This window comes from Vicugna pacos, chromosome 10, assembly GCF_048564905.1.
Source record: "Vicugna pacos chromosome 10, VicPac4, whole genome shotgun sequence".
NCBI classification, from domain to species: domain Eukaryota; kingdom Metazoa; phylum Chordata; class Mammalia; order Artiodactyla; family Camelidae; genus Vicugna; species Vicugna pacos.
The window spans coordinates 24,084,498-24,203,078 of record NC_132996.1 but is presented as its reverse complement, the minus strand read 5'-3'; the positions used below and the strand labels follow the sequence as shown (position 1 = coordinate 24,203,078).

Here is a 118,581-nt window from a genome sequence, read left to right as displayed (position 1 = left end):
CCAGACCTACTGAATCAGAATCTGAATTTTAGTAAGATCCCAAATGATTCACGTAACTTTTACATGTTATAAAAGTTTGAGAAGCAAGAGAATGAGAAGAGAAGCCAGAGATAGGAAGAAAATATTTGCAAAAGATATTCAGTTGGCCTTCCATATCCATGGGTTCCTCATCCATGGATTCCACCAACTGTGGATCAAAAATATTCAAAAAATATTCCAGAAACTTCCAAAAAGCAAAAGTTGAATTTGCCACACCAACAACTACTTACATAGCATTTACACTGTATTAGGTATTATAAAGAATCTAGAGATGATTTAAAGTATACAGGAGGATGTGTGTAGGTTATATGCAAATATTATGTCATTTTATATAAGAGACTAGGGCATCCACAGATTTTGGCATCCAAGGGGGTCCTGGAACCAATGCCCCCTGGATACTAATGGAAGACTGTATCTGACAAAGGACTGTTATCTGAAATGTACAAAGAACACTTAAAACTCAGCAACAAGAAAACAACCTGGTTAATAAAATGGGCAAAAGACCAGAATAGAGACCTTACCAAAGAAGATACACAGTAGGAAAAGATGCTCAACATCATATGTCATTAAGGAATTGCAAATTATAACAATGGTGAAATACGACTTCACACCTCTTACAATGGCCAACATCCAAAACTGACACCACCAAATGCTGACAAGGGTGTGGAACAAGAAGTTTCATTCATTGCTGATGGGAATGCAAAATGATACAGACCCTTTGGAAGACAGATTGGCAGTTTCTTAAAAATTAAACATACTTTCACAATACAATCCAGTGATCATGTTCCTTGGTACTTACCCAAATGAGCTAAAAACAGTGTTCACCAAAAACTCATACACAGATGATTATTCATAATTGTCAAAATTTGGAATAAGCCAAGATGTCCTTCAGTAGGTGAATGAACAAATAAACTGTAGTACATCAGAAATGGGATATTATTCAGCAGTAAAAAAGGAGCTATCAAGCTATAAAAAGACAATGAGAAGTCTTAAATACACATTATTAAGTGAAAGAAACCAATTAGAAAAGTCTACATACTATATGATTCCAACTATATGACATTCTGCAAAAGCCAAAACTATGGAGACAATATAAAGATCAGTGGTTTCCATGTGTCATGGGGAAAGGAGGGATGAATTGGTGGAGCAGTGAGGAATTTTAGGGCAGTGAAACTATTCTGTACAATACTACATTTGTGGACACTTGTCATTATATATTTGTCCAAATCCATGGAATGCACAAAGCCAAGAGTTAACCCTAATGTGAAATATGGACTTAACTTGAATATGGTGTGTTTATGTAGGTGCACTGATTACAACAAATCTATCACCTGGATACAGGATGTTGGCTGTGGGGAAGGTCATGCATATGTGGGGGACAGAAGGATTATAGGATATCTGTACTTTCCACTTAATTTTGCTGTGAACCTAAAACTGCTCTTAAAAAATTAACTCTATTTTAAAATAAATAAATTGGGGGAGCTCTGCAGACTTTTATTCTCTCCTTCATCTCCCATTACTTATGCTTCATACACTCTACACCAACTACACGGAACCAAGGATGGTTCACCAACAGAATGGGCCCTTCCACTCCTCTTCACATTGTTTCCCTTTGTCTGTGAATCCCCTTCCCTTCCCTTGTTGCCTCACCACACAAAGCCTTTTATTTATCCTTTTCAGGTCTCAGCTTAAAGGTCACCACTTCTGAGAAGTCCTCCTTGATCTGTAGGTTGGGCAGTTCTTCACCCTCTCCTCTGTTCCCACAGCACCATTCTAGTAATTGTCTATATTAAGGGTTTATCTTAACCAAACTGAGTTCTAAATTCAGAGGCTATGTCCAATTTACCATGAATCCCCAATGGACAGCAAATGCCTGGCATAAAACAGGTGCTCAGACAGTGAGTGAAGAAAGGACTAAATGACCAGGCACTGAACTCAACCTGGCAAGGAGTCTAAGGAATCAGCATAAGACATACAAAGTCTCTCCAGGGCAGGAATAAATGTTTCATTTTTACCAGCTGATTTGACCTGATGCATAATCCTGTTTTAAAACCTGATCTATGGGAGCTAAACACAGTGGTCAAAAGACATTTTGAAGTCCACATGCCCCCACAGACCCAGCACAGTCCTGATGAAAGTAATTACTAAAAAGTATGTACTTATTTTTTTCCACCAAACTAGACCCTAAGTTTATTTATTTATTTATTTTTTACTTAAAAAGATTTTATGGAATTTTTAAAGGTTACTTTCCATTTATAGTTATTACAAAATATTGGCTATATTCAGTGTGTTGTATAATCCTTGAGCCTATTTTACACCCAATAGTTTGTACCTCCCACTCCCCACCCCTGTGTTTCCCCTCCTCCCCTCACTGGTAACCACAAGTTTTTTCTTTATATTTGTGAGTCTGCTTCTTTTTTTGTTATATTCATTATTTTTGTGTGTTTTTTATATTCCACATTTAAGTGATATCATACTGGATTGTCTTTCTCTGTTTGACTTATTTCACTAAGCATCACACCCTCCAAGTCCACCTATGTTGCTGCAAATGGCAAAATTTCCTTTCTTTTTACATCTGAGTAGTATTCCATTGTGTGTATATACCCCATCTTCTTTATCCATTCACCTGTTGACGGACCCTTAGGTTGTTGTCATACCTCAGCAATTGTAAATGATGCTGATATGAATATTGGGGTGCACGTATCTTTTGGAAAGACTCTTTTGTTTCTTTCAGATATGTACCCAGGAGTGGAATTGCTGGGTCATATGGCAGCTCTATTTTTAGTTTTTTGTGAAACCTCCATACTATTTTCCACAGTAGCTGCACCAATTTACATTCCCACAAACAGTGTAGGAGGGTACCCTTTTTTCCACATCCTCACCAACATTTGTTATTTGTAGGCTTTTTGATGATAGCCATTCTGACACGTGTGAGGTGATATCTCATTGTGGTTTGGGTTTGCATTTCTCTTACTTTTTAGTGACGTTGAGCATCTTGCCAACAACAGTGTCCTTGTGGCATGATGAGCTCCCCAAATGGCTGCCACCAGGGTCTATGTCCCAGGGGGCATCTCTGTTGCTTTCTGCCTCTCTGGGAGGCTCTCTAAGATCAGGAAGTGGGTCTCACCCAGACTCTCTTAAAATGACTGCCTGTGCACTGGACTTGGGACCCGTGAGATCTTGTTTGTGCCTTTTGAGAGCAGAGTCTATTACCTACAGTATTCTGGCTCTCCCATCACAAGCCTTGCTGGCCTTCAAGTCCAGATATTTTGGAGGCTCATCTTCCTGGTCCAGGACTTCTGAGCTGGGGAGCCCGATGTGGGACTGAGACCTCTCCCCCATTGAGGAGAACTTCCACAACTTGATTATTCTCCTGTTTGTGGGTCACCTACCCAAGGGTGTATGTTTTAACAATACTCATCTCTGCCCCTCCTACCCATCTTGTGTTTACTTCTTAATCTCTTAAGTTGTGGAAAATCTTTTCTGCAAGTCCTCAGGTCGTTCTCATCGATACTTTCTCTGTAAACAGCTGTAATTTTGGTGTGCCTGTGGGAGGAGGTGAGCTCAGGGTCTTCCTCCACCTTCTTGACCTACCTGGGCTACCTGGGCTAGATGATCTTAAGCACTCTTCCAGCTCCTATAGTCCATATGTCTATGAAAACAGAAAGATCACGACTCTCAAAGTTCTGTAGCTATATTTCTTCTTGACACAGCATCCCACAGTTTTTAACAGGTACTTCATACATACACATCATCTTGTATAATCACCACAATCCTGAGTCAATTTTTACTTGGAGGTTAGGAAATTGAAGCCAGGACTTGCCTACAATTATTGATGTAATTGACATTCAAAATGTCTGACATCAGACCCAAGGCCCTTTAAATTGTACTACTTTACTTCCCCTGAAGAATTTCAGGTTGAGTCAAGAAAATACACTGGTATAATGAGAAGAAGAAAGAACATTAAAGAAAAACTTACCTTGTATAAGATATTATAATACACATTATTTTCCTTAATTCTTATAACCCTATAGGATATATATTATTACTACTGTCATTTTACAGGTAAGGAAACTAAAAAGCAGTTAAATAATTTGCTCAAGTTTATATAGCAGGTAAGAGCTGGAATTTGAACCCAGGTCTCATTCCTAAGGTTCTTTCCTTAGTATCTTAATGAGAACCATTTGCCTACATGACAGTTGCTAGGCTTTAAGCTATTTATACAAGGCAATCTCCTTTCCAGAAGCAGATGCTTTGAGAAAGAGAAGGCTAAGGGTTTATCAGAGCCCAAGTTAAGCAGGCACTTATGACATAAGCCCATCTGTCTTACTCACAGAATTCATGGGGCATGCTGCAGGGCTTGGAATTACTTTCTGTTCCTAAATTTCCACTGATTTAGTCACTTAAAAGATTTTAGGAAAGAACAGTTATATTATTTTTGTGTTTTATTTAGATTTTGTTTTACATTTATAAACCTTATATTTTAACATATTATTTCTCTTATATGTTAATACATTTTGTAATATACCATCATAGGCATGAAATACCAAATATAAAAAAATACACAAAGAACTTCTGTAATGAAGACAGGAAACAGAGTAGCTCAGAGGATGAGAAAAGAGCCCCAGGGAAATGAAATCACTTAACACACGAACAAGCAGGGTAACACTGAGGTTGGCCCTGCTTCCACAAGCCACTTTCATTCCACAACTTTGCATACACCTCCCTAATGCCCACCTTTAAGTTTTTGCTTACTTTCTCTTCGCCTTGCTTAGAATGTTCTTCCTCTCATTCTCCCCATCAAACCCTCAACCACCTTTTAAAGATCACTTCAAGCCCCACTTCTCCCAGGAAGGATTTCCTGACCTCGCCTTCCTCTGTGAATTCCCAAGACACTGAGTCTGCCAAACCACCATGCATTTAGTCATTTCCTATCTTGTGTGATTCTCTGACATTTTTAAGACTTACCTCCTTACCTAAAATATAAGCTTCTTGAGGACCAAAACCATGGCCGGCAATCATGACTTCTAACTGTCATCACTATACCTCTCAGTCCCCAGCAGGCCCCGCACAGAGCTTACTCAGTTCAGGGACACCCCAGAAAATATTAGGAAGTGAACTTAGGAACTCTGTTATTGTTATTCTCCCTGAAGAAAGAGGCCTGTGTCATAGAGCACATGGCGGTGATGCTCAGCTCACCTGCTCAAGTCTTTTCCCCTATGGGATGTCCCCTGATCCCTACTGACTGGTCTGACTGGAAACAACTACTGGCTGAAACAACAGTTTAATATTGATCAGACCTGGGAAATAATAAGAGGAAGGTCTTGGCTGAAGTGGGAGAGGAGGGAAGTGTCAGGGCAAAGGCAACCTAGCTAGCAGGGCTTACCATAAGTGCCGTGCAATTCAGGCTTGTACTTACTGGCTGGGGACCACCAGCAGAAAACAGGGTACCTGAGTCAGGAAAGCAGGCGAGAACTAAAGAAGCCATGCAACTGCAGAGCCATCTGGCACTCAGTAAACTTCTTCCTGGAAGTAACAGTCACCTCCCTCTCATGTGTATAGCCCTGAACAAAGCCCATTTACAGTCAACTGCCTCCTCACAAAAACTCCAGGAACTGGACAGTGTGGATTATCCCTGTTTCTACAGCTAAGAAGACTAAGGCAGGGAATTAAAAGAAATATACCTTGCCTAACTCATCCATCTGGAATACTGCTGTCTTTCATTGTTTTGAATGATTTTACAACTCTGAAAATTGCAGCAAACTGATGATAATACAAATGATTCTTGTCCATAAACAAAAAGAAATATATCCTGGACTATGAGTCAGAGGAAGACAAATCCAGTATTATCTTTGCCTTTAACTTGCTTTGGGACCCTGGGAAAGTCCTTTTCTTTCTCTCAGTTCAAATCTTCTATCTGTAAAACAGGAAAATGACCCATGCTCAGGCTAGAGATAAAGGTAGGTAATCAGTCACCTCTCTGGAGAAGAACTACCTGAAAGGGCTCACAAAGGATAAATAGGAGCTGGTCAGACAGAGATGGGGAAGAACATTCCAGAAACAAACAGATTAAACAAAACCCAAAGGAGTAAACAGTGATCTTTGTCCCAGCTTTCCACCTGCCCAGCAGCCAACCAAGTTTTATAAACTCTTACTAGGAATATACTCTGGACTTGGGAAGATACAATAAAGAAAGCAAACTCAGGATCCTTGTGGTCCCATATTACAAGCCACAAATATCAGGATCCTTGGGACTACTGCTGCTGCTAGCAAATTTTTTTATGGTGACCAGAAGTATGAGTCTAGAGGAATCTGATGAAAACCTGTCTACACAAAAGCACGTAAGTGAAATATTCATAGCAGCGTTATTCAAAAGAGTCAAAAATATCCCTCAGCTGATGAATGGATAAATCAAGTGTAGTACAGCCATAAAATGGAATGTTATTTGGCTATAAAAAAAAAAAAGTCCAGCTCCGTGCTACAACATGGATAAACCTTAAAAAACTGTGCCAAGTGAAACAAGCCAATCACAAAAGGCCACATAGTATATGATTCCATTTATATAAAATGTCCAGAAAAGGCAAATCCATAGGCAGAAAGTAGATTAGTGGTTGCCAGGGGTGGGGGAAGGGGGAAATGGGGAGTGGCTGCTAACAGTTTCGGGGTTCCTTTTTAGGGTGATGAAATATACTGAAGTTAGATAGTTGTGATGGTCATAGAATCTTGTCATACACTAGAAACCACCAAATCGTACAATTTGAGATGGTGAACTGTGTGGTATGTGAATTATATCTCAATGTTTAAAAACCCATAAATGTAATTAATCATATTAACAAAATAAAGGAGGAAATGTATGTAATCAATTCAATTAAGGCAGAAAAAGGATTTGCTAAAATTTGACATCCAATAGTGATTAAAACCTCTTGGTAAATAAGGATTACAAGGGAATTTACTTCATCTAGTAAAAGTTAATTACCAAAAACGCTAGAGCAAATACCATACTAAGTGGTGAAATGTTGACAGTTTTTCCTCTGAGATCAGAAATAAAATAACAGTGTTTCCCTACCACTACTTCTAGTCATCATAATACTGAAGGTGTTAGCCAGCACAATTAGGAAAGTAAAAGAATAAGGATTAAAAAGGAAGAAACAAACTATTACAGTTTATGGAGAATATGATCATGTATACACAGAAAATTCTAATAGTAGAAAAATCTTCGTACCTTAGAGTAGGTAAAGATTTCAAAAATAGAACAGAAAGCATTGAAATTTGCCTATATTAAAATTCTATCAAAGACACCATGTCATGCATCTATCAGAGATACCACTAAGAGCATAAAAGAAGATATCTGCAACACATACAATTAACAAAAGACTTATATCAAGGTAAGAGTTCCTGTAAGTCGATACAAACAATGGACAAAAGACTTGAACAGGCACCTCACAGAAAATTATATCCAAATGGCCAATTAATATGAAAAGTTGCTCAACTTCATTAAAAACTGACAATACAAAGCAATGACCAAAAAAGTGGAGTAACTGCAACTCTGATGCACTGCTAGCGCGAACATAAGTCAAATAACTATGTGCTTGAACTTTGAACTTTTGATATTATCAACCAAAGACAAACATAGGTATCTCTATGATCCAGCAATTTCATTATGTATATATACCTAACAGCAAAGTGTGAACAAATGTATAAATATATGCACTAGAATGGTCAGAAAACATTTACTCATTAAGACTCTATTACCGAAATCAGCCTTATATTCATCAATAGTACAATGGAAAATATTCCTATAAGAGAATATTATACAGCAATAAAAATGAACTAGATCTGTATGTAAAAAAAAAGCAGATAAATCTTATAATCAATGTTAATCTAATGAAGGCAAAGAAGAGAATATACACTGTATGATTCTATCTATAGCAAGTTCAAAAATAAGCAAATTTATTTATGGTGTTTACCTTTGGAAAGGAGGGAGATGTTAGTGCCTGGAAGGGAAAACATAGGGAGCTTATAAGGGGCTGGTTATACTTATTTGTTGGTCAAGGTAGTGGCCACACAGGTGTGGTCAATGTGATAATTCATTGAGCTGTACACTGCAGAAGTGGGCACTTTTCTATATAAAGATTTAACTTGGGGGAGGGTATAGCTCTGTGGTAGAGTGCTATGCTTACCATGCACAAGGTCCTGGGTTCAGTCCCTAGTGCCTCAATTTAGATAAATAAATAAATAAATATCTAATTATGTCCCCTCCAAAGGAAAAAAAAAAAGATTTAACAATGCAGTTGAGGAACCTATAAGAACCATGGTTCATGAGCTACATATACCATATAGAGTAGTATGTCCAGTTTATACATTTAAAAGATGAGAAAGAAATTGAAGCCCAGAGAAGTTCTTGGAGCTGTTACACAACAAATAAGGGGAAAAACTGCAATCAGAAAAAAACCCAAACAGAATACTTTGTAGTGTTACTTACTTAGAAAATCCTGAACACATAGTTGGTTGATAAAGACCACCTCTTAGTATAACATATGTATATATGCTTCCAACCCTGTTGACAACATCTATGTAAGTGAATCAGGAGAACACGGAGGAAGAGAAGAAAGTGGGGGAGAAAGAAAAGGGAAAAGGGAGACGGTTAGAGTGAAAAAGAAAGAAAGATTATCTAAGATTTGTAGTTTTAAGAGGGTTAACTTTTTGGCCTCGGTGTCAAATATATTATTTGTTGCAGAGGTCCAGGCCCACATCCAGAGCTTCGAATCCTGTGTCTGACATTACAGAGAACTCTTGAGAACTTATTGGGAAACCCTTCCTCAGGTCTGCTTAGTCTTAGTGCACAAAATTCTTTATTCTGGCCTTCCCGTTAGCCCTGTCTAAACCAACAGGAAATACAGCTTTTATGTAGAAAGAGAAAGGCTGTTTACCCCAGGACCATTATTTAATTCTATCTTGGAGGAACCTGGTTAAGAATTGTTCTTTTTCTGGGGAGGGTATAGCTGCTCAGTGGTTAGAGTACATGCTTAGCATGCATGAGATCATTGGTTCAGTCCCCAGTACCTCCATTAAAAAGTAACCACCTAAATAAATAAACCCAATTACCCCCTCAAAAAACAAAACAAAGAGTTGTTATTTTGTGCTTGATATTGCTAATTATCAGAGAAATGCAAATCAAAACTACAGTGAGGTATCACCTCACACCAGTCAAAATGGCCATCATTCAAAAGTCCACAAAGGAAAAATGCTGGAGAGAGTGTGGAAGAAAGGGAACCCTCCTACACTGTTGATAGGAATGTAGTTTGGTGCAGCCATTATGGAAAATGGTATGGAGATTCCTCAAAAGACTAAAAACAGATTTACCGTGTGATCCAGCAATCCCAATCCTAGGAATATATCCGGAGGTAACATTAATTTGAAAAGATACATGTACCTTAATGTTCATAGCATTATGACTATGGCCAAGACATGGAAACAACCTAAATAGCCAAGACATGGAAACAACCTAAATGTCCATCGACAGATGACTGGATAAAGAAGCTGTGGTATATTTATACGATTGAATACTACTTAGCCATAGAAAATAATAAAATAATGCCATTTGCAGCAACATGGATGGACCTGGAGATTGTCATTCTAAGTAAAATAAGCCAGAAAGAGAAAGAAATAACCATATGGTATCACCTATACGTGGAATCTAAAAAAAGACAAATGAATTTATTTACAAAACAGAAACAGACTCACAGATATAGAAAACAAACTTATGGTTACCAAGAGGGGAGGAGAGTGGAAAGGGATAAATTAGGAGTTTGAGATTTGCAGATACTAACTACTATACATAAAATAGATAAACAAGTTTCTTCTGTATAGTGCAGGCAATTATATTCAATATCTTGTAGTGACTATAATGAAAAAGAATATGAAAATGAATATATGTATGTATATGTATGACTGAACTATTATGCTGTACACCAGAAGTTGACACAACATTGTAAACTGACTATATTTCAATAAAAAATGCAGTCTAAACAGAAAAAAGAGTTGTTATTTTGTAAATCCCATAACAGCTCAAGTGTTAATCACCGATTCCAAAAGAAAACCATGACTGCAAACAATATAAGCCAAAAAAATTACTGCAAATTCTTAATAAGGCAGCAGTTTACAAAACCTTTTTCATATCTTTAGTCTTATAATCCGTTCAGCAACTCTATGAGATAAATATTATTATGTACCCATATTACAGATAAGACAACTGAGGTAAAGTAGAGCAACTTACCAAAGCTCAGGGATGGTCAATAGTGATAATCTTAAGTGCTTGAACTCCAACACAGCTTCTTCTACATGCACTGAGCCTTCCCCATATTGCAGACTACGTGAACATGAATGGTTGTTATTAAATACAAATTTATTTTAAAATAAGTTAAAAGAACTAACCAAAGCAGTTCTACTAGGGGCATTAGTCTGAACATCTCTAGGAGGGGAAACTTTAAACACTACATTCAGGAGGATGAAAGAGCACAGTCCGGTAGTCAAGAGACAATGGTTCAAATGCAGACTCCAGGCACTGCAACTATGTAGCATGTGACCCTGAGCAAGTCATTGACTCTCTGAGCCCAAGAGTATCAGTGCTATACAGTGGAAAGGTCCTTCGAATCATAGAGAAAAGCTGTAATCCCAGTTCAGCCATTCCCAACTAGATGACCTTGAGCAAGTTACTTAATCACAATGAACCTCAGTTTACCATCTACAAAGTGAAATAGTTATCTCTCTGAAAAAATTAATATATTTCACAAACATCAACGCTCCTAATATAATATGTGGTAACTAACAGGCATTCAATAAACAGTAGTTTGGTCATTGCTCTTACTATTTTATGGCTATTATTATCATGTTATTACTATTTGTTATTATTATTCTTATTATTTTGAGGATCAACTAAGGTAAAGAAAATGTATATGCTTTGTAAAAGCTAAGGAGCTTCACAAACATGACTTATCATTAATAAAAGAAAGTGTCAGAATACAATTTCCCAACCCACTCAATAAGACAGAGAAACTGGGGCCGAGGGAAAAAAAAATCATCCGATTCCATGACACTAGAGATTACGAGCTTGAGGAAATAAAGTGGAAAATGAAGCTTGCAACCCCATCCACGCTAACTTTAACCCTCTCTTTGGCCTAGTCCATTTGGCTTTCTGGTAGCATGGGAAATGAGGCTGACACTGCAAAAATCCCATGTTGCAGTAAAGTCACCCAAGTTTCAGCAGCACAAATCATTGACCTTATTTTTTTGTTTAAGATTTATTTTTAAGAAGCCCCTCTCATTGGTTCAGCTGAGCTAATCTGAGTTCAAGGCAGTAAAACACTCCAAACTTGGAGAGATAAACACTGACGTAGTCCAGTTTTAAAATTAACTTTGCTAATCTCTTCCCAAGCTCAGAGAATTCTAGTCTGTTGTGAAAATGCAGGCAGAAAAAGATTCCAAAGTAAATGCTGCAGGACTTCTTAGAATAAACCACAGGCTCCAGATCCTAGCCACAGGAACCAGGCTTTCCCACGTGGAATTCTGCGACTCAGCGGCACCTATCACATGCTCTCAATTACAGCTTCTTCCTATCATTTATGCATCCCCCACTGAGGCTATGCTGGAGGTCAGCATTAGGTAATGCCCACAGACATTCTACCCATTGCCAGCTCAAATCTCAACCATTAACGCAGCCCACAGAGAACTCTTCTTTCTCATCTCCCAAATCTCCTTAAAGATCCAAAGCTACCCCTCTGGAAATTCTGGCTCCAAAAGTCTGGGTGGGACTCAGGCATGCGTATTTTAGAAACACACCATGAGTCAATTGTTTAAGCTGAGTCGAGAACAACTCACAGAGATAGTATGTTATGATGTAACAGATACTTTAGGAAGACTTAGTTCCTCACGCATCCTTGACACTTTCCAGCTGTGAGACCATGACCAATTTACTTTTCTCTAAGCCTCATCTTCCCCAACTGAAAATAAGTTGTGGGTATCATATAAAATAAGAAATGAGGTTTCATTTAAAAATAAAATATTTCAGTGTTGGAGATGGCCAAGATAATAGTGTAGGAAGACCCCGAATTCACCTCCTCCCACAGACACACCAAAATTACAAGTTACAGAACCACTATCTATGAGAACAACCTGAAGACTAGCAGAAAATATTTATCACACCTAAAGATGTAAAGAAAGAACCATAACAAGATGGGCATAATAATAAGAAAGGGCAGAGAGATGCAGTACAGTCAGGACCCATCCCTCTGAGTCAGTGACCCACAAATGGGAGGAATGTCACAAATGCAGAGGTTTCCCCCCAAGGAGCCAGGGGATGAAGCAGCACATTGGGCTCCCCAGCCTGGAGGTCCTGAACCAGAAAGATGAGTCCCTAGCAAGTCTGGCTTTGAAAATTAGTGGGTCTTCCATTCAGGAGAGCTGGAGAGCTGAAGACAGACTTCACCCTTAAAGGACATGCTCAAAATCTCATACGCTCCAAGTCCCAGAGCAGAGGCAGTAGTTTAAAAAGACCCTAGGTCAGACCCATTTGCTGTTGTTGGAAATCCTCCAAGAGAGGCAGGAGGCTACTGGGACTCTCCTGGGGGAAAGGGATGTTGGTGGCAGCTATTTTGGGGAACATGTTCTACTGAGATAACAACAGCACTGGCAAGCTCCATTTTTGAGTCCTCCATGTAGCCCATTAGCAACAGGGGCTTACTAATACAACACTGGGCCGGCACGGACACCCACCCCTCACCCAGGCCATGCAGCCAACCATGCAGGAAGCCCTCCCCACCCTCCAGTGGGCTGGTAACCACCAGGTCTGCTGGACGGCAGGGTAGCCAACTGGGCTGGGGGCCAGCCCTACCTACAAACACACTCTCAATAGTCAGCTGTGCCACAACAGAAGGGCCCATGCAGCCCACAGAGGGGAAAACTCAGAGCATCTAGCTCTGGTAACTAGACGAGAGTATGCTGGTCAGCACCAGAGGATGTCTCCTACAGAGGTTCATGTCTCCAAGTTCAGGAAATATAACCAACCTACCCAGCACATAGGGGAAAAAAAAGCACAGAGAACTTCGAAATTTGAGATGAGAATATGTTTCAAACAAAAGACCAAGACAAAACTTCAGAAAAATAACCAAATAAAGTGTAGATAAGGAATCAACCCCATAAAGAATTCAAAGTAATAATCATTAAGATGCTCAGTGAAGAATGGATGAACAGAGTATGAAGCTGAACAAAGACTGAGAAAATAAAAAGAACCAAACAGAGCTGAAGAATACAATAACTTAAATAGAAACACACTAGGAAGAAACAACAGTAGATTAGATGACACAGAAGCGTGTATCAGTGAATGGAAGGCAAAGTAGTGGAAACTGAACAGAAAAAAGAAAAAATAATTGTTAAAAATGAGGCTAGCTTAAGAGATCTCTGGGACATCAAGTGTACTAAAATTTGCATTATAGGAGTCTCAGAAGGAGAAGAGAGAAGGAAAAGGGCAGAGAACTTATTTGAAGAAATAATAGCTGAAAACTTCCCTAATCTGGGGAAGGAAACAGACATCCAGTCCAGGAAGCATAGAGAGTCCCAAACAAGATGAACCCAAAGAGATCACACAAAGATACATTATACTTAAATGGCCAAAATTAAAGATAAAAAGAGAATCTTAAAAGTAAGAGAAAAGCAACTAGTTATGTACAAAGGAACTTCCAAAAAACTGTCAGCTGATGTTGCAGCAGAAACTTTGCAGGTCAGGGTGAGTGGCACAATATATTAAAAGTAATGAAATGAAGAAACCTACAACCAAACATACTCTACACAGCAAAGTTATCATTCAGATTTGAAGTACAGATAAAGAGTTCTACAGACAAGCAAAAGCTAAAAGAGTTCAGCACCACTATACCAGCTTTATAAGAAATGTTAAAGGGACTTCTCAAGAGGAAAAAAAGACTACAACTAGGTATATGAAAATTATGAAAGGAAAAATCTCACTGATAGAGGAAAACACATAGTAAAGGTAGTAGACCAACCCCTTAAAAGCTAGTAGGAAGATTAAAAGACAAAAGCAGTAAAATTATCTATACTCACAATAAGTAGTTAAGGGACACACAAAATAAAAAATGTAAAATATGACATCAAAAACATTAAATGAGGGGAGGAGATGTAAAAATATAGGGTGATTTGAGTGTGTTCAAACTTAAGAGTTATCAACTTAAAATAATTATATGTATAGGTATATATCATTATACTTGTCATAGCTACTACCAAAAAGACAGCAAATAATAAGCATTGGCAAAGATGTAGAGAAAAGGAAACTCTCATGCCCTCTTGGTAGGAATGTAAACTGAGAGAGCCGCTATGGAAAACAGTATGGAGCCTCACCAAAAATTAAAAATAAAACTGCCATATGATCTGACAAATTCACTTCTGGGTGTTCACCTGAAGAAAACGAAAATGCTAATTTGAAAAGATACGTGCACCATTATATTCATTATATTCATTGCAGCACTAGACATGGAAGCATATACATATAAATACAATAGAATATTACTATGCCATAAAAAGAGTGAAATAATGCCATTTGTAGCAACATGGATGGACCTGGAGATTGTCATTCTAAGTGAAGTAAGCCAGAAAGTGAGAAAAATACCAAGTTTGGAAACTAAAAAACAAAAAACAAAACCCCATTTCCCAGCACAGACATGTGCCTCTAGGCAGCAGCTGGCTCCCGACAATCAGCCACCTCTGCACCAGGGAAAGACCTGTGCCATCCAGGCAGACTGACTACTGACCACACCAATGTGGCCTCTGACCCCTCTTCCAGTGAGGTGGCCTTGCTGGGATGCAGAGCTCCCCTCCATCCATCCCTGAAGCACCTGGTGGGTTCTAGTCCTGCCTTACTGAGACCTTCCCAGTTGTAAGAGCCTATGTTCCTTGGACACCATTCTTATCTCAGACCAGCCCTATCGTGAGACCTCTTTTGACTTTCTGTGGACCACCGGGACAGGGAATCAAGAGGACAGCTTCGTTCTCCAGAGTGAGAACAACCAAACTAAACTAACCAAATCAAGAATATTCTGAAATCTAAGGGGCTGGAATAATTCTCCTGGGTCAGGGAGCCTCCAGTGGAGTTGAGGCAGACAGACCAGCTTTATACATTACAGTGTGAGTGCCGATCCTCTGCTCTACTCTCCTCGGTCACCTCAGGGCATAAAGCATGTGTTTCATCTTCTGGACCTATAGCGTCTTTGCTGGGGGAAAGGGAGGGGCAGAGTGTGGAGGCAGGACAGGGCCCTGTGGGGGACTGGCCTATATAATTATATCCTTGGTCTCTGTGTGCAGGGTCAAGCTGATCTGGGTTTAGGGGTTGAGGTGCCTGAGCCCACGGTGTGTGCTTGAAAGGGGCTCCCACAGGGACTGGCTGGGACCAGGTCAGGTTCGGGGGAAATGCTGGATGTCAGCCTGGGAAGTAGAGACATAAGTGTGGATGGGCTGGAGATCTAGGGGGGGGAACCAGCTTCTGGCCTTACCTAGGGCCATGGGTCCAGAGTGGCCCTTGCATCCTGCCAGAAAAACCTCCTTGGCTCAAGAAACCTCCAAGAACCCCAGAAACAATGCTGCCATGGGTTAAATCCTTACGTCCGGTGAGTACCTGTAAAATATTACTTTGTGATGGAACAACCAAGTTTGGACACAAAGTAATATTTTGGGACTCATCCCCTAGTCTTTGTCAGTCTGAGTGACCACAGAAGGGTCCAAAGAGTGTATCACTTACCTTCTGGGTTCCTGAGGAGGTTGCCTTTATTTACACGCTGATGTTCACCCCAGCCACACGTTTAGCTGGAAATATTACGAAGGGTTAGGATAAGACAAATCCAGTTACACCCAGAAAGCAACTAGCTGCAACTCTAAGACTGCAACAACTATTTATTTTCCTTTGCTCATCCCCTTGAGACATTCTTTATTTAAAAAAAGTTAGACCAAAATGGTTTTCCTGAGAGCCTCAATGGCTCTTCTGCACTCTTCTTGACCACTCTCTACCATTGTCGCCCTTAAGCACAGAGAAGAAGAAGGCAAGGTGTGGCTAAATTTTCTCCAAGGATATCCTGTAGAAGGATGATGGCATGCTAGTGGAGGAGGAATATACTGTTTAAAAGGATTACTGGGAGGAGGATTCAACAATGGGGTCTCAGGGTTGAATTTCAGGTTTGGAGCCTCTTTGAGTCCTACTTTCTTTGTGGCAGGGGGTCATTATGTTTCAGGGGGAGGGTGGTCTGTTTGATGACCCCTTGGGTGGGAACTTTGATTGATGGTCTTCTTGGGGGATGCTGGTGGTTTAACCTTCCCCTCAAGGGGTTGCTGGTGGTTTGACATCTCCCTTGGTGGACATTGGTGGCATGATCTTCTCCTTGGGAGACACAAGTGGTTTGATATCCCCTTGGTGAGCACTGGTGGTACAATGTCACTCCTGTGGGACATGGGTGGTTTGATATTCTCCTTGGGGGACACTAGTTGTCTAATGTCCCTCCTGGGGGATGCTTGTTATGACATTCTCCGTGAGGGTCAGTGGTGATTTAATGTCCCCCTTGGGGACACTGGTGGTTTGACATCCTCCTTGAGGGGCACTGATGATCTGATGTTCTTGGCAAGCCCTGGTAGAATAATGTTCCCCATAGCAGGGGAACTGCTATGGGGAACTGGTTGTTTGATGGCTTCCTTCTTGGGCGCTGCTGTGATACAGAGGGAGCTTGGGTCCCTGAGGGTTTTTTTGACCTAGACTGGCTGGAAGGTAGCCAGAGTCCACTTTTTCTATGTAAGGGGCTCTTTCCTGAATGTTTGTGGGGGACAGAAAAGATATCAACACAGATTCCTTAATGTCATACTACCCCAATCTACGTTTGTTACATGGTGAACTCACAGCTATCTATCAAACCATTCCCACCTCCTCAGGCTCATTCTTCTCAGCTCCCTCCCCCAAGATTTTGGGCAAACTTACATATGGCTCCCCAATTCTGCCCAGCATAAAGAAGTCCATTATATGAGGGTAAGGCTTATCAAGGAAGCTCTTAGAAAATAAGGACTAACATTTGCTTAAAGATTAAATATTTTATAACAATTGCTTCCAAATCAACTTATATGGAAAAATGAACACATTTCCCCACTAAACTATGAGCTTCTTGAGCGAAGGGACTTTGACTTGCCACTATACCTCCAGTTCTCGAAAAAATGTCTGTCACATACCAGGGGCTTGGTAATTTTTTTTTTTTTACTAATTTATTGATAGAGAAACTGGTAATATAGAGCTAGAGAATTCAGACCTATTCTAATACTCAAGACAAAATTTTAAATGGATAAAATAAAAAGAAAAAACTTATTTAAGAGTTAACAATAATAGTGTGAAATTATGGAGCTCAAATCACAAAAAATAAGAGAATGCAAAGAAGCAAGCCCAGATTCAACATCTACAAGAAACTCAATGTAGATATAAAGAAATACATAAATTAAAAGTAAAAGGATAGGAAAAGATATATCATGTTAATTGTACTGAAAAGTAAGATGAAATTGCTGTTAATATTACAGAAAGTCGATTTCAGAGCAAAGAATACTACCAGAAAAAAAGATCATTTCATATTGATAAAGAGATCATTTCATCAAGAAAACATAACAACTCTAAATATTTATGCAACTAATAACAGAGTTTCAAAACCCATGAAGCAAACAGAAACAGGACTGCAAAGATAATAAACAAATAAACAATTATACTTAAAGATTTATATACTTCACTCTCAATAACTAATAGAACTGGGAAGAAAATCAGTTAAGATAAAGGCTTGAAAAACATTATTAACCAACTGGATCTAATTGACATTTATAGAACACCCACCTAATAATAGCAGAATACACTTTTTTTTTCAAATGCACATGGGAAATGTACCAAGATAGATCATATTCTGGGCCACAGAAATAGTCCCAATAAATTTAAAAGGATTTAAATCATACAAAGTATATCCTCTGATGATGTAGAATTAAATTAGAAACTAGTAACATAAAGATATCTGGAAAATCCCCGATATTTGAAAACTAACATACTTCTAAATAACCCATGGGACAAAGAAGAACAAACATTATCTGATTTCAAGACTATAAAGCTATAGGAATCAAGGCAATATGATACTGGAATAAAGATAAGCAGATGAATGAAACAGACATCAAGTCCAATAGTAGATCACAAATATATAGAGAAATTTTTTATAAAGGTGCAAAGGTAATTCAGTGCAGAAATAATATTTTTACTGAAGTATACTTGATTTACAGTATTGTATTAGTTTCAGGTATACAGCATAGTGATTAGTATTTTTGCAGATTATATTCCATTATAGGTTATTATGAGATAATTAATATAATTCTCTGTGCTATACAGTAAATCCTTGTTGCTTATTTTATGTATATATAGTAGTTTGTATCCAATTTGTATCTGTTAATCCCACACCCCAAATTTGCCCCTCCCTCCACCCTCTTCCAATTAGTAACCATAAGAGTGTTTTCTATGCCTGTGAGTCTTTGTTTTGTACATAGATTCATTTGCATTATTTTTTAAATTTCCACATGTAAGTTATATGGTATTTGTCTTTCTCTGTCTTATTTCACTAAGCATAATATTCTGTAAGTCTATCTACATTGCTGCAAATGGTAATATTTCATTCTTTTTTATGGCTGAATAACAGCCAATCATTTGTTCATAGCACTCGGTTTCTTCTATGTCTTGGCTATTATAAATAGTGCTGTTATGAACACTAGGGCACGTGTATCTTTCCAAATTAATGTTTTCTTTTTTGTCCTAGATATATACCCAAGAGTAGAGTTGCTGGATCATATGGTAGCTCTGTTTTTAGTTATTTAAGGAATATCCATAGTGTTTTCCATAGTGGCTATACCGATTTACATTCCCACCAACAATGTACCTGGGTTCCCTTTTCTCTAAATCTTTTCCAATGCTTGTTATTTGTACACTTTTTGATGATAGCTATTCTGACCAGTGCATGGTGATATGATACCTCATTGCAGTTTTGATTTGCATTTCTCTAATAATTAACGATGAGCATCTTTTCATGTACCTGTTGCCCATCTGTATGTCTTCTTTGGAAAAAAGGTCTTCTGCCCACTTTTTGATTGGATTGTTTTTATATTGAGCTTTATGAGCTGCTTGTATATTTTGGATATTAACCCCTTGTTGGTTGCATCATTTGCAAATATTTTCTCCATTCAGTAGGTTAACTTTCCATTTTGTTGATGGTTTCCTTTGCTGTACAAGAGCTTTTAAGTTTGATTAGGTCCCATTTGTTTATTTTTGCTTTTATTTATTTTGCCTCAGGAGACTGAGAGAACAAAATATCACTACAATTTATGTCAAAGAATGTTTCGCCCATGTTCTCTTCTAGTTTTATGGTGTCATGTCTTACATTTAGGTCTTTGAATCATTTTGAATTTATCTTTGTATATGGAGTGAGGGAATGTTCTAATTTAACTGTTTTACATGTGGCTCTCCAGCTTTCCCAGCACCAACTGTTGTTGAATAGCCTGTCTTTTCTCCATTGTATATCATTGCCTCCTTTGTTGTAGATTAATTGACTGTAGATGCATGGGTTTACTCATGAGCCCTTCTTGGGGAGACTATTAAAAGATGAACTTCAACCAAGAAGAGATAAATGGAAAAACTGAAGCAAAAGGATTGTCTCAAATTAAGCAAAGTTGTAGAAATAAAGCCCAGAAAGCAGCAGAGTTGATGCTGAAGATCCTAGTGGTGAGGACAGACCAGGAAGAGCTGTGAAGAAAAGTGAAAAATGCAGAGAGGCTTTTGTGGGGATGGCATCTGGGAAATGTCAATAAAGATTTACCCTAAGAAGAAGAGATCTCATATTGAACAGGAACTACTGAGGGCAGGTCTGAATCCTGGCACTGAGAACACTGGTACTGAAAGGAAAAGAGTTTCAAAGTTCAGGGGACTGGAAGGAAGTCTTCGAAGACACCGCTGCTAATGGAAAGAGAAGGAGGCATACTGGAAAGTGGTGGCATCCTGTGAAGGCAGAAGCCAGTTCTAAAGAAAAGTAAGAAGGTATTTAACATTAGAGATACTATTGCAACAAGATAGAATAGAAGGACCATGGGAAACCTGTTTCCCAAAAGGTCACTATACATTAAAGAAACTATTCTTTATTTTCAGCAACAAGAGAAGGAACCCTCAAACTAAGAAAAGTGGAAAGTGCCCCAGATTATCCTCTTCTATCACATTATAGAATTGCCCTGCTAATAACTGGTCCATGAAATTCAAAATATTTTATTATGAACAAGAAAAATTACACTGAAGTATTTTTACAGGGACACTGTGAGAACCAACATAAAATAATAATAATAACTTCTGGGCAAGAATATGCGTACAAACAATTATGCCATGAAGCAAAGTAAAACTGTAACATGCTAACATGAAGTAAATAAAAAATTTTAAACAAGCAACTACATATTTGAAAGAGTACTATGAAGCAAAAATTTAAAAACTCAGAGAGGATATGGGAAAGCAACAGAAAGGTATGAAATGAAAACTGACAGGACTGAATGAAAATGAAGAAAAAGACAAAGACCACCTTCAAGAAATACAAAGGATAAAAGCTGAGTAAGTGGCATAGAGAATAGCAATGTCCAAATTCAAGAAAATCAAACAAATGAAGAAAGCAAAAAATTAATTAGAACTTATAATGAACAATTCAAAAAGGAAATTAAAAATAAATCCATTTACAATAGCATCAAAAGAATGAAATAATTAGGAGTAGATTTAACCAAAGAAATAAAAAATTTGTACACTGAAAAAAATCTGCTGAAAGTAATTAAGGAAAATATAAATAAATGGAAATATATCCCATGTCCATGGACTGGAAGACTTAATATTGTTGTGATGACAATACTAAGTACCAAAGTACTCTACAGATTTAATGCAATCCCTAATAAGTTCCCAATGGCATTTTTTCACATATTTAAATTCATATGAATTAAAAGGGACCCTGGAAAGCCAAATAATCTTGAAGAAGAACAAAGCCAAAGGACTTTTACATTTCCTGATTTCAAAACGTATCACAAAGCTACAGTTATTACAACAGTGTGATACTGGCATAAATACAGACATATAGATGAATGGAATAGGACAAGAGAGCCCAGAAATAGCCCCCCAATATATGGTCAATTTATTTTAGGCAAGTGTGCAAGACCATTCAATGGGAAGAGAACAGTCTTTTTAACAAGTGGTAAATCCACATGAAAGAGAATGAAGTTGGACCCTTACTTAACTCCATATATGAAAATGAACTCAAAATGGATCAAAGATCTAAAGGTATGTGCTAAAAACTATAAAACTATTAGAAGAAAGAAAACATAGGGGGGAAATTATGGCAAAACACTCAAAAGAATTAAAAGCAGGGACATGAATAGATATTTGTGTGCTGATGTTTATAGCAGCACTATTCACAATAACCCAAACGTCTATCAGTTGATGAATGAACAAACAAAAGGTGGTATACGCATACAATGTAGTATTCAGTTTTAAACAGGAAGGAAATTCTGACATGTTACAACATAGATGAACTTTAAAGACATTATGCTAAGCAAAATAAGCCAGTCACAATAGGACAAACTGTATAGTTCTACTTATATGAAGTACTTAGTACAATCAAAATCATAGAAGCAAAATATAGAATAGTGGTTGCCAGAGACTGGAAGGAGGGGAGAAATGAGAGTTATTGTTTAATAGGTAAGGAGTTTTGGGGTTTTTTTTCCAGTTTTACTGAGGTATAATTGACAACTAAAAATTTATATATTTAAGGTATACAACTTAATGTTTTGATATACCTATATATTGTGAAATAATCACCACAATCGAGCTAATTAGCCTCATATAATAATCACTAATCACCTCAAATAGTTACCATTTTCTTTTCTTTTCTGTGATGAGAATATTTGTGATTTACCTTCTCAGCTAATTTCCAGTATACATTCAGTGTTGTTAACTAAAGTCATACTGCTGTATATTACATCTCCAGAAATTATTCATCTGTATAACTGAAACACTGAACCCTTTGACCAATATATCTCCATTTCTCCCTCCTCCTAGCAACTACTATTCTACTCTCTGCTTCTGTGAGTTTGACTATTTTAGATTCCACATATAAGTGAGATCATGAAGTATTTGTCTTTCTGTTTCCAGATTATTTCACTTAGCATAGTGTGCTCCAGGTTCACTTACAGTGTGGCAAATGGAAAAATGTCCTTTTTTTAAGGCTGAATAACATTCCATGCAAGAAAGTAACTGAGCTACTCCTACACTTTGGGTAAATAGGAAAAAACCCACATCAAATTGAGGAGAGGCTGAGACACGATCCCACCATAAATCTGAACCCCAGCACAGCAACACACAACCAGGAAGGAACTCACAATTCCCAGGTTTTTCCTTGAGGAGAAAAGGATTTGGACCCTACATGTGATGCCCCAACTTTTAATATTTCTACCTAAGATATGGGTCCCTAAAATATTTAGCTTTGAAAGCCAAGGGGCCTTGCAAAACCCAAAAGGCTATAGTGAACTAAGAGATAGTTTCTAAAGGGTTCATACAGAGACTCACCATGGCTAATACCCATGACTCAGTGCAGAAGCAGCAAACACAAACATACCCAGTTTTTCCATGAAGGATATCTACTTGTTTATCTCAATAGCTATGGCCAGAAGGGCAGGCTTCAAATTTAACGCATAGCTAGGTGTCAGCGGCAATACTCTCCAGAGTCCATGTAGGCCAGAGAGCACCATCTTCATGTTCTCCCTGCCTCTCTCCAGGTCATAAATTTATCTCCCAGAAAGGAGTCTGTGCATATGTCTGCACCCCAATTTTTATAGCTGCTGCCCAGGGCATGCCCTTTGATCACCTGCCTCTGGTGGCCAGTGAGACTTATGTTCACAGGTCCCACCGGACCATAACAGAGGAACAGCTCTTAACTGGCTATGCCCCCAGGTCACAATACAGAGGCAGCAGAGTGAAATGTTTATTATTCTAAAAGCTGTAGCCTGAGGGGCAAGCTTCTAATTTAACACGAGGAGCCAGTAATCCTTCCCAAAGACTAGGGAGACCAGCAAGTGCCATCTTTACTTTTTCCCTCTGCTGTGCCCCACATCGCCGGTGCAAACATCTGGTGACCTGGCTTTTGTGGTTGTCACCCAGGGGACATATCCCACAACAGCCTGGCTCTGGTGGCCAGTGGAGTTTGTGTTCACAGGTTTAATGGGATGGTAGCAAAGAAAGAAACAGTTCCTAACTGTCAATTCCTCCAAAGTTCAATGCAAAGGGAACAGACAGAAACACCCATCTCCCAGCCTTTCCCTGAAAGAGCTATATTTGCATACTTTAAAAGCTGTTGCCTAAGGGTCTGGCTTCTAATCAGCAAGCATCTAGGTGCTGACTGAGATCCTCTCCTTTGGGAGTGCCAAGATCTCAGGTCTTGGCACTCCCTCAACGTCTGGAGCCACTGAGAACAAAGAAGCCTGCTTAAACAATCACAAAGGCATAAGAGACAAGGAAGAACTAGGACAGGGTTAAAAATAAGGTTCACCTCCTATACCACACCACTACTTCAAGACTGGGAGAGGTGACTGTTTTCTCTAATGCACAGAAACCAACACAGAGTCAAGGAAAAAGAAGAAATAGAGGAATAGCTTCCAAATAAAGAACAAGACATTAATGAAAAGGAGGTAAGTGAATTACCTGAGAAACAGTTCAAAATAATGGTCATAAAGATGATCACCAGGTCAGGAGAACAATGCATGAATAAAGTGAGAATTCAACAGAGATAGAAAATATGAGAAAGTACCAGAGAGAAATCACAGAGCTAAAGAATATAATAACTAAGTTGAAAAATTCAACAGAGGTGTTCAACAGCAGACTAAATGAAGCAGAAGAATGGATCAACAAACTCGAAAACACAGCAGTGGAATTCATTCAATCAGAGGAGCAAAAAGAGTGAAAAACAGTGAAGATACAGCTTACGGGACTTTTTGGGCCACATCAAAAGAACAAAAATGCACATGATAGGGGTTCCAGAAGAAAAGAGAGAGAAAGAAGTAGAAAATTTATCTGAGGAAATAACAGCTAAAAACATCCCTAACCTGGGGAAGGAGACAGACATTTAGATTTAGGAAGCTCAGAGAGGTCCAAATAAGATAAACTGAAAGGGACATAGACCACGACACATTATAATTAATTGTCAAAAGTTAAACATAAGGAGAGAATCTTAAAACAGCAAGAGAAAACAATTTGTTATGTAAAAGGGAACCCTTATAAGACTATCAGCATACTTTTCACTAGAAACTTTGCAGGCCAAAAAGGAGTGGCACAAGATATTCAAAGTGCTGGAAAACAAACAAACAACGGCTGACCAAGAATACTCTACCCAGCAGAGTTGTCCTTCATTATTGAAGGAGAGTTAAAGAGTTTTCCAGACAAGCAAAGGCTGAAAGATGAAAGAGTTTAGCACCACTGGACTGCCTGTACAAGAAGATGTTAAAGGGACTTCTTTAGGCTGAAGCAGAAGAGCACTGATTAGTAATACGGAAATATATAAAAGTATAAATCTCACTAGTAAAGGTAAATATATAGTTAAATGTAGATTAATCTTATGTTGTAATGGTGCTATATTAATTATTTATAAATCTAGTATGAAGGATAGAAGACAAAAGTAGTAAAAAAATTACTACAATATTACATTAATGGATACACAAAATAAAAAGTAAATTGTGACAGCAAAAACATAAATCACTGAGGGGGAGAATAAAAATGTAAGCTTTAGCATGTGTTCAAGTTTAAGTTATTATCAACTTTATTTACTTTGTTTTTTCAAGGGGGGTGGTAATTAGGTTTATTTACTTACTAATGGAGGTACTGGGGATTGAATTTAAGACCTCTTGCATGCTTGACTATACCCTCTCCCTCTTATTATCAACTTAAAATAGACTATTATAAATATGTTTTATGTAAGCCTCATGGTAACTACAAAGCAAAAACCTATACTAGATAAAGAAAAAATAAAGAGAGAGGATTAAGCATGCCACTACAGAAAATTATCAAATCATGAAGAGAGAAGAAAAAAGGAACAAAGGAATTTGAAAACAATCAGAAAATAACTAACAAAATGATAGAAGCCCATACTTCTCAATAATTACTTTAAATGTAACTGGACTAAATTCTCTAATCAAAAGACACAGAGTGGCTGAATGAATGAAAAAAACAAAACACCAAGACCCAACTATATGCTGTTTACAAGAGATTCACTTCAACTTTAAGGAAATACACAGACTGAAAGTGAAAGGATGGAAGTAGATATTCCATGCAAGTGGAAACCAAAAGAAAGCTGAAAGAAAAGAATTCCACTGGCAATTAGTAATTTTCTGCTTGGTGATAGTTTTTCCACTTTCTTACGTTAAAGACTTATTTAAATATATAAACAGATTCATCTTGACTTGATAACTTGAGAATTTTGATGTGATAATCTTGACTAGACTATCTACACTAGATTAAATCTCATCTGAGGGAGTGGCAATATTCTATTCATGTCAGTCTAGAGGACAAGACTTTAGAGCTTATGCCTAGGTTTAATTAATAACCTATTTTAAAATATTCCATTTTTAGTTCATTGCACCACTTCTTTCATTTGGTAGATCCTAGGCATTTCTTCTTTCAGGTTCTCCAGGCTGATAAAACTCTAGACAATTGCTGTGGCTCTGATTTCTACTCAAGGCCTAGAATTATTGGGCTGGCATGGGATCAATGCCCATTACCCCAGCTGGGGAAATCATCCAACAAGAAGCTATTAGAAAGCATCCCACTGCATACTGGATGACAGGGTGTATTGTGTGGGATGACATCTTTTGCCCCCAACTCATGCTCATGCTACTTCTCATTCTCTGACTCAGGATGGCATCACTTTGGGACTCATCCCCTAGTCTTTGTCAGCCTGAGTGACCACAAAAGAGTCCAAAGAACACATCATTTACCTCTGGATTCCTGAGAGGTTGCCTTTATTTATATGCTGTTCACCGTAAATGAGATAAAACTTGTAATACCCAGTGAACAATCAGCTCTGCTCCAAGACCACAACAAATATTTTTCCCTTGTTGATTCCCTTGAGATGCATTCTTTATAGAAAGGTTAGCCCACAATGGTTTTTCTGAGAGCCTTAATGGCTCTTCTGCAAGCTCTTCTGCAATCCCTTCTTGGCCACTCCAGACCATCATTACCCTCAGGCATGGAGAGCAAGAGGAAGAAGGGGGCAAGTTGTGGCTAATTCTTCTTTGAAGACAGCTCAAAGGAGTATAAGGATGGGCTGGATGTGGCAGAGAACAGAAAAGAAGATTCTTCGAAAGACTCAATACTTTCAGGGGGCTTTTCAGGTTGTGTTTCAGGATGAGGGACATCTATGGAGGAAATTGTTTCATTCACCATCAACGAAGGCAATGCAGTTTGGAAGCTGGGCTCTCTGCTGGCCTCCCAGATGGGTGCTTGGGTGGGTTTGAAGGTCTTTGTGGTAAACACAGGTTGGGTAACATCATCCTCGCCAAGCATTAGTGTTTCCATGGTTTCCATGACTGGCTCTGATTTGCTGGCTGGATGTTTCCTTACATTCTTGGTTAAAGCTGCTAGACTCCAAGGGATTTCCATAACTCGGGTGGAAGACTCCATGGATAAATCTGGAGCTTCTAGATTCTCACTTTTTCCCGTTCGGAGACTTACACTCTGAGTATCTGTGGGATAGAAAAGACAAAAACACAGATACCTCAAGTACTGGCTTCTGCGGTCTCTGCCAGTGATGTGGTAAAATCTTAGTCATCTTTAAAATGTTAGCCCCTCACTTACCATCTCAGACTCTTTCCCTTTAGTTCTCTCTCTACCTAGGCTTTGGACAGACTTTGTTATGGTCCTCCAATTCATCGTGGTGCTGGAGTTTAAGAGTCTATTGTGTGAGGTTCTGGTTCACCATGGAAGCCCTCAAAAGGCAGAGACTGACATTTGCTTTAAATTCATGCATTTCATAACCACTGATTCCAAATTAGGTTGAACAGAAAAATGAACACATCTTTCATAGAATGGGAGCTTTTTACAAACAGTTACTTTATCTTACTTGCCTCCAATACACAGTGCTTAGAAATACCTGTCACATAGTAACTGCTCAAAAAATTATTTTTATCTAACTGACAGAAAAATCAATGATGAAAACTCTAGTAATGGAGCTAGGACAGTGACTCCTATCAAAGACAAATTAAAAATTGGATAATATATAAAACGAAGAAAATGTCTTAAACTTATCTTAAGAATTAACAGTATGGTGAGAAACTGTGGGGCCAAAATCCAGAAGAAAGTGAGAATCCAAAGAAGTAAACCCAGAACTCAGTTATTTTTGCTTTGAGTGTAATTTCATTCCTGAAGAAACAGCTGAACACATTTCTTATCAGCTGCATTTTTTATCAGCTTCACTGGAGGAAGGAGATTTTTACTGCACTTGAACTGAATTTGTAAGTCAGTGCCATGGAAACCAATATCCATGATATTAGGGTTTTTAATTCATGAATGTGGTATGTTGCTCCATTTATTTGGGTCTTCTCTCTCTCAGTAAACTTCTGTAGTTTTCAGTGACCAATCACCTATCTTCTTCACAAGGCCCTGCAACATTTTCCTTAAATTTATTCCTATTTTATGTTTTTATGCTGTTGTAAATGATGCTATTTTAATTTTTTTAAGTTTCCAATTATTCATTGATAATATATATACAATTGATTTTTCTGTATATTGACATTGTATGTTGAGATACTGCATAATTCACTAATTAGTTCTAGTAGGCTTGTTGTTTGATTCCTTAGAATTTTTAACATAAAAAATCATAAATGCAAATAAGGAGTTTTACTTCTTCATCTTATTGAACTGGCTATGATCCCTAGTATAATGCCAAACAGAAATGGTGAGAGCAGATATTGTTGTCTTATCTAATCTTAGAGGGAAAATATTCATTGTGTCACCATTCAAATGATATTGGTTGTAGGTTTTCTATAAATATTTTTATCATATTGAGGAAGTTTCATTCTATCCCTAACTTGCTCAGAACTTAAATCATAAATCAGGTTGTTGATTTTCATCAAATATGCTTTATCTAATTTATTTTGTTAATATGGTGGATTATAATGATAAATTTTCAAAAGACATATTAATCTTGCACTGCTGAGATAAACCCCACTTGCTCAGAATGTATTATCCTTTAAATATACTGATGGATTCAATTTGCTAATACTTTGTTTAGGATTTTTATATCTCAGTTCATGAAGAACAAGACAAAAACCTCAGAAAAAGAACAAAATGAAATAGCAATAAGTAATCTATCTGATAAATACTTTAAAATAATAGCAATAAATATGCTCACCAAAGTCAGGAAAAGGAAGTACGAACACAGCGAGAACTTTAACAATGAGATAGAAAATACAAGATGGTGCCAAACAGAAGTTACGACTGAATTGAAAAATGTGCTAAAAGGGTTCAATAGCAGAGTAGATGAGGTAGAAAAACAAATGAGTGAACTAAAAGATAGAATGGAACTCACCTAGACAGAGCAGCAAAATGAAAAAAGAATTTTAAAAACTGAAGGCACTTTATGGGACCTTTGGGACAATATCGTGTGGAATAACATTGGTGTTACATGGGTCTCAAACAGAGAAGAGAGAGAAAGGGCCAGAAAAATTATCTGAAGAAATAGTGACTGAAAACTTTCCTAATCTAGGGAAGGAAACAGACATCTGGGTCTAGGAAACTCAAAGAGCTCCAAATTAGATAAACCCAAACAGACACACACAAGACACATTACAATTAAAATGGTAAATGTTAAGAATAAAGAATCCTAAAAGCAGCAGGAGAAAAATAATTTGTTACATGTAGAAACCTATCAGCAGATTTTCACTGGAGACTTTCAAGGCCCTATGGGAGTGGCATGACACATTCAAACTGTTGAAAGGAAAAAAACTTCCAAACAAGAACTCTCTTGCCCACACAAATTATGAGATGATAAATTTGTGTTGTTTTGAGCTCCTATATTTGTGGTAATTTGTTACACAGCAATAAAAAAACAAATACATATGGTAATAGAATCTATCCAAAATGAAACACAGAAATTAAATGGGCTAAAAATAAAAATGAACAGTGTCTCAGTAACTTATGGGATAATATAAAACAATCTAACTTCTACATACTTGGAATCCCAGAAACAAGTAGATGCAGGAAAATATTTGAAAAATAAAGACTTAAAATTTATCCAATATGATCAAAATTATACTCTGACTGACCTAAGGAGTTAAAAAAACTGTAAGCAGGATACACACACACACACACACACAAACCTTAATACACAGCAAGATAAATCATAATCAAATAACTGAAAACTAGTAATCAAACAATCTTAAAAAGCAGCCAGAGAAAAATGGCATATTACAAGCAGAAGAACAATGATAAAAAGGATAGATTTTTGTGAAGATTTTTCATAAGAAGCAATATGAGACAGAAGACAAAGGATAGACTTCTTTAAAGGGCTGAAAAATACATACTAAAGCCAGAGAGGTGATGAAAGCCTTTTGGTGGCAGCAGCAGCAGGTGCAGCAGTACATGCCCATCCTGGAGGTGGCTGTGATGCAAGATGTGACACTATGCTTAGTGTTCAAGGCTCTATTTTCCCCAACATGAATGGATCTGGGTTGTGGTTTGGCTTCTTTCCAGTCTTCCTTGTTCATTCCCTGATTCTAAATTTGGTCTTGCCCCTTCTAGGTATCTCTTAAGAGATATTGAAACAGCCTTTGTTAGATTTATTAGATACATTTACATAGATTGGGCAAAACTGACTTCTGTTAACGGGCAACTAAAAACTCTTAAAACAGGAAAAAAAATCTTAATTTATTTTCTACTTACCTTATTTTCTTATCATCATTTCAACATGGTGGGAAGTTGTGAAGTTAACTGAGTACTTTTCTAAGGCATTATAGCCACCTTCTTCATCCAAATTTCAACAGTTCTTTGAACTTTCCTTCAAAAGTTCTCTCCCATCCATGCTTTCCTCACCATTTCCATATACTTTTCATTTATTGGATGTATCACTGATTACTGCACTGAAATGTGCGACCCACAATTCATATGCTAAAGCCTTAACCTCCAGAACCTCAAAATCTGACTGTATTTGGAAATTGGGCCTTAAAAGAGGTGATTAAAATGAGGCCATTAAGGTGGGCCCTAATCCAATCTGAACAGAGTAGAGAAAATTTGTACACACAGAGAGACACTGGGGGCGGAGGCGGGGTGCACAGAGGAAAGACTGTGTGAGGAAATAGCAAGAAAGTGGCTATCTGGAAGCCAAGGAGAGAGGCCTCAGAAGAAATCAAACCTGCTGACACATTGACCTTGGACCTCTAGCCTCCAGAACTGTGAGAAAATCAATTTCTGTTGTTAAGCCACCCAGTCTGTGGTATTTTGTTATGGTGGCCTCAGTTTATTAACGCAGCTACTAAAACAGAGCCAGTAGAGTGATCTTCTCAAAATTCGTGTAACTCAGAGTTAACTGAGATCTCTCTGTCCCTTAAGATATTTGAGTGACCTTGGTTTAAATCTTCAGTTTCACAGAAGGAAAGTCCATTCCCCTTCATGTAATTTATCCAAATTTCTGAACTTATTTTTTCATGGTCCCTATGGATCCATTCCTGCAACTCAAAGTACTGTATGAGTTTTACCCTCCACCAGCTGATACAGGGTAGCTCAGGATCTTTACCACTGTCCATAAGAAATTAAATTAATTCATGATTCTGTCACCATACCAACTTTATATGAGGCTCCAAGAGCTACGGGAGGAAACTGTATCAGGTACTGCACAGTCCTCTGCCTCCTAAGTGGTTTTCCCTTTGACACTGCACTGGCTGCTCAAACCAGAAACTCACTGTGTGATTATCCCCACAACCTCCGGAAAAATAAACTCTAGCTTTCCTTCCCTTGCTGGGCCCATCTCAACTCCTCAGTCCCTGAGCTATTCTGCTGAATGTTACTATGCCTTCACACAGTAGTCTAAACATACTGCTCCCTTATTTGCATCTCCTGGTTGCGTACATGCAGAGCCTAGGCTCTAGTCCAGCAGTCCAGGACCTGTGCAGTTCCCTCCCTCCACCTTCCAGCACATATCACCCACAATGGAAGCCCAATAAGGCACATTCAGCCCTGCTGGGCATGGCAGCTTCTCTGTCCTGGGCCTTGGTGTCTGGACCAACGGTCAGCTGCTATTCCTCTGCCTGCTTCCTCACTGCTCTCTGTGCACCAGCCCTCTTTTCTCTGGGGCCACCCTCCATAGACAGCTTTCTGTTATTAAATCTCTCTCAGAGTGCCTGGCACAAAGTGGTACTCAGTAACCGTGATGAATGAATGTATCAACAAGTGAAGAAATAACCAAGCTCAAAACCTTCCAAGGAGTCTCACGGCTTTCGAGATAAAGTCCAAAATGAAGCCTGATATCAAGGGCCCTCTAGAATCTGTGCCTAGCCTATGTGTCCCAACACCTCACTGGTCTCCACCCTCTGATTTCAGACTTCTTCAGCTCTTGTCAGAAACATAAAAGGCACGCCCTGTATGCTGGAGGCAATGGATAGGGATGAGGAGATGGGAGTGGGCGAGGCCTCTGACTTACCCATGAATATGCTGGTGCTTTTGAGTAATTTTTCTTTTTTGCTGCGCTCTCTCCACCTGGAAGGAAGCAGACTATCCATGAGTCTCCTACACCTTTTCCAAAAGAGTCAATAATTCAGCCAGTGGCCAGAAAAGAACATTAACCACTCAAATTCTTATTTAAATAGAGGCTTTATAGTTTCCCACTTTAAAAGATAAGTCAAATCAAGAAATGATGGACATGATAAGGTCTAAACAAGCATGGTCTCTTCTAGCCAAAATTCTCCACCAGATATCCCGTCTCCCACTTTGAACCTTGTAGTATTGTAGCATTTGTGCTGCAAGAATTCTCAAATGTCATTTTCCTGGGCAGATTTTTTAAAAAAAATGTGAGCTGAAAAGAGGCAGTGATTTTCCCAGGGTCATCCAGCAATCAAGGGCAAAGCCAGGACTAAAACCCAGGTTTCCCGGTTTGTGAACTTGCTTTTTACACAGAACCCTGCTATGTGGAAGGCGGAAGATGGAGGCACTTGTTATGAACAACCTTCAACCCCTGCCCTCCCCTAACTGATCCACAGAAATCTGTAGTAACAGACTTCGATCAAACCTTAGTGAGAATCCTTCTTCTCTGAATATGATCTCAGACTGAGTGGGTAGAAGGGGTGTGAGGAGCTGCAGGCAGCATGAGAAGAAATGAGAGATTCAGATGATAAAACCCTGTCTCCTTGAGGATTTGCCATGTGGGATTACAGGGAGAATGGAACTGTTTTTCCTCTAATTTCTGTTAAGAATCATTTACATTTTTATTTTAGGAAAAATAAAATTATAAATATATGCTTACCAATGAAAATAAAATATGGCAAAAATGAAAATTGCAGAAACAACATCCAGAAGAATCCACATGAACATATAGAAACTTGGTGTCTGCAGAACGGAAAACAAACCATAGTTATAGGGCTTTAGAGCCGGAAGGGATTCTAGGTCATGTGGGCCAAGTCCCTTGCTTGGCTGCCAGGGATGGAGCAGGGGCAGATCAGGCAGAGGAACCTTGATTGGTGGGGTTGGTCTCATACACAGAGAACACCTGCCGCTATCCTATCACCCCTTACCTGTGCAGAGGGCTCTATAAGGGATCAGACACTCCACACCCTTCATCTCCCTGGACCCTCAAGACAGATCTCTGGGCGGGAGTCTCAGAAATGTCACATAGCAAGTCTATTCTGGACAGGACTACAGCCCATTTCCTGACTTCCCGTGCTCTGTTTTCATGGATGGCTTCCCAAACCTGGCTGTGCATCCAGATCTACCTGAGCAGCTTTCAGTAATGCAGGCTCCTGGGTCTCACTACAGACTCTGGAATTAGAATTTCTGCATTTTTAACAAGCTCCCCAGAAATGAGCAACTCAGCTGTGAACCAGTGTTTAGGAATCACAGTCCTAGATCATCATGCTTCAAATAAGTATGTTGAAATTACAATTCTTAACTAACAGGCCCACTTCTCCAGGCTGCTTGCCTGAGTCACCCATTTCACAGAGCTCCCTCTTCTAGGTTCTCTCGTATGACTTCCATATGTCCTGGTCTGATCCTCCCTTTCTACCTTCATTGTTCCCCCTCCAATACTACTTGATGGTCCAAGTCTGGCATTTTCATTCTTTCTTATCCCCCCGATCCCAGGGTCTTTCTTTAGACTGATTAATAATGGTAACAGCAGCAGCAGCACGACTGACAATCAGGATAATGATGATAACAACAACTAACATCAGTGAGCATTATTACAGGAGCTAAGGCAGTGTTCCAAGCACTTTACGGGTATTTTCACAGCTAATCCTCACTACAGCTCTACTAGGCAGGTACCAACCTGCACTAAACTGAGGCTCGTAATCCCCTCTGGGAGCCTTACTGACCGATGCCTTGGCCTGCTCCAGGGTGCCCACCAGGTGAGCTGTACAGTCACCAAGAATCAGTTGTTCTTGCTCCCCAAATGGCCTGGAACAGTTGTACTGTACCTGTTGTTGTAATTGTACAGTGCAACTAAGTGCTACTTAAGTCGCTAAATTCTGAGTAGAAAACATCTGGCATTTTCAAGGAAACTAAGTCAATGCCTTGACAAACTTGATGAGGTCAGAATAGGTCATTAAAAAATAAACTGCAATTGAATTAGGTACAAGGGAAACACTGAGATACTGGGATTGGTGAGTTGTAAAAATCTGGGTGGATTCTTCATTCTTCCAATGACTATAACTTCTTCCTGTGCTTTAAGGAAACAAAACTTAGAAACCATAGATGATTCATTTGGAAGTATACAGAAGTAAGAGAATACACAATTCAATCATTTGAAATACCTTCCAAGGAAAGACTTTGATTGTATATCAAAAGGTAAATGAATATTTTAAATTAAAATATGTGAGGTATGTGTGTGGTAGATTGTTTACAAAAATGACCACAATACTCCTCCCAAATTGCAGGCCTATATGTAATGTGATTTTGCTGTTCCTCTTCATCAAGAGGTAAATCTGTTTCTCCACTGCAATACCTTGAATCTGGACTTAACTGTAATGTTTTCTTTGGCAAGTGGAACATTAGCAAACATCACAATGGGAGATCCTCGAAAAGGCATGTGCACTGGGGCTTGACCTCTCTTGCTACGGGGAACCCAATGCTACCAGGTGAACATGAAATGAAGAAAGACCCGGTCACTGTAGGTAAGACCCTAGACATATGAATCAGACCATCCTAGACCACCTAGTCCAGTTGAGCTGGCTCAGACCAGAGAAACTAATCAGCTACTATACAGAATACAAAAAACAAATATTTGTTAGTTTTAAGCCACTAAGTGATTATGCTAATAGACCATATATCATCTATTTCACGATTCCTTGTTTTTTCCAATTAACAGACCACTAAGCAGACCCAATTATGCTGAATAAAATTGCTTCTATTCACTATTTTTATCTCCAATTTACAAATAAACAAACTTTTTGGTGACTAAACTATACTTTAAAGAATTATCTAAGAGTGACTAGAAATGCTAAGGGGTCTGAGTAAGATTTCATTCAGGCGCAGGGAAAGACCCAGGTCAAAGAGCAGTTTAAAGAGTCGGTGGAGAGAAATTAAGCTGTTTTCTGTTGTAGGCTATTGTGTGCCTCTCAGTCCACCTACTCCACACTGATAACAAAGACAGGCTGTGCAGCAGTTAACTGGTTAGCTGGGGCTCTCTTCACAGATAATAAGTGATGGGATTTAGCAGGGACTGTAACCCAGATCTTCAGGTCTCCAAGCCTCCGGCCAGAAGCAGTTGCAGGACAGAAGGGGGACTCAAGCTTGGGGGCTGGACTCACTCTCCTTTTCAAAAGCATTTTGCTCAGGACACAGTTTTCACTTTGGATTCAAGTACACTTGGTTTTCTCCCCACACCTGGTGCCTCTGTCGTTGCTGCCATGCCTCCAGGAAGGTGGGACCACAGGAACAGAACCCTGGAGTCAGACCTCAGTCTGAATCGTGTGATGATGTGTGAGGATCTTTACAGCTTCAAGCTCAGATTCCACATGGAGATAATAATAGTGACTAACTCAGAGGGTTAAATTACATAATGCATGAAAGGCACACTGAGGATTCAATAAACAGCAAGTATCATACCAATGTTAATTTCTCCCTGAAATCACAAAAGGATCTGCGTGAGAGAAGGAAGAATGCCACATAAGTCTGTACCCTTAAATAGCTCCACTGGGGATGGCACAGTGGGAAATGTAGGAGTAGGGTAGGGGACAGACTCCTATTGCACTAGACTTGGAAGAACATTCTGAACAACCAGCTCACCATGAAAAAGTAAGGGTGATTTATCTGATTCAGGACCTGAATGTTGTCTGTGGTCACTGACTGAATCCTGGAGCACCAAGCCAGTGAGAAGAGCCAAGGTTCATTGACGATGTATAAATTGATGTTGATATTCGCTGCTTTATACTCTCTGAGAAGACAAAGAAACCACAGGGGATTTAAACTTAATCTCACTCTCACCATCTAAAGGGGAAACAGCCACCAAGTTTGTAAAAGGCTGTTTATTGTTAAGTCATCAGAATTATCTGGTCCTGAAACAACTTATATGACATGCAGAATAGGCTCATGTTACAATGAGATTAAGAACTGGATTTGGGGAGAGGGTATAGCTCAAGTGGTAGAGTGCATGCTTAGCATGCACAAGGTCCTGAGTTCAATCCCCAGTATAGTCTCTAAAAATAAATAAATAAATAACCCCCCTAATCCCCCCAAAAAACTAAATAAAACTTCAAAAAATTCTCTTATTTAAAAAACCCAATCTGTAGAAGAACAGGATTTAATATCTTTGCTCCTATACCAACAGTAGTATTTTAGTAAACTGGCTGTCCTAGGAGAAAAAAAGAAAGGAAGGAAGGAAAAGAGGAAGGAGAGAGGGAAGGAGGGAGGAATGGAGGGAAGGAGAGAGGGAAAGAAAAAAAGGAAAGTCCTAATTGTGTAATTTGCCAATTTCCACAATGTAAATACTACTGCAATAGCCAATTTTGAGCTACCACTGGTAATACAGGTTTGCAAAGTTCCTGGATATTTAATAATTAGCTCCAATGAGCTGTTATCAACCAGGTCCAGCACACTATTGTGCAGCAAATACACTTACTTTCATCAGAGTATTTACTACACTCTATGTATTTATCTGCTTTCCTATTGGTCTTCTTTACTTGACTGTAAGCAAATTAAAATCAGAGACTGTGTCTTACTCATTTCTGTATATCCAACACCTAGCATAATACTTGCCTTCATGAACAGCTAATTGAAGAAATGAATAAATGAATATCAATCTGGTGAATATTTAAATTTTAAATATAAAGAATTTTTACAAGCATTGAGTAGGGGGAACGGAACCCAACTATTCACAATGTCAACGCTAAATGTCAGTAGATATTTCCTCACTGTCTATAGAACCAATAGGAAAGTAAGTTGAAGAATATCTAGTAACTCTAGTCAAGTTGTCAGTTTCAGGGATTAAATTTCTCAGAAAATACACCATGTAAGTGCTTTCAAAAACTTTTTTTTAAAAACTTGAGATGGTATAGCATATTAGAAACAGTTCTGCCCTTACACCATATACAAAAATTAACTCAAAATGGATTAAAGACTTAAACATAAGACAAGATACAATAAACCTCCTAGAGGAAAACATAGGCAAAACATTATCTGACATACATTTCAAAAATTTTCTCCTAGAAGAAATAAAAGCAAGAATAAACAAATGGGACCTAATGAAACTTACAAGCTTCTGCAAAGCAAAGGAAACCAGAAATAAAACAAGAAGAAAACCTACGGAATGGGAGAAAATTTTTGCAAGTGAAACCGACAAAGGCTTGATCTCCAAAATATATAAGCAGCTCATACGACACAATAAGAAAAAAATAAACAACCCAATCCAAAACTGGGCAGAAGACCTAAACAAGCAATTCTCCAAGGAAGACATACAAATGATCAAAAAGCACATGAAAAAAATGTTCAATATCACTAATTATCAGAGAAATGCAAATCAAAACTACAATGAGGTATCACCTTACACCAGTCAGAATGGCCGTCATTCAAAAATCCAAAAATGACAAATGCTGGAGAGGCTGTGGAGAAAGGGGAACCCTCCTACACTGCTGGTGGGAATGCAGTTTGGTGCAGCCACTATGGAAAACAGTATGGAGATTCCTCAAAAGACTAGGAAAAGACTTACCATATGACCCAGGAATCCCACTCCTGGGCTTGTATCCAGAAGGAAATCTACTTCAGGATGACACCTGCACCCCAATGTTCATAGCAGCACTATTTACAATAGCCAAAACATGGAAACAGCCTAAATGTCCATCAACAAGTGACTGGATAAAGAAGAGGTGGTATATTTATACAATGGAATACTACTCAGCCATAAAAACCGACAACATAATGCCATTTGCAGCAACATGGATGCTCCTGGAGAATGTCATTCTAAGTGAAGTAAGCCAGAAAGAGAAAGAAAAATACCATATGAGATCACTCATATGTGGAATCTAAAAAACAAAAACAAAAACAAACAAACAAAAACAAAGCATAAATACAGGACAGAAATAGACTCACAGACAGAGAATACAGACTTGTGGTTGCCAGGGGGGTGGAGGGTGGTAAGGGATAGACTGGGATTTCAAAATTGTAGAATAGATAAACAAGATTACACTGTATAGCACAGGGAAATATACACAAAATGTTATGATAACTCACAGAGAAAAAAATGTGTCAATGAGTGTGTATATGTCCATGAATGACTGAAAAATTGTGCTGAACACTGGAATTTGACACAACATTGTAAAATGATTATAAATCAATAAAAAATGTTAAAAAAAAAAAAAACAGTTCTGTACAAGCCTGGGTTTGAATCCCAGGTCTGTTGTCTGTCAAATACTAGCTTCACAAGTTCTTAGGCTCAGTGTACAAACAGTAAATAAAAGGAACAGTACCACCTTTACAGGAGTGCTTGCAATTAGTTACCAGACATGTTATAACTGTCTTTAAGACAATTCCACAAATCACCTAAAGATAAATTTAAAAAATAAAAATAAGGGAACAGTTTTTTAAAAAGGTACTTTTTATACTTTCTGAAACCAACACATAAAAATCAATCACCATTTATACTCATTAATAAACATACAGAAACTGAAATTTAAAACAATACCATAAACTATCACTCCAAAGAAAATTAAATAACTAGGTATAAACTTAAAACCAGCACAGGATCTTAAAGCTGTGAACTATATAATACTGATGAAAGTAATAAAAGAATATGTTTAAAACACAGGAGAAATCTTTGAGACCTAAGAGACAGATAAAGAGCTCTTAAATTCGACACTAAAAGTATGATCATAAAAGGTAAAATTGATAAGTTAAGCTGCATCAAAATTTTTAAACTCTGTTCTGTGGAAAACTGTTAAAAGGATGCTACAGACCAGCCAGACTGGGACAAAGTATTTGAAAACAACATATCCAACAAAGGACTAGTATCTATACTATATCGAGAACTCTCAGAACTAAACAATAAAAAAAAAATCAAGCAATTCAGTTAGAAAGGATACAAAGAGTCATTTCACTGAAGGGAGTATACCACTGGCAAATAATCACATAATAATATGCTCAACATCATTAACAATCAGAGAATGAAAATTAAAACCACAATGAGATATCACTATACACCTATCAGAACGTCTACAATGAAAAACAGTGACAATGCCCAAAATTAGTACAAGGATGTAGAGTGGACCATCATACATTGCTGGCAGGAATGTAAAAGGATTGGCAGTTTCTATAAAACTAGACAAATAATTACCATAACCCAGAAACTGCATTCTTAGGCATTTATCCCATAAAAAAATAAAAACTTATGTTCACAGGAGGGAATTCTTAGAAGGTGGCAGAGAAGAAAATACCAGGAATCCATCGCCCTACCTACACAATAACTGCACTAGTGAAATGCAACTATTTTGGAACTACTGAGTCTATTGAAGGCTTTTAAGATCCAGGGAAGGTTTGGATGGTATGTTACAGCTAACTTTGGTCGATTTCATCACTAGGTATAGTAGCAGTTACAGTACACCAGCCCCTAGCCCCATGGCAGGCAGCTGTGCACATGTTCCTGAAGCAGCTTGCACACAGCTTGTAGAAGCCAAGGTGGGCCAAAAGGACCCTATCCTTCAAATATTAGGGATCTGTGCTCTAATCACTGATTGGTGCTTCTGATCACGCAGGTGTAGACAAAGAGGAGGGAAAACATGATTGTTGCACTTCCCCTCATTGCTGCAAACCTCTCCTATCCTCACTGAAATGACTTTCAGGGAATTTAAAGGGCCAGCACGCTTTCCTATCCACCTTTTATTTTTATTTTTCTCCCTGTTTGAGAGCCATACATTACAGACTAGGACGTGCAAAAGTAACTGCATACATGAGGAAAATCAGAAAGTGACCATGTATGACCAGGGAAAGGAACAGAAAAGACCTGACAAGACCTTAAGTTTAAACCTCAGAGGCTTAACACAGAGACAGCCAACAAAAACAAACAAATAAATAAGTAAATAACAAATAAGAGCATACCTTGAGGAAGGGAAGAATCTGATTTCCAGAGTTACCAGATTATTAGATTCAAATATCCATTTTTCAACAAAAAAATCACAAGGCATACAAAGACACAAGAAAGCATGGCCCATTCAAAGGAAAAATCAACAGAAATTGTTCCTGGAAAAGAGCTGTTTGTAGATATGCTAGTCAAAGACTTGAAAACAATCATCTTAAAAATACTCAAAGAACTAAAGGAAGATGTAAAGTAAAAAAATGTATAAACAAAATGGAAATATTAATAAAGAGACAGAAAGCTTAAAAAGAAACCAAAAATAATTCTGCAACTGAAAAGTACAGTAACTGAAATGAAAATCTGATTATTAGGATTCAAAGGCAGATTTGAGCAGTAGAAGAAAGAACCTGTGAAGTTGAAGACAGGACAATAGAATTTAACCAGTCTGAAAAACAGAAAGAAAAAAAACTTTAAGAAAAGTGAACAGAAACTAAGATATCTGTGGGACACCAACAAACAAATCAATATTTGCATTGTTGGAGTTCCAAAAAGAAAAGAGAGAGATAAAGGGACAGAGAGGTTATTTGAAGAAATGATGGCTGTAAATTTCCCAAATTTATCAAAGACATGAAAGTTAAATATCCAAGAAAATCAACAAACTCCTAGATGAATTCAGAGAGACTCATAGTGAGACATATTATAATAAAACTTTCAAAAGTCAAAGAGAAAAAGAGAATATTGAAAACCCAAGAAAGAAGAAATGTGTCACATACAAGGGATCCTCAGTAACATCACCAGTGGACTTATAATAGGCCAGAGGCCAGAGGCAGTGGGTCCACACATTTAAAGTGTTAAAAAAAAAAACATGGTCAACCAAGGATACTATATTAGCCAGCAAAACTGTCATTCAAAAGTGAGGAACAAATTAAGAAATTCCAGATAAACTAAAGCTTAGGGAGTTCGTGGTCACTAGACCTGCCTTGCAAGAAAAGCTCAATGGAGTACTGCAAGGTGAAATGAATGGACACTAGACAGTAACTCCAAACTGTATGACGAAATAAAGATCTCAGTAAAAGGAAGCATGTGAAAGTTAAAAAACCTAGTATTACTGTAACAATAGTTTGTAATTGCACTCTTTGTTTTCTACATGATTTAAGAGACTAATACATCTAAAGAAAAAAATAATTGTTAGTCTAAAAGCTAGTATTATGGTAAGTTTGGTTTGCAACCCCACAAGTTTTTTCTACATGATTTAAAACTAATGCATTTTTAAAAATTACTAGTCTATGTTTTCGGGCACAGAATATATAAAGATGTAATTTTCAGACATCAACAACCCAAAAAGATAGGAAGAGCTCTATAAAGGAACAGAATTTTTATATGTTATTGAAGTTAAGCTGGTATAAATTCAAATAAGGGTGTTAAAACTTCAGGATATTAAATATAATTCGCATGGTAACCACAAAATAGATATAGAATATACACAAAAGGAAACAAGAAACAGATTTAAATGTTTTACTGTAAAAAGTCAACTAAACACAAAAAAAAAATGTAATACAGAAACCAAAGGTACAAAAAAGCTAAAAGGCATAAAGGAATTAAAAAATAATAGATGACAGAAATAACAAATATTTAAAGAAATGACAGAAGTAACAGCATAACAAAATCCCTCCTTGTATGTAGTTATTTTAAATGTAAATGAGTCAAACTCTCCAAGCAAAAGATAGAGACAGGCAGAGTAGATAAAACACACGTTTCAATTCAATGTCTACAAGAGATTAACTTTATATGAAAAGACACAGACAGATTACAAGTGAAAGGATGGAAAAAGATACTCAATGCAAATAGTAATCAAAAAGAGCAGGGGTGGCTATACCGATAACAGATAAAAGAGGATTTATAACAAAAAAGGTTATAAGAGACAAAGAAAGGCATTATATATTAATAAAAGATTTAAAATAGCAATAATATGTAATAATTCTAAACATTTACATGCCCAATGACAGACCAGTAAAATTGACAAAGCAAACACTGACAGAATTGGAGCTGTATAACAACACTAGGAGATTTTAATATCCCACTCTCAAAAATGAATAGAACAATCAGAAGGTAAGTAGGAACACAGAAGACTTAATCAACACAAGAACTAACTATATCTAATAGACATATATAGAACACTAAACCCAACAATAACAGCATACACATTTTTCTTAATTGCGCATTTCCAAACAGACCATATGTCAGGCAACAAATTAAGTCTCAATACATTTAAACAGATTGATACCATACAAAGGGTCTCCTCCAACCACATCAGGATGAAGTTAGAAGCCAATAACAGAAAGAAAACTGGAAACTTCACATATTTATGGAACTTAACAAACTTTTAAACTACCAATGGATCAAAAAAGAAATTGCAAGGGAAATTACAAAATATTTGGAGATGAACAAGAATGAAAACACAACATACTAAAACTATTGGCATGCAGTAAAAGTGGTGCTGGGGGGAAATTTATAGTCATTAATGTTGATATTTAAAAAACAAAAAAAGATCTCAAGTCAACAACCTAACTTTACAACTTAAGGAATTATAAAAAGAAAAACAAATTGAGCCAACAAAGCAAAAGGAAGAAAATGATAAAGATTAGAGCAGAATTAAATGAAATAGAGAACAGAAAACCAACAGAGAAACTGAATGAAACAAAAAATTAGTTCTTCAAAAAGTTGAACAAAATTGATAAACCTTTAGCCAGAACTACTAATAATAAAAAGAAAAACTCAAATTATTGAAATCAGAAATAACAGCAGGGCTATTACTACCAATTTTACCAAAATAAAAAGGATTATAAGAAAGGACTATGAACAGTTGTATCCCAACAAACTGGATGATCTAGATGAAATGGACAAATTCATGGAAACACAAAACCTACCTTCTAATCATGAAGAATCAGAAAATGCAAATAGACCTATAGTATGTAAGGAGATTGAATCATTAACCAAAAATCTTCTAACAAAAAAAAACTCTGGACCCAATGACTTCACTAGTAAATTCCATCACATATTTCAAGAAGAAGTAACACTGAACCATTAAAGATGGCAACATTAAAAAACAGCAGACCTGGCCCCCAACAGGGCTGTGACAACCACAGAGCAAAAAGGAGGCCCCATTAAACATCCAGTGCAGGCACAGGTCACCACACCAATCACACACCCTATCAAGGGGATAATAGCCAGCACAAACAGAGGACAGACATAGCAGCCATCAATAGTAAAAACAGTCCTTATGACAAAAATATTAGATACACAGAGACTACACAGGGAGACTCCCACATAAAAACAGCCCATCAAGACCACAGTAGATAACTGTTAACCCTAAATTCTTAAGTCAGAGAAATATAGGTAAAAGGAAAAAGAAAGGGAACCATTCCCAATTAAAAGAACAAGAGAAATCCCCTGGAAGTACAAACAATGAAATACAACTCTCCAGTATATAAGAGTTCGAGTTCAAAAAGGAGACAATAAAAATACTGAAGAAATTAAGAAAAGCTATCGATAGAAATACAGATTATTGTGAAAAAGAACTAGAAACTATAAAGAGCCACTTGAAATCAGAAAACTCAGTTGCTGAGATGAAAGTAAAGCTAAAGGCAACAAATAGCAAACTAAATAATGCAAAAGAATGAATAAGTGATCTGGAAGACAGAATAATGGAAATCACCCAATCAGAACAGCAGATAGAAAAAGAAATGAAACTATAAGGAAAAGAAAACGACAACCTACAGAATGGGAGAAAATTTTTACAAAAGATGAAACTGACAAAGGCTTGATGTCCAGAATATACAAGCAGCTCATACGACTTAAGAAAAAAACAAACAACCCAATCCAAAAATGGGCAAAAGACCTAAACAAGCAATTCTCCAAGGAAGACATACAAATGATCAATAGGCACATGAAAAAATGCTCAATATCACTAATTATCAGAGAAATGCAAATCAAAACTACAATGAGGTATTACCTCACACCAGCCAGAATGGCCATCATTCAAAAGATCACAAATGATAAATGCTAGAGAGGCTGTGGAGAAAAGGGAACCCTCCTACACTGCTGGTGGAAATGCAATCTGGTGCAGCCATTGTGAAAAACAGTATGGGGATTCCTCAAAAGACTAGGAATAGGCTTACCATATGATCCAGCAATCCCACTCCTGGGCATATATTCAGAAGGAACCTTACTCCAAAAAGACACCTGCACCCCAATGTTCATAGCAGCACTATTTACAATAGCCAAGCCATGGCAACAGCCTAAATGTCCATTGACAGATGACTGGATAAAGAAGAAGTGGTATATTTATACAATGGAATACTATTCAGCCATAAAAATGGCAACTTAATGCCATTTGCAGCAACATGGATATCCCTGCAGAATGCCATTCTAAGTGAAGTAAGCCAGAAAGAGAAAGAAAAATACTGTATTGCTCAGATGTGGAATCTAAAGAAGAAAGAGAAGGAGAAGAAGAAGACAAATGAATTTAAACATAAAACAGAAACAGGCTCATAGACATAGAATACAAACTTGTGGTTGCCAGTGGCGAGTGGGGTGGGAAGAGACAGACTAGGAGTTCAAAATTTGTAGATACGGACAGGTATATATAGAATAGATAATCAAGTTTATACTGTATAGCATAGGGAAATATATACAAGATCTTGTGGTAGCTCACAGTGAAAACAAATGTGACAATGAATATATGTATGTTCATGTATGACTGAAAAGTTGTGCTCTGTACTGGAAACTGACACAACATTCTAAACTGACTATAACTCAATAAAATAAAATTTTTAAAAAGAGATGTAAAAAAAAGAAAAAGAAATGAAAAAAATGAAAGGAATATAAGAGACTTAAGGGATAATACAAAGTGTGACTATCTATGCATAATAGGGGTTCCAGAAGGAGATGAAAGAGAAAGGAGGATACAAAATGTATTTGAAGAAATTAAGCTGAAAAATTCCCAAACCTAAAGAAGAAAACAGATATCCAAGTACAGGAAGGACAGAAGGTCCCAAACAAGATGAACCTAAACAAACCTACACCAGCACATATTATTATTAAAATGGCAAAAGTTAAAGAGAAATTTCTAAAGGCAACAAGATTAAAACAAAGAACACATTACAAAGGAACCCTCATAATGCTATCAGCTGATTTCCCTACAGAAATGTCACAGCCCGGAAAGGAGTGACAAAATATATTCAAAGTCCTGAAAGAGGAAAACCTGCAACTTAGGATATTCTATCCAGCAAGATTATCATTTAGAACAGAAGAAGAGAAAAAGAATTTCTCAGACAAGCAAAAACTAAAAGAATACAGGAATACTGAAAACTATCCTAAAAGAAACATTGAAAGATTTTCTCTAAATAGAAAAGAACAAGCAATCTAGAGAAAAAAGAAAATCACAATAGGAAATGTGATAATAACTATAATAAACAGCAACTAATAAACACTAAGATGTAAAAGAGGACATCAAAATCATACAATGTCAGGGAGAGGAGTAAGAAAATTAGATTTTTTCTTTTTTTTTTAATGTGTTTCAGCTTATATAATTACCATTCTAAAGTAAGTAGATATAGTAATGGTTTAACAAACTTGACAAACAGGGTAACCATAAATCAAAAACACAATAGAGTCACAAAAACCAAAAAGAAAAGAACTCAAGCATAATACAAAATAAAATCAACAAGGTTAAAAAAAAAGGAAAAACAAAAACAAAAAGAAAGAAACATAGAAAAAATACAAAATCCCCTGGAAAACAAGGTTTAAAATGGCAATAAATACATATCTATCCATAATTATGTTAAATGTCAATGGACTAAACACTCCAATCAAAAGACATATAATGGAAGACTGGGTAATAAAACAAGAGCCTCAAAATGCTGCCTACACGATACCTACTTTAGGACAAAGAATACACATAGATTGAAAGTGAGGGGCTAGAAAGTGATATTTCATGCAAATGGAAATGACAAGATAGCAGGGGTAGCAAAACTCGTATCAGAGAAAACAGACTTTAAAACAAAGGCCATAAAGAAAGATAAAGAAAGACACTATATAACAATTAAAGGATAGATGCAAGTAGAGGATATTTTACTTGGTAACATATATGTACCCAATATAGGAGCATTTAAATGCATAAAACAAATACTGACAGACAGAAAGGGAGAAATTGACAGGGATATAGTAACAGTAGGAGACCTTAACACTCCACTAACATCATTGGACAGATCTTCCACACAGAAAGGTAACAGAGATACTAAATGATACAACAGGACAGTTAGACTTAATTGATATCTTCAGGACATTACAACCAAAAAACAGAACATACATTCTTTTCAAGTGCACATGTAACATTCTTTAGGACAGACCACATAGTCAGACACAAAACAAGCCTCAACAAATTTAAGAGGATAGAAATTATTTCAAGCATCGTTTCTGACCACAGTGGCATGAAACTAGAAATCAAACACAGGGAAAAAAAAAAAAAGACTGAAGACTAATCAGCATGCTACTAAAGAACCAATGGGCCAATGATGAAATCAAAGAGGAAATTTAAAAATACCTTGAGACAAATGACAATGAAAACACAACTACACAAAATTATGAAACGCAGCAAAAGCAATCCTAAGAGGAAAGTTCATAGTGATACAGGCTTTCCTCAAAAAACAAGGACAATCTCAAACAGACAACATAATCTACCACCTAAAAGAATTAGAAAAAGAAGAACAAACAAAACCTAAAGTCATCAGAAGGAAGAAAATAATAAGCATCAAGAAGAAGGAATCTAAAAAAACAAAAACAAAAACAAAAACAAACAAACAAAAACAAAGCATAAATACAGGACAGAAATAGACTCATGGACAGAGAATACTGACTTGTGGTTACCAGGGGGGTGGAGGGTGGGAAGGGATAGACTGGGATTTCAAAATTGTAGAATAGATAAACAAGATTACACTGTATAGCACAGGGAAATATACACAAAATGTTATGATAAATCAGAGAAAAAAATGTGACAATGAATGTATATATGTCCATGAATGACTGAAAACTTGTACTGAACACTGGAATTTGACACAACATTGTAAAATGATTATAAATCAATAAAAAATGTTAAAAAAAAGAATGAAATAAATAAGAGATTTAAAAAACAATAGGAAAAATCAATAAAACCAGTAGCTGGTTTTTTGAAAGAGTAAACAAAATCAACAAACCTCTGGCCAGGCTCACCAAGAAGAAACAAGAGAGGACATAAATAAACAAAACAAGAAGTGAAAGAGGAGAAATTACAACCAATATCACAGAAATTAAAAAAAAACATAATAGTAAACTATTAACAATTATACATCAACAAATTGGACAACCTAGAAAAAATGGACAAGTTTCTAGAAACATACAGTCTACCAAAACGGAATCAAGAAGAAATAGATAATTTGAACAGACTGATCACTAGAAGTGAAATAGTCTTGGTAATTTAAAAATAAAAACAAACTAACAAAAAAAACTCCCTGCAAACATAAGTCCAGTACTGGATGGCTTTACTGAGGAATTCTACCAAGAATACAAGGAAGAACTTTTACCAGTCCTTCTCAAACTCTTCCAAAAGACTGAAGAATAGGTGACACTCCCAAACTCATTCTGTGAAGCACCATCACCCTGATACCAAAACCAGACAAAGACATTACCAAAAAAGAAAACTGCAGGCCAATATCTTTTTTTTAAAACATTTTTTTGAGTTATAGCCATTTTACAATGTTGTGTCAAATTCCAGTGTAGAGGACAATTTTTCAATTATACATGAACATACATATATACATTGTCACATTTTTTTCACTGTGAGCTACCACAATATCTTGTATATATTTCCCTGTACTATACAGTATAATCCTGTTTATCTATTCTGCATATGCCTGTCAGTTTCTACAAATTTTGAAATCCCTTCCCACCCTCCAAGGCCAGTATCTTTGATGAATATAGATACAAAAATTCTAAGCAAAATATCAGTAAACCAAAACCAACAACACATAAAAAGATCATACACTACAATCAAGTTTGACTCATCCCAGGGACACAACGATGGTTTACCAGAAGCAAATCAATCAATGTGCTACACCACATCAACAAAAGAAAAAATGAAAATGACATGATCATCTCAACAGATGCAGAAAAATCATTTGATAAAATTCAGTATCCATTCATGATAAAAAATATCCTTTTACCAAAGTGGGCATAGAAGGAATATATCTCAACATAATAAAAGCTATTTATGATAAACCCACAGCCAACAAATGCTCAACAGTGAAAAACTGAAAGCTTTCCTGCTAAAATCTGAAACAAGACAAGGATGCCCACTCTTAAAACTTCTATTCAACATAGTACTGGAAGTCCTAGCCACCTTCTATTCAACATAATATTGGGAGTCCTAGCCACAGCAATCAGACAAGAAAAAGAAAAGGAAATCAAATCAGAAGTGAAGAGGTAAAATTGTCACTGTATACAGATGACATACTATATATAGAAACCCCTAAATATTCCACACAAAAACTAATAGAGCTGATAAATGAATTCAGCAAGGTAGCAGGATACAAGATTAACATACAGAAATCTGTTACATTTCTTTACACTAACAATGAAACATCAGAAAAGGAAAGTAAAAAAACAACCCCTTTTTAAATCTCACTTGAAAATACTTAGGAATAAACTTGAAAAATGAGGTGAAAGATTTATATGCAGAGAACTATAAAACATTAAGGATATTAAAGATGATTTAAACAAACAGAAGATATCTCATGCTTTTGGATTGGAAGAATAAATATTGTTAAAATAGCCATAATACCCAAAGCAATTTACAGATTTAACAAGATCCCTATCAAATTACCCAGAAAATTTGTCACAGAACTAGAACAAATAACCCTAAAATTTATACGGAATCACAAAAGACCCAGAATTGCCAGAGTAATACTGAAGAAAAAGAACAAAGCTGGAGGCATAAGTCTCCCAGGCTTCAGACAATTCTACAAAGCTACAGTAATCAAACGTGTGGAACTGGCACAAAAACAGACCTATGGATCAATGAAACAGAACAGACAGCCCAAAAATAAACCCATACACCTATGGGCAATTAAACAAAGGAAGCAAGAACATACAATGGAGAAAAGATAGCCTCTTGGTAAGTCCCTAGGAAAGTTGTACAGTAAATCAATGAAGTTAGAACACACTCTCACACCATACACAAAAATAAACTCAAAATAGCTTAAAGACTTAAATATAAGACAAGACACGACAAATCTCCTAGAAGAAAACATAGGCAAAACATTCTCTGAGATAAATCATTGCAGTGTTCTCCTAGGCCAGTCTACCATGGCAATATAAATTAAAGGAAAATTAAACAAATGAGACCTAATAAAACTTATAGGCTTTTTTACAGCAAAGGAAGCTATAAACAAAACCAAAAGATACCCTACAGAATGGGAGAAAATATTACTCAAATGATGCAACTGACAAGGGCTTAATTTCCAGAATATATAAACAGCTCAAACAGCTTAATAACCAAAAAAAAAAAAAATCAAAAACTGGGCAGAAGACCTGAACAAACATTTCTCCAATGAAGATATACAAATGGCCAAAAGGCACATGAAAAGATGCTCAGTATCACTAATTATCAGAGAAATGCAACTCAAAACTACAATGAGGTATCACCTCACACCAGTCAGAATGGCAATCATTAAAAAGTTCATAACAATAAGTGCTGAAAAAGGTGTGAAGCAAAGGGAAACTTCCTATACTGTTGGTGGGAATGTAATTTGGTGCAGCCACTATGGAAAACAGTATGGAAATCCCTTAAAAACTAAAAGTAGACTTACCATGTGATCCAGCAGTCCTACTCCATATATCTGAAGGAAACTCTAGTTCAAAAAGATGCATGCACCCCAGTGTTCATTCCAGCACTATTTACAATAGTTAAGACATATAAACAGCTGAAATGTCCATCAACAGATGACTGGATAAAGAAGTTGTGATACATACACACACACACACACATACACACAATGGAATACTACTCAGCCATAAAAAGGAATGAAATAATGCCATTTGCAGCAACATGGTTGGATCTGGAGAATATCATTCTAAGTGAAGTAAGCCAGAAAGAGACAAATACCATACAATGTCATTTATATGTAGAATCTAAAAAAGAAGACACAAATGAACTTAGTTACAAAATAGAAACAGACTCACAGACATAGAAAAGAAACTTATGGTTACCAGTGGAGAAAGGGGGAAAGGGATAAATTGGCAGTTTGGGATTTGCAGATACTAACTACTATACATAAAATAGGTAAGCAGATAAACAAGGTCCTACTGTATAGCACAGGGAACTATATTCAATATCTTATATAAATAAGCATATATATTTAACTGAATCACTGTACACCAGAGATGAACACAACATTGAAAACTGATTATACTTAAGTAAAATATTTTAAAGCCTTATGTTCACGTGAAATCCTGTACGTAACTGTTCATAACAGATTTATTTATAATAGTTCATAAACAGAAACAATCTCTTTAAGTTAGTAAATGATTAAAGATTAGTACACCCATACAATATGGAATACTACTCAGCAACAAGAAAGAACAAACTACTGATGCATACAACAACCTGGATGAGCCTCAAAGGGAATTATACTGAGTGAAAAAAAGCCAATCACAGTAAGCTACATACTCTATGATTCTATATGTAACATTTTCAAAATGACAAAATAATAAAAAGAGGAGTTAGGGTTTGAGATGAGTAGAAATAGATGGAAGGAAGGGGAGTGTGGTTACCAAAGGGCAACAAAAGGAATAATTCTGCTGATTAAACTAGTTTATGTCTTGGTTGTGGCATTGGATCCACAAACCTACACATGTAATAAAGCTGCACCGAACTATATATACAAAACATACACAAAATGAATATAAGTAAACTGGGGAAATTTAAATAAGGTTGGTGGATTGTATCAATGTCAATAGCTTGGTTTTGATATCATATTAAAGTTTTGCAAGTTTTACCATAGGAGTAAACTGGATAAAAGGCACACAGGATCATTTTGTATTATTTCTTATAGGTTAACATGCAATTATCTCAAAATAAAAAGTTTAATTTAAAAATACTATTGACTATTTTTAAAAATGTAATAAAGTGTACTCTAGGGTTTAAAATAAAGGCATTATTTATAACAATAAGCACAAAGGGCAGTAGGTAGTAAATGGAATTATGCTGTCTTAAGATTTTAGTATTCTGTACTGTAGGATAATTAAATTCAAGGTGGACTGAAATAAGCTAAGGATACTTTTTTTATTTTTTTATTTTTTAACATTTTTTATTGAGTTACAGTCATTTTACAATGTTGTGTCAAATACCAATGTAGAGGCACAATTTTTAAATTATACATGAACATACATATATTCATTGTCACATTTTAGCTAAGGATACTTTTTATAATCTCTATAGGAACCTGTAAAAAAAATTCAGAAATGTAAAAAGCCATAGAAGAGATAGGAATACTAAAAAAAAAAATCAATTAACTAAAAAAATAAAAGGCAGGAAAAAAATAACCAAAATAACCCACTATAATAAAGAGGATGAAAAGAAAAAATATGATATAACGTAAACACAAGTATATCAATTGGTAAACTAAATATTAATAGGCTAAACATTCCCACTGAAAGACAAACATAGTCCTAATAAATATAAAAGTAAGATCCAGTAACATTCTGTTCAGAAAAGATGTACTTTAAAGATGCAAAGTAGTTGAAAGACAAAGGACAAAAAAAGAAATATTGCATAAACACTAATTATAAGAAAGCCAATGTGCAATATTAGTAAAAGTAATCTTTAGACAAGAATTATAACCAGAGACAATGGACATTTCATAATGAAAGGGTGAATTAACCAAGAAGACCTAAAAATTCTAAATGTAAATGCACGTAAAAAACATGTTTAAAATAAAGGAAGCCAAACAACTACAACAATAACAATAACAACAACAACAGAGCTAAAGGGAGAAATGCACAAATCAATAATCATAGTTTGAGATATTAACACCTCTTTCTCCATAATTAACTAGATGAGGTATAAGGAGCCCTTAATTTCTCTCTGACTGGGGAGGCTGCTCCCAGAACTAAGAATACAAAACATGTGGTCTAATCTCCTGGTTAATATGACATTTATTTACTAGGAAGAGAGGCCTTATAACTAGAGCATGTTTTTTAAAGGATGTTCCTGGTTGAGTATTTCATTATTATATATTTTGTAAATAAATACAGAATGAGAGTTTTTAAGGCAGGGGTCCCTGGAGAAGGTCACATAAGCTATACAACTCTCTGGGAGTAGTAAATGGAGAGGTTTTGTAACTCAAAAGCTCCCCTTTTAAGTGAATAACCCTGCAAAAACTCACTTGTAGGCCTTGTCTATTACTGTGAGCCTTAGAATATGTGTCCAATAAAGGAAGAAACCTGCAAAGCTGAAATCCATGTCTCTGACCTCTCCTTGTTTGTCTGATCTGCTTGATTTTCTGCTGTATCTTTGAAATTAATAAAGCATCACAGTAGGTAAGTTCTATGATGTATGTGAGTTTGATCTGCAACATAATGCTTTGTGTTAACTCAATAGAAAAAGCAGGGGAAAAATACAGTATAAAATGTTGAAAAAGACCATCAACCAATTTAAACTAATTGATATTTATAGAATACGACACTCAACAAGTAAAGACAGCTCATCATTTTCAGGTGTACATGGAAAGTTCACCAAGATAAATAATATAGTAGTCCATAAGACAAGTTTAAATACATTTAAAGTATTGAAATTATACAGAGTTGTTCTCTGGTCACAATGAATTTAAATCAGAAGTCAGTAACACTAAAGGTAGATGGAAAATCCTCAAATCTAAATAATCCATGAATCAAGTGGGAAATAAGAACATTTTTTAATGTTTTAAATTGGATGATAAGACAGTATGTCAAAATTATTTGTGGAATGCTACTAAAGCAATGCTTGCAGGAAAATTTATAGCTTTAAATGTTTACGTTAGAAAAGAAGACCTAGAATCAATCACCTAATTTTCTACCTCAAGAGAAGCAAATTACACATAAAGGAAATATAAGAAAGAAAATAATAAAGATAAGAAAAGTCAATGAACTTGAAGAAAAGTGCAACAGGATAAAGCTACAAAGCCAAAATTTGGTGTTGTGAAATGGGTAATAAAATTCACAAACTCCTAGGAAGACTGACCAAGAAAAAGAGAGAAAATAAAAATTTCCAGTACCAAAATGTACTGGAACTAGAGGTGACAAGTAGCACAACAGTGTGAATGTACTAAATGTCACTGAATTATTTACTTTAAAATAGTTAATTTTATGTGAATTTCACCTCTGTAAGCTTTAATAAATTAAAAGTAAATTTAAAAATAAAATTTAAAAATAAATTTAAAAAAATATAAAACACTTAAAACTTCCCACATCAGAAATGAAACAGAGGCTACTCTGTATTATGTAATTTTGATTAAAGTAATGTATTTACAGCATTCTCAGTCAAAATGTAAAGATTGCAAAGTCTTGCGACAGTGGTCCGATGGAAGTAAGCACTGATCCAGAGATAATGTTTTGGAAATGTGATCATAATAACAAGTATTTTGATCACAAACAGTATACAAATAATTTAAGGTACAGCTGCTTAATTTCTTAAAGTTTAGTGGTTCTTGAGGGGAATCACTTGAAATGAAGTCTGGCTAATGAATTACCACAATCAACCTTGTAGTGTAGGTATATGGGAAAAATCCATATTCTCCTTATTAGAATATATGATTTTCTTAAGAAAAAGGATGATGCCTTGCTTATGTGCTTATGTTGACTTTTCACATAAAACTAGCATGGTGCATGTATATATTACTAGTCGGTAAATGTTTGCTGAGCAATATTAAACTGCTTGATTTTCTAACAGGACTCAGGATATGATCCCTCTTAAGTCTGATGCCAGTTGAAACTATATCCATATAACTATAACCAAGTATTGACTTTAAAGGCTCCCTAGTTAAAGAATTTGGACTTTGTAGTCTATTTACTTCTCAGTGTAATCTTGACCAACTGTATTAACTTTGGTGAATTAGCTTATGTCCCTGAATTTTACGTCTCTAGAGGCAAGATTCCTTATTTGCAAAATGGGGGTGATGATAATTTCCTGGGCATATCATGTAAAGATGGTGATGAAAAAAACAACAACTAACATTTATTGTGTTCATACATTTTCCCAGCATTATGCTATGTGCCTATATGAATTATGTCACTTAATCTGTAAACCATTCTATCAGGTTACTGCTATCCTTGATTCACAAATGAGAAAACTGATTATTAAACACTTATCAAAAGTCCTATGTGTAGCTGATGGGTAAGCCAGGCTTTCAAAAAGCCTGTGGGCTACCAACCACAGAACTTGATATATAATAAATGCTCAGTAAATAGAAGCTATTATAATTATTTTTCAACTACTAGATTAATCTAAATTATGATTAGGAGATAAATCATCTTGGATCCATTTTCTCTTTGAAAATAAGTAAAAGGAAATAGAAACACACTGAAAACAGAGGAGCAGTTGGGCAAAGAGAAATCTTCTGAATGGGAAAGAGAGGTAAAACATACATAATTTCCAATGCTAAAAGAAAAAAGACATATTTATGATCAACTACCCCGTGGCAAGAGGCAGGAAAAGCCAGAATATCAACAGAGATACATCCAACAGCCTGTCTCATGGCTTAAGACACAGAAAGGTATCTAGGGGAATTTTTACTAGCTTAAGGAGATTTTAGAGATATGGATCCATATATGAATTATATATAGATATATATATTCAGACTGTCTCTGAAGCATTTATAATTACCTGAAAAAAATTATTTTTAAATCTAAGAATGAGGATATGGATTAAATTAAGTAGTGATTAATAACAGTTAAATTTGAAAAAGTTACCATTTTATTTCTAGGTGCTCTTAATTCTAAAAATCTGTTTCTAATTATATATTTATAAGTGTGGTGGTTAATAATTTGTTTCTTCTCATGCTTGGCTATTCTAAGGGTTTTTCTAATGATGATTTAATTACATCTGAATTATACCTATAAGAAATCTGGCTATCTAGATCACAAAGTTATGTATAAGGTACTATAATTCACCTGGTAATGGAAGAAGGAAATCAAGAACTTCTTGAGTTCTGATTTTATATGATCACTTTATAAAGAAACAAAAACATCAAGCATACAAAAAAGTGTGTTGAATGATGAGAGATTGAAGCATGAAGGAGAATGGGCTGAAGGAACTTGGTAAATGTTTGTTGGCAGAGGGAAGGAGGAAGACAGGAAGGGAAAGGTCAGAAGGGGAAAACAGATTCAAAAACGATAACCACACACAGAAATCCTGAGATGGGAAGAGAAAAGTAGCCTGGTTGGAATGCAGATTTTGTGCAAGTAAGGTAATACATGCCAAGAGAAGTGTGATCACTTACCTCAGCCCATTGTAGAACAATCTCTTGTAGTCAACATTTATTCTACTGATATTTTCTTTTGTAAGGCGTTCAATGGGGAATAACCGGCCCACGTGCTGAAAACCAGGAGCTGTGCTCCTGACATACTTTCTATCAATACCTGGCAACCAAAAAATCTGTAAGGAAAAACAGGAAGTCTTTCAGTGGATAATCAGCTGTCTAGGTACAAACAGCCCCATGTAGTCTAGATGGAGCCCCATTCCAGCATGGGTAACAGTCTGTAGGGAGCAGAGAGAATCTAGACCTTGAAATAAATTTCCCCACTGATTTCCCCACTGATACTTCATTGGGTCATTCTTAGATTGCCAAGTGTACCTATATAAAGCAATCATCTCCATTATTATAGGGTTAGAGGTGATAGAGTCAACCTGGCCTAATATTGTCTAACTCTTACTATAATGGGACTTTGACCAGGGTTGTTCTGGAGCTGAGTTTTCCCAGTTAACATCCAAGGACCAGGGGTCCATTGTGTCACCACACTAGCCGAAGTGGATGAGGAGCTGGTAGGTGTGGATGAAAGGTAGGAATCATAAACATCATCTTTGAGAGCAGTCATTTCTTGCCAACAGGGAATGCTATTATGACCCATCTGTGGGAATAGTTCCATTTGCAAAAAGACATATACTTGTTTCACTCATAGGACTCTTACATATTATGAGAATTTAAGAATCTGGAATGACTGACTTCATAAAACGCAGAGAGTTGCTTCTGAAAAATATGATGAACAAATCTCTGCTCAAATAAGACCTAGCTGTTCTTTCTATATCATTAATGAAAGCTGGACTCCAAAGCCTTAGTGTTCCATACCCAGGTTCTTTCTAATAGCTCTATGTTGGTGACAGTGCAGGTCACATCATATAGTCGTTATATACATTCCCTTTTAACAGAGTGATAATATTTCATTTGGTTTGGAACAGAAAACAGCCTCAATGTTTTTCCCCACTGATATAAATTTGAGTCACTCTTAGATTGCAAAATGTGTCTATATAAAGCAATCATCTCCGTTTTTATAGGGAGCAAAATTACTTAATGATCCCAGAGAAGATTTACAAGGTAGGTGAGGTTTAACTGCTATGCCCCAGGAATATGCTACCCACCTCCCAACCTCTACCATAAATACTGAGATGACACATACCAGATGTTGCTCAATCTTAGAGTCAAGAATCACGCGTACTAAATGACGGACATATGTGACTCTGTGAAAATGTTTTGGAGTAGGTACATTAATATCAAATATCACAAATTTTTTTTCCTTCTGTGCAAGTTCCAATAAATCAGTTAGTTTCGGAATCTTCTGATTTCCTGCTTTTTCTTTATCGACCTCTGATAGGGGTTTCATATGGTAAAATGGCTTGATCTAAAAATAAGTACATCAGAAAAAACACTGGCTCCTATCAAAAGCATTTTCCAATTCACCTTCTCCCCACACCAAGCCCTATGTCCATGTTGGTCCATCACCATTCAACCCATCAGGTCCTCTGAAATACTGGTCCTGACATAAGAGTTGCCAAGAAGAGAATTAAATGTAATCTCCAAAGTTAATTATGGTGTTTGGAATGATTTATTCTATATTGTAGAACCTGCTGTATTTTCACTGAAGGTCCTTCCAGTTCTTGTCTTCAACTTCCTTTTCAACCTTTTTTCTATAACTCAGAGTAATACAATCTCTTTTCAGCCATATTGGCTTCCCACATTTTCTCTCACTGTTCTAGTTTTGTGTAATGGAAAGAAAATAGGCTTTCAGCAATATGTCTGTTTTACATGTTTTAAAAAAAACACAAAAATTGAGATGGTGGTCCTCTACTAATACGTGTAGGCTATTAACCGAAGAACTATACCTCATTTTCTAGTACTACCTAACCCTAACGTACTCTCTTTTGGTCCTATCTTAACTTTCTTTTATGTCCTAGCTGATAAAGATGTACAGTATTTATTGCCTTCATCAAAGCAAAATCAACAATTTTCCTGGAAAGTTATGTTTCAGGCATTTAGTGAAGTCCCATTCTACTTTTCTCAAATCTTAAACCAAGATCTTAAGGATATGCAGTAATCCATTTTGAAATTCTAAGATTGACTCTATAATTCTATTCACATAGCTTCTAAGGAGAAATTTTAATTCTACAAAATAACAGTTCATTATCCAGGGTTCAGCTAACTTATTCTGTGAAGAGCCATACACCAACTATTTTTTACTTTAATAGAAACGTAGTCTCTGTCATAACTGTTCAACACTACTATTATAGTGCAAAAACAGCCTTAGACAATTCGTAAGTGAATAAGCATGGCTGTATTGTAATAAAACTTCATTTGTGGATAATGAAATTTGAGTTCTATCTGATTTTTACATGTCATGAAACATTATTCTTTTGATATTTTTTTCCAACCATTTAAAAATGTGAAAACCATTCTGAGTTCACAGGCTGTACGAAAACAGCCAGTGTGGGCTGGATTTGGATAGCAGGCCATAGTTTGCCAACCCCTGATCTAAACCATGATATATTGGCTAAGCAGAGACATAATCTAATGAGATTACAAATTACCCAAACTTATCCAAAGCCAAACACTAAAGACAATTAAGATGATTTCTGAGATAAACTGGATATTATAGATTATAGCGAGCAAGCTTTTTTTAAATAGACTTGTTTCTATATGATTTGACTTATTCAAATATCTTGGAACCATTCTCACAAAAAAGACCTTCAGTGATCTCAAAATATTTCTTTCACAATCATCTTTGCTGATCTTCCAGATCTTCATAAACCTTCTTTTTGAAAGTAAAAGGGAAGGCCATGGTCTATTCGTATTAATTAAACAACTTGACGTATATCAAAGATTTTGCCTATTAATGCCTATTCTCTGATCCAATAGCAAGGCTTTTAATCTTTGCCTAAGAGGGAAAAAAAAGGTCTTGGCTAAATTAATCTAATAATTTTCAGATCTTGTACTAGGTCCATCTTTCTATTTTATGGTACCACATTCAATATAATCCCTGTTGTTCACTAAAAAATCCAATATTTTTATGTTAATTAATCACAAAATAGCTACCTTCTCTTTCTCATTTCACCATTCACCAATGTAACAATCTCAATACAGCAACTGTATTATCCTTACCAGTGAAGGAGAATCTCATCATTTCTATAATCTAAGAACTGTCCATAACCAGAACAGATCTTTTGGATGCTCCTATATCAAATTTAATATTATTTACTGATAGATTGAACTTAAAAATGAAAAAAGGTAATAATAGACTGATCATGCAGTAGTTTTTCTAGATTCTCTTATAGAATCTCAAATCCATTACATATATCAAATTAAGTGGCTAAAATTGTGGCCTTCTCTAGGGCATATGGGATTACTAAAAATAAAAGGGGAAATACACTCACTGATTGCTTGTTTGCTTTTGAAGTAGTTCACAAGTTTGAAATGCTATGGAGAAAAAAAAGAGGTTTTTAACCTCTTCTGTTATCTGTATTAAAAAGTTAACAAATATACATACTACTTAGTGCTTTGGAACTCCCTCAATGAATTGCTGTCTTAGAAATAGAGCTCCACAATAAAACAGACATTAAGTGCAATGTTTTGGCAGATCATCATACTAAACAGAATGCTCTGATTAATGTCCTTAGACAAGGTCCTCTTATAGAGAAGACTAATCTAAGGAACTCAAGAATTCCATCATAAATGCAAACTTGGTAACTTAACAGAAATTTATTCTCTCACAGTTTGAAGGCCGAAAGTCCAAAATCAAGGTGTTGGCAGGGCCACACTCACTCTGGTGGCTCTGGGGGAGAATCTGTTCCTTGCCTCTACTAGTTTCAGGTGACTGCTGGCATGCCTTGGCCTTCCTTGGCTAAAAGCGACATCATTCCAATTCCTGGTCATATTGCTTCTCTTCTTTCTGTGGTTTCCTCTATTTGTGTCTCTTTTCCCTTTGTCTATTACAATGATAACAGATAACTGTATTCAGGGCCCACCTAGATAATCCCAGATAAACTCCTTCTCTCTAGATCCGTAACTTAATCTCAACATTTGCCTTGTATGGTAATATTCACAGGGTCTGGGGATTCAGATGTGGCTATATATTTTTATGGGTCACAATTAACATAATATACCAATTTTATTAATAAGGATACTTTTTTAACGTAATATCTAAATGAAGGGAAATACCCTTGAGCTAGTAGTAGAAGATAAAAAATTCTTGAGGTGTAATAGTGAATGTTTATCATGACAATTCTCATAGAAAATATGTGTAAATTCCACCAAGGTTGGTTGTATAATTCCTGTGTTCTTTTAGTATGTGGGAATCAGGCTTCTTGACATTAACCCAGGCCAAGGTTAAATATTCTGTGGGCCTGTTAGACCTCTCCAATCGAAGGACTCCTCAAACCCTCAGAAAACAGTATCTGCTTATAAAGAGTGAAAAAATAGCATATTTCCTAGGAAAGAGCCTTTTAGGGATATCAATCCCATCAACAGGAATTGAATAACTTGAGGAGGTAATTACCAAAAGTTTGCCTTCCACTTTTGCTGATATGATACATAGCATAGCCCTTGGCATACAACATAAATGTTAAATTCTTTAGCCTGAGTAGTTATGGAAAATTTAAAAAGCCTGTGGTTTACTCTTGACCAACTAGCACCGTTGTTAACACTCTGTATTGTACCTTGTTAAAGATAAATTTTGGCTTGATTAGTAGGGGCGAGGTGGGGTATTAAATGCAATTACAAGGACTTGCATTGGACTTGGCTTTGTGGCAGTGGATGCTACTGGAAACACAGTGTTTTCGGGAAATTAACTTACCAATGCCATTAACTGTACATTTTCAACGACATGAGAGAGAAGAAATGAGTCTAACACTTGAATTTGCTTACTAAGCCCTGGATACTAGATAAGCATTCATTCAGCAAGCTTATGCTGTGTGCTCATGAAACAAGAATCCTGCTCTCAAAATATGAACAGTTTAGTAAAGGGGATAAGACAGACAGACAAAAAAATGCATTTAATTTGCCCTCAGAACACTACATTTTAAAAAGGAAAAAACTGAAGCTTAAAAGAACAAGTGACATGTCCAATGACTCAACTAACAGGTAAGTGAAAACTGACATTGAACAATTCCAGGCAAAAATCCAGCCGATGCTAGCATTCTTTCCTTGGGTATATTATTTCCCACTATATATATCATGCGAGAATAAGAGCACTCAAAGAGCTGGTTAGTAATGAGATGGGGAGTTAGTACCAGAATGTATTTTAACAAACTATTTTCTTCACCAAGAAAATCTTGTTATGGAAAGATAAAAGCTGACTGAACTAAACAGTGTGTTTAGTGATACAGCTTCATTATATAGGTCATCTGCCCACATAGCAGATGTCTTGTATTTCCCGAAAATAACTGTGTGCTTTGTGCTAACTATGGTATGCCCTTTATTATTTTTAAATAACAGAAACAAAAGTTCCTCACTTCTGAAGGAGCTCAAATTCCTTAAATTTATGTTATCTTCTGCTATTTTTATTTTAAAACATTGTATTATCAGTCTACTTAAGTGTAGTAAAACTATAACCATTCATTGTTCTCAAGTACTTAATAGTCTTAAGTGATCAATTCACTACGATAACATTTATTGTGTTGTCTTTTCCACGTGGGATTCTAAATTTAGAAAAACAGAGCTCCTTGAATAACACAGGAGTTAGGAGTACTGACCCTCACATAGTCAAAAACCTGAGTATAACTTTATAGCTGGTCTTCTATATCCAGAGTTCTGCACCTTCAGATTCAACCACCGATGTTGTAGTACTTTAGTATGTAAATATTTTCTTTTAATCTGCATATAAGTGGACCCATGCAGCTCAAACCCATGTTGTTCAAGGGTCAACTGTGAAATTATTAAATGTTTTTGCACCCCAAATTATGTGCTGTTTCTTAGACACCAAAATTTCATTCTTCATGCTATAAACCATATTATAGTGCTTATAAGCAAGACAGACACCAGAAACAATTAGATATGTTTGGTATGCTCCGTATTGTTTTTAATCTTGGCACTATCCCTTGTCTTGAAATCTATGGTAAGTGTATGTTTATCTTTATAAGAAATAGCCCAATGGTCTTCCAGAGTGGTTGTATCATTTTGCATTCCCACCAGCAATGCATGAGAATTCAACTGATCCACGTTCTTACTACTTGTTGCTATTCCCAAATCTTTTTAAAAATTCATCTACAGGTTCTACAATAGTATCTTATTCTGGTTTAAATTTGCATTTCTTTAACAATTAATTAAATTGAGTATCTTTTCATGTGCATATTTGCCATCCATGTACTTCTTTGGTGAAGTATCCATTCAAATATTTGGCCATTTTTTAAATGGGCTATTTTCTTATAAGTTTTGAATTTTCTTTATATATTGGAGATAAAAGTCCTTTGTCAGACATATGACTTGCAAACATTTTCTCCCAGTTTTGACTTGTCTTTTCATCTTCGTAACAATGTCTTCCACAGAGCAAAAGTTGAAAAACTTTTGCTGAGGCCCAATTTATCTATTTTTTCTTTTAAGAATCATGCTTTTGTTATTCTAAGAACTCTTTATCTAATCTACAGTAATTGCAATTTTCTTCTACATTTTCTAACAGAAGTTTTATGCTAAATAAGAAAAAAAAAAGATTTTTTTAGTGTCATTTATTCCCTCTCTGCTGCTGTTTCTTTCATGTAGATCCAAGTTTCTGACCTAAATCATTTTCCTTCCCTCTGAAGAACTTCTTTAGAGATTTCTTGCAAGGCAATTCTCTTGGTGACAAATTATCTCAGTTTTTGTTTGTCTGAGAAACTATTCTTTTTCAGTTTTGAAAAACAATTTTTCTGGATGCATAATTTTAGGTCAATGTTTTTTTTTCTTCCAACACTGTATATAGTTTCTTATTTTCATGATTTCTAACGAGAAGTCTGATGAAATTGTTATCTTTGGTCTTCTATAGGTAAGAATCCCCCTCACTCTGATGTCTATGGATTTTTTTTCTCTTTGGTTTTCTGCAATATGAATATACTATGCCACAGTATAGGTTGTTTTGTTTTGTTTTGTTTTGGTGTTTATCCTGTTTGGTGTTCTCTGAGCTTCCTGGATGTCTGGCTTGGTGTCTGCCGTTAATTTTGGAAATTTTTCCACATTAATACTTCAGATATTTCTTCTGTTCCTTTTACTCTTTCTTCTCCATTTAGAACTCCTATCACATATATGTTATACCCTTTTTAACTGTCCCCCAATTCTTGGCTATTCTGTCCTCTTCTTTTCATTCATTTTTCTCTTTGCATTTTATTTTAGGAAGCTTCTAGTGACATACTTCAATATCACTGATTTTGTCCTTATCTTTTCCCAGTCAACTGAGGCATCCATCAAAGGCATTCTTTATTTCTGTCAAATGTTTTTGATTTCTAGTGGTTCCTTTTGATTCTAGGAGTTTCCATTTTCTGCTTACATTACCTACCTTTTCTTGAATGGTGTGTACTTTTTCCATTAGAGTTCTTAACATGTTAATCATAGTTAATTTAAATTCTCTGACATTCCCAAAATCTGTGCTGAGTCTGGTTCTGAAGTTTGCTTTGTCTCTTTGTACTGCGCTTTCTCCTGTCTTTTTAGCATATCATAATTTTTATGTTGGACATGATGTAATCAATAATAGGAACTGAGTAATAGGAACTAATAGGAACACATTAGTGTTCCTTTTAGTGTCAGGTTTCGTATTAATCTGGCCATGACCTGGACTATATTTAATGTTTGCCCTTGCTATAGGTACCACAGGATGCACTTTCCTTATTTTATTTCGTGTCCTACCCTATTTCTTTGGGTTCCTTAAGAACTTCTTAAACAGTCTGTATTGCAGCTCTCTCTGAGTTGTAATCCACTATCATTATACTGAAGCTCTGTTCATGTAGTGGCAAAGTACTGAGGAAGGGAAGATATTACAATCTTATGATTAAATCTTAGTTTCTTAGTGGGTCTGAGTTTCTGGGCTATGACTTGTAAAAGCATTTTTTAGTATTTTTTTTAACTTTTTTTTTGAGTTATAGTCATTTTACTATGTTGTGTCAAATTCCAGTGTAGAGCAAAATTTTTCAGTTATACATGAGCACACACATATTCATTGTCACATCTTTTTTCACCATGAGCTACCACAAGATCTTGTTTATATTTCCCTGTGCTATACAGTATAATCTTGTTTATCTATTCTACATTTTGAAATCCCAGTCTGTTCCTTCCCACCCTCCGCCCTCTTGGCAACCACAAGTTTGTATTCTATAAGTCTGTTTCTGTTTTGTATTCATGTTTCTTTTTTTTATTCCACATATGAGCAATCTCATATGGCATTTTTCTTTCTCTTTCTGGCTTACTTCACTTAGAATGACATTCTCCAGGAACATCTGTGTTGCTGCAAATGGCATTATGTTGTCGGTTTTTATGGCTGAATAGTATTCCATTGTATAAATATACTACCTTTTCTTTATCCAGTCATCTGTTGATGGACATTTAGGCTGTTTCCATGGCTTGGCTATTGTAAATAGTGCTGCTATGAACATTAAGGTGCAGGTGTCTTTTTGAAGTAGGGTTCCTTCTGGATATATGCCCAGGAGCAGGATTCCTGGGTCATATGGTAACTCTATTCCTAGTCTTTTGAGAAATCTCCATACTGTCTTCCATAATGGCTGCACCAAACTGCATTTCCACCAACAGTGTAGGAGGGTTCCCTTTTCTCCATAGCCTCTCTAGCATTTGTCGTTTGTGGACTTTTGAATGATGGCCATTTTGACTGGTGTGAGGTGATACTTCATTGTAGTTTTGATTTGCATTTCTATGATAATTAGTGATATTGAGCATTTTTTCATGTGCCTATTGATCATTTGTATGTCTTCCATGGAGAATTGCTTGTTTAGGTCTTCTGCCCAGTTTTGGATTGGGTTGTTTGTATTTTTCTTATTAAGTCATATGAGCTGCTTATATTCTGGAGATCAAGCCTTTGTCAGTTTCACTTGGAAAAAGTTTTCTCCCATTCCGTAGGTTGTCATTTTGTTTTACTGGTGGTTTTCTTTGCTGTGCAGAAGCTTGTAAGTTTAATTAGGTCCCCTTTGTTTATTCTTGCTTTTATTTCTATTGCTTGGGTAGATTTTCCTAGGAGAACATTTTTGAGATGTATATCAGATAATATTTTGCCTATGTTTTCTTCTAGGAGGTTTATTGTATCTTGTCTTATGTTTAAGTCTTTGATCCATTTTTAGTTTATTTTTGTGTATGGTGTCAGGGAGTGTTCTAGTTTTATTGATGTAAATGCTGCTGTCCAGTTTTCCCAACATCATTTGCTGAAGAGACTGTCTTTATTCCATTGTATGTTCTTGCCTCCTTTGTTGAAGATTAGTTGACCAAAAGTTTGTGGGTTCACTTCTGGGCTCTCTATTCTGTTCCATTGGTCTATATGTCTGTTTTTGTACCAATACCATGCTGTTTTGATGACTGTAGCTCTGTAGTATTGTCTGAAGTCTGAGAGAGTTATTCCTCCAGCCTCTTCCTTTTTCTTCAGTAATGTTTTGGCAATTCTAGGTCTTTTGTGGTCCCATATAAATTTTTATTATGATTTGTTCTAGTTCTGTGAAATACGTCCTGGGTAATTTGATAGGGATTGCATTAAATCTGTAGATTGCCTTGGGCAGTATGACCATTTTAACAATATTGATTCTTCCAATCCAGGAGCATGGGATATCTTTCCATTTTTTTTAAGTCTTCCTTAATTTCCTTAATCAGTGTTTTATAGTTTTCCGTGTATAAGTCTTTCCCCTCCTTGGTTAGATTTACTCCTAGGTATTTTATGCATTTCCTAGTATTTTTCTTCTCTACCTTTACATGAGATGGAAAGGCCAGAGGGGAACTTGAGTTGACTAATCTCCCTTCCCATGTATCAGATAAGGTTCTGATAAAGTGGTTACCCCTGGAGGCTAAGCCTATAATGGAGAACACCCTGCATGTATTTCAAAAGGGTTACTTTTCTTCTCCCTCTACCCAAAACAGGAGATGATTTTTCTCTTGATCTTTACTATGAGAACCTGACGGAGTTCCTGGATACAAAACCCACAAATGTGTGGGGGCCTGTATAAATTAGGTCTCCAAGAATTTTTATGTCTCAAGATAGTCCACACTCAGCCTCCAGAAATTAGTCAAAATTACCACTTACTTAAACTGCTTCAAGCAGTTATTGGCTCCAATGGCTTCTGTTTCTAGTAAGCTGATCTTGGCTGTGATTTTCTGCACTCTCCTGTCTCTCCAGATTTCACAGTGATGGTTTACCCTGTGACTTCAATTCTCAGATGGATCTAAGAAAAGTCACTGAATTTCAGTTTGTTTGGTTTTTTTTTTATTGTTTTAAGAATTGGAGTGACAACTTCTAAGTTCTTTACATATCAAAGTTGAAAATGGAAGTCCTCTCTGATTAGATTAATGGGTTTTGGTTTTCTTTAAATATTACCTTGTATTCTGTGTGCATCCTAAGCTAACCTAGTCATTCTTGAATATTTTTTTGTAGATTTCTTGAGGTTTCATACATAAATAATCAGGTCCTCTGCAAATAGAAATAGTTCTATTTCTTCCTTTCCAAACCATTTGCCTTCTTCCTCACTTATTGCACTGCCTAGGACAATAATATGCTGTTGAATAGAGTGATGAGTCATCCTTCATGCTGTTGAGTAGAGTGATGAGAAATCCTTCCTTTTTCCAGGTCTTATTTGGAAATGAGCTCAGGCTTTCACCATTCAGTACAATGGCAGCTTTAGGTATACTGTAGATCATCTTTATCAAGTGAAGGAAAGTTTCTATTTTTAGTTTTCTGACTGAATTTATCAAGAATGGAAGTTGAATTTTATCAAGTGATTTTTCTGCATGTATGGAAATGATTATATTATTTTCTTCATTATGTATGTTAACACAATAAAATTCATTGATTTTCAACTGTGAACCAGTCTTGCATTCTCAAGATAAAACCCCTCTGATCATGACATATTTCCTTTTTATATAGTGCTGGCTTACTTTTGTTAACTTTTTGTTCAGGATTTTTACATTTTTACTCACAACGGATATTAGTCTCAAGATTTCTTAAAATGCTTTTTAATGGATGTGTTATTTATTGTGATGTCAGAGAAGTGCTGACATCACAGAAATGCATTAGGAATTCTCTCTTGTCTTCTATTTTCTGGAAGAGATTTGTAGAACTGGTCTTGTTATTTCCTTGTGCATTTGGTAAAAGTCATCATGAATACATCAGCACCTGGAATTTTCTGTTGGAAATTTTTCCACTATAAATTCAACTAATTTAATAGATATAAAACTATAAGTTATGTATTTCTTTCTGAGTGAGTTTTGATAGTTTGTATCTTTAAAGAATTTTTCCATTTCATCCAAATTGTCACCTTTATGAGCACAGAGTTGTTTATAGACAATGATATACTGGTAAATAATTAACAGCGGGCTCTCCAGGAATATAAAAACCTGATTTGTAGTGTTTTCCAATTTTTGTAGCTTAAATAATACAACCACGCCTAATTTCATAACTGGTTTAACAACTGGTTTCAAAAGTTCTGAAATGTAGTACTGGCTCTTGTGAGCCAATGTGAGGCAGCTCCACTGTCCACACTACTTCATTATTATCCTTTTTAATGTCTAGAGGGTCTGTAATGAGGAACACTCTTTCTTTCCTAATAGTGAAAATATGTGTCTTCTCTGTTTTTGTCTTGGTCAATTGACTAGAAGTTTATCAATTTTGTTAATTTCTTCAAAGAATAAGGTTTTAATTTTCACTGACATTTTCTATTTCTTTGTTTCTACTTCATCAGTTTCTGCTCTTTATTCTTTCTTTCCTTTTGCTTATTTTGAGTTTAACTTGCTCTTCTTTCTCTAGTTTCTTAAAGAGAAAGCTTAGATTATTGATTTGAGACTCTTCTTTTCTAATATAAGCAGATAATCCCAGGGTTTTTCCTCTAAGCACTGGTTTAGTGGTAGTCCACCACTTTTACTATGTCACATTTTAATTTTCATTCAGTTCAAAGTATTTTCTAACTTTCCTTGAGATTTATCTTTTATCTATGGGTTATTTAAAGCTGCTTTTAAAAATACTTGGGATTTTTCCAATTCTGAGAGAACGAAATAGAAATTCTGGTATCAAAGAACTCAACAAATGAGATGGAGAATGCATTAGAAAGGACTGAAAATAGAGCAGATCAGATGTGAGACAGAATAAGTGAGCCGAAAGGTTGGAATCTTGAAACGATTCAGGTAGAAAAGGAGACAGAACTAAAGTTTAGTAACTCCATTATTAGAGCCAACATAAGGATAATGGATATACCAGAAAGAGAAGAACAGAAAAAAGGGGCAGAGAGTTTATTTAAGGAAATAACAGCTGAGAACTTCCAAACCTGGGCAAAGAACTGGACATACAAGTCCATGAACCTAATTGATCACCTTATTATCTCAATGCAAAAAGACCTCCAAGACATTATAATAAAGCTGTCAAAAATCAACAATATATTAAAAATCTTAGTGACTGCTGGGGGGTGGGGAGAGAATAACCTTAAAAAAAGAAAAACCCAGTAGACTATCATCAAATTTCTCAACAGAAACTCTACAATCCAGGAGAGAGTGAAATGACAGACTCAAAATATCAAAATCACTGTCTCAAAATGTCTATTCAGCCAAGTAATCCTTCAAATATGAAGGAGAAATAAAGAATCTCCTAGACAAACAAAAGCTGAGGGAGTTCACCACCAACTAGATCTGCGTTATAAGAAATGTTGAAAAGAGTTCTTCTATCTGAAACAAAAAGATAAAAGTACACAAAACTCTGAGTAAGGTAATAAATAGAATCAGAAAACTAGAACTCTATTTTAGGAAAGGGTGTTAAACATTTAATTATAACATAAAGTTTAATGGAAAAGAACACTAAAAATAACTATAACTACTATAATTTGGTAATGACCTCACAGCATAAGAAGAGAGAATTTCTGGCAGCAAAATTTTATAAAAGGGGAAGAGTAGAAGGACAGTACCTGCATGAGCAAATGAAGATAAGTTGCTATCAGTAGCAAAAGGACTAATTTATCTATGAGACATTTTATGTAAACCTCATGGAAACCACAGAACAAAAATCTAGAGCAGAGACACAAAACATTAAAAAGAGGGGAAGTGAGCAAACTGAGAAAACTACCAATTTTAAAAGGTATAATGAGAGCTTGGCCAAGACAACAGAGTAGGAAGATTTTAAGCTCAACTCCTCTCATGGGCACACCAAAATTACAACTATTTACAGAGCAACTATTAATAAGAAACAGCAGAATCTAGCAGAAAAAAACTTCTACGATTAAGATATAAAGGAGAAATCATGAGACACGAAGGAGGGGTGGAGTCACAGTATACTGAAGACCCATACCCCCAGCTAGGCAACCTACACATATGAAGTGAACCACAATTGTAGAGGTACTCAGCAAGAAGGAGTCGTTCTGAGCCCCACACTGGGCTCTCTGGTCCAGGGGCCCTGTATCAGGAAGATGATCCCCAAATGTTCAGCTATGAAAGCTAGCAAGGCTTACTTTGAGGAGACCCAGAGGGCTGTTGAAAATAGAGACTCCATTCTTAAAGGGTAAACACAACAATCTCACGTGTCCCAGGACCCAGGGCAGAAGCAGTAATTCGAAAGAAGGCTCATTCCAACCTGCCTGCTTATCTTGGAGAGTCTCTCAGAGAGGCAGGAGGCAACTGGAGCTCATCCTGGGAACACAGACAGTGTTAGCAGCCATTTGTAGGAGCTCATTCTACCACCTGGACACTGGTGCTGGCAAGCAACATTTTGGAATCCTCCTAGCTTATTAGCTCCAGGACCCAGCCCCACCCACCAGCCTGTTGTCAGCAATACTGAGACACCTCAGGCCAAGCAACTACCTGGACAGGGACAGAGCCCACTCACTAGCAGGCAGGCTGCCTTAAGACCTCCTGAGCCCACAGGAACAATGGAACATGTCCCATACACTAGTGCACAGGCACAAGTCCCAGGACACTCACCCACCAGAGGGCCTATACAAGCTTTTGAACACCCCAGACCACAGAGCCCACTGTGTAAGGAACTGGATCCACCAAATAGCAGGACACACTAGCTCCAGGATCTCTAGGGCCTGTAGTCAGAGATCCTAGGACCTGGCTCCTGTCCACCAGTGAACCAGAACTCACCTATGATGCCCAAGGCCCTGGCGCCACTCACCAGCAGGCCAACACCGGTTTTGGGGACACCCTAGAAACCACAACAAGCCATGTGAAGAACCAGCAACACTCACCAGCAGGCAACAAAAGCAGTAATATCATCTACATCTGCAATAAGCAGTTAAGTAATACAAAACAAAAAGATGTAAAATATTATGTCAAAAACAGTAACTGTGTGGAAAGGGAACTGAAATGCAGGGTTGTTAAAATGCATTAGAAATTAAGAGATTAGCAACTTAAAATAATCATAGATGTAGATATCTTGCTATTATAAACCTCATGGTAACCAAAAACCAAAAATCTGTAACAGATATACATGTAAAAAAGAGAAAAGAATCCAAACACAACACTAAAGATAGTCATCAAATATCAAGGGGAGGACAAAAGAAGACAAAAGGGATCAAAAAAATCTAAAAACAATTAACTAAATGTAATAAGTATATAGTTATCAGTAACTACTTTAAATGTAAATGGACTAAATGTTCCAATCAAAAGACACAGAGTGGCTGAATGGATACCAGAACAAGATCCATATGTATGCTACTTACAAGACTCACTTCAGATCTGAAAACATACAGATTGAAAATAAGGGGATGGAAAAAACGTATTCCATGCAAATGTAAACAAAGAGAAACCCAGGGTAGCAATACTTGTATCAGATGAAATAGATGTTAAAACAAAGACTGTAATAAGGGACAAAGATGGGTATTACATTATGGTCAAGGGATCAATCCAAGAAGATATAAAAATTGTAAATATATATGTATACCCAACATAGGAGCATCTAACTATACAAAGCAAGTATTAACAGACAAAAAGGTAGAAAATGACAGTAACATAATAATACTAGGGGAATTTAACACCCCACTTACATCATTGAACAGGTCATCCACAAAAAAATCAACAAGGAAACACTGAACTTAAATGACACATTAGACCAAACTGACTTAATCAAGAGTATGTAGGGAATCTAGCATTTCACCTTTTTAATAGTCCCTATGATTCCAGAGCTGTTTTTATCACTATTATTTACAAAATAAATGGATCACTGAAGAAATCAAAGAATAAATTAAAAGGTACCCAGAGACAAATGAAGATAAAAAACACAGCAAGCCAATATCTATGGAACACTGCAAAAATAGTTCTAAGAGGGAAGTTTATAGTGATACAAGCCTATCTCAGGAAACAAGAAAAACCTCAAATAAACAACTTACCCTTACGCCTAAAGAAACTAGGAAAAGAAGAACAAGTAAAACCCAAAGTTAGTAGAAGGAGAGAAATAATAAAGATCAGAGAGAAATAAATGAAATGGAGACTAAAAAATTTCAAAAGATCAATGAAACTAAGATTTGGTTCTTTAAAAAGATAAACAAAATTGGTAAATCTTAAGCCATAATAATCAAGAAAAAGAGAGGGCCCAAATCAACCAAACCAGAAAAAGAAATTGCTAGACTAAGGGAAAAAATGACTCAAATAAATAAAATTAGAAATGAAAGAGGAGGAGACACTACAATTGATACTACAGAAATACACAAAATTATAAGAAACTACTATGAACAAATATGCCAACAAATTAAATAACCTAAAAGAAATGGATACATTTCTAGGAACATACAACCTATCAAGACTGAATCAGGAAGAAACAGAAAATCTGAACAGTCCAATAATGAGTCAAGAGATTGAGGCAGTCATCAAAAATCTTCCAATACAGAAAACTCCAAGACCAGACAACTTTATTGTTGAATTCTACCTATCATTTAAAGAATTAACACCAATCCTCCACAAACTCTTCCAAACTATCAAGGAAAACACTTCCAAATTCATTCTATGAAGCCAGCCTTGATACTAAAATCACAATAAAAGGAAACTATCAACCAATATCCCTGATATATATAGATGCAAACATTCTCAACAAAATAACAGCAAACTGAATTCAAGGATACATTAAAAGAATTATACACCATGATCAAGTGGAATTTATCCCTGGGATGCAAGGATGGTTCAACATATGCAAATCAATAAATGTAATTCATCACATCAACAAGATGAAAGATAAAATCACATGATCATCTCAAAAGACATAGAAAAAGCATTTAACAAAATACAACAACCTTTCATGATTTATAAAAAAAAATTTAACAGTTTGAGTATAAAAGGGACATACATCAACATAATAAAGGCCATATATGATAAACCCACAGTTAACATTATACTCAATGGAGAAAAACTGAGTGTTTCCTCTAAGTGCAGGAATAAGACAAGGATGTTCACTCTCACCACTCCTATTCAACATAGTACTGGAAGTCCTACTTAGAGAACTAGGCAAGACAAAGAAAGACAAGGCATCCAAATCAACAAGAAAGAAGTAAAATTGTTGCTATTTGCTGATGACATGATCTTATATATACATAATCCTGAAAAGTCAATCAAAAAACTATTGGATTTAATCAATGATTTCAGTAGAGTAGCAAGATACAAAATCAACATACAGAATTTGGTTGCATTCCTTTACACTAATGATGAAGCATTAGAAAAAGAAATAAAGAAAACTATCCCATTCACAATAGTATTAAAAGCAATAGAATACTTAGGAATAAACGTAACCAAGGAAGTGAAAGATCTGTACAGTAAAAACTATGAGACTTTGCTGAAAAAAATTGAAGACACAAACAAATGGAAAGACATGCCATGTTTATGGACTGGAAGAATTAATACTGTTAAAATGTCCATAATACCCAAAGCCACTTATGTATTCAGTGCAATCTTCATCAAAATACTAAAGGCATTCTTCACAGAAGTAGAAGAAACAAACCTAAAATGTGTGTGGAACCACAAAAGACCCTGAATAGCCAAAGCAATCCTGAGAAAAAAAGAACAAAGAACAAAGAAGGTATCACACTTCCTGATTTCAAACTACACTTCAAGTTATAATACTACAAACAGTATGTTACTAGGACAAATATAGATACATAGACCAAGGGAACAGAATAGAATGCCCAGTACTAAATCCTGGAATATATGGCCAACCAACATTCAACAGGGGAGCCAAGAACTCTCAATGGGGAAAGGACAGGCTCTTCAAAAATTGGTACTAGGAAAACTGGAAAAACATATGCAGAACAATGAAATTGAACTCCTATCTTATAGCACTCACAAAAATTAACTCAAAACGGATCAAGACTTAAACAAAAGACCTGATACCATAAAACTCCCAGAAAACACAGGGAAGATGCTGACCAATATTGGTCTTGGCAATGACTTTTTGGACACAATGCCAAAAGCACAAACAACAAAAGCAAAAATCAACAAATGGGACTACATCAAATACAAAAGCTTCTGTGTAACAAAGAAGAAAGATAGCCTAGAGAATGAGAGCAAAGTTTTACAAACCATGTATCAATCAGATAAGGGGTTAATATCCAAAATATATAAAGAAAGTATACAAGTTATTAATAATAAGCCTGATTAATGGGCAGAAGAATTAAATAGACATTTTCCAAAGAGGAAATCAAAAATGGCCAACAGGCACAGGGGAAGATGCTCAACATCACTAATCATCAGGGATGTGCAAATAAAAACTGCAATGACATACCACCTCACACCTGCTAGAACAGCTATCATCAAGAAGACAAGAGACAAAAGAAGTGGTGAAAAGGTAACCCTTTTATACCGGTGGGTAAATTAGTTCTATCACTATGGAAAACAATTCGGAGGTTCCTCAAAAAATTAAAAATGAGGTCTAGCATACCAATCCAGCAATTCAACATCTGGGTATATACCCAAAGGAAATGGAAACAAGAGTTCAATGTGATATATGATATACCCACATTTATTGAAGCAGTATTCACAATAGCCAAGATACAGAAACAACTCAAATGCCCACCAATGGATGAATGGATTAAAAAGATGTAGTATATAAACATAGTAGAATAGTATTCAGTCATGAAAAAGGAGGATATCTTGCCATTTATGAGAATATGGATGAAACTTGAGTATATAGTCTAAGCAATGTAAGTCAGACAGCAAATAAGTACTGTATGATATCACTCATATGTAGAATCTAAAACCGTCAAACCTATAAACAGAAAAAAAAAAAGAGTAAAACAGTGGTTACCAGGGGATGGGGTTTAAAGGATAAGACTGATGGTGTTCAAGGGTACAAACTTGTAACAAGCACCAAATAAGCCATAGAGACCTAATACATAGTATATTGAATATAGACATTAATATTGTACTAGATGCTTGTAACATGATAAACATTATTACAATGACAACTATATTGCAATAAATATATATGTATCAAAGTAACACGCTATACACCTCACATTCACACAATGTTATATATCAAACTTATCCTATTTAAATAAGTAAATAAATAAAATATTTGGGAAGTTTCCAGGTATCTTTCCATTAATGATTTCTAGTTTAATTCCATTTTGGTCACAGAACATCCTTGGTATGATTTCTATTCTGTTAAATTTGTCAAGATTTGTTTCATGTCCTAGAACATAGCCTATATTCTATATATTTGTTGATTTTCCTGTCTGTTTGTTCTGTCCGTTACTGAAAAAAGTGCTGAAGTGTCTAACCCTGGATTTTTCTATTTCTCCTTTAAAGTCATCATATTTGCGTCATGTAATTTGAAGTTGTATTATTCAGTGCATACACATTAAGGATTATTACATGTTACATGACTCATTTAGTATTATGTAATGTCCCTCTTTATCACTAATAATTTCCCTTGTTTTGAAGGTTATTTTCCCTGTTATTAAAACCAAGCAGGATCCTGTGGGGTCCTCACGGGTACAAAATCTTTTCCATTTCTAGTTTTTGGGGAAAAGATTTCAGCCTCCTAGACCTTCCCTGAGTTCCATCAAATAATTACTGATTAGGGGAGTAAGGAAATGCAGAAAGAAATAATAGTGCAGCATGGGTCAGGATCCTGGCTCCCCCTTGGGGAATGTGCATAACAATCTGATACATATGTCTGAATTCCTCTACAGGAACTAGGGTGCCCACCCAGGTGGAGGATGGTAACTACAAGCTGAGCACAAGTACAGGGACCCAGACTGCTTGGAAACAGAAGGCTAAAGACTCAGATTCTTGGAACACCACCCTGTTACCTCACCACTAACCAATCAGAGAAAGGTTACACATCCTGAAGCCTTCCCCACAAATTTTGCCTATAAAAAGCCTTTCCCAAAAGCTATCAAGGAGTTTGGGCTTTTTGAGCACAAGTTGCCTATTCATATTGCTTAGTCCTGCAATAAATCTTTCTCTGCTCCAAACTCCGTTTTGGTTTGTTTGGCCTCATTGTACACAGGGAACAGAAACTTGGGCTCAGCAACAATATCAATATAGCCACTCCAGATTTAATTTGGTTAGTGTTTGTGTGTTTTTGCATTATTTTACCTTCAGTCTGTACGCAGTCATCTGCATAAATTGAATAAAAATCTGTCCTTCTCTTCACTGGGATATAATTGGACAAATTGATTGTGTAACCAAGGTCATTTCTGAAGAATCATATTTGAGAATATATTTCATTCAATCTGATACGACAAGTGCCCAGTCCCCACTAAGGACACAGAGGTAACTGGTATTTGGAAACAATGCTTACAAGCCTTCCTAGGCAAACTGTCTGGTGTCCATTGTTGTACACTGTCCCAGCATTACAGGTAGTAAGGAAGGTCACTGACTAGCAGGAAAAGGAGAGAGGAATTTGCCCACATTTCTAAGTATGCGGATGAAACCTGGTGCAAGTAAATTTATTTTGTAAATACTAGTGATAAAAACAGCTCTGGAATGATAGGGACTATTAAAAAGGTGAAATGCTAGATTCCCTACATACTCTCCAGTCAGAATCTAATTTAATGACTTTAGCAGTTGCTTAACATAATCTAGCTCTAGATTTCTGGATATACAACAAGGAACCTTACGTGTGTTAACCATTCTGACTGTGCCAATGTAAATTATGAAGCCAGGTAACACAAAATCACAATGAGATCGGCCTTTAATTAATCTACAAAAGTTATTTACAATCATAATTGGAGATTTAATTTATTCAAAACTTAGAAATAAGGCAAAAGTTGATTGCTGAACCTTGTAATATCATGGTTAGTACATTGTTTAACACGCACAGCTAAGGGTCATTTGACTCTTAGGGGAACGTACCTTTCACTAAATAACTATTTACTATTGATCAAGGCCAGACTGTGCAAAGTTAGCTGTTGCCTTTTAGAAAACTAATAAAAATGGAAATGATTCTTGTCAAGTAGAGATGTATATGATTTTTGGTAGAACAGATAACTCCAAAAGGATGTCCTTATTGCCACAGAATATATTAATCAAGTTAAAATACTAGGTTTGTAGCCAACTTAGCAACGTAACTTCAGCATTTCTTGCTGCAATGACTACATGCATGTTGGTTTCTCACTTCTCTTTTGAGTGGGTTTTGTCATTGTGATTGTTTCCACATTAACATGTTAAAGAAAACTTGTACTTGGCTCACAATCTGTATGCGTGAGAATTACATTTTTATAATTTTGAGATTTATACTTTCTCAAAAGCATATTAAAATGTTCCACAAAAATGTCAATTTTGCTGGAAAAACAGGAACTCAGCTGAACTTTCAGGGACAATTCTCAGAACTTCTGTACCTGTTTTTATTTCACTATTGATCAGATTAACTACTCAGTTTTTACAAGCAATCTCAAGAATAATAAATACACTAACAAATAATAATCAACTCACCATCACCACCAATCCCTAAACATACCCAATCAATAAAGAGTAACCGAGAATAACTTTCAGAAATAAAACCAATTTCTTTGCTATGAAAAATTAAACAAACATCCAAATTTTTAAAATCATGTGCCAACACCACTTCAACCACCTCTGACCACACAGTATGCAAGTAAAGAAAGCTCCACAGTCAAACCTAAAAATACAACCCCCTAGATAACCATATTTTAACCCAAGGTTTCAGGATACTCCTCAGTAGCCAGAATACAGAATAATAGTATAACTAAACACTGCAAGCATGCAATCTAAATATGCTAAAATAAAACAATTAATCCTAAAAAACCCCAAATTTATTACAATAAAGTATCCAACCCTACCACTTAAAATAAGTAAGACTTGTTACAAGTCATACATTATACATCAGATATAACAACCTTTTCATCTACAACACCTATTTGCCAAAACATTACCTATGGCTAATTAATTCAATATATATATTCTAATAAGGCATCTCTAGTTTGGATGTGTCTATTTATTCATGTATAATGAGTCTTATATACAGAGCCTACATCCACACAGAAACCTGGAATATCAGGTTGATCCTGTTATTTTCACATATGGAAACAGTGTTTATATGTTATGTACTCCTATGAGAATAAATATTCTGAGTTACAGTAATTACAAATTCTCTTTCAACTAGCCCTTATACTAACACTAGTTACTAGAATGAATCTGAAGTGGGTAAGTCTATCCCTATAGATCCTTTACTTTTCACTATTTTCACATAACAAAAGATCAAATAAGTCCTCAGGATTAATATCAAATATAAATAAAACTCCACTCCACCCTTAGTACATAATCAAAAATACCTTAAGATTTATTTTCCTTATTACCCAATTACCTGATAAGAGAGCTACTACCATAGCTGACTCTCACACCGTGCTCTCTCCACTGCCACAAGTGCTAGCAGTGTAGATGCTTGCTGTTTGTACTGATCTGATGTTTATTTTCAAAATCAAAAATTCTAATAAGTTTATCTAGGTCACATGGATTCCCTCTAGACATATGATAACCTGGAAAATGTTAAGTTGTTTTGGTTTTTTTAACCATCTTGAGAAGGCAGACTTCATTTTCATCGAATGCAATCTGACCTTTTATTTTATCCACTTTAAAATACTCAGGATAACTCTAAACTTTCTAACTTGTTATTTAAGCATTGCTATAATCTCCTCATAACATGTTTTCCCAGATTCTTGTCCCAATCTATCTCCCAACTCTCCCCTACCCCTCCTTTTGTCTCTCTCTCCTTCCCTCCATCCTTCCTTTCTTCTCTTTCTTTCCTTCACACACACAGACACCCAAATCCCCTCTTGCTCGAGTGTACTGTAATTTCTGAAACAAACCACCATCATTGCTCATGGTTCCCCTTAGTAATGATCTTCCCTCAGTTCAAATGATACCTTTGCATGAGGTATTCTCCAACTCCTTCAAGTAGAATCATTCACTCTTGCCTCAAAATTACACTGTACATAGCAAATACTTTCTATTTTACCACAGCTTTATTAGCCTATCCATCTTTTTCCACAATCCCCTATCCCCATTCCTCAGACTGAGTTAGAAATTGTTCCTGTGTGCTCCTGAGCAACCTGAAATTAACTTTAGCATTTATCACAATGTATTGCAATTGCCTCTTTCTTATACTAGTCTGTGAACTCCATAAGGGCTGGATGTGTATATATTCACCATTGTATACTATATGTCTAGTGCCCAATAGGTACTCAATAAATATTTGTTGAATCGTAAGACAGAATCAATAATAAATGTTTCCTAGCCTGCCCCATTGATTGTGAGCTATTCAAAATGCCCAGGAAAATGCTACTTACATGGTAGGTACACTGTAAAAACTTTATGAAATACTTGGATAAAAAGGAATTAACAAGAGTTAAGTTTACAAGTTTGTCTTCAGAACTTCCAGTGAATGTAAAAAGCAGCAATTAGACTGACTGCATTATTGGAACAGCCCTCCTACCAATGCTATCTATAGCCCTGCTACCAAACTGGGATGAAAGTGTGTGTACACTTGCCTATCTTCATTTAAAGCCTTTATCTCCAGGAGCAGCACATGACCTCTTACAGAAGAAGGAGTCAGTGCAGGTTTCTTGAGCTAGGGAATGTGTCTTACCCGTGAATGTGAAAACCATTTGCCCGCATTCAGAGTCGACAGAAAATCCCAATCAAATAGGCTAGGGTGTCGGAGGGAGGCATTTGGCAGGACCTCCTTGATATTGGTTGTTCTTCTCAGGTTAAGGTCATGCATGAGAAAAGGCACATGATCGTAACTGCAGGCAGAGGGGGAAAAGAAGGGAAGAGGTAGATAGGCTGAATTCAGCCACTTTGGCAAATACAGTTCTCAGAAAGCCCATCAAGGTCACCAGTCTTAATAGGGTTCCTTACTCCCTCCCAAATCTCATCAAAGGAATAAGTACTAGTAATTTATACTTTGATGTCAATATTTTTCTGCCCAAGGAGGCAATCTTTTGTAGTGTTATTATAATCGTATCAGTCATGGTAAAAGAGTAGCTTCCCTATTCAGGGAATTTTTGGATCAAAAAAACAATGGGTAGAGTAGTGATCTGAGAGCAAGGTGAGTGGGGTGGGGATGGGGCAAGGCCCTGAGGACCCGGAAACACACTAAGCAGGCACCCATACAATCTTTCTTTGTTTTGCTGACTCATTTACCAGCTGGCACCTGCTCTGAGTATTTCTGGTCCTAGACTCTTCACATCAGATGGCACCATTAGAAAAGTTCATTATCTGAAAATTCCTGTTGTCTCTTTGCCTTGAAGAATCTCTGCTTTTATAAAAAATCTCTCTTCCTTTCTCATTAAAATACATATGAAAAGAACTCTGTAATGGCCATGAAGGAGTAATAAGGGTTGAGACTTAGCCTCCTGCCCATAAATAACTAGACAATTGGACAAAATAACAGAATTAAATTTTTTAGGAAACAGACAGCCAGAGCACAATATAATGATCTCTGAGAAAAGGTAAAAAAATTAAATAAGCTCTACCATTACCCAGGCTTCCTTCTTGCTGGTAAATACTGGAATGTGGCATGGGGCAAGGAGGGGGACATCTAAAAGGAACCCAGCTACTGTGCTGAAAAGAGAAGGAAGAGATAAAATTAAGGAGACGTCAAGACAGACAAAATTTGTTGGCTAGAGCCTCACAGAGAATGGAGCTATGCAAAAAGAAAGCATTCCCGGGAAATATGCACAGAGGTCCCTTGAACTATGGCCAAATAACAATTTGTACATGTAGAAAGTAAAACTCTATGAAGTCTGCCAAGAATAACTTCCAAAAAAAGGAAAAACCAGAAAGTTCTAAGAAATTTGCAAAGATCACACAGAGGTGTGACTCTTTCAAGTTCTATCAATGACAGAGAAGAGACATCAATAATTACACAAGCATTCTTTAGAGACTCCAGAGGACCACACCTTTGAAATGGGGATAATTAGGATTAGAATTACTTTAGAGTTTCCATAAAATAATTTAAAATCAAGCCTCCACAAGATTACTTACAGGTGGAGTAGATAAGGATCGCTTCCCAGAGCAGGTGGACTCTGACAGTCAGTTTGGATGGAAGTAGCAAGTGGGGGAATGATGGATGAAACTTTTCAGGGAGAGGCACCAGTGTGAGCAAACTCACAGGGGCAGGAAAGCCCAGGGACTACCCCTGAGACAATGAGTGGGACTTGGGCAGCAGTACTATATGGTATTAGGCAAATCCAGGACTAGGGTGAGGTGAGTGAGGCACTCACCTCGGGTGCAAAAGTTAAGTTGCCATCAAAAACTTTAGTAAACAAGATAAATAATAATATTACATTATTAAAAAATAAAAATCAATGCAATGTATGATGAATGAAACATCAAAATCTTAAATGAAAAAAAATCAAGCCTCCAAAGGATCAAATTAATCTGAAAGAAACTTAACTGCCTTAATTAACTATAATTAATTAACTATAAAACTTAATTAACTATAAAAAGTCCAAAATTATTCTTCTTTAATTTTAGAGATCTGATCACTTTTAATCTCCAGACTGCCAAAGTGAATATTTCATACTCATCTCTGCTGAGAAAGAAAACTTGTATTTTTTAGTTTTCAAGTGGCTCAAGCCCCTTCACCATTTTTTACCCTCCTCCCAGTTTTATTAAGACTTTCCATCTTTTTTTTTTAATAGACTTTATTTTTTACAAAACTTTTAGGTTCACAGCAAAGTTGAGCTGAAAATACAGAGAGTTCCCCTATCCCTCTGCCTATCCCCCAACACACCCAGAGCCTCCCCTATTATCAATACCCCACCAGAGTGGTACATTTGTTACAACTGGTTACCCACAGTGACACATCATAATCACCTAAAGCCCACAGTTTACATTAGGGGTACACTTTTGGTATTAAACATTCTGAGTCCTGACAAATGTATAGCGACATGTATATGCCACTATAGAGTCATAAAGAGTAATTTCACTGCCCTAAGAATCCACTGTATTCCACCTATTTATCCCTTTCTCCTTGCTAATCCTTGGCAATCACTTGTCTTTTTACTGTTTCCATAGTTTTGCCATTCCCAGAACATCATCTAGTTAGAATCATACAGTATGTAGCCTTTGCAGATTGTCAAGCCCCTTCACCTTAAAATCTATAAAAAATCAAATTCTCTAAAGGAATACAAGAAAATATACCACACAGCAAGATAAAATCGCAATGTCTAGAACGTAACCAAAATTTACCAGAGATGTAAAGAAGTAGGGAAATGTAACTATAACTAGGAGAAATTACTCAATAAAGACAAACTTGGAAATGATAAAGATGACAGAATTAGTAAACTGATATTAAATCATATATAACAAAAATATAAATAATGTATATAATAGAGTCAAAGGAACACATGAACATAATGAAGATATAACTCTAAGATATGAAAAAGAAAATGGAAATTCTAGAGCTGAAAAAATATAACGGAAATGAAAATTACACTGTATGTATTTAACAGCAGATTAGATATTACAGGTCATGTAAATATTAGTGAATTTGAAGATGTAGCAATAGAACCTATCCAAATGAACTATGAGGCACATCAAGTGATACATATATGATTGAAATACTAAAAAAAGAAAACAGAAAAAAAGAGGAAGTAAGAGTAAAAAATCCACAATTTTATAAAAATTACGTATCAGCAGATCTAAGAATGTTAACGAATACACAAAAATAAATATGAGTATACATACACATGCATATACCCCACAGTAAGGATTACTATAACCAAATTGGTGAAAAATTGACAAGGAAAAGAAAATGTAAACATAGCCACAGGAAAAGAAAATACATATTTAGAGAGAAATATATATAAGCAAAAAGCAGAATTCTCACCAGAAAATACGAGACATAGAAAAAAATGAAACAACATATTTTAAATGGTGAAGGAAAACAAGTGTCAACTTAAAATTCATGAAAAATGAAAGGAAGAAGAGATGATGCTGGGAAAAAGGCAGAGTAGGAAGCACCAGGAATCTATCTCCACACCTAGACAACAATTGCACTGGCAGACTCTGCCTGACGTAACTCTTCTGGAAATGTAGAGTATATTAAAGGCTTCCAAATTCCAGAGGAAGGCTTAGATACATACTGGGGTTAATTTCACTCAATCTGAGCTCACAGCACAGTAGCAGCTACTCATGACCCACCCCCAGCCGCATGGCAAATAACTGTGTACAGGTTCCTGGAGTAACGTGCACCACAGCTGGTGAGAGTCAGGATGGCAAAAAAGATCCCCTGTATCCCAAATATAGGGGATCTCTGCTCTGGCCTCTGATTGCTACTTCTTGTCACAAAAGGGCAGAGAGCTGGGCAACTATTGTTGTTGAAACATCTTCCACTATTGCAAAGCCCTCACCCTCCAAATAAAGTGACTGCCACAAGATTTAAAGGGCCAGCACCTTTTTTACCCTCTTCATTTTTTTCCTTTTCCTCTTTTGGAAGCCAGACATTAAAGACTAGAATATTAAAAACAACTGCATATACGAGGAAAAATGAGAAAGTGGCTATATATGCCTAAGGATAAGATCAGAAAAACCTAACAAAACCTTAAGTTTACACCTCAGCCTGACCCATGGCACAGAGACATCCTACAAATTTCAATTAAAAAAACAGTAACAAAAAACAGCAAACCCCGGAGAAGGGGGAGAGTCTGATTTCCAGTGTTACCACATTATTAGACTCAAACGTAAAGTTTTCAACCAAAAAAAAAAAAAAAAAAAAAACAAAACCACAAGGCATACAGAAGAATCAAGAAAGTATGGTACATTCAAAGAAAAAAAAATCAACAGAAACTGTCCATGAAAAAGAGCTGATGTCAGATATACTAGATAAAAGACTTCAAAACAATCATCTTAAAGAAACTCAAAGAAGAAAGATGTGGATAAAGTCAATAAAACAATATATGAACAAAATGGAAATATTAATAAAGAGATTTTTAAAACCCTAAAAATAAATCAAAAGGGAATTCTGGAGCTGAAAAGTATAATAAATGAAATGAAAAACTGACTAGAGGGATTCAAAGGCAGATTTAAACAGAGAGAAGAATCAGTGAATTGAAAGATAGGACAATAGAACTTAACTGAGTCTGAGAAACAATAAAAAAAGATGGTAGAAAAGTTAACAGAATCTAAGAGATACTCTTACACCAAAGCCAGACAAACACACTGCAAGAAAAGAAAACCACAGATCAATATCCCTTATGAACACTGATGCAAAAATCCTCAACAAATTATTAGCAAATAGAATTGAGCAGTGTATTAAAAGGATTATGCAACATGACCAAGTGGGATTTATCCCCAAAATGCAAGAATGTTTCAACAGAACAAAATCCATCAATGTAGAGGAGATCAAGATGGCAGAGTAGGACATGAGGCTCACCTCCCCTTACAAATATATCAAAAATCTATCTACATCTGGAACAATTCTCACAGAATACCCACAGAAAACTGGCAAAAGAGCTCATACAAAAAGCTGCAAGAAAGAGCCCTGCATAACTAGGTAGAACAAAGGGAAAACAGAAAAGAAGAGGAATCAGGATGGGTCCTGCAGCCTAGGAGGGAGCTGTGAAAGAGGCAATGTTCAACCACCCTGGGAACTTCCTTCACCAGCTGGGAGGTCCCTGGGATGGATAGGGAACTGCAGGCCTGGAATTTTCCCAAGAGGAGTATGCCCAGGCTGGCTTGCTGCCAAGCAGGAAAGAGAGGGACAAGCACTGATAGCTGCCATGTTGCCACATTTTCCAGCCTGGGGTCTATTGGTGTGCACAGCACCTGGGTGCTGAAATTCAAGCTTCAGCAGATAGGAATGGGGAGAGGACTTGGTCTGGCCTGGAGTGTGGTCCAGGCTGCAATTGGGGGTTCCCACAAGATGGAGGCTGATCCACATAGGAGCCCCATTATCAACATGAAGTGTGGGCATGGGCCCACCATAGAAGCCTCATTGTCATAGTGCTCATGACCAGGTGTGGCTCAGGCCAATGCACACACCAGGACTGACCTCCAACTGGACTGTCAGCATTCCCACAGGAGGGCAGTTTCCACAGGCTTTGGGAGCTCACCCTTTGTGAGTACACACAGGTTGAAAGTAAGTGGGGCTGAAGCACTAGTTGATTATCAGCGTTCCTGTAGCAGAGACAGATCCATGGGTTGTGATCTGTCACAGAGTCACACGTCCCAATTGACAGCCCCTGGGGAAGTACACACAGAAGTACCTTTCCGAGAAGGAGTGCTCCAGCCCAGCCTACCTCACACTGCAATTTAGAACCACATCTGGGGCTTCTACTCCCAACAATTAAGTAGGAGATCCTGCCTTTGAAAGTGCTGTGATAACCACAGAGCAAAGAGGAGGCTCCACTCAACACCCAGTGCAGGTTCTGTTTGGTGTTATCACAACACCAAACACACCCCCTATAAAAGGAACAATAGCCAGCATACACTGAGGAAAGACATGGCAGGCATCCATACCAAATACAGCCTTCACACAAAAAATACTGGATGCACACAGTATACACAGGGATGCTCCCACATAAAAATACCCTTTCAAGACCATAGTAGATAACTGTTTCTCCTAAAATCAGAGTCAGAGCAATATAAGTAAAATGAAAAAGCAGAGGAACTACTTCCAATTAAAATAACAAGAGAAACCCCCCAAAAGAACAAACAATGAAACAGACCTGACCAGTCTACTGGACCCTGAGCTCAAAAAGAAGGTAATAAAAATGCTAAAGGAACTAAGAAAGATTATCAATAGAACTGCAGATCACTGTAACAAGGAACTAGAAACCATAAAGTGAAGTCAGTCAAAATTAGATAACTCAACTGCTGAGATTAAAAGCGAGCTACAGGCAATAAATAGCAAACGAAAAAATGCAGAAGAACAAGTAAGTGATCTGGGAGGCAGAATAACAGAAATAACACAGTTGAAACAGCAGACAGAAAGACAAATAAAAAAAAGAAAGCAACATACAAGGTATATGGAATAATATAAAGCTTTATATATACATACACATATATAAAAGAATGAATCACTATGCTGTACACCAGAAATAAACACATTATAAACTGACTGCACTTCAATTAAAAAAAAGAATTTATGTAACATAATTTTTCCATTCTTTTATTTTTAACCTATCTATATCATTATATTTAAGGTGAATTTCTTCAATATATATCAATGTCTTTTTAAAATCTATTTTACCATCTCTTGTAATTGGTATATTTAGGTCACTTACATTTAATATATTTATTAATGTTATGATTTAAATCTGCCATTTTAATACTAGTTTTATATTTGTTCCCTCTGATCTTGTTTCTCTGTTTTCTCTTCTAGCTTTCCTTTTGGTTATTTGAACCACTTTTTTACCTACAGTGTTTTTTAGCATTTCTCCTTGCATAATTTTTGGTGTAGTTACCCTAAAAATTATAACAAATATAACTTGTTACATTCTATTAGTGTCAACATTCTACCACTTCAAGTAGAATTTAAAAAACTGAGCACTTTCTTGGTCCCTTTACCCTATCCAGTTCTTTTATGATAGAGATGCCTTAAATTCTCAAAATGTATTGAAACCAGTATCAGACAATGTTATGATTTTTGCTTTTAATCATAAAACATAATTTTTAAACTCTGAAGGAGTAAAACTGTCCATTTTATGTATTTATTTATATATTATACTCTTCAACTGCTCTTTCTTTATTCCTGATGTTCCAAGTTGACTTTTTCCCCTTGTTTTACTGAGATACAATTAACAGATAACATTGTATTAGTTTCAGGTGTACAACATAATGACCTGATACATATATATAAGTTTACTTTGCAAATTATTTTCTTTTGTCTTTTTTCTTTTATTTCCATTTGGTTCTACCTTATTGCATCTATTTCTTTACTAAGACTTTCTAATTTTTCACTCATTTTATGAATATTCATAATTGTCAAATACATTTTATAATAGTTGCTTTAAATTTTTAGATAATTCCAACATCTGTTTCTCTTGGTGATGACATCTATTGATAGCCTTTTCTCATTCAAGCTGAGATTTTTGTAGGTTTTGGTATGATAGGAACGTTGGATTATATCCCAGGCATCTGGAGTATTAGGATATTCTGATTCATATTTAAATCTATTTTAGCAGTAATCAACATGTTCAGTTTCAGAACACATGTCCTGGTCCATGTCTGTGAATTGTGCTTCAAATGCCAATTTAGTTTCCAAAGGCTTTGCAGTGCTTTTCAAGCCTTTACCACTATGTGCTATCCAAAGGTCAATCTAAAACCTGGATAGTATTCCAGACCACAATATTCAGGTATAAAATCTTCTGCTGTGCTGTTTCTACGTGGTTTCATGTATAGTTTATACAAGGGTCTGCCCAGGATTTTATAAACAGGTCTTAAAAATTCCTTTCTGCAGAATGGTAATTCCTCAGAAAATTAAACATAGAATTATTATGTGATCCAGCAATTTCCACTTCTGGTTACATACCCAAAAGAACTGAAAACAGGGTTTTGAAAAGATATTTGTATACTCATGTTCATAGCAGAATTATTCAAAATAGCCAAGTGAAGGAAGCAATCCAAATGCCCATCAGGGGATGAACAGATAAGCAAGATGTGGTATATACATACAATGGAATATTATTCAGCCTGAAAAAGTAAGGAGATCCTGCCACATGACACAACATGGATGAACCTTGAGGATATTATGCTAAGCAAAATAAGACAGTTGCAACAAACAACTACTATACGATTCCACTTATATGAATAAAAATAACAGAGACAGAAAGTAGAATGGTGGCTACCAGGGGTTAAGGGGAAAAGGAAAAGAGGAGTTGTTTAATTGCTATAGAGTTTCAGATTTGCAAGATGAAAAGTTCTAGAAATCTGTTTAACAACAATATGAATATACTTAACATTACTAACTATACATTTAAAAATGGTTATGATGGTAATTTTATATTATGTGTTTTTAACACAATTTTCAACAAGGCAAAAAAGGAGGGAAATTCTGACATATGCTACAATACAAATGAACCTTGCTTGACATTATGCTAAGTGAAATAAGCCAAACACAAAAAGTCAAATATTGTACAATTCTACTTATAAAAGATAACAAGAGTAGTCAGATTCATAGACACAAAAAATAGAATGGTGGTTGCCATGGCTTGGGTGGAGAGGAGATCAAGGAGTTATTACATAACAGGTACCAAGTTTCAGTTTCAGAAGATGAAAAAGTTCTTGAGATGGATGGTGATAGCCATAGCAAGACAAGGTGAATGTACTTAATACCATTGAACTGTATACCTACGATAGCTAAAACTGTAAACTTTTTTCAGTTTATTTTACCACAAGGAAAAAAGGACTTTCTCTAGAAAACTCCCTCAATAATTCTCCTCTCAGTCTCTAGCTGGGGGAGAGAGGAGAGGGGTACCACCTCTTAAATGAAGGCAGAAATGTAAGACAGGGATCTGCCCATTGTCTCTGAGGCCACAGCCCCAGGTGAGGGTGGGGGGTGACTTTTGTGCGGTGTTCACCTGAGTAGGACTGACATAAAACATTTATATCCTATTGGGCTACCTTCTCCCAGTCCTTTGGCTAGAAACAGCAGATTTTTGTAGGGGCTTCTTGTGTGTGTGTGTGTGTGCAGCTATAGGTATTTCTAGGTTTCAGGTCTCTCCAGAGATTCACATCAGGATATACAAGGGAATAAAACAAAACAAAAACAAAACAACAACAAGGAACTCACACCCTATTAAGTAGTTTCTTCAATCTTAAAGAACCCAGGCAGTTCATCTTCTTTTCATCACCTTTCAATGTCTTCTATCAGTTGCACTATGATTTTGTCTTTTTTAATTTTTTAATCTTTTTGCAATTCTTGGAGAGAACAAAGTGAAATGTACTTTATCCACTTCATCTGGAACAGACGTTCCAGTAACTGCTACTTTTGCACTCCCCAAGGTTCTATATTAACTCTTTTAGTAGTTAACCACATTTTACTACTTAGTAACTCCTGATATTACATTTCCCTGTTCTAGTAACTGCTGTGGTTTTGGTGTCCTGACTGAACGATGACTGATAAGCAATTTTTGTTAATGATGAAGCCTAGGCTATGACCATCAATGTGGATGGTGGAGGAATGTGGAGGATACAATCAGTAGAAATGAAGACATACAGAAACTGAGGGTTGGGAGGATCATCTACAACGAAGCTGAAATCACAGAAGTATGAGAAGAGAGAACAACGTGCCAGGAGCTTGCTGGCTCAGCACCATTACCGCATTATGCCACGACCACCAGGCACCCAGAAGCTCTGACAGAACATCCAGTTTCAATCCTGATCCAAATATGCTGCATGGAACAGTTGTCATTGTTGGGTAATGTCAAGAACCCCAGTCTGGGGTCAGGGAATCTAGTTCTATCCTGGTTTTACTGTGTGCCTAGGGCCTTATCTCCTTAGCAATACATTTCCCTTATTTGAATCCAGATTCAAACCACTCATTGTGACACAGGATGTTCATTTCTTCTGTTTGCCTCACAGAATGGCTGTGAAGGGAGTAGTACACACCACGTTCACTACCATAGCCATGCTACAGTCCACTTCTGCTTCCGCATTTTCTACTTCCGGCTGCTCAGGTACATAGACTCTACAGAAAAGCATGTCTTTTGGTCCTCACCCCTGCTCCGATCCAAGTCTTCCTTTCTTTTCCCCTCGACACTGCTATAGTCTACTACCCAGACGATCCTTCCTCGCAGATTGCTAGATGAGTCTTTCTAAAACAACAGGTAATCTGCCCTCAAAAACCCATCATGGATGCCCATCACACATTTTGGGATCTCCATGATCCAGTCTCAGTAAGTCCTGCAGCCACATTCCCCCTCACACAGCTCTCTCGTCTTCAAAGCGTATTACTTTCGCCATCCACGCCTGTTAGCTCACTGATCTACAAACTTCTTACTTCTCACTTAGATGCCTTTGAATAAGCTGTTGCCTCTGCCCCAATTATTCTCTTTCCCCATCTCTGCTTGGTAAATGGTATTTTTCCTTCAAGGCTCAACCCAAACACAGTTCTGAGCACACAGATCTTTTTCACAGAGTAGGAGATGGCTTTTTCCTCCTCCACTGAGGTTCCACTGCGTTTGCCTTACTCTTCTCCAGAAGGCAGATAGTCTTAGACTGTGGATATGTAAATATGCCATGTCTCCTTCACTGGCTGGGAAGAACTCTTAGGCAGGACTCTGTCTTACTCATTTGCCTCTCCCCTGTACTCAGAAGAAGGCCTGGAAAATAGTAGCTGCCCAGGGAATGTTAAATACACTGCTAAGGTAGGGCAGGGGGACAAGCTGTATGCATGTTTACAGTGGGGAGAAATTTGAATTCTATGTGGAGACTATACAGAGTATGCATGGTTTATGAGCCCGTGACTGAGCATGTAGGGGTACAGATGTACAGTCTGTAAAGGAGAAGTGGTTCATGTATGTGTGCGATGTGCAGATGTCCCACGTGAACATGGGAGAAACTCCCCAGGGCTTGCCCTCTCTACAACTGGGGCCAGGCTGGAGTCCTCCAGGGCACTGGTCTTCCCTCCTCCCACCCTGGCCCCTTCTTTCCTACCTTATATGCACATCACTCTCTAGGCCAAAGGCTCCATGTTCAACAGCTTTCTCAAAGGACATCATGGTGTTCTCAGGCCCCAGCTGTGGAAGACAAGGACACCGGGCCCTTAATCCAGAGTCTTGTCTGTCAACGTCCCTCTTAGGGTACAGAGGGAGCCCAGTAATGCAAGGGCTTTTAGAGCAAAGTTTGGCTCCACTGGCTCTTTCTTCAAAGAACCTGCCTACATTCTCTTTACCCAATCTGATTCGGGGATCTGCTCATCTGAGGCAATGTCACTGGGCAAAATGAAGAGAAATGGACTGAGAATTATAATTGATTTGAGAATTATTTACATATATATGTAATTATATAATTGAGAAATACAAACAATAAAGAGAAACAGATCTGGGTTCAAGTCCAATCTCTGCATTTAACTCCGTATCCTTGTCATCTCCAGCCCAACCCTTTACTTCTCTAGGAGTTCCTATGGTTCTTATTTGCCCTTCTCTCACCCACACATCCGTGCACAACTGCACACACCACGTCCATCATGCTCAGACCTACCATGGGTGCACCTCTATGTCCAAAGAAGCTCGGCTTGGGCCCCAATTTATCCTTCTCTTGAATGCAGGGAGAATAATTCCCGAATGGCATCACATAGAGACACAAAAGGATAAGGAAAAAGGGCAATCCAACAGCCACTTGTAGAGCTGAAAAAGTTGGAAGGAGGAGAAAGTTACAAATAAAGAAAAAGAGAACTGGAGAACCATTCCAAGCAAATAACAGTCAGTAAATACCCAGTCCATGGGTTCACTGAATCTGTGGACTCACTGATCTACTCTCAATTTCTGTCACATCCCCACATACTTTCAGTGATATGAAAGCACAGGACTATCCAAATAAAAGTATTATTATTAAGTCAATATCACTGCAAATACAAATTTACAAGTGAATAAACTGTACATGAGATGGGAAAGAAAGCAAGGAGGGGGAACATTAAGGAATACCTTCTCAGAAGGAGTAGTTTGATGGTTCTGAGAAAGCTCTGAAGTCCTTAAGGATCAGCCTAAAATGGCCCTGTGTTTAAAGTAGTGAGGTATAGTGGAGGGACCACTATTTGACAGAAATCTGAGTTCAAAGCCAGATTCTACCACTTTCTAATTGTGTGACTAAGGACATGTTGCTTAACCTCTCTGAGTCTTTCTTTTCTTCATTCTGAAAAAAGGAGCTAACCTACTAATAACATGTACCTCACAGAGTTGATATGACAGTGCTGGCTCATCATAGGTACTCAATAAATAGTAGGTATTTCTCCCTCACTCCCTTTCCTTTCCCCCTTCCCTTTCCGTTTCTCCCCCTCCCCCACCTCTCTCTCTCACTCACACACATACACACACAAACACACACAAAGCCTGACCATAATACTTGTTATCACTGACCGTTCCCCAAAATGTACTTTTTTAGATCTCTGAGGATTTTTATCCATTTGTACATTTTTAAGTTACTACCTATGCTTCAGTAACTTTCAAATCTCCAGTTCTAACCTCTTAAGTTCATGAGTGTATTATTTATCTTGTCTCTTTTTCCCTTGTAACATGTCATCTGGTGTCTTCTGATTCTAGCTAAAATTTAGGAAATGAAAAAGAAAAGAGTTCATTATTGTCCACATTAGGCTCCTGTCCCCAGAAACATTTCTTAAAAATCACGCTCCACGCACACACACACAAGTGTACAAACACACAACAGCAACACTACCAATCGAGTCCTTCTCCTGCCTGCATCCTCATACAAGTCAGGAAGCCTTGTTTAACTAGTAGTGAAAAAGAGAGACAGAGAGAGAAGATCTTACTGGTTCCTCAATAGGGGGGCTGAGAGCTACCTCCATTCTCAAAACATCGTGTGTACAGCTCTGATCCTCTGTTGTTTCCATGATATTAGGGCAAAAAATGGAGAGGAAACCAGTGGCAGAAATAGACATTTCTCATTCTGCTGGGAGTCCCAGGAGTGACACGGATTCACAGGGGGCCTGTTTTGAAGTAATAAGATGTAACCAGGGATAACTGTACCTGGTTCATTAGTTGAAACTAGTAATTCAATATAAACTGAAAGAACTGTGACTTGTGCCAACACTGGTCAAATAAAATTAAAACTTCCTCTACCCTCCTCTCAACCATTCCAATCCATCCCCAGACACTCAATGTGTAACAACAGTGAGAAAGTTCTTTTTTTTTCCTAGAAGGAGAATCCCAGTTTAGAAGAAAGAAATGCTATGACAGGCTGTGTGGGGCTGTGAGTTTGACCAGAAGGAGCATGTCTGAGTAACAAGGGAATGAATTTCAAAGAGGTATAGTGCTGGCAACCTGCCAAGATTCTTCTGCTCTGTGAAGTACATAAACTAAAGCCAGAGCTGAAAAGGATCAGGCAAGGTTCCACTCACAGGACATACCTTCTCCTTCCAAATGAATCAAGTAGAAGGCCACAGGCCAGGAAAGGAGAACCATCACAGATATGCTGCTCAGGTGTAGGTAGGGAGCATACACCTGGGAGAAAACCAAAAGTCAGGCTGAACACATCTGGACGGATAGTGTTAGAACTAAGGATGATACTTACCTGCAGTGAGAGCCCAATGGTGAGCCACCTGTCTTTCCAGTAAGTGCATAAAAGCCAGAAAAAAAACGAGCATATCAGAATCACTAGCAGAATCAGAATCTGGGGAAAGAAAAAGAATCTCCTGACTTCTAAGCACTAATCTTGGATTAGAACTGTCATTGGGAAATGTGTGTGTATCCCTACAGTGTCAGGGCCCTCATTTCCTCATCCTTTTAATCTAACTATCCTGCAAATCCTCAGTATCAGATGAATCCAGTGATTTATTTACCTCTTTGCTCCCAAGTCTTTGTTGTGCAACATGGATAGAGAAAAATTACACAGCTATGTAGTCTGATGCCATTACTAATTTATCATCTCCAGTTTCAGCTGGTCCCTCAACACTGCTGGATATCTCTCAGTTTCAACAATGGTCTTATAAATACTCACTACTTTTTTATATGACTCAATACAGTCACAAGTAAATAATATTCTGTAATTGCTTTTTCAGTGTATGTTTCCCCAACCATAAGCTTCAAAAGGTCAAGGACAATATTTATTTATAATTGTATCTTCACTGCCCTGCAGAATGTCTGACACATAGTAAACATCCAATAAATAATTGTTGAACAGATGAAAAAAATGTGTTGGCCAGAACACTTTTTAATATAATTTTTAAATTTTACATTCATTACTTATTCAAAACATTCTTTAGTTTGTTTTATTTTTAAAAATTTTTTATTGAAGTATAGTTGATTTACAATGTGCTAGTTTCAGGCATACAGCAAAGTGATTCAGTTATATACAGCCATATTATATAGATATATATCTTTTTCATATTCTTTTCCTTTATGGTTTACTACAGAATATTAAATATAGTTCCCTTTGCTATATAGTAGGCCCTTGTTATTTACCTATTGTATATATAGTAATTTGTATCTGCTAATTTCAAATTTCTAATTAATCACTCCCCTAACCCCTTTTCCCTTTGGTAACCATAGCTTTGTTTTTTATGTCTGTGAGTTTGTTTCTTTCTAGTAAGTTCATTTGTATCATATTTCAGATTCCACATGTAAGTGATATCATATGGTATTTGTCTTTCTCTTTCTGACTTACTTCACTTAGTATGATAATCTCTAGGTCCATCCATGTTGCTGCAAATGGCATTATTTTACTCTTTTTTATAGCTGAGTAGTATACCCTGGTATATAATTATACCACATCTTCTTTATCCATTCATCTGTCGATGGACACTTAAGTTGCTTCCATGTTTTGGCTATTGTAAATAATGCTGCTATGAACATTGGCGTACACATGCCTTTTCAAATTACAGTTTTCTCTGGATATATGCCCAGGAGTGGGATTGCTGGATCACATGGTAACTCAATTTTTATGTTTCTAAGGAACCTCCAGACTGTTTTCTATAGTGGCTGCACCAATTTACATTCCCTCCAGCAATACAGAAGGGTTCTTTTCCCTCCATACCCTGGCCAGACTTTTTAAAGATGTCCATTCCAATTGGTGTGAGGTAATATCTCGTTGTAGCTTTGATACGCATTTCTCTATTAGCAATGTTGAGCAACGTTTGGCCAGAACACTATTTACTTTATAGAGAAAGAACATTAAGACCAAGAACATACAACTTTAACCTTTTCCCCTTCTAATGTAGTTTTTCTACATTTGCGTTGCCCTCTAGAGAGGGCTTGGTTCCCTCCCCTCCGTAACTCTGTATCCACTAAAGTAACTGAATCCATAATTAAACCTCACAAAATAACTCAAGACATTGCTGCCTTCAATGGTTAACTTTCCCAAACATTTAAGAATGAAGTATTTCCAATCTTTAACAAACTCTTCCAGGAATAAAAAAGAAGGAACACTCTCTTATGAAGCCAACAAAACACTGATACCCAAACTCAATAAGGACATTACAAGAAAGAAAAGTATAGGCCAATCTCTCCTATACATAAATGTATATAGATGCAAAAATCTTAAATAATCTTTTAGCAGACCAAATGCTTCACAACATAAAGGTTTAATTGTCAAATAAGAGTCACATGAATCTTACCCCACCCCAAACTTTACTAAACGATTTAAAGGATACAGGCAATTATAAGGTACAGACAAAACATTTTCCTCATGGAGAAATCTGATCCTGTCAAATGCAGCTACTCATAAAAAGGTCTTTCCTCTTTTGTGTTCAGATACATTCTGGTCTGGGACTTAAAACATGAGGTGTGTTTTGAGAAAAGTGTGTAGAAACATTGCTTCACAGAAGGAGTCTTTTGGGCTATGGTGTGTCCTTTTCTTAAATATCCCATTAATTATACCACACCAGCCAGCCATTTCTCCCACCCTACAAATCTATAAATACTATGTTTATTTACAATAAGCAACCCAGATATACCAGGTTATATCCTTCTAGAAATTTTCACAGATAAGGACTCTCTCTATTATGTTTTGGCTAATAAATATCTTTAGTATATTTATCAGGAGGTTGGGTTATTAGCATGCTTATGAAGAGTTTTGATTTGAGGTCATTCCTTTCATTCTGAACATCCTAAGTAGGAGAATAGGTTATAGGCCTGGTGTTACCCCTTTCCTTCAAGGTTTATTCTTTGTACACTGAAACTAAAACTCCAAGCCCTACAGAATCTCCCTTGCCAACAGAAGCAATCTCTCTTCCCAAGGCCAATAAGCCTAATCCTTCATGGTTTAAAGCTCCAATTAAGGTAGTCATTTTACAAGGGTGCGCCCACTCTTCTCATATTCCATCTGCATCACTTCTCATTGCTGACAGACTCATAACCAGAATTAGATCCCAGAATGCCTCAAGAGATGAAGCCTTTGTTAAATTTATTGACAAAAACCCTGTAGAATATGTGTGGGAATGAATTCTAACGGTGCTAGACAAGGATAAAAGAACATAATTTTAGGCCTAGAAAATTGATTGATACTTAAATCAGAGATTCTGAATTCAATATGCCAGAATCCAGATATTATACATCTTGAAGTAGTTCTAATTGTTTCATTTTCTGAAACTTTGGCTCAGTAGTGGCCTATGCTTGCAAAAATATACAATGGGGGAAAAGACAGTCTCTTCAATAAGTGGTGTGAAGAAAAATAGTTAACCACATGTAAAAGAATGAAATTAGAACATTTTCTCACACCATATATAAAAATTAACTCAAAACATTTTAAAGACTTAAACGTAAGGCTGGAAATCATAAACTCCTAGAAAAAAACAGGCAATACACTCTTTGACATAAGTCTGAGCAATATTTTTTTAGATCTGTCTCCTCAGACAAAGGAAACAAAAGCAAAAATAAATGAGGGAGGACTAAATAAACTTAAAAGCTTCTGTACAGCAAAAGAAACCATCAACAAAATAAGAAGACAACCTACTGACTGAGAAAAGATATTCAGAAATGATATGCCTGATAAGGGGCTAATATTCAAAATATTTAAAGAGCTCATACAATTCAATATTAAAAAAAATCTCCAAACAACCCAATTTAAAAATGAACAGAAGATCTGAATGACATTTTTCCAAAGAAGACATAACAGACAGCCAACAGGCACATGAAAAAATGCTCAATTAATCATCAAGAAAATGCAAATCAAAACCACAATGAGATATCACCTTACACCTGTCAGAATGGCTATCACCAAAAACACAACAAATAATAAATGTTGGTGATGATATGGAGAAAAAGGAACCCAAGTACACTGTTGGGGGGAATATAAATTACTACAACCACTATGGAAAACAGTATGGAGGTCCTCAAAAAATTAAAAGCAGAACTACCATATGATCCAGCAATTTCATTCCTGAGTATGTATCTGAAGAAAATGAAAACACTAATTTGAAAGGATATATGCACCCCAATGTTCATAGCAGCATTATTTACAATAGTCAAGATATGGAAACAACCTACATGCTCATCAACAGATGAATGGACAAAGAAGGTATGGTATGTGTGTGTATATGTATATGTATATATACACAATGGAATATTAATCAACCATAAAAAATGAACCTTTGTCATTTGCAACAACATGGATGAACCAGAGGATATGTTTAGTAAAGCTAGTCGGATGGAGAAAGACAAATACTGTACATTTTCACTTATATGTAAAATCTAAAAAATAAAAATAAAACAAACAAATGAGTGTAACAGAAACACTCACACAGACTAGTGGTTACCAGTGGGAAAGGGGTGGGGGGAGGGTCTAGATAGGGGAAGGGGATTAAGAGGTAGAAACTACTAGATATAAAATAAGTAAGACACAAGGATGTAGTGTACGACATAGGGAATACAGCCAATATTTTATAATAAGTTTTAATGGAGTATAACCTGACAACATATAGAATCACTGTTACATACCTAAAACTAATATAATATTATAAACCAACTATACTTCAATTTTTCAAAAGTGGCCAATGCTTAATAAACTTGGGATGCCAGCAACTTTTTGGTGTAATACCAAAGAAAGAATGCGAAGATTTTTTGAGAAAAGGTTGCTAAACTCTATCACCTACGATCAGCTAACCCACTCCATATCACGTTCCATGGGAGGTCAGAGGACAGTGAAAATACACTGTTAAGGAAAATTTGAACGTCCTTGAAAAGCCCTGTAGTGTCTATCCTGTTTGTCATTAAAGGTGAGAGATGCTGCCACTGCAACTGCCTTCCTGATTTCAAAGGCAATGATGAGATCCTGCTGTGGCAGAGGCCAAGTAGCAGCACTCACTGCCAGAGGCAAGGTGGGCATGGTTTCTATAATAGGCAGAAGCCTGGAACGGTAATCTGAATGATTGAACCACTGGGTTATAACTTGGTATTAACTAACTGATCATAGTGTCCCAGTTCCAAAATAGATGGTGACCTCAATAAGGCCTATTCATGCACTTCCCAATCTAAAGTCTTTCCCTGTAAGTTCTTACAACTTCAATTTCCATTTATTCTTATAATTCTTAAATTTGTATTTCTAGTACATACTTCTCATTTGGGTAAGAAGAAATTTAAGGGGACCACTCAAAGTCTGGCATGCTATGGGATTTAAGGAAACACAAGGAATGGTATCAAAACCATGCCTGAAAAAGTCCATAAATAGCAAGAGGCTGTGGCTGGAGATGCTCATCCCACGGCAGAACAAAACAAGGGAGGCTATGCTGAAAACACACTATGTGTCCTTAGATGTTAGGGCAATGATGCCTGTTTTCTGGGACCAGACTTTGATCCTTTCGGAGAAATCATACTAGTGTAATTTTAGAGGGCTCCAAACTGAGGGAGAGTCAAAAAGGACTTCATCAGAGCAATTTCAACAGATAGAGGAAGACAGGCATTGACTCCACCAAGGGAGTTACACTCAAGGTTCTCAGCAGAAGGGTGTCTGAATATATACATAGAAAAACCAGTGCAGTAAAGAACCAAAAACTATGCATTTACCTGGTTCTGATGTAATCAACCCCAGTGGACCCTCGTGCCCCTCCTTGCGGGACTGTGTTCTTTTTTCCTAACTCCCCTTCCCCTGGACCCTATCTGGTGGAAGAACGGTAAAAGGACAATCATGCTCTCTCCATGTGGCACTACAGTCCTGGATCATGTGAAAATAGGGGAAGGGAAAATACTCATAAAGTTGAAGTTTGGTTTATTATAATGAACTGAAATTCTTAATGACTGAAATGAGAATGTTCTTGTGACTAGAAAGGACTGGGAAAATAAAGGAGCCTACCTAAGATTTTATGGGGATGGGAAGAACAGAGTCACAGAATAAGTTTAACGAGGAGTGGTAAGAAAAAAAATTAAGTTTGGGTTCAGCTTCTTCAGTAAGTCAGTTTTATCTGTTAGCAGTTTAATGATGAAACAGTTTAAGCAGATCCCTTCTTTCTAAGGGAGACCAAAAAAAAAAGGGTTGGGGGAGACTCTGTATTTAACACTGAGTGCCAAAGAGGCACATTCAATCCCCATCTAAGGTCTCCTATGAACATTCAGATGTCCTACCTTATGACACCGGTGCAGGTGTAGTTTAATCCCTTCCCAACACAACAAAAATCCAAGTACCTGATAAAAAAAAAAAAAAAGAAAGGGAAAAGAGATTATTCTGAAATTACCAAGATGCTACCCAAAATACTGTGCTGGAACTAAAAATTCCTTTCACAGTCTGGAACTACATTCACTTCTTGCTACACCTGCACTTTCATCCTTGGGGAATTTGCCATGCTGTTCCTCAGCCTAAAAAGCTGTCCTTCCCCATGCCACTCACCATTCAAAGACATTCAAATGTCACCTCCTACTTGTAACTTTCACCAGCAACTCCAGGAAGAATTTATTATCATCAACTCTGGGATTTCATAACAACCAGTGCACTGATATCCTTCCTGTGTCCCTACCAATTTCTTTTCCTGTGATGGACCTTATTCCTGATATTACTTACAACCACTTGTGAGAGAACAGAGGTCAGGGACCAGCCATCCCAGGGTCATTTAAAAGTTCTTTCTTGAGGAACCAGTGCCACTGTTACACTACTGCTAACACTGGCATTTAGTCAATGTATCTTGGATAGATTTGAATCTAAATCTAGCCAGTCACCAAGTCAGTGTGCAGACAGAAACTGAGAACAGGAGTTCTCAGATGCTTAGGATGTTAATTAGAGTTTGGTAAAATGTATTTCACACTTGCATTTCCATATCAGAACAGGTTAACACACAAGCTAATTTGCAAGGCCCAGAAAGACTGATTCATTTCAGTCTGAAATGAAATGAATAGTTCATTGTGTAAAGGCAATGCCACGTGAAGCTGTGGGTGTTTAAAATGACAATACAGAGGGAACCAGAAAATAAGCTACGAGACAGAGTAAGAGAAAGGATGTTCTGCCACATTTTCAAAGGGTCAAAGTGGTAAAAGAAACATCCTCTAACAGCACAAGTCTTTTTTCCTTCATCTATAGCTCATGCCTAATATTCAAGTGGCTGATGTAAACACCAACTCTACTAAGAGTGATCTGAAGTTCTGAGGGCTCCCAGCACCAATTGGGAACTATACCACAGAACGGAGCACAGCATGACGTTACCCAGGAAGGGTGAGGGAGATGTGGGAAACATTACTCACAAACAGCAATGATGTGTAGGTAGCCAGGATCCCAAATAAACTCAGCAAGACAATGGACCAGAAGAACCAGACTCCTATACCTAGAAAAACGACCCTGCAAAAATATGTTTCAATCCTTGAAATACAATAAAAATTGGCAGCATCTGTGTCAATGATCAAGGACAAGACTGGACTAAAGGACACAAAAATATGTTTCAATCCTTAAAATACAATAAAAATTGGCAGCGTCTGTGTCAATGATCAAGGACAAGACTGGACTAAAGGACACATAAGAAAACAGAGGGATAAGATGAGAAGTAATTTGGGAACAGATGTGCAAAGACCTTTGGAAATACTTGAGAAGTTTTAACTTTGTCCTCCAGGCAACTGTGGTGTGTGTACTCTAATGGGGCTCTGTATAAGTTGCATGGGCTTTTTTAAGTTATTAGAATATATACTCCAAAATTATATTCTCTTTTAAAAAAAAAACAATATACTACTGGAATGCCAAAAGAGAAAAAGCCCACTGCCTTAAAAAAAAAACTAATACTTTCCATTTTGGAAGGTTCCTTGCCCATTTGAATGTATGTTTTCTTACATAATTCTAAGCCACCATATTAATTTCTCTATTCTGTGTAAAAAATTGGCCCTTTTAAAAACAGTCCTGAGGTATTTTATTCCTAAAGTATTTTATGAGGAAAAAACTAAGAATTATTTGCTAAGAGAAGTAGTGCTATACTTTATCTATATATTGTAGATCAATAATTCAGACTCTTCAAGTTAATAGAAATTACTTCCTCTCCATATAACACCTAGAGAAACTGTATTTTAACAATACACATATACCTCAACTTATTGTGCTTCACAGATACTGCATTTTTTACAAGTTGAAGATCTGAGGCAATCCTGCACCAAGAGAGTCTATCGGGATAATTTTTTCAATACCATTTGCTCACATCATGTCTCTGTGTCATATTTTGGTAATTCCCACAATATTTCAAACTTTATCATTATTATTATATTTGTTATGCAGTCTGTGATCAGTGATCTTTGATGTTCCTACCACCACTTGATGAAGGCTCTGATGATGTTTAGCAAATTTTAGAAATAAAATATTTTTTAATTAAGGTATATATATTGTTTTTTTGAGAAACAATGCCATTGCACACTTAACAGACTACAGTATATAGTATAAACATAACTTTTATGGGAAACCAAAAGATTTGTGTAGCTCACTTGATTACAATAATCACTTTATTGCCATGGTCTGGAATTGAACTCCTAATATTTCTTAGGTATGCCATTATAAAATATAGATTAGCAAACATATAACCACATTACAAATAAGAAAGTAAATTCTCTTTGGTCAGTGACTATACACACCAAGAAACAGGCAAGCAGCCATCCTAGCTAGAGCTATCCCAGATCGAGATACCAAGAGTACTCTGTAAAAGATGAGCTCACAATTAGGAATCAGAAAACGAGTAAGGAATGTCAACAAATTAACCCAATAAAGCCAACTAATAGAATAACCTGCACTCAAAAAGTATAATAGAATATCAAGATTACAACAAAATATATTCAAGATCTTCAGAAAAATAAAGGACTCACATCCATGTAACAAGAATAGATGTTTTAAAATAAGCATAGTAATTACCAAAACAATGAAATAAAGATCTCAAAAAAAATGCAAGATGGACTTATCAGCAGACTAGATATAGACAAAGAATTAATCAAACAGCTTAACCAAGAAGTGATAATGACTTTGCTTTTTTTTTTAAACATTTTTTATTGAATTATAGTCATTTTACAATGTTGTGTCAAATTCCAGTGTAGAGCAAAATTTTTAAGTTATACATGAACATACATATATTCATTGTCACATTTGTCTTCACTGTGAGCTACCACAAGATCTTGTATATATTTCCCTGTGCTATACAGTATAGTCTTGTTTATCTATTCTACATATGCCTGTCAGTATCTACAAATTTTGAATTCCTAGTCTATCTCCCCTCCCCCTTGGCAACCACAAGTTTGTATTCTATGTCTATGAGTCTGTTTCTGTTTTGTATTTATGTTCTTTTTTTTTTAGATTCCACATATGAGCAATCTCATATGGTATTTTTCTTTCTCTTTCTGGCTTACTTCATTTAGAATGACATTCTCCAGGAACATCCATGTTGCTGCAAATGGCATTATGTTGTCGGTTTTTATGGCTGAATAGTATTCCATTGTATAAATATACTACCTTTTCTTTATCCAGTCATCTGTTGATGGACATTTAGGCTGTTTCCATGGCTTGGCTATTGTAAATAATGCTGCTATGAACATTGGGGTGCAGGTGTCTTTTTGAAGTAGAGTTCCTTCTGGATATATGCCCAGGAGCGGGATTCCTGGGTCACATGGTAACTCTATTCCTAGTCTTTTGAGAAATCTCCATACTGTTTTCCACAGTGGCTCCACCAAACTGCATTCCCACCAGCAGTGTAGGAGGGTTCCCTTTTCTTCACAGCCTCTCTAGCATTTGTCATTTGTGGACTTTTGAATGATGGCCATTCTGACTGGTGTGAAGCGATACCTCATTGCAGTTTTGATTTGCATTTCTCTGAGAATTAGTGATATTGAGCATTTTTTCATGTGCCTATTGATCATTTGTATTTCTTCCTTGGAGAATTGCTTGTTTAGGTCTTTTGCCCATTTTTGGATTGGGTTGTTTGTTTTTTTTTCTTATTAAGAATGACTTTGCTTTCTAATTGAGAAAGTTAAGATTTACCATTTAATGGTGCCTCTATATTTTCTAACCATTTCTCTGGTCACATTAGATTTTTTTTAAACTCTCAATCTACAAGGTCTTCTTTTGTATATTCAATCACATGTAAATATTATTGTTAGTTTAGTTCAACTCCAAACTCTCCCACCAAACTCAGGTGAAGTTCCCACTCACCTGCTGTGTGCTATAGGCAAAGGAAGAATTGTGATATTTTTCTCTTTTCCTCCCCAACTCCTTTTATTTCTTCCTGTCCCACTCACCTGTATTCACTCTAGATGGTGGTGACTGGAGTAACATAAGGAAGAGAGAAGAATGAAAAGGAGTTTGCTTGGATGACTGCCTATATACATAAATTGGAATTGAAAAGGGAAGTCTTTTCCTGGTCATCATTTCTTTAAACTGGGAATATACACTTACTGATGACTGTGCAGTAGGCTCACTCTACGTGGGTTATCCAATTAAGGCTTCTTCTGACACAGTATTTTCAAGCAGTTTTCTCTCTGCTCCAGGTAATTGTTTTGCATCCCTCTAACAGCATAATCGCACTGCCCTTTTGAATAAAGTTCTCATTCAACAGAGACAGTGCTCTTGGAGCAGCCTGCTCAATGAAACTTTCTAATCTAAATTCATATTCTCTGTACTAACATTTAAAGAAAATTTCCAGGACCCCTTCCCTGCTTTCCCATAGCTGCAAGATGTAGCTTTCTTGCATATTCCCCCAATACATATCCTATATACCTCAATGCTTTATATCAGGAGAACCAATTGTCAGCTGACAGTAACTCTGAGGGAAAAAAAAGACACATATTGATGAGGCACTGGGTACATAGCAAGGAATGAGGAGACAAGTCCAACCTCACAACACATATGAGGGAAAAATGAGAAGTGACAGTTACTCCATCAAAAATTCTTCTTAACCTCTCTTGAGCTAAGGGGAACAACCAGAAAAACGAGACGATTTTTTTTCTTAAATCTAAATCAAGGCATTAGAGAGCCACCAGGCAGTGAAGAACTATGGAACCAACATCCAAATAAGAGTGGAACTCCAGAGACATAACTTGACACTTGGAATCATTTTTCTCTAGAAGAAATAGCTGAGATATAGGAAAGAGGGGTTCCTGTATCTCACATAGATAGGAAGACAAAAGGGGTAAGGGGTAATCCGGTAAACACTATAGACTTTGATGTGGGACCTTTGAGGGCTACATTCTAGGAGTAAGCACAAACTGGAAGTAGACTGCTTTAGGGGGACCTGAATCTTAGCTTTGAACCATCTAAATATGTGAAATTGGATTAAGGGGGCTAGGATTTGCTAATATCCCTAGTTACATGTAAGAGTAATTCTCTGAGAAGATATACTATAATTGAAGGTCTCGAATCACCTATACAACTTTTTATATACAATGCCAGGCACTCAAGCAAAACAATCTGGCACACCAGGAGAGGAGACCACATAATGAATGCCAAAAGAAACAGTGGAAAACATAAAAACAACTTCAGTAAATCTAGATAATACAGATATCAGACAGACTTCTAAATAACTACCTTGAAAATGTTTTGACTGGGATAAAATTAGGAATTTCAGTAGAGAACTATTAACAAGAGGACCAATTAATAACTCTAGAAAGGAAAATAGAGCAATAAAAATTAAGAACTCAGTGAATGGATTTAACAGCAGGTAAAACAGAGCCAAAAGAAATTTGCTAAATAAAAGACAGGTCAGAAAAAATACCAAGAATGAAACAAAGACACATGAAAAAAATTCATGAGAAATACAGAAGAAAGGTTAAGACACTTTGGGGATACAGAGAAAGTGTCTAATATTCATAATATTGAAGTAGAGGCAATAGAAAATGGGGTAAAGCAGTATTTGAAAAGATACTGGCTGAGAACTTTTCCAAAATGATTAAAAATACTATATTGGTCTGGGATCACTCAGGAAAGGATTTATTGTAGGGATTAGACCTTAAGCTATTAGAGAAGCTGCTAGAGAAGGCTACGTAAGGCTGTTATATCTGCTCTGATATTTGGCCTAAAGTTTTCAGAAGTCAGATAGGCCAGGAGTTGAGAAGGAAAACTGAATCCGATAAATGGGAGAACTAAAACCCATGAAGATGAATTAGAATCCTCAAAGACAAACTGGAACACATGAGACAGAATGGAACTCATGAGGACACACACAAACCATGGAACCTGTCTGTCTATCACTGTGGCAAGAGTTTAGCTAAGCTACTCCATGGTACTGCTGCCTTGGCATCCATTTTGTTTGTCCAGGTGGATTGCAGAGACCTTAAACTGACACTAATGCCCTCAGGGAAGCACATGCCCTAGTAAGCAACCTTCAGTAATAAGCAAATGTGAGTTCCTGACATGACTCCACCAACAGCTCTTGTGACCAATAGTCTACCATGCTTCCCAGCATCTGTATGCCTATGAGGCCCTTAGACAAGAGCGGCATTGCTTCAGGCCATTGAATTTGTGGTAATTTGCTACAGCAGCCATGGACAATTGTCCATGAAACTCACTTGTGGCTTTAGGAACAGTGGGAGCTCATTCTTACATTTATAATTTTTATTTGATTGCTGCGGGGATTCTGCCTACTTCCAAGTATGTTTATTTCAACTATGCATTTGAGAACTAGAGAAATAACCACAGGGTTGGTTTGGGGACCCAACTGTAGAGATAAGCCTGAAAAAATCTCCATTGACTACCTATCTCTAGTGATTACTCTGCCTAGTCAATCACAGTGCTGTTTCATATCTCCAGGATTTTGTGTCAGTTCAGAGTCAGTGCCCAGTAATTCCTCTAAAAGTATTTCTTCTTCCTCAATGCACAACCACCATGGTAAATGTCCAGAGGTTCTTTGGGCAAGGAGGGGGTAGGGGGGACTGGGAATAAGACTGACAATATACAGTTTTATACAGTCAGGTCCTTTTGCATACCAAGGTCCTTCCTCAAGGACTTCTCTTCATTCAAGAGCTTGTTTATTCAGTAAATAAGTGAAATAGAGATTAGGAAAACAACAGAAAATATTAACAAAACTAAGAGTTTCTTTCTTTATGAAATAAACAAAATTGACAAAACTTTAGCAAGACTAACCAAAAAAAAAAAGAGGACCCCATTTTAAATTAAATTTTAAATGAAAAAGGAGTCATTACAACTGAGACAACAGAAAGGACTTCTATGAACAACTATATGCCAAAAACTTGGACAACCAAGAGAAAAAGGCTCCATTTCTAGAAGATACAACCTACCAAGACTGAATCATAAATAGAGATTCTGAACAAATAGTGAGGATGGAGATTGAATCAGTAATCAAAACTGCCTGAAAAAGAAAAGCACAGGACACGAATGCTTCACTAGTACATTTTAAACATTTAAAGAATTAATATTAATCTTTCTCAAACTCTTACAAAAAAGTTGAAGATGAGAAGATGCTCCACAATTCATTTTACAAAGCCAGCATTTCCCTCATATAAAAGTCAGATAAGGATACTACAAGAAATGAAACTACAGGCCAATATCCCTGATGAACCCTACAGATGTGAGAATTTATAACAAAATACTAGCAAGCTGAATACAGCAGCACATTAAAAGGATCATACACCATGATCAAGTGGAATTTGTCCCTGTAACGCAAGGATGGTTCTACACATATATCAATAAAAGTGATACATCACATTAATAGAAAGATAAAAATCATTCAGTCATCTCAATAAACATAAAAATAGCATCTGACAAATTCTGGCTCCATTCATGATTAAAATTCTCAACAAACTGGATGTAGGAGGAATATGTCTCAACAAATTAAAGGCCACACATGACAAGCCCACATCTAACATCTTAATGGTGAAAGGTGAAAAACTTATCCTCTAAGATCAGGAATAAGACAAAATGCACACTCTCACCACTCCTTTTCAACATAGTACTAGAAGTCCTGCCAGAGCAATCAGGCAAAAAAAAAAAAAAAGGTATCAGAATTGGAAAGGAAGATGTAAAACTTTCTCTATTTGAAGAAGACATGATTTTATATATAGAAAGTATTAAAGACTCCATTAGATCTAATTAATGAATTCAGTACAGTTGTAGAATACAAAATCAATATACAAAAATCTGTTGCATTTCTATACAATGATAAATATATAAAAAAGAAATTAAGAAAACAATCCCAGTTACAATATCATTATCAACAATACAATACTTAGGAATAAATTTAACCAAAGAGGTGAAAGACCTATACACTGAAAACTATGAGACACTGATGAAGAAATTGAAGACACAAAAAAACAGAAAGATACCTCATGTTTATGGATTGGAAGAATTAATCTTGTTAATATTTCCATACTACCAAAAGCCATCTACAGATTTGATGCAATCCCTATCAAAATTCTAATGGCAATTTTTACAGAAATAGAACAAACAATCCTAAAATTTTTATGGAATAACAAAAGACCCCAAATAGCCAAAGTAATATTGAGAAAGAAGAACAAAGCTGGAAGCACCACAGATAAATGGAATACCATAAAGAGACCAGAAATAAACCCATGTATATATGTCAATTATTTGACAGCAAAAGAGAGAAGAACCAGGATATACAATGAGGAAAGGAGAGTCTCTTCAATAAACAGTGTTGAAAAACCTGGACAGCCACATGAAAAATAATGAAACTTGACCAATATGTTACACGACACACAAAAATCAACTCAAAATGGATTAAAGACTGGAACATTAAACCTGAAACCATAAAACTCCTAGAAGAAAACAGGAAGTAAGCTCCTTAACATCAGTCTTGGCAATGATTGTTTTGGATTTGACACCAAAAGCAAAGGCAACAAAAACAAAAACAAGCAAGTGGGACCACATCAAGCTAAAAAGCTTCTGCACAGCAAGGAAATCATCAACAAAATAAAAAGGCAAACCTACCAAATTGGAGAAAATATTTGCAAATCATATATCTGATTAAGCAATTAATATTCAAGATATATAAAGGACTCATACAACTGAATAGCAAATAAACAAACAATCCAATTAAAAATTTGGCAGAGGACCTGAATAGACATTTTTCCTAAGAAGACACACAGGCCAACAGGTACATAAAAAGGTGCTCATCATCACTAACAATCAGGGAAATGCAAATCAAAATCACAATGAGATATCACCTCACACCTGTTAGAATGGCTATTATCAGAAAGACAAGATATAACAAGTATCTGCGAGGATAAGGAGAAAAGGGAACTCTTGTGTACTATTGGTGGGAATTTAACAAGTGCGGCTCTATGGAAAACGGTACGGAGGATCCTAAAAAGAAATTTAAACAGAGCTACCATACGATCCAGCAATATTACTTCTGAGTATTTATCCAAAGAAAATGAAAACACTAACTGGAAAAAATATACGTACAGTCTATGTTTGCTGCAGTATCATTTACAATAGCCATGATTTAGAAACAATCTTAAGCAGTCACTGACAAATGGATAAAAAATATATGGTATGTATATACAATGGAATATAATTCAGCCACAAAAAAAGGAGGAAATCTTGCCATTTGTGACAACCTTGATGAACCCGTGTGGACATTATGCCAAGTAAATCGGACAGAGAAAGACAAATATCAAATAATCTCACTTACATGTAGAATCTAAAGACAAAAACAAAAACAAAAAAACAAGCTCATAGACAGAATATATTGGTGGCTACCAGAGGTTAGGGTGGGTGACAGATGAAATGAGTGAAGACAGTCAAAAGTTACAAACTTTCCGTTACTACATAAATAACTCATGGGCGTCATGACACCATGACAGCATGGTGACTACAGTTAATAATACTGCATTATATATTTGCAAATTGCTAAGAGAGCTGATCTTAAAAGTTCTCATCACAAGAAAAAAATTGTAATTATGTGTGGTGATAGATGTTAAAAAAGATTTACTGTGATCATTTCACTACATATACAAATACCAAATTATTATGTTGTATACCTGAAACTAAAATCATGTTATACATCAATTTCATCTTAAAAAGTTTTTAAAGACTGAGATGAAATTTACTTCAAAATGAAATATTTTTGTATTTCAAGTGCTGTGGAATAATTTAAAACTTGTCCATAAATAAAGATTATATATAAATTTATGAAAAATTAGTAAAGATCACACAAAATAAAGTTAAAGGAATAAAACTAAAAAAAAAAAGTTAAATAAACCAGTTGTGAAACTTAACCAAAGATCAAATTAAAACAAAACAAATTCCATCTAGAAAATTAATTAAAATGATTCAAAACTAGAATAGTTAAGGCTGTCAATAGCAGGTTAAAATAAAAACTCATATACCTCTATTGTGAATGGAAAATGCTAAAATCTTTTGAGAAAGTACTTTGGCAACAGGCATAATGAATTTTACTAGTGTTTGTTCTTCTTGACTTGGTAACACCACTTGCAGGAATCTATTATAACAACATAAATCAGAACCCAAAGATTTCTCTGTGTTCTTATTGTATAAAAACAGAAAAACTGGAAACACTCATAATGCCTACCAATAAAAAGTGCCTAAGTAAGTATATCAGACCACCTTTTTATCAGGAAATATTTTTACATCATTTTAAATCATGTTCATTAAGTTTTAACAATTTATCAAAACGTTTGCAACTATTTTAAGTGAAAAGAAAGAGCAAAATTACATAAATGATATGAGCATAATAATATAAAAATAAGCATAGAAGACTGGGAAATATAACAAGTGACAGTCACTCAAGAATAAGACTAAGTGCATTTTAATATGTTCTACCTTTCAGTATTTTTTACATTAAAAAAAACTACATTTTACTTCTATGAAAGGAAAAATAAACTGTATTTCATTTTTTAAAAAGCCTCATACTCAAATATACTCTTTTCTCCCCTAAATACCAAATAATGTGTAAGATTTGCAGCAATCAGACAAGAGAAATTGAAAGAGCTGGGAGTAGTCCAGAGTAGGAACTAGGCCAGAAAAGCTGCTGAGATGGGACATCATTTCTGTCTTCAGAGTTTTAGGAAGCCCCTAAGGACAGAAGGAAGAAGCAGGGGCTAGAGGTGAGGCAGAGACATCAGGGTTCATGGACAGAGATCATGAAGACCAACTAATGTAGGCATCAGTACTTCAGACAAGAAGACTGAGAAACAAGGTGTCAGGGAGTCACCTGAATAGAAGGACTGGGAAACTGGAAGCACAGAGAAAGTTCCCCACTGAGCCAGATTTGGTCTAACTGTGAGGGTGAGCACAGGTGGAAGGGAAGTATAAGAGCTGAGGGTGCTGAGCATCCTTACCCCTCCTCAGATTCAGGCCTCTCATCCCCCAGCTGTAGAAAGCCCGGTTTTGTCCACCCTCCCTTTTATACCACCAGATCTTTTGAACTTGAGGTAGGATCCATGTGGCTATTAGACCAAATAGCCCTTACACAAAAGAAAATACAAAATGTGAAACTCACCAATCAAAGCCATTGTATTCATTTGAGGATTCTACCCACACGAACAGCAAAAGCACAGACACGCTAAGTGCAGTAAGCAGCCATGGGTAAAATAATAGCTCCCTCTGGGAAGAGAAAGAAGAAAGTCTAATTTAGCTCCATTTATCCATGGTACCTCGGTGACATCTGTATATACTCACCAAAGGTCCGTATAATTGCAGCTCTACGTTACCCTCCCCAGGTTAGAGTGACCACTGTATTCTTTTACCCCTATGGAATTTTGTATAAGGCTACATATATAACATTTACACAATGAATTACAATTATATGTTTACATGCTTGTACCTGATGTGAGTTTCTTCTCTGAGGAAAAGGAACTTCCGTTACACATCTCTGTATTGCCCATATCTAGCACAGTTCCTTAAATGTAACTGGCTCTCAATAATCATCTGTTGAATTCATCCACCTCTCCATGTACCTAATGTTTGTTCATTTATTGAGTGATTCATTCATTCATCATTCATCAGTTCATTTAGTCATTTATCTACCCACATTTGGGGGAAGGAAGAAGCAGGTTAGGGAATAAATCTTTTTTTGACTAGCTATTTTACACCAATACAATGCCAGGGACTTCACAAGCTACTTTCATTTGCTTTATTTCTCAGTGTAGCCTCGTAAGTTAGGTATTTTAACCTCATTTTGCAGAAAAAAGAACTAAATCTCAGAGAGGTAAGGTAATTGACTCAAAGTCACTCAGCCAAGAATTGGCAGGGGCACTGTCCATGTCTGTGAGCTCAAAGCCAGGATGGAGGATATCTTTATGGAGAACTTGTGCAAACTGAGACTTGAAGATAGCCTCCGTCACTGAAAATCCTATCACACACCAGCCAAACCAGAAGTTATCAACTCCTTCCCAGGAGCATTACATTTGGGTTGCTACCTGAGTTATAATCTAACATTTCTACATCATATAATGAGAAATTCTCTTTGGGATCCTGTAATCTCTAAAATGTGGGTAGAATAATCCCTGCCTTCTCGAAAATATGGGGTTATTGTGAAAGTAAGAATAAAAAAGTAAAATGGTAAACATAGACAGGGTATTGACATAACCAGTCTGATAAAAGATATTATAAGCAATAAGGCACTAAACCACCACTTCCTGAGTGTAGGAAAATGAAAAACACAGGATCTGACTCTGGTTTATACTCATTCTCTACAGAACATGTGTCAATTTTTAAAATATGTATCAGATAAAGTCACTCCCTACCCAAAACCCTCCCAGAGCTTTTGACTGTACCAGAACATCATCCAAACTGCCTGCCATGGCCCAAAGCGCCTACATGATCAACCGTGCCCATCCTTCACCTCATCCCCTTCTACACACTGACTCCATCTATGAACTCCAGCCACACTGATCTTCTGTTTCTAGAACATGACCAAATCTGTTTCCAACTCAAAGAGCTTTGTACTTCCTGGTTCCTCTGCCTGGAATATTTTTGCCCTGAGATGTATACATGGCTGGCTCTACCTCTTCATGTAAGAGACTGCTCACATGTCACTATTTCAAAAAAGTCTGTTCTAACCACTCTCCCATCCACCTAGCACATTTTCCTATGTACTATCTCCAAAGCTCTCATCACTAAATGAAACCACCTTTCTTCATTACTGTGTATTACCTAACTCGTCCCACTGCAGGAGGGCCAGAGGCCTTAGTGGTCTTATTCGGTGTGGCACACATTCAATAAACTTGTTTTTGTTGAATGAATCCATTTCCTAATTTTGATTCTCACTGTTGCCACTCTTGCTCAAAAATGTCCAAAAGCTCCTCACTGCTTATAGGACAAAGTTCAAATATTTTAGCTTGAAATAAAGCTGCTTCATAGTTTGATTAAAATATTCCTTTACCACCCTATCAGTTATCATTTATCACTTTACCTGTCCTTAAGTTCAACACTGGAAATTCGTTTTCCCCTAAACACACCACTGTGCTTCTCTATCTCTGGACTTTCCCCACCTTATTTCCTCTACCCAAAATTCCCTGCACCATCATTCTTACATGTGGAAGACGACTTCCACAAGTCAGGCGCTCCAAGAACAGTAGCAGTAATAGCTAACATTTGAGTGCTAACTGTGTGTAAGCCCAATTTTAAGTGTTTTCCACATCTTGCCTCTTCTTTTCTCGTAACAAATCCTGTTGGTGAGTACTACTGTTACCACTTCCATCATTCTAATGAGGAATCAATCACCAGAATGTTAGGTAACTTGCCTAAGTTCCGTAACAGTAAAGCTCTAATTTGGAGAGAGTCAGTGGTGAAGCCATAAATCCAGGAAGTCTTTCCCCAGAACAAATGATCTCCCCTCTTTTGTTATATACTATGCAGAAATGAGGCCTTGAGAATTATTTAGAAACCTTGAGAATTATGTAGTGCAATTCTCTAGTTGTAGAGAGGCTTGGAGATGTCACTTAAGCAGCCCAAAGGCCGAGCTGGAACAAGGACCAAAACGTATTCCCACGCTCTGGTCTAGGGAGTGTTCCATTATACCGCACTACCAGGAATGTCAACTTTTCCATGAAGCCTCCCTTCATCTTTCACTCTATGTCCTTTTTATAGCTCTCTTGTGACTTACTATATCATCCCTAAGTAATAAATATCTGTTGAATCAATTTACTTTTCTCCATTTTTCTCATCACTACTCTAGTCCAGGACAGCAACATCTCTTACCTTGACTACCATTATTCCTTTCTCTTTGAAGACAAAGACATCTCCCTGAATTACTCTTGTACCTTTCAATTCATCTTCCACAGGATCATTCCAGAACATCACTCAGGCAACATCAGTAGCTTAAAATCCTTAGGGATTCTTTATGCCCTACATGGCAGAAGTCAAACTCTTAAAACCACACAATATCTGTCCCATCTCCCTCTCCAGTTTCACTTCCCATCATTTCTCCATTCATACATATCCTCTGCTCCACTTAAAATAAACCTTACACCAACGCCCTCTGACTCCTCCTCCAATACCATTTCTTCTGCCATCCCCTATTTTTTACCTATCCAATTCTTAATCACCTTTCACCTTCTAAATGAAGTTATTTTCAGCCCTTCCCTTGCACATGGACGTGTGACTGCATGTAAACGCATAGACACATACACACAATTATAACCCTTCTCACTGTATTGAGATTAAGTGTGTACTTGTCTTTTCCTCCAGTAGACTGTGAATTCCTTGAGAGCAGGAACTATGCCTGAGGCACCTGTGTTATCCCCACTTAGAAGCCAAATATCTGAGCAGGAAAGATACAGGGACAGAAGAACACCCTGCTTAATCCAGGGAGGACTTCCATTTCCACTGCTTTCTTTGTGTTCCCCACCTCAGACATTAGAAACTTGTGATCCAATTGGTCAGAATCTCAGACCCTAGCTATTCTAAGTTTATGATTAAGTGAAAGTCATGACGTGGCCTTCTTCTTCCCACTTCAGTGTGTGCAGCATTTGGTGTCTTACATCATACAGCCCTCAAAGGGTCCCAACATATGGCTTAAAGAAAGAAAGAGGCCCTCAATGAGGCTTGACCACATACCATGCCACCACTCAGCCTTATCAGTGATCTCCACTTAGGGAAAGTCAGGTGTCAGCCTGATCAAAAATAAAGGAGCATCCTGTTTCCCACTTGCTATTTCTTCTCATAGTGTAACTCTTTTGGGAAACTTACACTGAAGAGAGAATTAAAGATTCAGGCACTCTTCTACTCCCTAGCCAAAAACGTCTAATGTTACCTAAACCTCACTTTTTCTTTAAGGTTCATTTATTCACAAAAGGAAAGTTGAATAATTAAATAAATGAATGACAATAAAGAGGAGAAATGAAGAATGAATATGAAAGAGAATGAAGAAAACAAGCACATGTTTCAGCAAAGTTAACTCTGGCTCCAGAATTGTGGCAGCCCTTTCATGGAAGAACTAGAGCCCTGGCATGCCCAGTCCTGAAGACTCTGACGAGCCCTCATGGGGACAGGAACCAGCCCATGCTCCCAGATCTAAGAAGATGTGGTCCAGCTCCCTCCCATCTCTCTGTACCCAAGAGCAGCAGCAGGATCCAAGTTCAGATTTTTTCTCCCGTTTGACTTTCCAGTGGCAGCTGTAGCAGCCAATAATGGCAGCAACATAGCATTGGTGGCTGAAGATGCGTACAATCCATGGAATACCCTTTTTTCGTCTTCTTGTCTTCTGGCTCCTAGGCTTAATCCTGTTGGCCTTCTTAGGCATGGTTCACCTTTTTGCTGTAATGACAAATAGAACAATCAGGATCTAGTAGTTCTGTCAAATGTTTCCAACCCAACCATTCCACAGGAAATTCCATCAAAATAGATGGATTTAAAAGGTTTTTATAATCTAGGATAACACACTGGATTAGGTGGAGAAAAGTAGACCTTCATCTGACATTTCCCACTAACTAGCTGAGTGTTTACTGCAGTCATTGTACCATTCAATGTTTAGTCTTCTCACTTCTAAGATTGTACCATATTCTCTCTCCTGGCCTACTAATAGATGCTAAAGGAATCAAATTAGCTAATATATTCAAACTTTTTTTTAAACTGTAATGTGCTCTTGAAATAATTTAAAAACTTAGAGACATGAGGGAGGCATATGAAAATATGTAATCCTTGACTAGTAAGTTACTCAGACACACAGCTGCCTACCCCTTCCTTTTCTCTCCTCTCCTATAAGGAATTAGTTAGGGACACCCTCAATTAAGAATTATATTTAAAATAGCAATGGCTGAAATAAGATAAGATTTCTTGAAATTCTGGCAACAAGAAATTTCAAAGGTAGAAAAAACAAATTATGTGATATGTAACTTTACAATGTCATTAAGAACTCAGACCTCTTCCATCTTGCTATTTCACTATGGAAAAGGACTTCCTCCTCAGGGTCCAAAATAGGTCCATATTTTTAAAAGATACAAACTGAACTTCCAGAGATGAAAGATGTAATTGCCTGAGATGAAAAATTCAGTGCTGGGATTAAGAACAGATTACACATTGCAGAAGAAAAGATTAGAGAACAAGAGAATTTGAAAAGAACAGAGAGAAAATTGTGAGCTGCAGAGCAACTATAAGTATTCTAAGATAAATGTGACTACAGTCCCTGAAAAAGAAGAAGGAGAAAGTAAGGAACAGAAACAGTATTTGAAGAATCAATGGCTGAAAAATTTCCAAATTTGATGAAAACTATAAACCCACAGACCTAATAAACACAACAAACCCCAAGGAAAAGGCACATACGGAAAACTACAAAACATATCACAATCAAGATGCTTAAAAAAACACTGATAACGAAAAAAATCTCAAAACCATCAGAGAGGAAAGACATATTACATGTAGAGGAACAAACATAAAAATGACTTTTTCACATACTTTCAACAATGATTTCTCGTTGAAAGCAATGCAAGCCAAAAGACAGTGGAGAGACATCTTTAAAGAACTGAAGAAAAAACAAAACATGTTAGCCTAGAATTCAGCACTTAGCAAAGACAGTTACAAAAAAATAAAATAAAATAAAATCTTCCCAGATATTTGAAACCAGAAAAATTAATCAATAGGTGATTCATACCATAAGAAGTGTTAAAGAAAGTAATTCTGTATGAAGAAAAAAAGTGTACATGAGAATGAATGCATATCTACATAAAGGAATGAGGTACACTGGAAATATTAAATACATCAATGGGTATAAAAATAATGTTTTTCGCAGTTAAAAAATTACTTCAGAAGATAACTGACTGAAGAAAAAACAGTAACAAAGGATATTGCATCTTGTAAAAATTGTAGAAGTAAAATGCATGATAATAGTTCAAAGGCCAGGAGGAGGAAAATTAAACTGTACTGTTTGTTGTACAGTTCTCATACTATATGTGAGTGGTTTAATATTACTTGAAAGTAGATTGTGATATGTGAAAATTGTATACGATAAAGTTACCTCTGGAAAAAGGTGTAAATGTGTAATAAACCAACATAGGAGGTAAAATGAAATCACAAATATTACTCAATTATTCCAAAAGAAAGCAAGAAAAAGTGAAAAAGATACATAGAACAGGAAAACAACTAGAAAGAAAATAGTAAATGCCAGATTTAAACCTAAATATATCAGCAATTCCTTTCAATATAAATGGACTAAATGCTCCAATTAAAAAATAATAATAATATTGTCTAACTGCTAACTGGATTAAAAGAACAAACTCAATATGATATCACTCATACGTGGAATCTAAAAAAAAAAAAAGATAAATGAACTTATGTATAAAACAGAAACAGACTCATAGAATACAGACTTGTGGTTACCAAGGGGGAGGCAAGTGGGAAGGGATAAACTGGGAGTTTGAAATCTGCAGATACTGATTGTTACATATAAAATAGATAAACAAGTTTATACCGTATAGCACAGGGAAATATATTCAATATCTTGTAGTAGCTCATGGTAAAAAAGAATATGAAAATGAATATATGTATATTCATGTATGACTTAAGAATTGTGCTGTACACCAGAAATTGACACAACATTGTAAACTACCATAACTCAATTTTTAAAAAAAGGAAAAAAAAAAGCCAACGATACGGTCCTTACAAGAGTTTGGTTTGTTTATATAGAAGGTAAAAAAAAACTGAAAAAGATATACCTTATACATGTATCAGTATTCCATTACCAGGATAATGCCATGTACCAACCAAGGACAAAACCTCAGTCACATATAACAATAAGCATTTACTACTCATACATCTGAACTGATCAGCTATCCATCCTGCTGATCTAGACTGGCCTCAGCTAGTATGATTAGAGAACTCTGCTTCATGTCTCAATCAGGATGATCTGAGTACATTCTTATGGTGATGGAAGTTGTCTAAGAGAGCAAGTCTCAATGTACAAGCCCACTTCAAGCTTTTGCTTCAAGGGATGTCTTGAAGTCGAAGTCAACTCATGATAAAGGGCACTGTAAAGCTGCGCGGCAAAAGATGTGACCAGAACAGGGTATAAATTAAAGGAGGGTGAGAATTGAGACCAAATGATACAATCTACCTCACTATATTACCAGCAGATCAAAAAACCTTGAGGCAAAAATCATTAGCAGAAACAAAGAGGGACATTTCATAATGATGAAAAATTATTTTTAGGAAAGAATTTTCCATTTATAGGCACCTAATCATAGCCTCTGAAAGAGAAATAGACAAATCCACAATCATGGTGGAAATAAAGGATACAATACATAGACAAAAAGTCTGTAAGGATATAGAAGATTTTAACAACTTGATTAACAAAATCGTCCTAATTAACATTTATGGAACACTGTACTAAATGACTGCAGAATGTATATTCTTTTCAAATGTAAATGGAACATTTATCAAAAGTGCACTTATGCCAGAAAGCAGTAAGAAAAAGACAACTAGAAAATTCCACATTTTGGAATTAAATATCATATTTATAAAAAAATGCCCATGGATCAAAGGAAAATAAACATAATTGAAATGAGAAAAGAGTTTGAATTGGATGATAATGAAACTACATGAACTTGAGGTGATTAGTTGCAAATATTAGAGAGTTCAGGAAAGATGTTGTGAACAAAAGTTCTGTGATTGCGAGGAAGGTAAACTGCTTGAGTCTGAATAAAAGATAGCATTTTAACCAGAACCATTACTACAACCATTTTCCACATGTGCACAGATCTAACTTTGTGTTTATCAGAGTAGCCAAGTTCACATGAAAATCAATAGTATTTAGGAAAAGTTCAATAAAGAGTTTCTCTTGATTTCCAAACCCACATATTCAACAGACTTCTGAAATCGCCACTTGGATTTCTCACAGGCACTTCAAAAGTATTATGACCAACATTCAACTCTGCATTTTCCCTCCAAAACGTATTCCTCTTGAGGTCAGTCTCATCTCAGTAAAAGGCACCACTCTTCACCCAGCTGCCTGAGGCAAAAACCCGGGCATGCCTATCAGGATTGAGATACCAGAAAAAGACTCACCCTTCCCTCATATATAACTAGAAAACTGGACACAATACACGAAACAACTATTTTCAAACGTTTACTACATACAGGTAGCGTTGGGCAGCGATCTTTGAGAAGAGAAACAAGCCGCGCCATTCAGAGCTGCAAAGACTTCCTACTAAGCCCAGGACGCCCAGCCCAGCCCAGCCACCGGGCTGCCCAGGGGCTGGGGGTTTCGTGCCCCTGTCCGATTGGGGCTGGGGATCAGCTTAGGTGGAAGCCCTTTGTCTCAGCGTCCTCCCTGGAGAAGTGGGGATAATGGCAGCGCCAGCTTCACCTGACATGGTGAGCTGACTGGGCAAAGCGCCTCAGGTGTGGCCGCCAACTTGATAGTATTAACGTAGCTTCTTCTTTCTAGAGATGCTTAAAGGGGAAGCTCAGAGCAGGACACAATACTTACGGTGACTTCACAGCCCCAAACCTAAAACTAAAATTCAGGCTGGAGAAGCCAGCGTCTCCCAAGATGGAGGCCGGGCGGAAGAGGAAGCCAGACATTGAAGGTGCCGGTGGGCGTGGTCAGGGGCGTGGCCTCAGATGCCCCTTAGGACGCAAGACTGAATTTAAGGCCAACCCCCAACCTTAGCTCAGAGCACCGCCTTTAAATGTCTTTTAAGGTGTGTCTTGTTTGTTTTGTTTTGGTTCTTCTAAAATAAACACAAAAGAAACAAAAAGAAAAAGTGTTTAATAAAATTAAACATAAACTTAGTTCTTGTTAATCATTTAGTTCAGGCATTAACTATTTTGTAGCCCAGTTATTGTCTCTTTTTTCTTTTTACTTTTTTTTTTTTTGCCTTTTTTTTTTCTGTGCAGTGTCTCCCAATTAACTCCTTCCCATCTCACTGTCAATGAGGAAGTTTGTTTCTTCACAAAGGAAAAGGTCTGAAAAACAGTATGGCTGACTGACAAGGGCTGTGATCCAGTAGAGGTATGGCATGGCAGAACCA

At 36.6% G+C, this 118,581-nt stretch overlaps 1 protein-coding gene across 5 annotated transcripts; it reads right to left on the bottom strand.

The window, feature by feature from the left end:
- Window positions 1–26,137: 26,137 nt before the first annotated feature.
- Window positions 26,138–118,128, bottom strand: LOC140698674 (glycerophosphodiester phosphodiesterase domain-containing protein 4-like). 5 transcript variants are annotated; one of them, XM_072969129.1, is made up of 17 exons: window positions 118,038–118,128; window positions 113,670–113,872; window positions 109,614–109,717; window positions 99,406–99,499; window positions 98,299–98,358; window positions 92,318–92,416; window positions 92,154–92,247; window positions 91,252–91,329; window positions 90,272–90,417; window positions 89,726–89,808; window positions 78,708–78,864; window positions 56,652–56,873; window positions 55,478–55,632; window positions 35,633–35,780; window positions 32,658–32,740; window positions 31,839–31,894; window positions 26,138–26,889 (listed from the first exon to the last, which is right to left on the bottom strand). In XM_072969129.1, exons 2-17 carry the CDS (start codon window positions 113,856–113,858, stop codon window positions 26,429–26,431), a joined length of 2,229 nt encoding a protein of 742 aa, XP_072825230.1. In that variant the 5' UTR covers window positions 113,859–113,872; window positions 118,038–118,128; the 3' UTR covers window positions 26,138–26,428. The 5 variants fall into 5 exon arrangements, with proteins under 5 accessions (XP_072825230.1, XP_072825234.1, XP_072825235.1 ...); XM_072969133.1 differs by having other exon boundaries at window positions 113,784–113,872; XM_072969134.1 differs by lacking the exon at window positions 56,652–56,873.
- Window positions 118,129–118,581: the final 453 nt, after the last annotated feature.

Bases quoted from the DNA above. Each gene is read 5' to 3' on its own strand.
- LOC140698674 (XM_072969129.1), bottom strand. From the start codon at position 113,858: ATGCCTAAGAAGGCCAACAGGATTAAGCCTAGGAGCCAGAAGACAAGA. The intron at 92,248-92,317 runs GTAAGTATCATC...GTTTTCTCCCAG, and splicing joins CCATTGGGCTCTCACTGCAG to GTGTATGCTCCCTACCTACA. The intron at 31,895-32,657 runs GTAAGCATATAT...GCTTCCTTCCAG, and splicing joins GCCATATTTTATTTTCATTG to GTGGAGAGAGCGCAGCAAAA.